The 129,760-nt window shown below is 38.4% G+C and overlaps 3 protein-coding genes across 6 annotated transcripts; 2 read left to right on the forward strand and 1 right to left on the reverse strand.

Moving 5' to 3' along the window:
• The first annotated feature begins 18,150 nt into the window (after positions 1 to 18,150).
• On the forward strand, positions 18,151 to 66,534 carry RIC1 (RIC1 homolog, RAB6A GEF complex partner 1). Of its 4 annotated transcripts, none has more exons than XM_005154999.3 (26): positions 18,193 to 18,734; positions 28,603 to 28,710; positions 31,335 to 31,411; positions 41,316 to 41,423; positions 42,510 to 42,652; positions 42,881 to 43,017; positions 43,584 to 43,675; positions 44,770 to 44,858; positions 45,853 to 45,997; positions 46,512 to 46,560; positions 47,726 to 47,878; positions 48,195 to 48,395; positions 49,470 to 49,508; positions 49,754 to 49,864; positions 50,440 to 50,529; positions 51,088 to 51,248; positions 52,360 to 52,498; positions 54,367 to 54,483; positions 57,092 to 57,820; positions 58,142 to 58,300; positions 58,405 to 58,538; positions 59,562 to 59,848; positions 60,585 to 60,779; positions 63,436 to 63,613; positions 63,756 to 63,944; positions 64,356 to 66,534. In XM_005154999.3, exons 1-26 carry the CDS (start codon positions 18,594 to 18,596, stop codon positions 64,639 to 64,641), a joined length of 4,257 nt encoding a protein of 1,418 aa, XP_005155056.1. In that variant the 5' UTR covers positions 18,193 to 18,593; the 3' UTR covers positions 64,642 to 66,534. The 4 variants fall into 4 exon arrangements, with proteins under 4 accessions (XP_030909998.1, XP_005155056.1, XP_030909997.1 ...); XM_031054137.2 differs by having other exon boundaries at positions 43,587 to 43,675; XM_031054136.2 differs by having other exon boundaries at positions 42,884 to 43,017.
• A 2,544-nt stretch (positions 66,535 to 69,078) lies between these two features.
• On the reverse strand, positions 69,079 to 88,996 carry ERMP1 (endoplasmic reticulum metallopeptidase 1). The gene is made up of 15 exons (XM_034072673.1): positions 88,722 to 88,996; positions 87,506 to 87,807; positions 84,718 to 84,845; positions 84,260 to 84,365; positions 83,235 to 83,381; positions 81,638 to 81,730; positions 79,481 to 79,693; positions 78,407 to 78,627; positions 75,876 to 76,050; positions 75,137 to 75,327; positions 74,397 to 74,549; positions 73,773 to 73,975; positions 73,008 to 73,123; positions 72,391 to 72,554; positions 69,079 to 71,268 (listed from the first exon to the last, which is right to left on the reverse strand). The coding sequence occupies exons 1-15, from the start codon at positions 88,994 to 88,996 to the stop codon at positions 71,104 to 71,106; spliced, it is 2,652 nt and encodes an 883-aa protein (XP_033928564.1). The 3' UTR covers positions 69,079 to 71,103.
• A 12,729-nt stretch (positions 88,997 to 101,725) lies between these two features.
• Positions 101,726 to 115,772, forward strand: LOC101874314 (monocarboxylate transporter 13-like). The gene is made up of 6 exons (XM_013130567.2): positions 101,726 to 101,927; positions 105,429 to 105,572; positions 106,713 to 107,519; positions 109,280 to 109,478; positions 114,709 to 114,842; positions 115,674 to 115,772. Exons 1-5 carry the CDS (start codon positions 101,726 to 101,728, stop codon positions 114,737 to 114,739), a joined length of 1,383 nt encoding a protein of 460 aa, XP_012986021.2. The 3' UTR covers positions 114,740 to 114,842; positions 115,674 to 115,772.
• Positions 115,773 to 129,760: the final 13,988 nt, after the last annotated feature.

Here is a 129,760-nt window from a genome sequence, read left to right on the forward strand (position 1 = left end):
GTTGTGTGGGATAGTATCAAATGCTTTGCACAAGTTCAGGTAGAAGGTGTCAGTTGTCCTTCCCTTATCCACCAGTGCCATCGCCCCTTTGCAGAAGGCCATCAAATTTGTCAGGCACAGTTTGCCCTTAGTGAAGCCATGTGGGCTGTCATCAGTCACCCCCTTACTATCCAGGTACTTTAGCATAGTTTCCAGGAGGATCTGCTCCATGATGTTGCCAGGCACTGAGGTGAGACTGACTGGCCTGTAGTTTCCAAGTCTTCCTTTAATCCACACAGGCCTCTTAGTGCTCCTGCCTGACTTCCTCTTTGTTGGGATGCACTGCTCCTGAGCTTGGAGGAGGTGATTTTTTAATATTATGTCACAGAACAGCATTTTAATGCACAGTCTATGTGAATCCCCATTAAATAAGTCAGGTAAAACGCCATGAACTATGATGTTATGCTACATTTGAGCTGATTACTCAACAGAATTTTCTTCAGAAGGCATTTGAAAGCAAAAGTAAAAATGAAGCTCAGCCACTGTTTAGTTTTCAACAGTATTTTTATCTTTTTCTTCAGAGGACAAGATGAGTCTTTTCCATGCCAGGCACTCAACTGGTTTACTTCCTGTTACTGGAATGCCTAAATTGGCCCATTCAACTCCAGATATGCTCCGCGTTAGGCATAGCTTCTACAGTACCAGATTTCAAAAAACACCAAGCAGGAAACAACCTTGCACTGCAGATATTCATCATGTCAAGGACACTGGGTAGGATTTGTATTATTGTTTTCACAGAACACTGGCTGTGGTCAGCTCTGTTTTCTCCCAAGATAGAGGTAACAAGATTGAAGAAAGGTGTTCACATGGAAACTACTTTTGTCATTATCTTGCTCTTGGAAGAGTGCTATCTGTTCCACAGAAAAATGCCCTGTCAGTAATGTTAAGGTTTTCTTTATAGCTCTTGCTCTGGATTTAGATGGGAGCTGCTTTTGCAGTGTCACATTGCAGCAATTTGGACCTACGGCACTGCTATGAGACCAGAGAAACAGCATTTACACCCTTGACTGTTTCATCCGGAGAGCCCATTTTAAATAGCAGGGCTGCTGTTGATTTTAATTGTGGAAGAGAAAAACTAATCTCTGTCATCACTTCTACTTTAATACCTATGTATTGTACCTTTAAATATGCATTTGTAGTCACTGGATTCAGCTGAGACAAATCTGCACCCGACTTGCTATGTCCTTGCTGATATGGCAAATCAGGTAGATATCAGAGAATCAGAAGCAGCTTCTTGAGGCATCGCTTAGCTTCAGATGCAACAGCAGCTTGGGGTCTGCCCGGGCTTGCACTATCTAGCAATACTTACAGGTCAGTGCATAAGCTCAAGCAATTTCTCCCCATGCCAGATTTGTACTTTGCTGACAGCTATGAGCCCCTCCTATCAGCCATGGTGAAAAATCCTACTCTGCTCCTGGAAGGACTTAATTTTGCATTTTTTTTTACTTTTTTTTTTCATGTAATCATAAACCAGAAGCAATTAAAACTGAATTTGTGTTGATGAGCACAAATAGGATATCACAGCCTTCGAAGTCAGATAATGGTAGTTATCACTGTTCCTTACTGAATTGAAAGTCATCCTTATCTTATGCTGCTGAGTAAATTTTGCCTTGGCATGGGCAGGGAAGAACGGGCATGGGCAGCACTTCCTGCCCATTTTATAGGCATAGAAAACACTACTTTGCTTTCCCTCTTAAGGATATGTACACTGAAAGGTTTCACAAGGCAGGCAGATGCAGCTCAGCTTTGCACAATAATCCCATGCCCTACCCACTCCAGATTGTATAAAAGGAGCAATAGGACTATTTACTGTAACAACCATAACAGTACCCAGAAATGTATCTTGGTTTGCAAGTTTCTATTTTTACCACCTATCACTTCTAAACTACCATTAAAATAAATCAGGATGATTGTGACATCTTAGTATACAAAAGTTAAGCTTGTCAGCACCTTGGCAAGTCTACATGTGCCTGTGAATCCATGCATGAGTTATTCTTTACTGTAAACCACTGAGCATATGATAGGGCAGTTGTATTATGAGTCTCTGCTTCAGCTACTGTTTTATATGCTGATATCTTGAAACAGCTGAAATAGGAGTTTCAGATACAGATACAGATAAACTGTCTGTAAAATATTTGAAGGGTTTGGCTGGGTTTTTTTTTTAACTGTTTTGAAGCCTACAGTAAGTCACACACTGATATTGTTAGATCATAAAATATTAAACACTTTTAGATGTAATACAAAGATTAGTCTGTAGGGATTGACCAAAAAATTTAAACTCTCTATGTCATTTTAGTTTGGTATGGTGGATAGCTTGCATGTCTATGATCTTTTCTGACATGTACTTCCTCTATTCATCTCCATGTGTTTGTCCCAGTTAGAAGAATATCACAAGCAATAGCCTGTTGGTGTACTTTATAAAGGTATGGATTCAGTTAAAGTTAGCTTGTTTACTCACAACCCTCTTTCCTTAATGGGCTTTTCCAAGTGAGAAGTGAAACGTCTTTTGTGCAAAGTGTGTATTTACATAAGGAAATAAAACAACCAATATGCAGTAGAAATTTGAAGAGTGGGTTTAACTGCATACCTTACAGAGGTGTTTTTCAAGCAGTGGGGTAAGATGATTGATTACATGGGTATCAGCTGGGGAAGAGAGGGCCTTCTGTGGTGAGGGGTAGAATCTCTCTAGTCAGAAATTTTGAGTTCTAATTGCAAGGTAAATGTTGCCAGCATGTTGTGCTATTGGATGACTGCATTTGTGTATGAAATCCAACTCTTTTTCAGGTGAGATGATGAACATACTCTTCTGAGATCTAAAATAGACAGCTGTTGTACCAACAATGCTCCAGCTTGTTAACAGTTACACCAAAATTCAAAGGTGACAAATGGTGAAATAACTTTTTCCACCTTGCATTCTCTGAGTTGTAAAGTGAAACCTGGGAGAACAAAGAAGACAGATATCAGAGAAGAGACATATGGACCTGACAATGTCACTGAGAATGGAAAAGCTTTCAGTGGGAAATATGAACAGGAGAAGATAAACAATTTTTATTTCAAGAGGGACCCAGAATTTTTGTGAGAATAGTAAAGTCAGATGAAGCACTGTGAGCTTAAAGAATTTTCTGGCTCATAGAAGAAGCTATCAACTGCTTAGGGATGCTTCTGTACATCTCCAAAATATTGCAATCCTAGTCCACAGAGCTACCTTAGACTGGTGAGAAAACAGGCAGCAAAGCAGCTGTAAATTTATTGAGCAAAGGCAACATATTTAGACCTCCACACAAAGGCTTTGATTTTCTCTCTGTTTGCCGTGCACATACCTCATGCTCCTAAAGAGTTATTAAGTAAAATGTAAACCACAGAATGTAGACCTTCTGAGATACTGGGGAAGATGTCAGAGATAGAGCCTGCTTCCAGACTAGTTAAATGCTCAAAGCCAGGGACAGAATCTGCTTCAGCAAACTTAGAGATAGATAGATACAGAATCTGGTGAATTCCCAGCTAAGAAGCTTATTTACACAAGAGTCTAAATTTCGCAGAGCTGGGTGAAGGTTAGAGTATGCTGTGAATGGAAACTATTTCCACCTTCCCATACATTCTGCTGACGACAGATTTAATAGTTTAACTTAAGACCACTGGATCAGTTGTTTTAATTTCCATTATGTTACAATTTCTGACAGATTCTTCAGATTCTCTATAACAAGCTTCAAACTTAATCTCTACAAAGCTCTTCAGTTTTCCAAAGCTGAGAATGTGTATGACAGGTGCTGCAAGAGAACAGATGAGAGCCCCAGTCACCTCCACTGGGAGGAAACAATTTGCAAAATTAACTAGACAGATGGACTCACAGTCCCACATAAGAGAAGGCCCAGCATTTTCTCAATTCAAAAGTCTTCTTTGTGCTAAGGCTTAAAATAAGTTGTGCATCTTTTGTTGATCTGCATATTTTTCAGCTCCATTCTTTAACTGATCTGCCTCAAGTACCCTGTCAGTTACTGCAGCACAACTCCAGCTCTGGGCTACATATATCGCTTGCTCCTTGACGTGTTCTTTCAGAACAAGATCGTAACTGGGATAGTTAAGCTTCCTGTTTCTGAGCCTGTTTCCTGTCCAATTGTAGTATTTAAGTACTCCTGGATTTTGCCTGCCTGCCTGAGAGGGAAGACAGTATTGTATTGCTGTAAAGAAAAATAATCTCTCTTAGGTTACTGAAGGAATAGAATGTCCACCAGGGTGGAAAGGCCTTATTTAAATGTCAACAGTGGCATAGAACAAAAAGGTATAGAGTTGGCTCTGTGCTAAATGTAATGTTGAGATTAGGCTTCCTGAGAGTTTTAAGGTAGGGAAGTTCAGAAGCAACTTTTTAGTGAAAGTAGTAGAGAAGACCCCAAATTTATTTACAGGTAGATCTCTAGCAGTTTATGGAAGGGATTTATGGCTTTGGTCTTCTGACATCAGGGTTCTGGATAAGGTAAATCATGAGACCTTCTCCAATCCTGCACTCCTGTCTTAAAGATCTCACAAACCTTTTTTACTACATGATGAGGTCTATACATGTGAGGACATCAGCTTTCCTGGAGTTACAACTTTTGAGACAATGTTTCCCACCCCTTAAGTGTTGCCTGTATTAGTTTTCCTTCATAACCCCACAAAATAAACACAAATAACAAATATCCGCTGCTGAGTTCCTATTCAGAGATTCAATTGCTTAGGCATATATATATATATATATATATACACACATATATACAATCTCTTTCAATAAAGAAGTTTTGCCCTTGGTGTCTGACCAGACACTTGTTAAAATCTGGGGTTTCCCTGGGAAAAAAACCAACATGTGCTCTGTTTTGATATACATGGAAACCTTACTTGTCATGAGAAACTGCCCTCATCTTGCAGTGTCATGAAGTAAATGCTCTAGTAGAGGGGCCTTGTGCAGGTTTAGAAACCAAAAGCCTCACAGCAGGCATAAGGAACAACATAAGCTACTTTTCAGTCCTTTCTGGTAACTGCTGTGAGCTAGTCCTTGCATGTGTAGGTAGATGCTCAAGCTTGCTCCATGCCAGCTTTTCACTTCATGACTGTCTGACAGTGGGAGCACTCACACAGGGCACAGGTACAAGTTACTGCCCTGCCTGCTGCTCCCATCCTGCAGGCACTGGCCAGCTAACAGAGGTACGACATGGCATGGCTTCTGGCAGAATTGGGTTTGTGCCATTAAGATATCCTCTGAGAAGGGTAGCTACAAAAGCATTGAAACTAATCATGCTAGCCAAGGCTGTGAGGGCAAAAGTGACACAACCTGGTTTAAACCGCTCCTCATGACTATGAACATCCCTAAATGTAATTAAGATAGTCAATTAAATAAAAAAACTCACAGGGAGCTAAGAGAAACAAAACTGGAATGAGTTAGCGAATCCAGCTTGTATTTTCAGCCTAATTCTTTGAAATTTTCCACTTTGATAGATTTAAATTGAACTTTTCTTTTTATGAGTGTTTTAACTGTCTTTTAAAAATCCACTTTCGTTCTTGAAAAGAGATGTTCCTCCACTGGCTTTTAGTTGTCCTGAGACCACAGGATAAAGTTGTGCTTGTTTTCCTCTAAAACCTGGTAATTGAAGATCTCAGTGCTGCAAGCTGCTTTGTATAAGCAGATGTGATATGTTTACACAAGCCTGGCGAAGTACAGTGGGCTGTAACACAGCAAACACACTCAGATGCAGGGAAGCACTTACTGCTTCCATAAGATGTCTATCCAAACAGCAAGCTATAGACCCCAGCGTCATAATCACATATTTATTTTAACCTGTAACTTTGGAAACAATTACGGTAAAAAGCACCAGCAAGATAACTGAAAAAAAAGTAGGAGTAACTGCTTTCAAACTCAGATAGATAGCTTCTTTCAACACTTTCTCTCAGAAGAAACCAGGTGGCCTACTTTGGCCCCTTTTTCTATCCTGGGTATCAGTTCACTTAAGAAGACTAATGATAGGGACTACTTATTTGTACTGAATTTTGCTATTTGTCATCTGATCTATTTCATAAAAAGCACAGAACTTCCAAAGAAAGAGATTTAATTAGCTGACTTCATGGTTTTGTAAGCTAGCAAAGCATCAACATGGTTATCTTCTATCTGAGAATCAGTGAGTGTTTTCCAAGCATGTCTAAACACCATCATACTATCTTATTGATGGAGAAGCCAATCACATACTTTAATAAAAGCAGACTGAAGGCCATCAGAGGAATAAAAGCCAAATCTCTTCAGGTTTCACCACCAACCCCATATACCTAGTTCTACTCTCCCTGCAAGGCAAATCAAGTGTCAGTGGGCTGAAAGAGAAGGGCTGCCCCACGAGGAGCTACAAACCATGAGTTCCAGGGCAACCTCAGCACCATGCCCTCACAAGTGGGGCACAGCTCCATGGTGCCTAAGCAGGAGCAGGGCTGGTGGCACACTCTCTCAACAGCTCATCAGCCAAGCTAAAGGGTCAAGTCCAAGACCCACACAGTGTATCAGGTTAGGCACAGTCAACCAGGCCTAGAGAGAGGACAGTCTACAGCAGGGGCCACAGTCCAGCCAGGAAAAAGCAGTAAAGTCAGGACATCAGTGGTCATGGCTGGGCACAGACCTTCCTCCAGCTCAGTTAAGGCAAGGCTTGGATGACTGGACATGAGCATAAAGGGCTATTGAGCCCATGGGCAGACAGCTGGTCACTGATAGGACTGGCCAGGGCAGCTAAACCCTAGTGTTGCACGCAACCCCCTGGCAATGAGGAGTCTGTTACCTTCTGTAAAACATCTAATGTCCATTATTACTATTTCTAATAGCAGTCATTTTTGTACAAGAGCAGGATATCTCCTGTGACTCCTATTCTTAGAGCAGACACTTCTGCAGGATCTGTGCTTCTGCTTTAACTGTTGTGTTTAGCTACAGTCCTGCATGTTGCTATTTTTAAACACTAAAGGATTTTTTTTTTTTTTGCAAAAGGGAAGCATAGATGCATAGAGCTATTATATGATACTCAACTATAACTATTAACAAAAAATTTAAGTCAGTTAACTTCCAGTTGTTCTTCATTGCACAGCAGCACAATTTTTGTTCCTTGGGAAAGCAGAAATAGTCTGAGCTTCAAGTAGAGATATGCAAACTAAGCAGAAATACAATCAACTCAATCTCCATACCACTCAAATGGACTTTTCTCCCAGAAAATATTACAGTAATCAGGAAACAAAGGTTGTCCACTTTCTCTACAGTTAATTTTCACTGGGCTGACCACAATGCTGCTTATTGCAAATCAGATGTGTTGGTTACATGCTTTAGTGACCTGTTCACTTTTCTCTTTTTCAAAACAAACTTGGTTAAATCTAACAAGATGCCATCTCAGGGCTGCTTCCAACAGCTTTGCAGCACAACTTTGAAACTTTGCTACTTCTCACAGCACAGCAGACCAGAAGATTGGTAAGGCTAATAAAGCAATAGCAAGTGATAGAGACATTCCTTGCCCTAGTTCTGCCTTTACTGAACAACCATGCTCAGGCAAGGCCTTTTAACTTTAAGAGAGCATTATGCAAAGTATCACTGTAAGGAGCAAGGTGATTTTCAATTGAATAAATCATCATCTCAAGTGCACAGAAAGGCCTAATAACAAACACAGTAACAGAGAATTATAATCAAGACCCCAGATCCCACCATTTACAGAAAAAACCCCACAAACAACAACAAAACACATAGCAAAATGCAAGAACGCAAGTACTATTAAATAAAAACAATGACAAGTGGTGACTATGATAATTCTCCCCTTCCCCCCAAAAAACAGGCAATAGGCTGCTAAAAATTTGAAGAATATTTAACCATACAGCCCTCAGGATGTGAAAAGAGAATAGTTTCATAGCTAAGCAAACTGTTCAGTCATTTAAACCCTGTCCTGGCTGTTGAGCACACAACCCTGGCATACCGTGAGTCTCAAACAGAAACACGATTTTGATGGGGGTCTCTAATCAGGAATTTGTTAGCAAATTGGTAAAGGTTTCTTTGCATGCTGGAGTAATGATGTTCAGTCCTATTTTCTGTCTGGCTCTTCTCCATTCCCCATGCCTTTCTCTCCATATTTCGTATTTCAAACTCCTATTGAGCTGTATGTGCCAACAGCCACAGAAAAAAACAAAAATAAACCAACACATTTGTTAACAATTTTACCTACATAACATCAACTGAGTCAGAGTACCACTGTCAGTCTGGTGTCTCCAAGAATCCCTTTTTGCTGCTAAGTCTCCAAAGGCTTTATTTTACAAAGACAGAGGTGTATTTTATGCTATTTGACTAAGGCGCCATTTCAAGTCAAACTCTACAAATTCAATCAGACAAGCTGTCTGATGCCTAAAGCACTGTGCTCTGTCCAGGGATGTTGGGGGTATATGAGGGTTGTTTCTGAATGTCACAAGAACAACAGCTTGAGTTGCTTCTTATGGGAAACATTGACGAAAAACAAAAATACCACTGAGATGTTTTCTATTTTTTTCCCCAAAAAACCTATTTGCTCTGCATTAGCATCATGTATGTGTTTTGTAACAGAGAGAGCTGGAATCCAGCTCTAGCATTCTTACATCTAGCCCTTGTCAAACAGGCATAACAGTGGCACATACGATTGCTATTGACACAGTGGAAGCTTATATTCTTACCTGTAATTTACATATTGAAACACCACATTGCTAAGTGGTTCCACTTTTTTGTTAATAATGAAATTATATTGTCCTGGTTTTGGTGCTAGATCCTTTATTTCTGTACCTCCTGCATTTCTGCACCTCTTGCATTCTTCTACTGGCACAAATTCAGCTTCTTAATTCCTATTTTCATATCATTTTTGGAAACTTCCCTTCAGACCTTTACAGCCATACTTGCAAAACAGAGCAGAACTCCACTTGTAGCATGGGCATCTTACTTTGCTGTTTCAGCAAGTGGTATAATATTTTGAAATTCAGCCCTTAGTGGGAGCACAAAGGAAGGAGGGATGAAGTGTCAGTATTTCAAGGACTGTTACAAAACTTAGGGAAGATGATCACAAGACAAAAGTCTCACAAGGCTAAGAGTATCACATGATTCATAGATTTTGCAGTGTTTCCCCCTCATCTCTTCTTTCCATGATTCCCATGTATGCACAAACCACACTCACATAAGCACAGACATGGAGGTGGTCTGATCCAGTTCCTCCCCTCTGGCTAGTCAGTCTTGAAATCGATAGTGAAACACATGCATGACCTCATTCACATATCTGACATGTACATGCACATTTGCAATCCTTTTCAGGTCACGTACAATAATTGTACACATTCTGTTCACTGAGCTTAACTCTGGGTCAGGTCCTAGTCAGCAGCCTGCAATCCTGAGGCCTTTGATCATTCTTGCTGCCTTTGGTTCCCTTCTTGACATGAAAGGGTGAGAACAGCCACAGTGTTCAAGTGGCAAGAACACCCTGAACTTACACACCAATAAAATACTGTTCTTACTACAGTAAAATAATACTGAGCTTGCATTTGTTAGGGCCATCAGTGATAAAATAAGTGCCAATATTGTAGCCCTGGTTTAGGAGTGCATTAAAAACATGCTTTGCTAATTTTCAATGTGTGAATAAAAACCTCTCATCTTTAGAGCAGGGCACACTGAAAGTCCTGAAGTGTTTAATGGATTTAATTACCATTGAACCCAGTGTGCGTCCCTGATGCACTTCTTGCTAAATGCTTGCTAAACTAATCTTCTGACTAAACACCTTGCTGCATCTGTTTTTTATCAGGCATATGCAGTTTTTGTTGACCTACATAAGTAAACAGAAAAATAATTCTTAATATGGAAGTATAGTATTCTTAACAAAACCTAATAATCATTTTTAATAACACTGTAAATATGCCAGTCACTCTGAAACCTGTGTTTCCCAGGACGGTTTAAGAACAATTGATGCTATGTTTCATCACACAATCCCAAAAGAATGATTAAAGGAACCATTTCTGCCTAAGCATATCCTTCTTTTGCATTAATTTTCCTTTATTTATGGTAAGTTTTAACCAAGTCATAAAGTAGTATACAAGCTGGAAAACTGGCATCCAGTGATACATAAAATGCTTACCAAACAAGTGTCAATGTACAGAGTTGTACTTTGTTTTGCTAGCATTCCAGACACTTTGCTTTCTACTCAGTAGTTTTGTGGGTATGGTCTACAAAAGCTGAAATGCTTATTTTTTATTAAGATCCTATCACTGAAATCAAGTCCTTTGATTACATTTAAGAAGAGATCTATTTAACTCCATCAAGGAACTACTAAAAGGCTGTCATGTGACCAAAAAAAGTGACTACTAGAGTGTAGCCTAAAAGAGAAATTCATATAGCACTTCCCCTTTTATTCTGCTGTTTTGATGCTATCGAATTTACATCTCCAGGAGAATAAGCTCTACATCTCCACCCAGTGTCTGTCTACTTACAAACGCCAAACCTCTAAACAGGCCACAGGATAGTTCCGAGATTTTTCTAAATGTGGATAGTCAACCAACTCTCTGTAACTTTTCTAATGCATTCTCCTTTAAGGGTTTTATTTTTCTGATATGTTATTTAATATTTCTGAAGTCATAGAATCATAGAATAGTTAGGATTGGAAAGGACCTCAAGATCATCTAGTTCCAACCCCCCTGCCATGGGCAGGGACACCTCACACTAAGTCCACCTAAGAATGTAACAGACAATATGCACACTTTTTGTGTGCTTGTGTATTACCAGCTAGTTCTGACATTGCATCTTTTGCCCCTTCAAATCTTCAGCTGAAGTAACTAAATACAAGCTCCTGCTTGACAAACAACTTGGAATCTCTCTCCTTAACTAATTTACACACACAGTGTATTCAAGACCTGCCTGGACAAGTTCCTGTGTGATGTACTCTAGGTTACCCTGCTCTTGCAGGGGGGTTGGACTTGATGATCTTTTGAGGTCCCTTCCAACCCTTGGGATTCTGTGATTCCGTGAGGCAAGTATTATTAGAAAGATTTTAACAAAAGACTTAGGTGGCATCCCAGAGATGATACGGATTTCCCTGCATGGTTTCAGACCAGCAGTTAGAACTCTTGGCATGTAACTGCCCTCACTGCCCTGAGCCTCCTGACTGGAAAAAATTTTTTTGTTTGATGTGCAGGAGACAGGCATGAAGAAGAGCAATTTACCCATAAATACAGTAATGAAAATGTTCTACTTTATGCTGATGGCATTCTTGCATTGAATGGGATGATTTCGGATGGGCAATCAGTTTTCATGTAATTTACAAAGCAATAAATGGTTTCTGAGCTTTATCCTGCAACTGGAAGCTATTTTAAGGCACAACAGATAAATCATCACAAACAGAAAAAATCCTAGTTTGAAAATAACTTCTTTTAAATTGGACTTCAACAGGAAACAGCTCAAAATATGATGCCTTCTCTAACAGTGACAACTTCAGTTGGACTTGCAGCTGTATTTTAGCTGTATTTGGGACAGTTCTACTTCAGTATCAAGTTGGCTAAACCTGACACAGGGCCCTTATAAAACAATTTACCAGTCTTGTCACTGACCACAAATAACTAAAAACTGATCACCATTTCTTTCAGGCACAGCCAGGTCAGAATAGACAGAGATGAGCTCCCATGGGGAAGAGAGATGGACACTGGAATTCTTTCTGCCCAGGACACTGTACGGTTGTAACATACAAACTAATAGGAAACCAGGCTCCTGAAACAAGCATGTAATTTGTTTGCATAGCACTTTGTGGATGCTCACTTACAGAACTTCTTGTTTATTTCAAGCTGCTTGAGAATAAAATCACAAAGTTTAGATGATGTTCTGTTAGCAAAATATTAAAAAATAACTAGCTCAGCCAGTATAAATATGTAATCGAAAGAGTTGCTCCCTCCTGGTTACCACGTAAAAACCTGCAGAGGGCACTGCTGTAATGCTATAGGAACTTTAACACACTGTCAGAGGTTATTAAGGCGTCTCAGTCCAGACAAGTGCATTCAGTGAAGAGACACATAAGATTAAACTAAGGTCAATATCCACTAACCTTATGCAAGAAAGGCTCTGGTTTCTTCTTTTATTTATTTGTTTGTTTATTTATTTATTTATTTTTTAATTTTGTCCTTTGTATCTGCTCAAGAATATACTTGCAAATGTGTTTTGCATCTTAACATCTTTAAGTCAGGATCCTACTTCTTGGATAGAGATGGTGTCCCATGCTGCAGATGATGTTCAACACCCTACCAGATCAGATTCTTACCTCCAATATGTATGCTCTCATTTACTGTTAATCTTCAGATTGAAAACATTATTTTTCAAATTCAACAACAGAATCAGGGTGTTATCTGTTACAGATAATACTGTGCCTGTAACACTTGTGTTATGCACAACATGTATCAATGTAATATGTATGGCAATATAATTCAACACCACTTTTGCAAGTTCCAGATGATGCAAAATGTTCACAAAATTCCTAGAAACACCCAGTAAACCCAAATATTTATAACATAGTATGAGACTTCATCATCCTATCTACCAATACTTCCATATGCAGGAGCTCCTATCTCTCCAACTGTTTTGCCCAGAATTCCCACATCCACTTAATAAAGTATAACTGTTCTGTGTACACCATCCTTCATGTAGGAGCTGTCACCTGGTGAAAACATGCAGCCATTGTCCCAAAAAAGCTTAATTAGTTTCTTTCCATGCATGGCAGCTTGTAAGGTTCTTTGGTCAGTTTGTTCACAGTAAATAGAAAATGTTTTTATAGCACTAGTTCACACTGAATAAGATCTTAGGAAATGCATACCAGAGTAATATAGCTCCTTCTATAACCCTCATTTCTTCCTGGAAGGTGATATATATACCCTCTTTATTAATCAGAGGTGATATAATCCAGTTAAATGATCTGCAGTTAATAATGTTGGTGCTTTTCTTAAGTGGCTGCATTGTGTGTTCCAGAATCTAGAAGAATAAACATACTTCCAAAAGCCAAGACTTTAAAAATGATCCGTGATTCTGGATATTTCAGCTTCCCAATATCAAAGATAAAGCACCTTCAAGGAAGGCAATTCTCTAGACATATTCAGAAACCACAGTGGCTTTTGGTAAAGTCATTGTGTGCACAAAGCAAACACTTCAGTTATAGGCTACTCACAAAACTAGGAGCATATTCATCAGTTTCTGAACTCCAGATGATAAAGTCCGAAAGAAGATAATGTATTTCTAAGGATATTTTCACTGATGTAGAAGAATTTAAAAAAGATTAACCTCCTACTGAATTCACAGCAGTTACAAAAACCAAACTGGAGTCCTTAGGCTTGTTTCCCTACCAAGTTTATTCCAAAAAACCCAAACCTTCTGCCAGTGTTCTAGTAGCTATATTAAATCTGATAGCCCGTGTTCTGGCACACATATCTACTGATGCTGACAATGATTAATACAATAAGTGATACGGGTTGCTTTCAGAACTTTTAGATCTTTTTCTCCCTTCATATTTGGCTTCATAGATTTTGTCTGGCATAAGAGGTCTGCTTTGATTTCCTTTTCTATTTTCTTGGAGAAAAGTAAACATAAGAAAGTATTTTTGGCCCAATTTATTTGATTTCTACCCTAACTAAATTATTAGTACAACTTCACTGTAATATTTGTACCCATGTATATTTCCACTGCAAAATTCACTGGCAAATTTACTAATTTACTTGCAAATGTTAGACCTGTGTTATTAATGCTTAGAGAAAACCACTTCTGAATAACATACACTTTTCCAAAATTCAGAATAAAAAAATGACAGTTGTTCAGTTCAGGCACTGAAAAAAAACACAGAAACATTATTGCAAAACTCAGGAAACTGAGTTCTAACACTACTGGTTAGTTACATAAATTGTCCAGTGAGAAACTGAAAAAAAATAAAGTGGGACTTATGTGAAACCACATACCACTACAAAACAGATCATGAGTATACACAGGTAATTCAGAAATAATCTGAAGCCAGTAACTATAATTGCATAAACTTATAAATTGTCAGATGATAAATAACGTTGCCAAATGATTTTGTGTCCATCTCTGAATAATTGATTGCTAATAAAACCAGGTGGTACTAGCATTTTTTTTTCTCAGAATTTATTTTTTATTCTACTTAACTGTAGCTGGATAAAAAACAACAACAGAAAATTGACAGGAAGTGTGTATATATGGGATGATTAATCCAAAAGAACTATATTGGTCTATTCCAGAATGATTGTTCTGTGTGGTAAAATGATGGAGTCTACCTATTGGAAGTAAGTACTGTCATGGTATTTTGGGTCATACACTGTATATAAGCACAGACTACTGATTTTGCACTAACAATAGGACAAACTGGTCTTCTCCTTCCTTTTAACAGTCTCTTCACAGGGATATTCCTTCCATCTCTCTTGGCTAAACTAAGAAAATGTCTGTAATAACCAGAGTGATTTTTCTCTGTGCTTTATTAAAACTCATGGCTTTGCAGCTGACTAGCCTTAGCATTTAATCCACTATCTGTTTGGTGGGGTTTTTTTTGTGTTTTTTTTTCTTTTGTTTATTCTGTTTGGTTTGGTTTTTTCCTCTTAAAATAGATAAGATCTTCCTGTGGTATTACAGCAAATCACTTCTACTGCTTTTTAATTTTGATTTCTGATATTATTTTGATATTTCTTTAGAGTTCGTCTTTAAGGATGGTAACAAAAACTAAAATTCACACATTGAAATCACCTCTGGATGGTCTATAGGAAACTGAGTTGAATACTTGCCCTGTCTTGTTCTGTTTATATGGCTCTGTTCTTAATGAAGAAGTCCATTTTAGCTGGTCAAAAGATGACTAAAAATAATAAGCAGTTTTTACAACAGGCTAAGCTGTGGTAATCTTCACACTTCAGCAGCAGAAATCTGCTGTCACATAACCAGTTCTAAGAAGTCAAGATGATTCAGTGTTTTGATGTACATAACACAGATACTTATGCATTGCCACAGATGTGCTGTAGTTTATATGACATAATGCCTGCGTCTGTAAGCAGCATGGCAAACTTCATGCCATTGACTATGACCATGCCTCACTAACAACCTTTCTGTAAGACTTTTGTTTTGGCTTTGAGCTATGCTGTTGGTTGTGACAATACTGGGATTTCACATACAATGATTGACCCTGTGTACTTGTCCATGCAACAGCTGCAGTATAACATCAGTTGGGAGCTAGCCGTGCAGTCTAAATGACAGTTAATGACAATAGCTGCAAATCGATGCCAGGACTCTTAACAGTGGCAACTGTGAAGAATATCTGCCCTCTTGCAACATTTTCATCCTGGATCTTCTTTCATCACCAGCAGCATTCCTTCCTTCCTTTCACTAGCCTGCTAATATAAAGACTTGAGTTATCAAGGTTTACAATATTCCAATAGTCCCTGGATGTTCTGCGTTTCCATGGCTTTGCATGAGGTCTTTCTTTCCAGGACACAGCTAGCTTAAGAATGCAGTTTCCAAAACAACATGATTGTCACTGAGCAGGCAGCTGCAAGCAAGCCTTATCTTCAGCTAGGTGAACTCGATGACAACTGACAACTGGACCTCTGTGCACAAAGGGCTTTAACAATTCTGTTGAGCTTTGTTATCACAGCCTTGTTGCTATGTGCTGTCACTGAGCCTTGGTAGCTATTGCCGGATCTGTTAAGAAACTCTGTGAGCTTGGTCCCCTGCATGCATTTCATTTCTACACAACTTTTGAGCCCTAGGGTACTGCTATGAGCTACATTCTAATACCACAACACTGAGAAACATGCTTATGTTTATATACTCAAGTACAAACAGCCCATGATTAAAAAGGTCAATTATTACTGAATTACCAGTCTAGGCATCTAAGTATGTTCTTAATTCAGACCACAAAAAGGTATCAAAAATGACAGTTCAGATCATATTCAGATCACTGATGTGAGGATTTTGATAGTCACACTTTTAACAGAACAACTCACCATCATGATTTCTAATTTTAAATACGTGCCTCATGCCTCTCCACTAAGAAAGCAACAATAGCAGCAACGCAAACATTACAAAGACGTCAGTCTCTTTACTTTGCACAATGCAGACTTACAACAAAGTCCTACAATGTAGTTGCTGTTAACACCAGTAGCTGTTTCCTTCATTAATGCTGCTCTCAGCACATAACCTGGCGCTGTTCCACATGAACAGCATGAGCTGGAAGCACATTTGCCTCTTATGCTTACACATGTGTTAAGATGCTGTAGCATCGACATGCAGGTCCCTTACTGTTTCATGGATTTTCCTGAAAAATTTCATCAAGATTAAGTTGGCAAAATGCAATTAACTTGAAGGAAGGATGATTTTAAAAGTCATACCTATTCTTCAAACTGTATTTTGTGCCATTAGTTTTGTACTACCAGGAAGAAGAGTTAACGAAATGGTGCCACATTCAGCATTATTTCCATTTCCCAATTTAGAAGGCTAGCTAGGAAAAAAAAAAAAAGCAAGCCAAAAGGGTTCAGAGAAGCACCTATAGTAAAGAGGGTACATGTAGCAGAAGCACTGACTGGCATCTATCTGAAAGCAGGAAATTTGATGGTAAGGCATTTCCAAGTTGCTCACTTAAAAGTCTAGGGTACAAAATACCTTGGTAACTTGCTCCTTTATACATGTTTTTTTTCCAAGGCATATTATAGTTGTGTACGGAGCCTAACATACACATTCTTACAACTCACTTCAGTGTTTACATTCAAATGGAAATATTTCAGATGGAATGTGGTATTTAGACAGTAACTACAATTTATTACTAAAGATACTGCGAGAGAGCAGGCCTTTTGAGTGGCGACAGAAGACGTTATTTGAAGGGAACTGGGTCATCTGCATGCAGCAAGACCTGTTCTGAGACAGCTCGATCCAGAGGAACTCCTCTAATAATAAGCAGTGCTGCCTGACTGGTTCAGTAAGCTTTCCTGGTTATTTCAAGTTAGCTGCCCTTTCCAACACAGGCACTGTTCTCACAAAGGTGTAGGCATCTACCTTTGGTTCTCTTCCATTTCCTTCTATTTTTCAATTACCGGAGGAGACTATAAAGTCCATTCACCACCTCCAAAGCTATAGCTTTAGCTTTTCATCCTTTACAGCTCAGGCTCCTGCTTTCTAATATGCAGATAACAACATCTGGGCAACCGCCTGCAGGTGCAACTACTCCCTGTGCCTGTGCTGAGCTCATTCAATCAACAGCCTCAACGACAACGTCCATGTTAGTGACTCACTAGACTCTCTTTTATACATGCCTTCACCACCTTCAGCAGCCCTCCCCAGCACCCTTCTTTCACTAAGGCACCTCTACATCTCCGAGGTAGCAGGCTGAATGCGAAAGGGACTTATTTCGTGGACAGGCGCCGAACCACCAAGACGCGGAGCGAACCCTTGTCTCGCAGCGCTCAGGCGTAAGCAGCCCACCAACAGGCAGCGGGAGCCAGAGGCCAGCCTCACCCAAGCGCCACAGCCTATTCGGAACAGACTTCCACCGCCCTACGGGCCGGCCCACACACAGTATGCGGACCCCTGACAGCCAATTGCACTGAGGTCACCATAAGCCCCACCACTGCCGGGAGGGTTGAAGTGCTGGCTCCCCGCCCCATAGCCCTCCTACGAATGCGCACACCACCACCACACCCCCAACGAGTAGGGCAAGGATATCTACACGCATGCGCAGAATAGCACTCGCCTCGCTTCTCTTCCGCGCATGCGAAAAAGCTGCCTCCGCCGCTCCCGCCCCGCCTCCGGGGGCCCAGCGCGTCTTTTCGCCCGGAACATTGACACAGTCACTCGGGGCCGGGAACTTTGGGAGTCGCTGACGTCACTTCCGAGCGGTCCCGCCGCCGGGGCCAATGGGCTCCTGTGTCCGCGGCCCCGCCCCGGCCCAGCGCCGTCGTTCGCCTCGGGGCAGCCGTAGCGTTCGGGGCGCTCAGACGCCGTAGCGGGGGAGGAGGAGGAGGGAGATGGCGACGGGGGCCTCGGTGGCGACAGCGTCGCGAAGAGCGGGTGGGCGAGGCACCCGCAGGAGGGAGGAGCCTCCGCTGCAGCCGCCGCAGCTCCCGAGGGCCCTCTCGGAGCAGTGACCGGCGCTTCCCCCTCTGCCTCCTTCAGGCCGCGGGACGCTTAGCTCTCGCCCCACCCCGGACTTGTCTCTGTATCTGCCCTCGGCAGCTGCGGCGCTACGCGCCATCAGCCCCCGCGCCTGCAAGGGAGCACCGGCGGCTGCTTGGAGCGACGGCCCATAGTCTCAAGAGGCGGGGAGGCCTTAGTCGCCTCCCTCCAGGGCGGCGGTGGTGGTGTGCCAAGGGGTCTTGTCGCTTCGCCGGTGATTATGCATGCTCGGCTCAGGTCCCCTGGTCAGAGCCCTTCCTGCGAAGGCCGTCGGGCGGCTAGCGAGCCCTTCTACTTCTTTCCTTCGGCTAATGTCCCCTGTGTCCCTCGCCTAGGCTAGAGAAAGCTGAGACCCCGCTTCTCGGGAAAAGGGAAATCTGCAGCCATGTATTTTCTCAGCGGCTGGCCCAAGAGGCTGCTGTGTCCTCTGGAGTCCCTGGAGCAGCCTCTTCACATCCAGACGGATCCCCAGAGAGCTTTCTTCGCAGTGTTATCCCCATCTCAGCTAAGCGTCTGGTACTGCAGAGTAAGTATTCATCCTCCTGTTGGCCTTCAGACCCAGCTCTCCCAGCTGAAAAGCCCCCTCATCTGTAAAATGAGAAGGGGTTGTAAAATTTGGAACTGAAGTTTAGAGAATGCTTCATTATTTGTGAATCAGAGTGGTTAAGACACTCTTTACTCATAGCAAAGTAGTGTAAAGAAAACACATAACATCAGTCAACTTTGGAGTTAACACTGGTTATTCCTGAAAATGAGAGTTCTACCCAGCTTTTTTTTTTTCTATTTTGATTTTAAATAGTGCTTAAGCTTAATATAAAGAGTGTTTGTAGCAATGCTTATTTTGCAAATAGGTTTCATGTTGTCTGCCTTTATATGTTGTATGCTATGTATAAAAGAACATGAAGATACGAAACATTCTATGGAAGACAGAACAGACTGTAGCATTCTGTGTAATGGTATAGCACAGAAGTTCACAAACTTTTCATGAAAAGTTGAAATGTGGTGTGGTCCTAAACTGAGTGTTACAGCTTTTGCATAGAAGTTGCTGTGCTAGCAACATCCAGTTTGAGACTAACTGAATAATTGACTTTAAATATCTCACTTTTAATTCACTTTGAATTAATATGGTAACAGAAATGCTGTTTGTCAATTTGATTCGGTGCAGTCAATGAAACAGCTGTGATTCTGACTTTAAATTTTGATGCTGGATCCTTTTAAACAGCACTTAGATTAGACACTAAATCTGCCTATAAATATCTCCAGCTCCAGATAATTTATAGAGTTCATCTCAGATTACGGGAGAAAACTAGCAATCGAATTTTAGAAAGCTGATACTGAAGGTATCAAATGACACTAATAGCCTTAAAATTTTGTTCTAAGTTATGCTGAGATTTTATCACTTTACTGTATCTTGAGCTCTGAATGGCTGTTCATTAGTTCTTGGGTGGAGTGCTGATGCTGTGTTTTCTAACCTGTGCAAGTACCCAACTAGGGCATACCAGCCCAGCAACTATGCTGCGGGAACATCATCATATGGCCTGTGTTTTCATAGGTTTGTGGCACATAGTATAAAGTGCATGTTCTTCTGGCTTTTGCCAGTTGTTGAACCCATGGGGGTAGTCCGTCAACAGAGCACAGCTGCTCACCTTTTCCAGGAAAATGCATGAAAAAAACAACAGACTTGTAGAATACTTCTAAAGATGTGCCCTATTGTCTACAATGTCGTTTACTTTCTGGTCTGTTCCTCAAGATGATGTTCATTATCTTAACCTGCTTGGACTTGTTTTCAAGTGTTAAATGTTGTATAACTGGCTACAGACAGAGCATGAGAAGAATGTGCTTGATGCAGAAAGGTTGAGCAAACTTGCAGGTCATTATTTTTTTTTTAAATATATTTCTTTACTGTAAGGGTGGTGAGGGACTGGAATGGGTTGCCCAGGGAAGTTGTGAATGCTCCATCCCTGGTGGTGTTCAAGGCCAGTTTGGACAGAGCCCTGGATGACATGGTTTAGGGTGAGGTGTCCCAGCCCATGACAGGGAGGTTGGAACTAGATGATCTTAAGGTCCTTTCCAACCCTAACTATTCTATGATTCCATGATTTTAATTCAGTATGTAGTAAGTGCTTTTGAGGAAGGTGCTGACTTTGTCAGGCTTGTTCACTGCCTGATCTTAGAGTAAAAATTACGTTACAGTCTCACCACCTCTGTGGATGTCCAGCTATAGGAAATTCCTCTAATACAAAGGTTTCTGTTAATGGCATTTTTAAGACAGTCTCTTGCATTATTTTTATACCTATAGCTGGGGTTTTGGGTGGAGAGTTTTTGTTTTGTTTTTTTTTATTTTGGTATTTGCTTGTTTTGAAGGTGAAACTTTTGTAAAACATACTAAAATGATTGTGGTTTATGTTTTTGTTTGTCAGAAGTGTCTTTGGAACAACTCTTGAGTTCTGGCCATGTTGAACAAATTAAATTTTGTTAAGTAGAATACCCTTCTGGCTAAAGTTCTTGTTTAGACTTACTATTATCTCAACTAAATGTTAAGAGGTTTCATGTAAGAATGAGATCATGACTCTGCTGAAGTTCTGTTTTGAATTTTTCTAAAACAGTGGGCTCTTTGAAATACTTCCAGGTGTGTGAGTTTATGTATGTGTATTTTTCAGGTGAAATAGTGATGTTTAAAGCTCCTCTTCACCTACTGTGTGCTAAGAGCTAATGGAACTGAACAAAGTTTGTCTAGAGTGTGGGTTGTTTTCTGGTTTGGAAACAATATAGGTATTAAGATTAGAAACTGGGGTAAATGGTGTAGGTAAGAACAGCTAGAATTCTGTCAATGGTTTTGAGCAAAAAAGTACTTGAACATTTTACATGTTATATTGGGTTGTGGTTAGACAGTGGTGAATATTTCTGATAAGTATTCGTGAAAGACTTGTTGAGCATGTACTGCCAATATGTGTACGTTTACTTATAAAATACATGCATATGCTACTGTACTAATATGCACATTATCAAGCATACACAGCATAGAAATCAAAAAAGAGAGTAGGATAGAATAGTTTCAGTTGAAAGGGACTTACAGTGATCATCTAGCCCAGCTGCCTGACCCAGTTAGGATTGACCTAAGTCAAATTAAAGCATATTATTAAGGGCATTGTCCAAATGTTCCTTAAATGCTAACAGACTCAGGCATCAACCACCTCTTTAGGAAGCTTGTTCCAGTGTTTGAAAATTAATTAAAAAAAAAAAAAGAGTTAAGGCTAAAAAGTAAACACTTTTTTAATTTTTACTTTATTTATTAATGGTATAAAAAGTATTTTCTTGCACTCCAGTAGATTGTCTTCAAGGCATCCCACTTTGGAGACTGCTGTTCCAACTATATCTTGTAAATCAGAAGACATTTTGGCACAGGTATTTGAGAAGAGTCTTTGATACTAAGAGCCAGTGAAACTGTTCTTATTGACAGCATTGGAAAGTTAGTGTTGTTAATTATGGTGATGTTATGTACTTGGGTGTTTGAAATGAGAAACTTCAGTTCCTGTAAGAAACTTTCTGAAATGCTAGAATAATTGATGTTTAATAGATTAACTTGGGAACTAAAGGTGAAGTTTCACAAAGCAGCTGTGATCTTTCCTGTTTTCACCTGTGCTTTAGCAGCTGTCATGGTGTTCAAGTGGTAGTTTTCACAGGGTTGTTCAGCTTGCTGAACAAATAGAAGACTTTTTTCTGGGCATGAAGGGATCAAAGGATCTTTGTAGTTGGCTTGTTGAAATTGTTACTCCTTTAACAGTACTGGTGTTTAATTTTAAATTGGTTTGGTTATCTCATGAAATAAGAGCATGAGGCAGTACAGGATTTTCTAGATATTCATCCACAGGGATCTAGATATTAAAGGAAGATGTAGACAACCGAGGAAGGTGGTATGATAGGTGAGTGGAGTTTCCCATGTAAGTGATGAAGAGCGAATTGTGTGCAATAAGAATGGTCAGATTATGTAATTGTATGTGTAAATATAGTTCATAATTTCCTTTCTCTAACCTTAAAAAAATTGTAGCAATGACAGGAATAATGACAGGCCTTGAATATTTAATGAAAAACCCTGGAGGTTGTTGGACTATGTTGTACAACTCTGCCAGTCAAAACCTGTTTTGTAAGTTCTTTGAAGCCAAGGTTGCTTCAACTACTCGTTTTCAGGAGCATTTCTTAATTACCTAAGTGCTTATCACCTTATGATTTACACTTAGCTTACCCATGGTTTTAAACTTCCCTGTGTGTTTTTGTTTTTGTTTGGTTTTTTTGTTTGTTTTTTTTTTTTAATGATGATTTGATGCTGAATCAGATCACCTAAATGGACTATAAGCTTATGGAAAAGCATGCATTTCAGAAAATTACATTTTCAAATATCCTGTGTTCATTCTAAATGCTAAATAAATCTATATAAACAGAGCTCTCATAACTCACTCTTACATGCATTTCAGTCTTTAGCTGTTGGACTTGGTACACACTTTAAATCTAAACGTACATGATAGTTAAATAGAAAAACCAGGGGACTGTTCTTTCTGATAAAGAAGTGATCTCTGTAGCCTGGAATTTTGGCATGATATAAATAGAGCTACTTGTGGCACTAGTGCTCATGGTTCATAGGATATATGAATAAATACGCAAAAAAAGAGCAGTTTTTAAGGTCATTAAAAAAAAATGAAAGTTTTCACCATGCATTCAGGATTATGCTTTCATCTCAGAACTGTAAGCAGAATAATTACTGAATTATTGTATATGGCCGTTTTCCTAGATAGGTTTAGATACAATCTCTATAGCATTTTTATCTGGAGTTTGAATGGAAAATGGGCAATAGAAGACTTGATAATGGCATAAATGGTTTTGTATTGTGAATGATGTAACACAGATAGCATCAGTGCAAACTGAGATGTCTTGACTCTTCTGCTGTGTTTTTTCCTTAGTAATTTAACCCCTGAGATACAGCCTCTTGCTGATATCCATCAGACTATTTTATGTATTAATAATAGTAGCAGTTGCACTGCTGCTTCTGTTACAAAAATTTATTTGTAGTTACATAATTAGACAAGTGTGAAATACCTGTTAGACTGATAGATTTATCATTTCAATGTAGAATTCTTATGGGAATATTCAGTATTCAGTAGGCCTGAACCTGGTTTTTGGTGTCTCCTGTATTAATATAAAATAGATGACCCCTGAAGAACTTGTCAGAATTACTTGCATGAAGAGAAAAGTGTCCTCAGTTATGAGTTTTGATTGTTCAGTTAGTTGCACATAACAGAGTTGTTTGCCAATATGAAACCAGAGACAAGGTTAGAGGTTCTTCATCACATGCAATTCTACTTAGTCCAAATTTAAGCATTTAGCAGTTCATGGGGTTGATGATTAGTAATAATCTGTAGAATATGGTCTTTCTTATGGGCAGTGTTTCTGCACAGCAGGTTAACTGAAAACTTTCACATGCGAGAGGTTGTGATTGACAATTTTGATACACTTCGGGTTTTTTAACTCTTTTCATAGTAGTTTATGTGGACCACTGTATTGGAAGCTGTGCTGTGTCTCTGGTGCATGTATTCTGTGCTGATTCTAAGCTTTCAGTATGCCCTTAAAACTGAATTAAAGTTGTTACATTTTTGTAATTAACCTTGCTGTTAAAAATTCTGTCAGTGCTGTCTAGTATCTCTGCTACTGGCAAAAATGGGTTTTTGTGGTACTCCTTTTTTTTTTTTTTTTTTCTCCCCCCTCTCTGGTCCTTACAGATATGCTTTCCCCTTCCTTATGCATACATGTTTTTCTTTTCTCCATCTAACCTTTCTGATTTTTGGTTTATAAACCTATAAAGCTTAAGCTTTTTAAGTGGAGCACAGACTATCTAAGGATGAAATAAAGTGCATCAGACTCTTGTTCTATTTTCTATCAGCCTTATCTTTGTCACTTAGATCATAAGCTCATCAGAACAGCTTGGTTTTGTTTCTTTTCTTGTGCTTACAGCTTAATGAAGCATTGAAGCATTTGTCTTATGAAACTAAACAGAACATTTGTGGTTTTGAAAGAAATTGACTCTTGATTCTAAATGAGATTAATTTTTAATTTCTAGAATACTGAATTGTTAGGGGATAAGAATATTTGGATTTTAACAGTTTTCTACAGCCGTACAGGTTTGTGTATTGGTTAAATTAAAAAAAATACATAATACCATGTTGTCAGTTGCAGATATTGTTGCTTGCTCTCAGCAAATACAAGAATCTTCTTCATGGACATAATACTTGTGAAAGACAGTTTTCCAGATATTCAGACTCTGAAAGCCATAATTAAATGTAAAAAATTCATCAGAAAGTAAATTATTAATAGTGAATTGGTGACATTAAAGATGAGAATCCTTTAAAAGAGAAGAAAGTATTAAGGATTGTGAAATTTAATTGGGTTTAAAATTCAAGTTACTTTAGATTTATAGTTACAATAAAAAGAGCAAAACAAAAACCAGAGTTCAGAGTTGAGTATGTTGGCTATGGATAAGCTAGACAAAACATTCCGAACTCAGTGTCCTTGCTTATTTGAGCATAGTGAGATTCAGTGCAGCTTTATAAGTATTTAAAAAAAATAACTTTTTGCACTATGTAAGAATTTGAGTACAACTGTATCAGTTGCTTGATGTAACATTGTTAGAATTCAGGCAAAGGTATGTTTTTTTTGCTGTTCATATTCAATGCAGATGTAAGAACTGTTTTGTTGTGCATGAAAGTCATGTGTGTGCTGGTGTCTTACTCAACTAGATACTACACCTGAGCAAAAGTATTACTTCATATTTTCAGTAATTTTTTGGGTGACTGGAGATGTCAGTGTTCCTGTCTTGCTGTCTTTCCTTCTAGGTTCAAGTGAATTAATGATAAGAAAACAACTGAAAATAAGGGAGTGCCAAGAAGTTTCAATGTCTGGATGCATATGTGCTTTTAGGTGTTTACTTCTCAAACTTTGTCTAGTAGTTTTGTGCTGTATATGGTGACCTACTTAACTTGTTAAATTGACTAAATGCACAGTTTAACCTGCAGCAGTCAAACCACAGAATCCAAACTAAGGGAAACTCAAATTTTCATTATTTTATATTCTGTCAAACAAACAGTGGTTATACCTCTCTCAAGTTGGTTAATATATCATTTCTTCAAAGCTCTTTAAACATCCCAGTTAGGACACTTGCTCATGTGAGGGCTGCTATTCAAGTCTGTACTACTCGCCCCACTTGAAAATGGCCTGTTCAGAGCAACATTCACATCTTATTTTAGGGTTTAAATTTCTCCTTGATTTGCATTTTACATCAGTAGAATGTGTTTAGAGAAATGAAGTGATAATATCTCATGTTTAAGCTTGCTGAGAGAATTTGCTGCAGGCTTTGTGTATCTTGATAGATTTCTTTATAAAAATTAGTTTGCATGGTTCTGTGTTCTGAGACAACTCACACTGCTGCTCATAGTTACTGCTTAAAAAAGGGAAATTGGGAAGATGTTGTATTTGATCAGGTAGAGTTAAGTAAAATAGTATCAATTCCAAGTTTTTCCACCATGTGTTTTTCTGTTCTGTGTTGTGGTTGTTTGCTTAGGTATTTTGTCCTGATGGTGACGTGTAGCTCATCTGTCATAGTCGAACATCCAAAGGAATTCTTAATGTACAGCAATTGATTTGGTTAGGTGTCTTTGTTCATGAAGCTGGCTTGCTACCTTATTGTTTTATAAATAGCGCTGTTCTGCTATTGAAACACAAAGATTTCTGGGTAAGAGCTCCTGTGGAAGAGGCTCTTGTGAAGCTAAGGTAGTTGAGTGATGTCTAGGAAGTGAAGGAGATAAAGTGTATTGAACTGTGGGATCAGGAAAGTGTGTTTGGGTTTTTTCAGTAGTATTCACTAGAGCACTGGAGAATTTGTTTACTCTTTGGTAATGATAAAAGTAATCATTAAAGTTATCTTTCTTTCCTCCCAGTTGTTATCTTGTGAGCATCCAGTTCCACTGTTCTGCATCTGTTTGGTCTGACTGTACATTTCTCCTGAGAGGCAAAATCAAAATATATTGAAATGCTAGATTTTCTCTGCAGCAGATTGTAAAATGCCAGATAAGCTTCTTATGTATTTTGGTAAGCTGTTGCTAGCTTTAAGTTGCAATTTGAGTGAAGACTTGCTTACTCACCTCTTTCTTCCTTAACCTTTTGTTTTTTCTTCCTTAAGAACTGAAGTTGTTTTCTTTTGTAAAAATGTGTGTGTGATGGCTTGCTCTGCTTGGGGCAAATAATTAAAATTAGGCCAATATACTCCTGTTTATAGAACATACTCCTGCGCTATTAAACATCTTTGGTGACTTCAAATGTAAAATTACTATTTCCCTCTGTGGTATGAGCAGAGCAGGATATCGAGCTGCTGTTCTAGCTTTGTTACCCTTGTAGCATTTCACACTTTAGTGGGAAGCTTGTATACCAGGGGATAAAGTTTGTACGTTAAGGTTTTCCTCACATATGAAATAACGCTTTTGAGTTGTGGAGTATGTGGACATAAATTGCACCAGTGAAACATTTATGGTTTAACCATTAGCTAGGTAGCCTTTGACCTATTGACTCAGAAGTGGGTCTGATTTCTAAGCAGAAAGAAGTTACTTGTAACTGCAAAAAGGTAAAAATAATTGCTTGCAGTCTTAATGTTAACACTTTTAGTCCTCATCTGTAGGTCACAAAATAAGATTAGTTTAAAAAATCAATTTGTATGAATTTTGTATCTGCTATATATGTAGAACTTTCCTCCAGGTTCTAAAGTGTAATAGTAGCTTTTGTATGAACAAATGTCACAATAACTTTACAGTATAAATACTGTCATCATGTTCTGTAAAAGCAGCAATATAGGAAGAAAATCATTTTTCATTAATGAGCTTCTAAAATGTTTTTTTGCCTGCTGTGAGGAAGAAATTATTTACAATGAGGGTAGTAAAATACTAGAACAGGTTGCCCAGAGAGGTGGTGGGTGCATTATCCCTGGAGAACTTCAAGGCCAGGCTGGATGTGGTTCTGGGCAACCTGACCTAATTCAAGATACCCTTATTCATTGCAGGGGGAACTAGATGGCCTTCGAAGGTCCCTTCTGATCCTTCCTATTGTATAATTCTATAAATAGTTCTTAAAGATTAATTTGCTTGTTATACCTTACAATATAATTTTTTTTGTAATTAATTTCTATGTGGATGTGAAATTTAAGTAGTAGTGCTATTTACAGGATGCAGTGTGGTCCTAGTAATGGATGACAAGCTTTACCAAATGGTATAATGATTACTTTCAGTAAAAAGAGTGATTCCTGTTCAGCCTTTTGGTTCCCTTCCAGGAACTGGAGAAGTGTGCTCAGTTTGCTGCTACAACTTTAAAGGAAAACCTGGCTCTCATAAAGTTAGGGAGAGTGTCTGTCATGAAGATGAGGATAAGCTTCCTTTACTTAGAAGGAAAAGTGTGGTTGGTTAAGTTTAGCTGAAAGCAGAGGAAATAAAGTTGTCATTTAATATATATGCACAGATTTCTCCATCCCCACCTCCCAGTGGTGGAAGGTAGCAGAAGGGGCAATACCTATCTAAACTGAAAGAGCAAAAATGAGCAAACAGTTCTTAAATGTATTTAAGGAGAAAGAATGATTCTAAGTACTGGAGCAAGGAAGGGGTGGGTAGCTTTCCATTAGGTTTTTGTGTCACAATTGTCAACTGCTTTTGTGAAAGGGAATGCCTAGTGCCTATGATAGCTTTTTCTGGCCTTCATGACCTTAAAGCTTCATTCCTAGGAGGAAAGATGCTAATTGAGTGCATCTCATCATATGCAAAAATATTTTCATCAAACTGTAGAGGTGGATATTCTGCACAATTTCTGGCAGTATGTTCTTGAAGAGATACAAATCAGATTTCCTGGTTATGAGTCTGTTAAATCCAATGGCCCATGCATTTAGTAGCATCTTAGCCAAATGGATTGAACCAAATACTCTGTAGAATATTTTGTCCTAGTTAATTTGACAGTTGTTTTCATTATAGAAGCCTGTGTGAGTTGCTTCAGTCATCCTTCATCTAACTTGAAACTCCTTCTGTATTCTGTTGTTTCTCCTTTCTGGGCAAATGAAATATTTTATTTGAATATCCTGGGTTTGAAAGAGTGAGATTAGGAATGACTGGCAGGAGTTCTGCATAAATTCCCTTTAAAAGCACTATTGTGTGATGCATTGTCAAACATGCCCTAATTTTTTAACCTCCCTTCTCAAGGGAAACTTGTTGTTACTGTTCAGGGTACATAGTTGTTTACAGTGTCGCAGTATAGCAGACATCCCATTCCTCCTGGAGACAAGATGTAATTTTTCCTTTTTTTTTTTTTTTTTTCTCCAGCCCAGTGTATTAATTGTAAGCTACAAGGAACTATCAAAAGCAGCTTCTCAGTTTGGACCTTACAAACAAGCAGAATGGCGGCCTGACAGCACCATGATAGCTGTTTCAGTAAGTAGGTTTTTTACTTCTTACTCTGGTTAAACTATTGCAAATAAAGTGTTTTGTTACCAGTTTTTGTGCTTATACAAACTCAATTGTATATACACTTACATAATATTTATCTTGTAAAAACATATAATAATACTAAGCATTGGGGTGTTTTTTGATAGAAGTTTTCTTTAGTAGTTTTCATTAATTTTTCCCCTGAAGAATGAACTGCAGTTCTTTGTATTAAAATAAAATTTAGATGAATTGTTGAGGGGTGATCCAGCATCTCACTACTTCAGTAACCTGGTCACGAAGAATAAGGGAATTGAAAGACCTGTGAATGGAAGAAATAGTTGAGAGTTAGATGATGTATACATATTTAGCTTCATAACAGGATATACATATGTTTCAGAAAGGTGGATCGTAAGAGAATGAAGCGATGGTTTTATTAAGTTTTAGTATCTTTTGGTGACAAAATTGTAAGGCACTAAAACACAGAAACAAGGGCAGTGATAGATGATACAGACTCTTAAGAGTCTTAAAGGTAAAGATAGAAACTTCTCTCACATGGAAATAAAATCTGTACTGAAGGCAAACTTTGGTGTAACACATAAAGCTTTATAGAATACTTCAGTTAGCTTTAATGATATGCAGTTAAGCAAACTTAAGCATTTCTCACACTGTCATCATCCTCTGGCAATTCTAACTTGTTTTACTACTAGTATCCTCTATTGCTGAAGTTTTGGCACTTTTTTTTTTTTTCAAACTAATCATCTCTTTTTTTTCCCTGATATTTTGTAGTTTCTTCTCTCATATTGCTGTGTTTGTAGTTTTGCCAGTGTTACTTGTTCTTGTTTCTTGTCTTTATTACTACATACATCCTAGCCAGCTAGTTCTCATAGTTAAACAAACTTGTGAATCGGGTCAAGATGCTTCAATATACAGAAATACACAAGGCATTTTAGTCCTTCCCCTGCTACAGGCAGCCCTCCAATACAGACTGCTCTTCAGCGTGCCTTCCCATAGCTGAGACAGAGCTGTTAAGTACTATAGCATAGGAGAAATGATGTAGTGAAATCCCTTGCATGGTACTCTACACTTTTGATTGTCAGAGATGAGAATGATCAGGGAACGGATTACAGTTACTTTTGTGAGTTTCAGGCAAAACAGACTTCTAAAGCAATGTAGAAACCTGAGTGAACTAATAACAATCGATTTGCGGTAAGCATATGGTTGAATGCTTCTTCATTTCATCCATCTCTTAATGGAATTTGAGGTTCTATTTAAAAATGAACCTGTAACAATAGCAACTTTGTGCTTTGAATAGTGTTCAGTAGGGCCCTTTGTCCCTTAATACCAGTATAAAGATACTTCAGAGTATTGTTTTACCTTTCCTTCCAGGATAAGATAGCTTTCAAGTTAAATATTTAATGATGTAATGGAAAGAACCTGTAAAGATGTTAGAAATGAACGCATTTCTTTACTCCATAATACCTGAACATGATACTGCTGCATGTAGAAAGGCTTCCATTTATTTCAGCCTGTCTGAAAATCCAGTTATGGTCTGGATTTTATTCTTGCACAAGAAAGATACTCACTTTGAATGAGAATAATTGTTTTTCATAGACTTTGAAGCCAAAACACAATTTTTTTTTTAATGATAAGGCAAATCATAAAGCAAAATATTTGACAGTGGAAAAACACGGCATCAGTGAACTGATAAACTAAGCTAACAAGATTCTTACTTTTTCCTTTATTCGAAGAAAAGGAAGCCAGCCTTGCAAAGCAGTGTGAAACCATTTGTTTCAGCGCTTCTTGCCTCCAGTAATAGTGCTTTGGGTACATGCCCAGCACACAGTAAAATGATTGGATGGAAAACTGTTTAACCAACATTAATTTCATGATTTCCCTGAAGGATAAATTTGTGCTTTAAACAAATCATACTTCTTTGAACAGCTAACCTGGTCCTCTGCCTCTCCTGTGTTTACACAAACATTGGATCAGCTTCTAGCCATGACTGGAACATCTGATAACTAAATGATTTATATTTGTTCTCTGAATAGTCTTATAGTTTGAAGTCAGTCTTCCAGAATGATAGAATGACTTGGGATTGAATTAGTAGGAGGTTTTGAAGAGGTGATGTGGTATCTAAAGACACTGCATGACATAATGATTTTTTGAAAACTACCTGGCTGACCAACACTGAAAGGCAGTGCCTAGTTTCTTTCTAGTTGGTAGTGTCCATATGTGTTGAAGCACCTGGAGGTGTTGTTCTGAAGGCTTGCTACCTTCTATTATATGGTTTCTGTATTAATTCTCTCAGTTGGTGGGAATTAGGTGCCCAGGTTCTAAACATCTGATGTATCTGTCTGGTTTGATGTATTTACGTTAATCAGAGAAAGATTTCTGCAGGATGCATACAGCAAGAATGGTGTTTTTCCATTTTTCTACCGAGCCACCTATTCAGTGGACTTAGTATACATTTTACATAGAATAAATTTCAACAGAGTTTTAATATGTCTGAAACTTGATATGAGTATACATTTGTGTATGATATATGAGACATACATATAAATTGTAAAAATTCATAGATTTTACTCATGCAGATATACTAGCTATATGTCTTACAAGTTTTTCTCTTTCAGACTGCAAATGGATACATCTTGTTTTTTGAAATCCCATCAACAAGAGACAAGTATCTTTATGAGCCCATATATCCCAAGTAAGTGTTTTAAACTTTATTTGCATCCCTGGTGTGGAAAAAAAAATTACTAAAGAAGTTCTAAGCAAATTTTATAATAAGGAAATGTATGTTTTGAAAATTCATGAGTACATGAAGCATCATTCCTGTGAGTTAGAGGTGGTTCAAAAAGGTTGGTCTAATTGGTTTGCTGTCCACTGATTAGATTCATTAGATCCATTTTACAAGCTCTTGAAGGGTTAAAATTGTGTAATTTTATAATTTGAGGTAGTCTGTTGAATTAATGATCTGTAAGAAGCCTGTATAATACCTTTTGAGTAACTCAGTTGAATAAGCCATGTTTCTTAGGAACTATTAGGGTGCAATTTGTTAAAAGATTCCTCCCTGCCCCCTAGCTTTGGAATAACTTAAGAGATTTTCTAAACAGAGGGGGAATAAATTCTTAATATTTTGGAAAGGATACAAATAATTGTTGGTAAGAATATACAAGTATTTTAGCTGCAGTGTGTTGTCATTATAATCTTGTTTTCCGTATTGTGAATGTCAGAATACATTTTATGTGTTAAAATGTGACTGCCTATTGGATGTATTTGTGGTTGACTTAGTTGACTTTGGATTTGGTGGAATTGGGAAATATTTAGCTCAAATGAAAACATCGAGGGGTGTATTTATGCATGTCTCTGTGTGTATTTAGTCAGAATCTGTAGTCATGGGTTGGACCAAATTTGTCCATAGGAATAATGAAACACTCTTGATTTCTCAGTGGCTAGAAGCTGAATTTGTCTTGGATTTTTTTCAGTATATCTATTTATATATACCTTCATCAGTATGATAATGCTAGTCAATTTAAGCTTTTTCATATTCATAAAATGAGTTAGTTGATTCATAGGTGGCCAGGATTTTAAGATGCATTTGAATAGGCCAAAAGGGTATATAATGCTGATTCTGTGGATGAACAAGCAAGGTGTTTGTTCCTAGAGTGTTCATGGTAGGTTGCTCACAATCTAAGATGAATGCATGTGCTTAACTTTTAAGAAGATGAATGATCTCACTGAATTTGCTGGGTTTCCTAGTCTTTCCATATTTAGCCCTCAAGTTTGAAAAATGAAATGATGAAAAGACACAGGCATCTGTATGTGAAACATGCCTGCTGTCATAGGCATTAAATTATTCCATAAGCTATTATAATAAACTCTTGGTGCAAATACAGTGTATTGACTTTAGGCGATTACACTAATTTGCTTTGTAGGTCAAAAATTCCCAAACAACAAACCAAACACAAAAAAACCAGCAATCCAAAATAAACAGACAGACTAAACCACATACCCAGAATTGAAACTTCTAAGTTTCTTCTGGCGTGTATTCATTTTCTGAAGACATTACTTCACTGAAATGCTTGGATTTCATTTCTACTGGGCTGAAAAGTACCAATTTTTTTTTTTTAACTCTGAAGCTGTTAAAAAAAAGAAATCAGTTAGAGGTCTCATATGTGACTTCCCTTGTGCTTGAAAGGAGACTTACTAGTGTTTTCTCCAACTATAACAATGTGTTCTTGGCTCCTTCCTCTTATGTTGGCAGCAGTAATTATGCACCTGTGTTTTAAGTAAGGTTGCTAACACAATGAAGAAACTGAACCTGCCTGTCTCCTGCCCTTCCCTGTTCCCTCCTTTGGATTCCAGTAGCTTACTTTGCAAGACGGCATATAATAAAAGGCTGGCATTAGAAAATGGTGACTTTGAAGTAGCACCGAATAAAAGCATGGGGAAATACAAGCACATGGAGTGACAGCTCAGTGATACTTGTGTAACAATTCTCCTGTGATAGTTCATGATAAAGCAGTTTCTCACAACATTTTAACTTTCATGCAGATATTAATTACAACTTGTCCAGCTCTCTTTTATGTGCTTACCTGCCTGTATTAGGCAAACTGACTGAGAGGGTGGTGATTTTTGCAGTGTTAAGATACAAGGCTGTTCTTGAGTTAGTGGTGTGAAGGGAGCAGCTCAAAACAAGTTAGTAAAAATAATGAAATGGATGTGCAACAGGTTCATAAGTGGGTCTCCACACTTTGCATATTTGAGATAAAGGGGTTTTTATTTTTTACTTACTGTTCTTTTTCCTTGGACGCCTGCACAACATTCCAGAAAGTTAAGAGATGTAGAATATCATCAGATGTGGGATTTGGGTTTTGCTAGGGGGTTTGTTTGTTTTTAATAGCTAGTGAGCACATTTCTGTCAGTGCTCCTAAATGCCCAGTCTTACTCTACTTTTCAAAATGATTGACTAATTTTTAATGTTGTTAAACTGCCCATTTCTACTGACTTCTTGTAAGCAGAATGAAGCCTGTTCTGTACTATTCTTTTTTTAAATCATAATGTCCAGTTGCAACAGAAACATAACATTTCAATGTAGTGACTACAAAAATTAAAATCCTTACTACAACTTCAGTCTGAACAGAATTCGTAAGAGTGCAAGTCAGTGTAATGAGGGGGTTGTGCAACTGGGAGTACACACCAGTAACGTTCTCAGCTGCGCAAAAATCCTGGTGCAATATTTTGTAGTTTAGTCAGTATCCTGAAACTTGCAGCTTGGTTTGATCCCATACAAGTGAAAACATGGAGAAAGGTTGAGTTCAAATTCTTCTGTCAGCCTAGCTGTCATTTAAGTGAAAAGTTTATATTTTACTGTAAGTAAAAAAGCATGTCAGAAAAGCAGGTTATAAGGTATATGATAGACAGCCACTTTCTTGACCTCAGTTGTTGTTGCAGTCTTCCAGATTGGGACACTAATGTCTGCAGTAAAGTTACAGCTTTATGTGTTAGCAATATTTTTTTAAAAGAACTGCTTTAAAGTTTGCTTGACAATGTTTTAGCCTTGATTTGAATTTAAAAAAAAAACAAAACAAAACAAAAAACCCAAAAAAAGCTTGCTGAAAATAAAAATCACTTTTGATTTGTCCAGATGAATTGTTTGTGTGGTCCTTCCAGTTTATAGTTGAAATTACACAGATTTGTTACTATATATGGCTGTTGAGCAAGATGATCTAGAAGAGTTTGCCTGTATTTGATCTGCTAACAGAACTATTCTATCATGCAGTTATTGTGTAAACTGTGATTACACTTGCAAAAGCTTTTTGCTGGTACAGGTTGAACAAAATACCTCAAAGTGAAGGGGTGGGGGGGGAGGGGGAGGCATGGCAAGTTACAGAAACACTTTAGTTGTTTATATCTTAATACATATTGCAGTATATCTAATCACAGTATGGTTTGGTTATTTGTTTTTGTGTTGTGGGTTTTTGTGGGTTTTTTGTTTGGTTTTGTGATGGTTTTTTTTGGGGGGTGGGATTTTTGTTTTGTGGTGGTTTTGGGGTTTTTTGTTTTTTCTTTACATAATTGAGAATATATGAAATACTTTAAGCTGGTTGAATGGAAAATTTTTTTAAACACTAGTTATTTTATACTTACAGAGTTGTAATCAGTTTAAAATATGCCTGTGTAGATACGATAAGGGTTAATGGAACTGACCTGTTCAGCATTATGCACATTTAATGTAAAATATATTAAATTCATGTGATAAAACAAGTGTGCATATCATGAGCACAGCATTCTGTCATGAATTCTGAGTATTTATAAATTTCTGTTGTGTTTTTTTTATTTTATTTTTGCTGGAGTCAATTAAGAATTTTTGTTAAAATTGTGGTATTTCAGGAATGTTAAGAGTTGAAGTTATCCCACTGAAGTAAATATTTATGGCTTTACTGATATTTGGCCAGGAATTGCTAGTCTATTCTTGGGAGTGAACAGCTTGAAGTATCTTGCTTAATTTGTTAGACTACAAACAGGAAGAGAGGTAGTAATTCTGTGCATTATTTTGTGCATTATTTTGAATTGAGACAGAATAGTCTGCTGTTTTGTTTCAGCTCTTAAGACCTTCCTCCAGAGCAGACTTGGAAGAGAATCAGTAGTGGCCATTAGCCTGCATCCTGGGGTATTTTCCTGCAGTGAGGACAAGTACAAAGTCCTGCTTCTGTTAGTTCAGTCTAACTTTACCTCCATATTACTAAAGTCATTACAAGGTAAAACATGAAGAAAATGTATGTATAGAAAGATAATAGAATAGTAAAATAATAATCTCCATTTGTGATACACTTAAGTGGCAGTGCATACAAATAAGTTTGTAGCTTTGTAAGTTATGGTGAGGTATGGTAATATTTTTTGAGGAATTTCCAAAGGGATTTATACAGGTATTTCATTGTTTCACAGTGAAGAGATGTGAAACACTATCACTGTAGAGGATTCCCTGTACAGAACTGGGAGTTATTTCTGTCCAAGAGCTTTGGCAAGGAAAGCAATTTAAGATTTGTCACTTGAAGAGACAGCATGTGGTAACTTAATACTGAGGATATTTTTGCCTTTAAGAAAGACAAAACCTGAAGAACTTTAGATGGTTGATAAGCTAAACGTGGTATTTGGTGATTTTTTTTGCCTCAGCTTTCTTCATATCCTCAAGTGGAGCTTTTATTTGGGATGTGGAGTTCAGGGAAGTGATAAGAAAGTTGTGTACATTTAGAATGAGACCTCAGTGCTGGAGGCTATGTACTTGAAAATACTTTAATTTTTCTGTGGCTTTTTTTTTATGTTCATTTTTTTTTTCTTCTAATCGGTATGGGCACATATATCCTGGTTAACAATGCTGAATTGTTGCTTGTATGTCTGGTTACTGTATTCATGTCTTACTCTTTCTGGCCCTTTTCAAAGCTTTTTTCTTTTCAATAGCAAGGTGGTTTATAGGTGCCATAAATTACCTCATCAGTAATCAGGATTTTTTTCCTGATTCAGCAGACCTAAGATTAGTGTGTTACACAAGTTTTGAACTTCAAACTTTGCAAGGGTAACTGATGAGGTGTACAGTTAAATAACTTACTGAATAATTTTTGTTTGGAATTAAGCTTGTGCCTAACTTCAGCAGTGTGGTTTTCTAAGTTGTATTTGGCATTCGTTGGAAAATGTATTTTTAAACCTAGATTACTTCTAGAATTTGTAAACCCTTATGGCACTTGCTAGCCCTTGTGGTTCAGTAGGTTTAAAATGTTGTCAAGAAATCTTTGCAACTGGAATAGTAATTCAGTTAAACATTTAGCTTTTTTGCATAGTTGATTAATAGGCTAGCTAGTTATTTCTATTCTCAAACAACAGAAACCTGTTATTACACAATTGCTTTTCTAAACTCTTATTCATTCTTCATAGTTGTTTCCATATACTCTCATTAAATATTTGCCCAGCTCTTGCTGTGTGCATACAGCTCTGGATACGACTGGACATATTTCATCTTCAGCTGATGGCTGTCTGTAGCATATTTGGGGTGAGAAGACAATGCTAGTTGGGTGGAAATCAAAGCCTATATTGTAACTTGTTTTACTTGTTTAAGAACCATTCCTTGAAAGTGTGGTGGGCAGGAAATGGTGAAGAATCACATGTTCAGAGACTCTTTGAATCGGGTATTAAAAGTCCTCAGACGTACAGACAATTCACTAACTGAAGTCTGCAAGGAATCATTCTAAAATGGTTGATAAACACTGCATAATTTTTCTAATGCAACAGCAATGTCAGTTGTCAGCTTTTTGCTTTTGTGCCTTCAAGAAAAGCAACTCGGAGTTCTTGGGGGTGTAAATTAATTGGAAACAATTGTTTGCCCCATTCTTCTCATATATAACACTCTTAATAGTGGAAACATCAAAGTATTTGGATTTTTTCCCCTTTTTACCAAAAGGTACTATTGAAGAAACCATTTCAGCAGCAAAAGTTAAGAATATTGTAGCCACAGAGTAATATAAAAATATTTTACCTTGTTTGTGTTTAAATTATTTGCTCTAAAGGTATGTGTTGGCTGTGAAAGGATCTCTGAACTCTTCTAAACTATTATACAGCTATAACAGCTACCTATATTACTATGATTTCCTTGGGTAGAAACTTAAAAATAGCATTAGATTAAGATTTATCTCTTGGAATTCTCCAGTGTGGGGTGGAGGTATATCTATATATATCTATTTATATCTATATATAAAAGACTGTATATAAGAATAGAATTCTTCAGTGATAAGCAGAAAACAGCATGCAGCATACATTATTTTGAAAAAACTAAATATTATTTTGAATTTCTTAGAACAGACTAAAATAGATTATTAAATACTTTAATTACAAATTATAAAGTCCTTAGATACACCCTTTCAGATTCTGCTGTAATTAACTTTGTAAGTATTTCTTAGTTGCTTTGGTTAGCAATGACTAACTCTGGTAACGGTATTTCTGAGTGAATTTAGACTGTGGATTATGCTGTATCACTTAGCCACTGTGCAAGTAGTGAAGGACCTGAGTGCAGTACTATGCTGCTACAAAAAATAGTTAGCTGTTTCCTCCCTGCCAGATAACACACTCACAGGAAATTCTTCCTACTTGTATAGCAGAGGCTAGCTGACTGTGCTTTGGCAGGGTGCTACTTCTTAGTTGAATTTAGGTCTGTTGTTTGGTGGGAGGGCGGGGTTGTGTGTGTGTGGGGGGGGGGGTTGTTGTTAGGTTGTTTTCTTTTATTGGGGTTTTTAAATACTCTTCTCCATTTTCTTGTTGTTGTTTTTTAAGTTTAAATACTCTTCTCCATTTTCTTGTTGTTGTTTTTTAAGTTTGAACTTACAGTTTTTTCTAACAGAATCAGTTACTTCCAGAACCAGATCTTTCCCTGTAAGATAAAAGAATTAAAAAAAATAATGCTAAGAATTTTGACAGATCTCTTATTTATAGGTTCCTCTTTCATTTTGGTGAAATCAGGTTAGAACTGAACAGCAGGAGAGGGACGATGTGAGGAAAACTGAGAAAATGGGAATTTGGAGAAAGAGGGCAAGCTGTTAAGGTAGTGTGGTTTAAGCCCACCTGATAACTCAGAACCATGCAGCCTCTTGCTCACCCCCTTCCTTCTCTTCCTCCCCCTGCTCTGGGAAGAAAAATTGAAAATGTAACTTGCATGTGTTGAGATACAAACAGTCCAGTAACTGAGGTATAACACAAACCCACTACTGCTACCAGCAATAATAATAATAATGATAAGGGGAATAACAAGGGAAGAGGGTACAACTGCTCACCACCCACTGACCAATACCCAGCCCAACCTGAGCAGTGATATGGGCCTTCTGGGTAACTCCCCCCCAGTTTATATACTGGGCATGACGTGCTGTGGTATGGAATACCCCTTTGGCTAGTTTGGGTCAGGTGTCCTGTCTTTGCTTCCTGCTGTCTTCCCCTCCTTCCTGGCAGAGCATGAGACTCAGAAAGTCCTTGGCCAGTGCAAACATGACTTAGCAACAACTGAAAACATCGTTGTTCTCAGTGCTGTTCCCAGGCTGAAAGTCAAAACCACAGCACTGCACCAACTACTAAGGAGAAAAATGACTGCTACTGCTGAACCCAGGACAGGTAGACTTATATTTACCATTCCTCATTACCCATATTTAAAGGGTGACTCATGTGATGCAGTTATGTAGGCTTTCAACACATGAAAGACATCTTGTTACACCATATAATGCACTGTTTTATGCGAACAAGTGATCAGTAATTATATGCTAAATAGGGAACAGAGAATGACCTGGTGATATGAAAAGTACACCTTGATCTTCAATGCTAGATATGGAACCTCCCTGTAAACCTTGTATTCTATCTTTAAAAACCAGCCTGGCATTCCTAATCTTGCCATGACTGGGGGTTTCTTGGATTGCAGATGTACTACTGGGAGATATTTCTCAATGCTGTGTGTTAGGAGATTTTATTTACAGTCTTAGTTACTGTAACAGATGCTGTGTGAATAGAAGTGATTGTATTTGTTTTGACATGCAGCTGGTTGGTTGCTGGAATGTGTCTGTTTCAATTCTTGTGCAAAAATGAGTTACTTGAAATTTGGCTATGAGTGTAGCAGATGCTGATGTGGCAACCCAGGCCAAACATTCTTTCCTGCTTTCGTCAGCAGTGTACATTCTTCATTTAAAGGTCAAAGTAATTTAACTAGTAAGGCTGACTCACACAGATGTGCGCTCTATGTATGCAGTGTACTTTTTGATTGTGCCTCATTCGCACCCATAGTAAGGGTTTCTTTTTGAATTGATGAGTTTGATGTAGTCACAAGCAACGAATTAAAATATTGACATTCTGGGGGTTTCAGTCATGATTATAGTGGCTCTGCAGGTGCTAAAAATTTTCTGACACTAGCTCATGAAACTGAAAATATTCAGATATTCTTGTAAACTGTTTTTATCAAATATGTCAAAAGAAAATGAAGCCTACCCACATGGAGACTTGAAATTTCTCTTCCAGAAAAAGACATCTTTTAAACCATGCTGTTCCCATTCTTGCTTTATAGGTTGTGCTGTGGAGAAACTGTGTTTATGCTTTGTTATGTATCTCAGTTGGTTACAACAGGCATGTTACATAGTGTGTTGTTTGTGCATAGACATTACACAGCCCTTCTACTCTCGGTTTTCATAGTTTGCTTACAAGATTCAGTTTTACCACTGATTCCAGAGTCATTTCCATCTTGCTCTGCTGTCTAGGAGCATACCATCTGGACCTGTATGTCTACATGGGTTGAAAGACATGTCTCCAAGCACCTGGGGCTTTACAAGTGTTTCTTGAACCCGTAGGATGTGACACTGCTTTGTAGACAGCGAAGTAATTAATCGTGAAGTTTTTTTTTATTTTTACATTTGAAATCCCTGACTCTAAAAATATCACGCCAAATCAGGCGGATGTGGCTTCATGAACTTTAAGAAATGCAACCTCATTTACTGTTAAAAAACCTAACCAACAAACCAAAACAACCTGCAATGCTAGTGTTAGTCACCTTTTTATTTCAGGCCTCCTGTCAGTCAACAAGAGCTTACTTGAAGGCCCATTCTTTCCCAAGAGAGCCATGTTTTGTAATTACCAAATGTTTTAATAATGTAATGTTTATACAGGTTACCTCCTCTGCAGATGCTAGACTAACTAACCTTACATTGTTTTTTCTCATCTTTCACTACAACCCTTCATAGCCACCATGGCTTTGTTTGGGAAAGATGGTACTACTTCCATCTGCTAACTGCAGAATGTCAAAGGTTACCTTGGGCCTACCTTAGCTAGTATATATCTTTGTTCTTGCTGCATAAGAACAGGTGTATATCAAAGAATAACAGATACTAAATTTGTGTTTTGCTATGAAATGATAATGTATTATGGTCCATGTGAAGGAAGAGAATCAGTGCTCAGTCATCTGTTTTCTTAGTAGTTCTTAGATTTGTTGTTAATTTGCTATAGGGACGTATATTCTTAAGAATTATTGTAATAAATGTGTACCTGTGGGGTTATGCATGCTGAACTAATAATAGAAATATTGATCTGGCAAAAGGAACTGAAGAACATGAACATTTTACAGTTTATACTATCTGTAATGTACCTTGGTAAAGAATGAATTGGAGATCCTTAAAAATTCAATACCTATTTAATTAACGGAAGCAGTTGATTACCATTTCTATTGCACCAGAATTTGCATGAATGCATATCCCTTATTTTCTTAACATGGGCTACACAGCTATTGGTTTGTTCATTCTCTGTTCATTATCTTATTTTGTATACATACTCTTTATAGCATACAGGATGATACTGGCAGACTAAACTTTTTACACTAAAACTATGTCCTAGATACCAAGTGCTGCCTGTGGCAGGTTGTGCATGAATGTTTGGGGTGTGTGTGTATATATATGGATACACATATATGTATATATATATATATATATATATATATATATATATATGGGGGCGTGGCAGGGAACCAGGGGAATGCAAGTCTGTTACTCTTGTATTTTTTGAGGGACATCTTGTTTCAAGTGCAGTATTTCTCTTTATTTTAGAGGAAGCCCACATCTGAAGGGAACCCCACATTATAAGGAAGAACAATGTGCTCCTTCGTTAAATCTAGAAATTAAGAAGGTGCTGGACTTGCAAGCCCCTATCACGTGGTATGCTCCCTCGTCACATCTAAGAGTTTTTCTGCATGTAGAGGTTACTTGTTAAAGTGATGGGAAAATTGGATGGGATAAACTTCTATTAAATTTTTAGACCTATTCATACTAGGGACTAATAGTTATTGATATTAATTGTAAGGAGGTGAGAAAGTAAATTGCTATGTAAGAATTCTGTCTGTGCTTGGCTGTACTGCTATTTTATATGTTCTGTATACAAGTATTCATTATGTTACTATAAATGTGTTTGTACTTGGGCTCAAAGTATGGATTAGAGATTTCATGGAGACATAGGTGCATAAGGGCAAAACTGTATGTAGCATTTCAGCATTTCTCCAGCTGCCTGCAGAGGGTCCTATTTGTCCTGGAAAAAACTTTTTTTTTTACTTATTCCATTTTTTTTTTTTTTATTGTGACTCTGCCTTAAGTAAGCTTTGAATGTGCTAAGTAATTGCATGTGAAAAGTTGGTGAAACCTTATAGCATTGGGGTCGAGTGGAAAGTAACACAGTGCAGTATGGGAAGAGGTCTCGTAGGAAAAAATCAATGTACATACTGGAAAAAGCTTTCCTGAGAAGCTGCAGGTTTTTACCTGTGCACAGGCAGATTAACAGTAATTTTCAGAATTTTGGAGATGTTTGGGGAAAGAGTTAGGAAAAGTCTAATTTTTGCTTCATGAGTTATCTAAGACCATGGGTAAGAAAGTGTTGTGGGTTATTTACAATCAAGGCAGTCTCAGTAATTTTCTAGCTGAATTGTTGCCAATAGTGTCTTACATTCTTCAGAAGTATTAAAATGATCTTCAGTAGTTCAGATACCAGTTAAACAATTACTGCAACAGTACAGAACTGTTCATGAACTTTGGTTCCTGGAGAAAAATAGAGATGCATGCCATGTTTTGTTATCTTTATACCTTTACTGTCTAGAGGACTTAGGCACTTAGTTTGAAACTTATTTGATGTAACTTCTTAATGTAATTGCTGATACAGGAGGGAGTAATATGATGTTTGCTACATTAATTGATTTTTCTGTGATGTTGGTAGGATATGCAGGTTTTTTTGAGGATGACAAATATGTTTGTTAGTTTGCAGTCCATGTTAGAAGATCTGCTTGTTGCTACTGCTGATGGATTTCTCCATCTTGTTCATTGGGATGGTATGACCAATGGGAGGAAGGCCATCAATCTGTGTACAGTTCCATTTTCTGTGGACCTGCAGTCTTCTCGAGGTAGGTTTTGGAGGGTTTTATTGCTTATAATAGTTAACTATTGGTGAAATACTGTCTAATATGAAATATTACCTCTGTTCTCAAGCAGAGATAAAAAAAACCTTTTGTAAATGTGAACAAAATAGCCTTTTAAAATTTATTTTTTCTCTGTGAATTAATAAGCAATTGAAAAGTCTGGGTTTGCAGTACTGCTGTGTTCGCATTTTTAAATTATTGGTATTTTCTCAGCAGGTTCATTTTTGGGCTTTGAAGATGTTTATATCAGAGATATGGAATACTGTGCTACGCTTGATGGTTTTGCCGTTGTTTTTAATGATGGCAGAGTTGGTTTCATTACACCAATGTCAAGCAGATTAACTGCTGAGGTATATTTCCTTTACTATTTCTATCATGTACTCTACATTAAATGTATTTTTCCTTGGTCTCTGTTTCTCTTGGCTTTCTACTTTAAATTCTGTTCAGCTGCAAAGAAACTAAAATTTAGCAGCTGCTTAAGGATAGCATAAAACAAGACTATGTATTTAATACCAAATTTTAAACTAAATTGGTCTAGCGCTAGTCCTTGTCTATGGGACATAGAACATAATTGGAAGTAAATTTAATTTTCGGTTATTTGCTTCAAAATGTCGTTTTAGTTCTTAGATCTTCTTACTGTTTCTGCAACAGAATGCCTGTTGCTAGTTACAAGTGAGGTGGTAAGAAGTGTTTTCCCCTATGGCAAAGTATCATAGGAGCTATTTCTACCTTTGAGCCACAATCAAGTCTAATTTTTCTCTTAGTGACAAGCATACTTCAGTATTTGTTTTACATGGATCTTTTCCAAGCATTGTTCAAGAACAAAAAAAAGACAAGAAAGAAACAACCAAAAAAGAAAACAACCGAACCCAAAAAACCAAACCACAAGAAAACCTATTAATTCCTTTCTTTACAGCAGCTTCATGGTGTTTGGGCACAAGATGTGATTGATGGAACTTGTGTGGCAGTAAACAACAAATACAGGCTAATGGCATTTGGATGTGCTAAGTAAGTTTTGTAAGTCTGGATCAATGGGGGGAAAGAATTATTTCATTGTCAAACTTAAATACAAGTGTCTTCTTATGAAGTTGTATTGCAAGAGCTGCAAAGATGAAAAAGATCAGCCTTTCTAGAGACTGTATAATCTGATGTGTCAGGAAGGTAGGAGGGAACAGGAAAGAAATTATTGCTTGCCTGAACGGCAGTTGAAACTGATGCTTGCTGTTGACATTTGTTAAAAAATAAAAAGGTGGATGTACCAGTGGTGAGGATTGGGAAGTGCTGCTGTCCCAGTTAATCTCACAGCAGGATTATAGTCAGATTTAAGCAGTTAATAATAATAATAATGGGCAAGAATCAGCACTTTCACACCCAACTGAGAAAACAATATGTGAAGTGTTGGTTTTGTCAGGAAAAATGTTGCCTGTTTGAATAACTATTTGGAAATTAAATGTTGCAAAAGTGCCTTTAATTGCACTGTTTTGCTTCTGCTCCTCGGGATAGTTCCTCCTATATAATACTGCTTTAGCTCATCTAGAGTGCAGGGTTTTGGGTTTTGTTTGTTTTTTTTTTTTTTTTAATTGTCCTATTTTGTGTTTTTAGATGATTTCAAAAGATCTGAGTAGTTTAGTCTTTGACTGTCTTCTTAATAAGTAGTATTATTGGTTGCAAAATTGTTATAGTAACAATATAGTGTGTTGGTGTTTGAAACAGAATAGTTACTGTAATTCATTGTTCTTAGTATCCATTACTACACTCCTAATGAAACTTTAGCACTGAGTGAATACTGACTTTTCTCATTGACTCTCTCGCCGTTGAAAGCCATAAATATATGTAAATTGTGTGTGCATCTGTATTTTCAGAGAATGAAATAGTCCTAGTGCATTGGTTATTTTAGGGCTGGTGTTATGGGTCTTCCACAGCCTTCTGGAAAGTATGTTAAAAATTTGCTTCATAATGTTCTTTGAGTGTTACTTGACACAAAGTTTCTGTTCTAAATAAATTTGGTATTGGTGAGAAAAAAAAGCAGCTTTTATTAATCTCTTGAAACTGATGAGAAATCCAAATGTGCTGTTGTCTAAAGCATGTGTAATCTCTTCCAGTGGTTCTGTGCAGGTTTATACTGTAGATACCACCACTGGCGCCATGCAGTTTTCTCATAAATTGGAACTGACACCAAAACAATATCCTGGTGAGTTACTTTCATTGCTAGTATTTTCCAGCTGGTCTTAGGGTATTAAAGAATATTTTTATCCTTGGCTAGGTAACAACTATTTGTTGTTTGCATTATCACTAATGGAATTAGTATTTACTCCTGCATGTCTGTAGTGATATACTCTTGGGCCCTTATTCTTTCAGCTGCCTGGATTTAACTGACTTCTGGATGTGTTCCATATGTGAGGGTCTGGGGTTGGGTTTTTTGTTTTGGTGGGATTGTTATTTTTTTCTAGATTTGAATCTGAGTTAGCAGTTTACAAGCAGTGCTGCTTCTGGTTTGTAAATGGTGCATAGTAGTTTCCACATCTAGTCTTAACAGTTCCATTATTCACCTGAGAAAATTAGAGGTTATTGTCAAAACTGATAATAACAGAGGTTGGAATTAACTTGTAACAGTTGCCATGTAGGGTACAGAAAAAAAGTTGAGTAATCCCTGCCTCAACTGCAGAACAAAACCTCAGCAGATTTTTTTCATGTAATAGTGATAAGTATTACAGGCTTTGAGTGAAGAATATACGGAGTGGGTAAATTGCATCCTTAACTGAAAATATAAATGCCTGTTGGGTTTCAACAGAAAATTCAAATTTGTAAGTAACAGAGTTTTACAGCTGTGCTAAGTGGCAAAGGAAGAGGTTTCAAGAGTGAATATAGAATCTTCTTTTGTCCTAAAAATCATTCTACTGGAATTACACTTCCGTAGTTTTTTCATAGCACAGTTTATTTCTGGCCTATGTTTATGTATTCTTAGTTTCCTATGAAACCAAACATGTATTGGAAAGGAAACAAGAATTCCTCATTTGTTGCCTGTTCGTTTTGAGATGGTCGGTCTGATGAATCCAGCAAAAAAGTTAATTGAAAAATGGAATACATATTTCCATGTATTTTTGTCTCTACTCTTGTGGTGAAAGCAGGTTCAAGGGCATTTATTTTTTTTTCATATGTTATTTTATTGTCTGTTTTTTAAACAGATATTTGGAATAAAACAGGACCTGTTAAACTAATCAGATGGTCACCTGATAGCTGTGTTGTGATGGTAACCTGGGAATGTGGAGGCTTGTCCTTATGGAGTGTTTTTGGTGCTCAACTTATCTGTACTTTAGGAGGTGATTTTGCGTGAGTATCTTTAATGAATTTGTAACATTTTATTAGAAACCTTTATTTTTATTATTTTTTTTAATCAGTAGCTGCTAATTAGAAACTAATTGAATGAATTAGCTTTTTAAAATCCTTTTCCATTATAATTCCTTAGCTATTGGAATAACTGAATAATATTTAGGAGGGAATCATTTGAACATAAATAAAAATGTATTTTCTTTTGCAGTCATCTTTTTGGCTATAAAAGCAAATTACCCTAAACACACAGTTTAGCAGGCAAATGCTAAAATTACCTCAGTGCTAGTATATATTTGCTGAAAATGTGCTGACATCCAGAGATCACAATTCAAACAGTTAATGTAATTGTCAGATGTCTAGCATAGCCTTTTATGCAGTGTCGTGCATCAAATAGACATTATAGTTTCAGGTGAGATTCAGTATTGAACCATTTGACAGTACAAGGATAGGAAGATAATTTCTTATTTTGATAAATTTATTTCCACTTTCAAACTTGTTCTGTTCTGGTTTTAAGGTATCAGTCTGATGGTGCCAAAAAGGACCCTCTAAAGATCAGTTCTATGGTAAATATGAATGTAAAAATACTGTAACAGGATGGCTAATAATTTTTTAAATTATTTTTAGTAAAATACTTTCAGAAAATCAAACTGGCTTTCTTTAGCTTTGTTACTCTTAAAGATGCGTTTACTACACTTCTTCACAAAAATACTGTATTGAAGGAAGAGGAAAAAAGGGACAGCTGATTTTCTCGTATGTCCTCTGCCATGTGTTTGTCTGCTCATAAAGTGTGCATGACATGCATTTTCTTGGTTTTGCTTTTGATACTAACAGTGAACACTTGATTTTCCTTTATCTGTCTCTTTTTTCTTCCTTTTTTTTTTTTTTTTAATTTGGTGCTGTATTTCAGAGTACAGTGAGACAAAGAACAGCACTAGTTGTAAACTTACTTACTTCCCTAAAATTACCATCTTATCTTTGGCGTTGAAGCAGCTTAATTCAGAATATGAATTCAAGAGAAACTTAATTGCTATTTTAATACAAAATAATTACTGAGAAATCCTTCTAGTCTGTCAAATCAGAAGATGTGATAAGTATCAAGCACAATCTTCAAGACCTCTTTTACAAATTATGCTTATGTACAATAATTTTAAAGCATTTGATTTATTTTTGTGTTTAATGTGTAGCCTATTTGCTATGAAGATAATAAATTTTAAACCAGAATCCCAAATGGATGTATCTTTCTATCTATGTATATATACATCTATCTGTCTATCTATCTATACATATATATATACACACATATATATTTGCAAGAACAGTACAATGTACCATTTAAAACCCCAGATATTCTGATACTATTGAATTTAATGAATAAACCACCAATGTGACTTCAGGTTAAAGATCTTTTTGTACCTGATTCAGAATTATGGATTTTTTTAGTTCCATAAGCTGCACACTAAGCAGTCTTAATTACTTGTGTGGATGTCTTGCAGTTACTTTTCATTTAATAAATATTTTTAATATAAAAAAAATAAGTTGGATTCTTAGTGGCTTCTACCACTAGAGGTTATTTGTGATTCCTCTGATACCTCTGAGAACACTTAAGTGTTTTTTTACCAGACTCTTGTCTATCGCAAGATCAGTTACAGTAAGTTTCTGTAATTCTTGTTTTCTGAGAATATATAGTGCTTGTTTGGGTTTTTATTATTGTTACTCTTTTATATTCAGACTTGGGGATCAGAAGGGTATCATCTGTGGGTTATTGATGGGAATTCTTCTTCAAACATGAAGCCTGAAACAGATACATATAACGAAGCCCGACAGTTTGGTATTCTTCAGTTTCATTTCATCAAGAGTGCTCTCACTGTTAATCCCTGTATGGTAAGTTTTTGGTAAATATATCCTTACTTTAGAGCAGTTTTCAGGTGACTTCTGAATTTCTCTCTCAGCAGGTTTTAGGTCTGTTTTGCAGCCATTAGACTGGTCTTTTTTTTTATCATAGAGTCTTTAAAATGTTGCTTTGAAAATATTGCTATGCAATACTGTAACGTAAAAGCTACCAGTACATAGTGATACAAAAACTAAGAACTGCCTTAAAGCTTATTTTTCATACTGTTTATGTAGAACCTGTTATTCTATTGTGTTTTCTGTACATGGAGTTCAGGGTTGCTTTTGTTGTTGTTTTGTTTTAATGTAGAGTAACCAGGAACAAGTCCTTCTTCAAGGAGAAGATCGCTTGTATTTGAACTGTGGAGATGCAGCACAGGCTCAGAGTCCCAGAAATACTTCACATTCTGAACATAAGCCTACCAGGGAAAGAGGCCCATTTTCAGATGGGAGTTTAGATTCTCAGGGTTTAAGCACTTTACTAGGACATAGGCATTGGCACGTTGTACAGGTAATTGTTGCTGGTTGCCCGTATGTGCTCTCTGCTTGCGAGTGTTTATAGGACTGGAATTTGCAGCTGATCTCATCACTCTCTTTTGCCAGTTTCCTTTAGTATGAAGTCATTGTCTTTTTATTTCCTCTTGGGTTTCTCCTGGTACAGCTTTTTGTTATTGGTAAAGGAATCTCAGCTTTGTGGCAGGGAGTTTGTAACCTAGGCAGTTATAAAAAAAAAAATTCTAAACTTCTTTTTAACTTAAGGAAGTAGTTAAATTACTTTCCTGTGCTTTGAAAGGGAGAATAAGTACAATATGCAAGAAATCCTTTAGGGATTTATTCTGCTGCTTATGCAAATTGCTTTAAGAATATTCAACTGAGGAATACAGACTTTGGCTGTATTTTCAAGCAGTCTTAGGTGGCATCTGTTTAAACATGTAGTTAAAACTTCACAATATCAAGCTTGCAGAGAAGATGGTATTTCCAAGGGCAGTAATGGGACAGATTTTATCTTCTCTGTAATACAGAGGAAAAATTAAGTAACTTTTCATCTGTAATTCTAGTGTGTGCTCCATGGTTGAATTGGCATGTATTTTTCTAAATAGAGGATTCTAAAAGGTCCCAAGATTTTGTGTTTTACATGGTAAATGATTCAATATTATTAAATAGAATTTGACTATAGGCTTGTATATCAGATTCTAGATATTGTTGAATTTTCTCTTTAGCTGGCCAGGTAGCTGGAACTGGCATAGGAGCGGAAGTCCTCATTCTGTGTAGGAGTAAAACTAACAATTGGAATGACTACGGGGAGCAACATAACTGTTGAGAACAGCCAGTGTGACTGAGAACACCTCTTTCTCCCCTATATCAGACCAAGGGCAGGAGGGAAGTAATTGTATTTAAAAAAGAAACCGCAACATTAAAAACGTTAAAGCCAGTGTTCTGGCAAAACATGGACATTTTACAGTTTAGAACGTTAGAAGTCATCACTGTTTTAATGGTGCTTATGGTATATATATGCTTAATGCTTTTAATGGTATAGTTATGTGGCTTTCATTTTCTCTTTTGTTATTATTTTTTATTTATTTAGATACATAGTACGTATCTAGAGAGCAACTGGCCTATAAGGGTGAGTTATTTTAAGAATATGTTCTTGGTTCTTTAAAAGTACTGCATTTTTATAAGTGCCCCCTTAGGGTTGGATGAGTGTTGGAAGGTGAAATCGTTATTTTAAATTACGTAAAGGAGAATATATTTTGGGCAGTAAAGTAGAAAACAGGCACATACTTTACAGGTTTTGACTCTGACATTGTGTTGTAGTGATATATTTGGATAAAGATATATAATCTGAATAAGTTCCATATATTTCTATAGTTTTCAGCGATTGACAAGCTTGGACAGAATGTAGCTGTTGTTGGCAAGTTTGGTTTTGCACATTACTCTTTACTCACCAAAAAATGGAAGCTGTTTGGAAACATTACGCAGGTCAGTGGTTATTAAGATTGTTTTAGTTGTAATGTGACTCTTGGAGAAAATTCAAAAATATATTTTTTTCACATAAGAAACCTGTAGACACACTTGGGATTAGGGATGCTGGTTTTGCATGTATGCTTCGTAAAAGACGAGAAACACTCATGTTGTGGCTTTGGCACAATAATATGTGTGTCATTAAAAAGTTTCTGAATCTGAGTGCGTCTAGGCAGACACCCCCTTGTGCCTTACCTGAGTGTTTGTGTGAGACACAGCTTTGCATGCTTGTAAATTCTGGACAGAAGCAGAAAGCTAATTTGAGAGATTTCAGGGATGCCAGTAGCATAAGGAACTGCGGTTCTGTGTTTTGAAAGATAATATTTGTCATTCACATGTTATTCTTCAGTATTTTAGGTTTTTAAATAAGAAAATTTCATATATACATATATTGCCTTTCTGTTATCGATAAAGCTATAGCTTGTGTATGGCTTTCAGAAATAACACATGGAATATACATCTGTAAGTATAATGTACATCTATAAGTATATAAAAATAAATATATATAGATGTAATTTGCTTGCTTTTTTCAGGAGCAAAATATGATGGTAACAGGTGGCTTAGCATGGTGGAATGACTTCATTGTTCTTGCATGTTATAATTTAAATGATCGTCAGGAAGAGGTAGGTATTTTTCTTCAAACTAAAATAATAATGTTTAGCATATCTGATGTGTTCTGTAGTAGTATTATAAATGTGAAATATTGATACATAGGTGGCTTTTGGTCATCTTCAGAAATTACTCATATGTAAATAATTTTCTGCTGACTACCGTGAATCTACTGATTGTTCTGAAAACTTTGACATTTTTGCATGTTAGCACAAAACCTGTTTTGAGGTATCTAGTTACAGTTTCTGTGACACGTGTAAGATTTTAAATTAGACGGGCAGAAGAGCTTTGCTTACTCTTTGCTTTTTAAAACTAATGAATAAAACTCCTGCCTTATGGTTGTTGTTCAGTACTTCAGTTTTGGCTCTACTGTTCTTTAACCACTTTGGATGCAATAATATAATGCAATGGACAAAACATTTGATGAAACAAAAACCCTATAATGTGTCTTGCTGACACATAATAATGTGTCCTGACACCCATTCTGCAAAAAAGAAAGTAATTGAATGTGCAATTATTATTAGTCTGTGGGTAGACAGAACCTGTATTCTAACTACTCCTTTTTCTTGTAGCTGAGAATCTACCTGCGAACATCCAATCTTGACAATGCATTTGCGCACATCACCAAAGTACAAGCAGACACGTTACTACTGAGTGTCTTCCGGGACATGGTAATATTGTTCAGAGCAGATTGTTCCATTTGCCTTTACAGTATTGAGAGAAGGCCTGAAGGGTGAGTGTCAGTATTAAAATGCTTTAAAATCACTGGTACAAGTGATGTACTGGTAAATCTGTTCTGAGTAAATTCTTATAATACAAAGTTGTTTGATGACTTGTGGAGTCAGATTTTTGAAATACAGAGGGATGTTTACCTGTGTGCATAAGTGATAGTTCATGAGTGTTGTCACTTGCATGCCTGCAGATATGCGCATTAGCTTTGGAGGCAGTGATGGTGATCTGCATGTTTCCAGCTGTCTGTACAAATATGTCCTAGCAGCTAGGAACTTGAAAATGAACGTAAATAAAAGTAAAAAGCTACTAAAAAGGCATGCACATATTTGAATTTTATTAAAAATATTTATAACATTAGAAGTGGGAACCAGGTGAGGGTGGTGGTGGAATAGCAAAGATAAAGAGAGGAAAAGTTCAGTCTGTGATGTGGTTGTGGGGAGCTATTTTGGGGCAAAAGTAGCAGCATTGTAGGAGCCAGATACTTTCAGACAGTTAAGATTAGTGAACTAAAGGAGGAGATTCCCACGCAGTTTTTTGAAATGCCCAAGCAAATCATTTTTCTCACAGCTGTGGCATCTTGATTTCAGCAAGAAGGGACCTTTTATCAGAAAGCAAACTGTTGATCCACTTCAGAGTAAAATATTTTCAATGCTCTTCAAAGAAAACTCCACCAAAATCCACTTCCTGAAACTGCCTTATTGAAGGGTGAATAGTCTTACTCCGAGATGTCTGAACACTCATGGTTATATTCCCCAGAACTATCAAGATGGAGTAGCCCAGCTTAGGTTTGTTTGGTAATTTTATGTATAGTAGATACGTGGGCCTGTGTGATTCCTGGCTAGAGGAAGGTCATTGCTCCATCCATGGCAATGTTCAAGGCCAGGTTGAAGAGAGCCTTTGGTTACATAATCTAGTGTGACACATCCCTCCCCATGGCAGGGGGGTTGGAATGAAATGATCTTAAGGTTCTTTCCAACCCTAACCATTCTATGATTCTATGATTTTGGTCTACAGAGTAAACTGCCAAGGTTAAGTTGCTTATTTTCATTAGGTTTACTTCAAGATACTAATTTTATGTTAAAATCGCTAAGTGTAGTAATCTTTTTTTTCAGTCTTAACCCTACTGCCAGTATCCAAGTTCTTCAAGAAGTGTCTATGTCTCGGTATATTCCTCATCCTTTTCTTGTAGTGTCTGTTACATTGACATCAGTGAGGACAGAGACTGGCATCACCTTGAAGATGCCTCAGCAGGTAACAGTGCTCAAAATTAAGAGAATTGGTGCCTGGAGCTTTTTAGCTTAATCCTCAAAGGTTGCCTGGCTGATAAATGAATCGTAGATTACTGGTTCTTTTATGTGATAAAATGCAGAACGTGTTTTTTCTGGTGCTTGTTATATAGACGTTTTATGTGTGAATTGAGGGTGGAGGTGTGTAGAGATAAACCCCAAACTCTTACTTCTATTTCATATTTTGTCATCTTGTAAAGTATGGATTCAAATGTTGTAGGACGAACAAGATTTAACTATGTCAAAGCTATGTATCTCTCTTATGTATCAAAAGTTGAGCACCAGAATAATCCTGGCATTAAGATGTGACTTCCTTGCAGTAGAGGGTCCATTACTCAAGAATAAATGGGGAAAAAAAAGAAAAAAAAGGACTCACGTCCATATAAGGTTACTTCTAGTAAATTTCTTGCTACACTAAAATTAAGTGAGAAAATCTGTCCCACTAGTTACCTCAGGAGATAGGCCAACAGCTAAACAATGACTAATGTGTGAAGGTGAAGCCCTGTCCAAACTCTGAAATTTATTCAGGCCACTGAAATCACAGTGCAAAGACGTCTTGTGTTTTTTGTTTTGTTTTTTTCTCTATGGTGTAAACAAGTTAAGCCAAACGGTTCAAGTAGCTGCAGCATGGAGTGTGTTTTTTTGTTTGTTTTTTTTTTTTTTATTAGAACAGCTGCCTTAAGATAATTAGGAAGTTACATTGTCTGTGAGGCAGACCTGTAGACATTTGAAGGTGCATATTTTTCTGCACATACTGAAGACACTGGCAGGTAGGGAAGCCATAGCACAGATGTAAAATTTTAAGTTTTGTGCTTCCTTGTTTGAATTTGTTCTCATTTAGTGTCCCACAGTGTTGAATATGTTTTCTGAAACTTATATAGGATCTCAGACAAGTGCGTAAAAGGCATCATGCATATGGTTTTCTGGTCCATCTTGCAGTAAGACAGTGTCCTTATTTCTGAACTATCTGCCCTATAGTGTTTTCCAAATTTTGAGAAAAAGCAGCTGAAAGATTTTAGAGGACTGGTAGCATTTTAAATTTAGCTTCAGACTGAAACAAAATATTACCCCTTTTACCTCTAAGAGCCTAACAAACCTTGTCAATTCACTTGATCAAAGAGAAGTATTAAATTTTAACAATGAAAATGACACTGCACTGAAGACAAAGCAATGTGTCTGACTTAGCAAAGTGTATCTGTCTGCAGTGTTGTTACCTGTTAGTAATCTTAATCCCTGGTGCTGCACAGTTACCATACAGGCGCTCTACCTACCTCTAGGTGTTTTAAAACTAAACTTCATAATACAGTATCATATTAGCTCCGGTGACTTGGCTTAAAATTAACATGAAACAACTGTGAGATAAATCTTTAAAAATAATACTTTTCTTTCTTGAAAGTTCCAGTTGCTGTACAAGAGTAGCTACACTGTTTTTGGCTCAACTCTTTCTGGCTTTTGTACCAGTGTTAGTCTTTGGAGTCAGATACTGGCGATCATAGTGGTGATAGTAATAGGAATACAGAGCTTTATTTTCCTTAAAATACGGATTGCTTGCTGATGCCAAGATACATAGTTAGAAAAAGTCCATGTCTAATAAACGCATTCAGTGAGTCTAGTGAACAATAAACCTATTATTTACTCTATTGCACAATAACTACATAAATTAATCTGTAGGTAATTAGTTCTTGATTTTTCTGAGTCCTTCTGCATTGATTTTGGTGTAGTCATGTCTGTATGGCAGTACAATTACTTTACTTATTCCTGGTTTGTTTTGTGGTTATGTGTGAAATGATGCGTTCAAAAAGCTTAAATTGCATAATACTTTTTAATCTTTAGGCTTGTGAGGCTGAAAGCATTATGCTGAACTTAGCAGGACAACTCATCATGTTGCAAAGGGATCGATCTGGACCCCAGATACGAGATAAGGATAATAATCCCAATCAAAGGAAGCATGTGAGTAAATATTTGTGGGATATTGCATATGGCTTCAAAGATGTCAGTCAATAAAGAGGTTGTAGGAAGCAGTGGTCCAGGCATGAAGAAGAGAGTTCTATAATGCAAAGCAGAGTTTGCATTTAGAGGCTGGAAGTAAATCACTACTCCTGTGATTCATTTTTTTTTCTCTAAGAATCTGAAATGTGAGTACTAAACTGTGTGCATGTCAAACTAAAGTATTTACTATTTGTATTGCAGTGAAAGATACGATTTTAAGCATAAAGCTCCTGTGCAAAATGTGGCATGCAGTAATGACAAAAAATCTCCAGTGTATCTAAAGCTGTTCTGTATGTTTATGGAACCTTAAAATTTTTTTGCAGAGTGTGTTTACAAAGTTCCTAAAAACAACAGTAATAGAAATCAGTGACTGAATTTGTAAAATTTTCTGTGCTGGAGAGTAACACTTTTACATTAAATAACTACTTTGTGAGAATTAATCACAGAATCCCAAGGGTTGGAAGGGACCTCGAAAGATCATCTAGTCCAACCCCCCTGCAAGAGCAGGGTAACCTAGAGTACATCACACAGGAACTTGTCCAGGCGGGCCTTGAATATCTCCAACGTAGGAGACAGCATAGGCCCACAACCCCTGGGCAACCTGTTCCAGTGCTCTTTCACTCTCACAGTAAAGAAGCTCTTCCTGATGTTCACCTGGAACCTCCTATGCTCCAGTTCACACGCGTTGCCCCTTGTCCTGTCCCTGAACATCACTGAAAAAAGCCTAGCTCCATCATCCTGACACCCACCTTTACATATTTGTAAACACTGATGAGGTCACCCCTCAGTCTCCTCCAAGCTAAAGAGACCCAGCTCCCTCAGCCTCTCCTCATAAGGCAGGTGTTCCACTCCCTTAATCATCTTTGTGGCTCTGCGCTGGACTCTTTCAAGCAATTTCCTGTCTTTGAACTGAGGGGCCCAGAAGTGGACCCAGTATTCCAGATGCGGCCTCACCAAGGCAGAATAGAGGGGGAAGAGAACCTCTCTTGCCCTACTAACCACACCCTTTCTAATGCACCCTAGGATGCCATTTGCCTTCTTGGCCACAAGGGCACATTGCTGGCTCATGGTCATCCTCCTGTCCACCAGGACCCCCAGGTCCCTTTCCCCTTCACTACTTTCCAGCAGGTCAACCCCCAACCTGTACTGGTACATGGGTTGTTTTTCCCCAGATGCAAGACTCTACACTTGCCCTTGTTGAATTTCATCAAGTTTCTCCCTGCCCAACTCTCCAGCCTGTCCAGGTCTAGCTGAATGGCAACACAGCCTTCTGGTGTGTCAGCCACTCCTGCCAGTTTAGTGTGATCAGCGAACTTGCTGAGTGTACACTCAGTTCCCTCATCCAGGTCGTTGATGAAAATATTAAACAGCATTGGTCCCAGCACTGACCCCTGAGGGACTCCACTGGTCACAGACCTCCAGCTAGATTCTGCCCCATTGACCACAACTCTCTGCCTTCTCCCTTTCAACCAGTTCTTGATCCACCTCACTACCTGATCATCAAGCCCACGCTTCCTTAGCTTATCTATGAGGATGCTGTGGGAGACAGTATCAAATGCCTTACTGAAATCTAGAAAAACCACATCTACCGCTCTACCATCATCCCTCCACCTAGTCACTTCCTCATAGAAGGCTGTAAGGTTGGTCAAACATGACTTCCCCCTGGTAAAACCATGTTGGCTGTTCTTAATGACCCCCTCATCCTTGATATGTCTAGAGATGGTGTCAAGAATAAGTTGTTCCATCACCTTTCCAGGGATGGACGTAAGGCTGACCGGTCTATAGTTACCCGGGTCCTCCTCCTTGCCCTTCTTATAGACTGACATTTGCCATTTTCCAATCCTCAGGCACCTCTCCCGTTTCCCACGATTTACCAAAGATGATGGAGAGTGGCCTAGCAATGACCTCCGCCAGCTCCCTCAGCACCCGCGGGTGTATTCCATCTGGACCCATCGATTTATAGATGTTCATATTGCATAGCTGATCCCTAACCCAATCCTCATCTACCAAAGCAAACTCCTCCTTTGTCCTGACTGCTTCTGGGGCTATAGGAATCTGGGGCCCCCAGGGAGAGTCTGCAGGCGTAAAGACAGAGGCAAAGAAGGCATTCAGCACCTCTGCCTTCTTTATATCCTCTGTCTCCAGGGCAGCCACCTCGTTGATGAAGAGGTGTTTGCAGCTCAAACAGTAGCAAATTTGGTGTTTGTACAGACTATTGCCAGTTCTAGATCGAACTCTTGAGCTAACTGATGAAGCACAGAGTAGGTTTGTATTTTCCTCCCTTACTCTCCCTCCTCCAGCTTCCTGGCTAAGTATAAGGAGCTTAAAAAAATTGAAAGAATTATCTTTTGAGTTAATGCAAGTATAAGTGGTGTTTTCCCAGGTACTAGGGTGCAGTTAGGTATAACAAAGAATAACTTGTTGGAAGAGAGCAGTTCTTACCTGAAAAAAAAAATTAGTTCTTAGGAAGATGTTTTGGGGAAAAAAAAAAAAGGGTGTGTGTGTGGGGGGGGAAGGAATAACGAATTCTGGCAGTTCTTTGATTTTTTTTCTCCTCTCCCCCTCAAAGCTGCCTTTTTGTGCTCCAGTTGTCCTAGCCCAGTCTGTTGAAAATGTGTGGACTACTTCCAGGATCAACAAACAGAAACGCCACTTACTGGAGGCTCTGTGGCTCAGCTGTGGTGGGGCAGGTATGAAAGTCTGGCTCCCCCTGTTTCCCAGAGATCATCGAAAGCCTCATTCCTTTCTGTCAAGACGGATCATGCTGCCTTTCCATATCAACATATACCCACTGGCTGTTTTGTTTGAAGATGCCTTGGTTCTTGGTGCTGTTAATGACACTGTGCTCTATGACTGTTTATACACTCAAACCAGTGCTAGAGAACACTTAGAGGTTCTCTTTCCTTTCTCCATTGTTGAGAGGACCTCTCAGATCTACCTCCATCACATCTTACGCCAGCTCTTGGTTAGGAACCTCGGTGAGCAAGCCTTGCTTTTGGCCCACTCCTGTGCCACATTACCGTACTTTCCTCACGTACTAGAACTGATGCTTCATGAAGTGCTGGAAGAAGAAGCTACCTCGCGGGAACCCATTCCCGACCCTCTGCTTCCCACTGTGGCGAAGTTCATTACAGAGTTCCCCCTCTTCCTGCAGACAGTTGTTCATTGTGCTAGGAAAACAGAATATGCCCTGTGGAATTACCTTTTTGCTGCTGTTGGGAATCCGAAGGACTTATTTGAAGAGTGCTTAATGGCCCAGGACTTGGACACAGCTGCCTCTTATCTTATTATTCTACAGGTAATGATACCTCATACATTGCAAAAGGGTGGTATTTACCAATGTTAAAGTATTAAAAAACTTGTTGTAACAAAGTCATGCATGTTAAATTTTTAATTTAACAATTTTTTTGTTGAGATTGTCCAGTTATGAAAGTGGGAGGAGGGTATAATGCAATGTAAGTGGTTAGTTTACTGTTATAAAAAGGAAAATAATAGCATGAAATTTGCTGCTTCTAATCTCTGGTATACTTGAAAGTGACATGATGTGGCCTGACTTAATAGGACTTCTGTTGCATGATGGCAAAAATCAAATGACTGAATTATGTTTTGTTACTTGCAGAATATGGAAGTTCCAGCAGTTAGCCGACAACATGCTACTCTCCTATTTAATACTGCCTTAGAGCAGGGAAAGTGGGACCTTTGTCGTCATATGATCAGATTTCTTAAAGCCATTGGCTCTGGGGAAACAGAGACACCACCAGCAACACCAACTACTCAGGTTTGTGATGAGAATAGTAAATACTAGGTATCAAGCCTTGTTTGATTAATCTTGTGTAGCGTGCTTGCTCCTTTGACTGCATATTTGGTTTTTCTTGATTTTAGGAACCTAGTTCAAGTAGTGGCTTTGAATTCTTCCGACATCGCAGCATTAGTTTGTCCCAGTCTGCAGAGAATCTCCATAGCAAATTTAATTTGACAAAAACACTGAGTATGCCTTCTGGCCCATCTGGAAAAAGGTAAATTGATGGTAATGTCCTCTTCTACCCCACTTTGTTAGATACTGTACTCTCTCACTAATTTGAGTTGTAGAAGTACATTATATGATAGGTTTGTCATAGCCTTCCTCCTCATCCTTCTGCATTTGTCTTTTCCCAGCTCTTATAATATCTGTGTCTCTCTCTTGACTTCTTGGGAGAATACATTCTCACACATGTAATTATGTGCGTGTGTGTTCGTATGTGTATATACACATGCACACTTACGTGGATATTGTTATCCAAAAGCCTTGAAATTCACTGGATGAACCTATAGTTAATTTATGTAGCTAGTAAGACTGCATGCTTTATATTTGAAGGATCTGTTTTGCTGTTACATCTTGAAGAGCTCACAGTACTGCACCATCATAGTATATTCTGCAGTGCAATAGTGTGCATATCTTGATCTAGCAGTGTGTTGCCAAGCCATAAATAGAGCCTTTTATACCTTGGGGTGAATCCCTTTTAAACTGCTGTACGCAAAATTCATGTTGATTGTTATTTATGTTCAGAAGCAGGACTGAGCTGGGATTCATTATTGTCTTGGGTCTGGCTTTTTTTCCCCAGTGTAAGACCTTCAGAACAGCCTTAGTACAAATTCAAATGCTTTTATTTAGTAATTTTCCATAGAAAAACTGACTTAAATGTTTTGATAGGAAGAGTTCTAGGCAAATATTTGATTTGTTCTCTGAATTAATTTCTCAGAAGTTACTTGGCAATGACCTCTACCTTATTTCACTCCTTTACTCTTTTTCTGCACTGCTAGTAGTTCAGTACTCTAGGGACACTGCTGCTATTGTAACTTCCTTCCCTTATTTCACTTACATGTTGAAGCAGTGGGATTCGTTAGAGAACACACACAGCAAGGAACGGCGGAAACTGCTTTTGTTGGTATATAGAAAATTTCCACTGTTACTCTGGTCGTTTGATGTTCTTTGGTTGTGGCCAACAGCCACAGTGCTGTTTAATCAGTCTTAATGTTACTGCTCTCTTGTCTGTCTACAGGTGCAGTAAAGACAGCGACTGTGCTGAGAATATGTATATTGACATGATGCTCTGGCGGCATGCTCGTCGTCTGCTAGAAGAAATCAAGCTGAAAGACCTTGGTTGCTTTGCTGCACAATTAGGCTTTGAGCTGATTGGCTGGTTGTGCAAGGAGCGAACCAGAGCTGCCCGTGTGGAGGATTTTGTGTTGGCTTTGAAAAAGCTCCACAAGGATTTCTGCTGGCCATTGCCAGTCATACCAGCTTCATCCATTACTTCACCTTTCAAGAACGGAAAGTACAAGACAGGTGCTGTAATCTTGAGTTGATTTGGACTAGGTTTCCCTCCTGCAGTCCTACACCCATCAGTCTGAATCTGTCCTTCCTCTGTTCCTCAGCCAAGCAAAGAACAGGCTGAGGCTTGCCACCTGCAGTTTCCTCACACAGGATGTGTTTTTTGAAAGGATTCTGTTTAGCACAGACAGCATCTCTTGTGTAGTCTAATTACTGTTTTGGTTTCTTGCTTTTCTCAGATGTGCAGATGTTGAGTTGACCATGGATATTGCCCCTTTTTGTATCAACATTCTTATATAGTATCTAGATGACTTCTTGATTAGCTTCTTTAAAAAAAAGTTATGTTTCTCACATTTGAAATTTGCTTTATGTTAACGGATGAGAATTTTGAGGACTTGCTGTAAACCTCCTTTGTATTATTAATCTTTCAGTTCACTAACTTATCTTCTTAGGGCTTGATATTAGGTGCCAAACCTTCCTTTTTGTGAAAGTAGCAGCACCTTTTTTAGTTCTATTGATGCTAACAGTTTATCAGCTGGTATTTTTTTTATGCCACTGCTGAGTAGAAAATCTCATCAGAAATTCTTGAAATACTTACTTGCTGTGTTCATTTGCTTTTCGTCACCCCTCATCAAACTAACTGAATATTGACTTAAATACAAGTTTTAGCTTCCTGAAACACCTGGAGAGAACTTCCCAAATTTCCTTTTTGATGATTACATGACTTTTCTTTGGTGGGTTCTTTTTTTAGCTGTGGGGGAACAGCTGCTAAAATCTCAGTCTGTAGACACCTTTGTAAACATGGAAACGGACACAGGAGTTTCAAACACACCTCGGAGTCGCAGCTGGCTCGGCGCTATAAGCTCATCTCAGAGAGAGATTGACACTGTTTCATCCCATGGACCACACATGCAAGATGCATTCCTTTCTCCTTTGCTAAGTAAAGGTTAGTCGATCTTTCTGCTGTCTGCTTATTGCAGAAATGCACCTGGAAATGCATATTTTTATTTTGTCATTTGCATGCAACCACTGTATTGTTTCTTCTCAACTGCTGATAACCATCATTGGGGGGGGGTGGGGAGTGGAGGGAGACAAAGGGAAGGAGAGGGGATAAAGGACTTGTTAAAAAGTGAACTGATATTTTTTTTTTTTAACAACAAAAACATACAACCGTATCCTGGGCTGCATCAAAAGGAGCATGACCAGCAGGTCGAAGGAGGTGATCCTGCCCCTCTACTCTGCTCTCGTGAGACCTCACTTGGAGTTTTGTGTGCAGTTCTGGTGTCCTCAACATAAAAAGGACATGGTACTGTTAGAACAAGTCCAAAGGAGGGCCACGAGGATGATCGGGGGACTGGAGCATCTCCCGTATGAAGACAGGCTGAGAAAGTTGGGGCTGTTCAGCCTGGAGAAGAGAAGGCTGCGTGGAGACCTCCTAGCAGCCTTCCAGTATCTGAAGGGGGCCTACAGGGATGCTGGGGAGGGACTCTTCATTAGGGACTGTAGTGATAGGACAAGGGGTAACGGGTTGAAACTTAAACAGCAGAGGTTTAGACTGGATCTAAGGAAGAAGTTCTTTACTGTTAGGGTGGTGAGGTACTGGAATGGGTTGCCCAGGGAGGTAGTGAATGCTCCATCCCTGGCAGTGTTCAAGACCAGGTTGGATGAAGCCTTGGGTGATACGGTTTAGTGTGAGGTGTCCCTGCCAATGGCAGGGGGGTTGGAACTAGATGATCTTGAGGTCCTTTCCAATCCTAACTATTCTATGATTCTATAATGCATCTTTAAGTACTTGAAGTAAAATATAAAATTGGTACTTGCTGAAGTTCATGTGTGTGGTGGCAACTTGAAATTTAGTAATTTTACAGTCCTGGAAGAGTGTTGTAAGCTTTTTAGCTTTGTCTCTTGCACAGGTTGGCACTATTCTAATGCATGAACTTCAGAGTAATGCTTTTGTATTTCTTTAGAAAGATATAAGATGCACTCTTTATTGAGGAAGCTGAAAGAAATTACAGTCCCATATAGTTTTCTTTTCTCCTATGTTTTTGTTTTAAATGATTTTTCTAAAAGCTCAAGTGCCTGATCAGCTTGTGAAAATACAAAGGTGAATTTTATTTTCTGTGCATCTTTTCTGACCACAGATAGAGACAGGAAATGTTTGTCTGACCACTCATCTCTCTTGGTATTTTTTTTGTCTTGTTTATTTTTTTGTTTGGGTTTTTTTTTATTCCCGCTTGCCCTCAGAGCAATATTTTCAACAGTGTCTACATCATGTGATTTCCACTGTACTGGGGAAAAGACTTAAGTAGCTAAGTAGCAATGAGCAAGGACATCTTGAACTAGTTCAGGTTGCCCAGAACCATCCAGCCTGGTCTTGAATGTCTTCAGGGATGGTGCATCCACCACCTTTCTGGGTAACCTGTGCCAGTGATTTACCACTCTCACTGTAAACAATTTCTTCCTCATGTCCAGCCTGAATTTCCCCTCTTTCAGTTTAAAACCATCACCCCTTGTCCTGTTGCAGCAGGCCCTGCTAAAGAGTCTCTCACCATCTTTTTTACAGGCCCCTTGTAAGTACTAAAAGATGCTCTAAGGTCTCCCCTGACGAACCTTTCCCATCTCCAGGCTGAACAACCCCAACTCTCTCAGCCTTTCCCCATAGGAAAGAGGTGCTCCAGCCCTCTGGTCATTTCTGTGTCCTTCTCTGGACCCTCTCCAACAGGTCCATCTCTTTCCTTTACTGAGGACCCCAGAGCTGGACACAGCACTCCAGGAGGGGTCTCACCATAGCAGAGTGGAGGGACAGAATCACCTCCCTTCCCCTCATGCCACACTCCTTTGGATGCAGCCCAGGGTACAACTGGCCTTCTGGGCTGCAAGCACACACTGCTGGGTAATGTACAGTTCTTCACCCCCCAGGACCCCTGTGTCCTTCTCATCAGGGGTACCCTCAATCCCTTCATCCCCAGCCTGTATTCATTCTGGGGGCTGCCCTGGCCCATGTGTAGGACCCTGCACTTGGTCTTGTTAAACCTCATGATATTTGCATGAGCCCACTTCTCAGGCTTGTCCAAATCCCTCTGGATGGCATCCCTTCCACAGGCCACGGTGCATTTCCTTCTTGCCCTTTTGCTTAACCAGCAGGTATCGACTCAGCCATGCCAGGCTGCTGCCTTCATTGCGTGGTTTCTTATACCTGGCATCGTGAGCTCTTGTGCTCTGTGGAAAGCATAACTTTAGGACTGTAAGATAGAATCATAGAATAGTTAGAGTTGCAAAGGACCTTAAGATCAGTAAGGGGCTGTCACTGTGTTCTTACAGTGATTGCCAATACATCTTTAGGATCCCTTACTGATATTATTCTTCTGAATTACTGCTTAGACTCAGAAAAACTGCTGCATTCCTGCAGTTATAGTTCTACCATATACTGTGAAAATGCTGAGTGTAATGGGCAGTATGCCTGAAGAAACGTCTTGGCACTGTGATAGACAGCAAAGTACTACTGTGTAATTTGTTGGTTTCTGTAGGAAGTAGCTAGAATTTTGTGTCTTACTAAAGTGAGTAGTTTCTTTTTCCCTTATGTTTCCGAGTGTCTTTGATAGGTGACGAATGCAGCATTGGCTCAGCAACGGACCTGACTGAAACAAGTTCTATGGTGGATGGTGATTGGACCATGGTAGATGAAAACTTCTCTGGTCTAAGTTTAACTCAGTCAGAGCTTGAACATCTCTCTCTGGAACTGGCTAGTAAAGGGCCACACAAGTCACAGGTCCAGCTACGGTAAGTAAACGTAATCTTTGACTTTGAAACTTAAAACTACTAGTATGCATTATTAGGAGAAAGAAGCACTGTCTACAGAATCAGACTGGGATTTTTGTATTCAGGGTAGAAAAAGTAATAAGTAGACTGTTTTCCCATCTAGGTACTTGCTACATATCTTCATGGAAGCAGGATGTCTGGATTGGTGTATTATCATAGGCCTTATCCTCAGAGAATCATCAGTAATCAACCAGGTTTTCAGTATAATTCAGTCATCTGATATTGATGGAGAAATCTGCCAGAATATCAAGACTGGCCTATATGCTGTTGACAAATGGGCTTCTACAGATTGGTAAGTATTATTTTCCACCTTCATTTTAATTCCAGTTGTAAATAACTTAGAATTGGGCTTTTTTAAAGTAACTAATGATTTCAGCCCTATCTGAAACAATTATTTAAATGCACTTTTGCAAAAAAAAAAATCAGGGTAGTCTCTTATTACGGTTGTGAACAAACTGGAATAAAAAAAAGAAAGGAAAAAAAATAAAACAAGTCCAGACCAACCAACTGCCCCAGCTTCTGTTACTCAGTTACGGTAGCCTTTTTCCTACAGTTTTTTAAAAAGAAAGTTTCTGCACAGGTAGGACTGTAGAAGATACCAATTTTTACTAACATCTCCCAAGAAAAGCTGCTTTTCAGGCATATGAATGAAATACTATTTTTTTTAAATTACTCATGGTGTTCTGTACCATTATTTTCCTAGCCCTGGGTACAAGCCATTTCTAAATATCATCAAACCACAGATCCAGAAACTGAGTGAAATAGTAGAAGAGCAAGTTCAGCCAGAAGCTTTTCAGCCAGTGAATCCTTCTAAGGTTACTGAACAAGTGAACCCCAGAGCTGAGGAAAGCAGGATTTTGTCTAGCCACGGCACTAATCCTCAGAGTGATGCTGGCAACATCAGTGCAAGCAGGCATGAAGAGGACAAGTCTAAGACAGAGGTTGAGGATTCATTCCAGGAAGCCAGTTATGACTGTATTGTGTCTTAAATGGAAGATGAACAACTTCCCAAGCATCAGGGGTGAAAGGAAGCAAAATCAGCTCTTAGATATGCTTCCATGTTTTAGATTTGAAGTTTCTTCTTTTTTTTTCCTGTATTTCAAACCTTTGAAATCTTCAGTTGGGGATAATGCAGCAGCAGTTTCATCTGATAATGTCAAAAGGAGTCAAGATTTTTTATTTTTTTTAAATGCAATCTTCACACTGAAACTTTAAGTTTTGATACTTAATAGAGCTGAAAGACAGCAAATACACATGGAGACAGGTTCAGCTAATATTCTTCAGTACCTTTACATCACCAACACGTGTTCTGGAGAAACTGCTTATCTCTTGCTTGAGTTTAAAAGGTAAAGAGGGGATTAAATTTAAAAACTCTTATCCTTTGCAACTTGCCTGCCTAAGAAATGTCTGATCAATGCAGTTCAGATTGGTTTGATACTGATATTTTGTATTAAAGGACTGTAAAATATATTGTATGTTTTTGTGAATACTCTTGTACAAATACTCAAGATTGTACTATATTTGAAGGTACCTGTATGTACTGTGCATGTTTCTAGATGACTAGTATAAAGTTAAAGCAGTTGCACTTCTTTCTGGATGAGGCATACTTTACTGACCTAACATTGACACAAGGTGGCTCTCGTGTTTTTGCTCTCACTTACAGATCTTGTGGTTGGATTTAAGGGATTGGTGAAGGTTATTTATTTAATTGTAAATTCTTTTTTAAAAAAATGAGGTTTTTAATGTAAATAATCATCATATACTCTTGCTGTGGAACTTAGTTTAACAGCTCATACTTAAACATTTTTCAAACATTTTATAGTATGCATACTTGTAACTAAGATGTATTTAACTTTCATACAATGTGGAAAGCTGGCTGCAGAAGTCTGTTGCTTTGAGGTACTTATTTTTTCTAGCTGCTGTCCCTATGTAATAACTACCTGTAACAGTATTAATTTAGATATTAGCTTGTTTGTACTGTGCAATCTGAACAGAAATGCAACATTACTCATTTTATACAAAATAAACTAGTTTATTTTTTATAACATCACCTGATTATTGACATGGACCAAACTAGTCATCATAGAATAGTTACAGCATCTATTGCTTTTCTAGTGTAGTTACTAAATGCACATCCATTTAAACTTTGAAAATTAAGAATATTCACAATTAAGTTTAAAATAAATTGTGGTTTTATTTCTTTTGTAGATAAGATCAAGTGCTTTAAAATGTACAAATATTAAAATGTTGCTTTAGAACGGCTTAACTAAGCCAGTACAACCAGTACAAGTGCAATAACTGTGAGTATTACTTGGAATGCTGGAGATTTTGAGCACAACTTGATTTTCCATTTAAGAGTTGAACTAATATTGACATTATAGGGAAGAGATCTGGTTCAAGAATCCCAGCATTAAGCTTAGTCTGCATTGTAGCTACTGGTTACAGATAATGTCTATCATACATACATACCTGTTTTGAACAAACATCAAAAATCCATTATTGTTTTAAGGGGATACTTAATACTTTTTTATGATAAAAAAACCTGCTAAAACTATGTTAAAAGAAATAAAAACTGTGCTTCAAGCTAATATTTTTCTGTGGCTCTGTGGTAATCATGTAAGCCAAGCCCACCTTGACCAGCTTTCTGCTGTTCAGGTTTTGGACCTGTATAAGTAAAACCATACATTAACTGATACACTAACATTAATATTAGTATCTTACTTCTGTGCTACTGTTGTTTAGCAGTTATCTTTTTTTTGCGAAGTTTTGGAAGTTTGTACTTCTTCAGTAGTAATTCTCTATGCAATCTTAATGTGCTAATTTTGTATTTCAATTTCACTGCTGTTATACCTGTAATTAAAAAACAAATGTATTCAACTTTACTTGAAGTTGCTCCTGTGGCAAAGACTTATTTCTAACTTCAAGCCATTGATAGCAAATTACCAGAATTCAAGCATGTTGTCTCAGAGAAACAAAGCTCTGAAAGAAACTACCTCATTAAGCTTATTTTAGTTTGCCACACTCTACCTCTATGGCCTGTTTAACAGCATCAAGGTAGCAAGCTTCTAAGTTAAAAATTCGCTTGTTAGTGCATCTTTGCACTTGCATCCACCTTTTTTTTAAAGAGGCAGGGGTGTAGTACTAGGGTCGAGGCTACAGGGGTGGCCTCAGTGCATACAGCATGTGTCAGACATGGCCAGTTCCAACAGAGCAGAGATGGACCTGCTGAGCCCATCAGCCAACTGGGTGTTGCTCTGCAATACACTTACCAAGGGTATAAAAAAAATGCTGTGCAGCAGCTACGAGCAATTGGTGAGGAACAGGAGGAAGTGCTCCAGGCACTGGAGAAAATCCTCCGCTGGAGATCACCTGCTCCCTGTGGATCTGTACAAGTAAACACACATGTTAACTGACACACTATCATTTTTAGTATTGGTACCTTGCTACTGTTGCTTAGACCATGTGAGCAGGCTCTCCCCTGCATTCCAGGGTGAAGCATCTTGGAGCAGATAGCCACACTGCAGCCTGTTGGCAGACACCACACCAGGGCAGCTGAAGGAAGCTGCAGCCCAGGGAGAGCCCATGCAGGAGCAGGTCTTTGGGCAGCAGCTGCGGCCTGTGGTGGACCAACACTGGAACAGTCCGCTCCTGAAGAACTACCCCATCCAAAGGAGGATCCATGCTGGAGCAGTTCACAAGAGGCTCCCATGTCCCCTGGGAGAGACCCCATGCTGGAGCTTTGGCACAGCGTGAGAAGGGAGAAGCAGAGAAATTGGCATGGACTGACCATGACCTGACCCCCAACTGACCATCCCTGATCTCTGCACCATTGTGGAAGAGGAGGCAGAAAAGTAAAACTGAGGTTGGGCTGGGTTTTTAGTTTGTTTGTTGCTATCCTCCTTTATTTTTAATTGGCAATAAAATTAGATTTTCCCCAAGGCCAGTGCACTTACAGTAACAGGTGACTAATCTCCCTGACTGAATCCATAAGCTTTTTCACCTTATGTTCTCTTGGCATGCTGAGCAGAGCTTGAGAGTGCAGTTTGGTAGCACCTGGCAGCCAGTAAAGGTTAACCTACCATGATAGGTTTCATCTACAAATAAGCATCTACTGAAAGACTTCCATGAAGACTGAGAATCCATGTTCTATCCATGCTCTATCTTCAAAACAGAGGTCACATTTGGGCAACTTCACGTTGTCTACTTACCCCATTTTGTGACAGTGCTACTGATCTTGCATGGCTCTAACTATTCCTTGCTAAGATTGCATATCAAGTTCTGAAATAGGTCATTCTGCAGCCTCCTTCTGGATTATTATTAAGAACTAGATTAAGTAAATCTAGCCCTCAAGGGAAAAAAACACAACAAAAACTAACAATGGATTGAACAGCATTACTTTGCAGGCAAACCCTTCAGCAGCTCTGTTCCCTATGCTAAGCTAGCTCTGTATGGACTTGTTAGATCTTGTCTATTCCATTAGTGTTTTTCCAACAGGCTTGCAACCTAACCTAGGCCGAACAGACCGGTCTTGCTAACACAGAACAGTTCCACTGAGCTCAACAGTGTGTAACCTTGACTGTAATAGCTGAAATTCTCCAAACACTTTCTTCAAATGCTTCTGCTTGACAGGCAATCTGAAGGTATGGTGACACACTAATGCTGTATTTGATTGTGTAACCACAACGTGTTCAGGTCTTCTTTGCAAACACATGCTTACATTGATAAAATGCTTATTTCTGAAGCCCTTTTACCTACAGATACGTAATAGACTGCTCTGTATGTTAATACAGAACATAACAGATTCTCAAACCCATCAAACATCAGGGAAGAACTCGCATTAGGGAAGAGTAGAGGAATTTAGAAAAGGCTGTGCATGTGGACAGTTGGATGAATGTAAGGGAATTCCAATCAACTAGCTGCTTACTGGTCCCAGTAACAATAAAGATGTTCTTTACTCCCATACCCTTCTATCCTTATATCTACCAGCTGCCTGTTGTTTTTATGCTTCACAGAGTGCGACACATACGAATCACAGCACGAGAAGACTAATCGCGTACTGAATAGGGAGGCAGATGGACACTGAAACAGAAAAATCTTCCATCCTGTTTTCCTGCCTTTGATAAACAATAAATTTGCTCCAAGTACCAGTTCTGCAAAGAATACTTAGCTTTGCTACCAGCAACTGTTCCATACTACACCTAGTTTCGAGAACTACCTTCCTCTCCAGGCAATCAGCCAGGATGCTCAGTTAAGGTCCTCTGACCTTTCTTGGATAATTTTTACATTCTTCAGTCATGCATATTTCCATACAGCGCTCTTAGCTGTCTAACGCGAGCATCATTTAACAATATTTCTACCCAAAGCTTAAATCAAACATTAGTGGAATGAATAAAATTGCATCAAATATAGTCCCACTGAAAATCAACTATCATTCAATAAGTTTCATTTTTATTTACAGAGACAGAAATGTTGAATAAACTCATCATTAAATTATTTAATAAGGGTTAAATCCTGAGTTAACAAAAGTTATTGCTTCACTGAAGTTTCAGAAATTGCTAACAGGCTGTCGTGGCATTTTATATTTTTGGCTTGCAGTATGATTCCTTCACACAGCACATTTCCCATTAAATCAGTTTCAAAACACCAAACTCACAACTGAGGAAGGCAGTAATTACCAGTGCAACTTTAGTTAACTAGCTGTGCATCAGCTAGAGTACAGTACAAAACATTTGTTGAGATTCAAGACCCAAGAGTAATGAACTAAAACTCTTGGTTTTCAGCAACAAAGTGTAATACAGGGATTGTAGTTACAAACTGGATACAATCGAGTGACGATTAACACTCATGTTAATGTGGGAAGACCCACTGGTTTTCAGATACAGAGACCAGTTCATTATGACTACAGTAATCAAACCTCTTACCCTAGTCCATGAGGCAGTTGACAGTCTTTGTGAATGTACCTTGCAACAAAGAAACTGGTTCTTGTCACCATCATACACAACTACAGAACAGTTTGAAAGAAAACACCTGATCAGGGAACTGCTGTCCACCAAACCTCACACAAACTAGTGTCACAATTTTCTTTCACATGCCCTGCAAGCTTCCCAAAATTATCATGCTTTTACTCAAAATGATGATGCATGCACAAAATCTGTTTTGCATGCGATTTGGAAATACTCATGAGATTAACAAAATACTGATCTGAGTAATTTTTAGCGCAGTATTGATGTCTCATGTAGTTTGGAAAAAAGCATGAAGAGGTTTCTTCAGGTACACAGAGTTCTTTGAATTCCAGGAACTAACATTAACTAAGACCTGGGAGTAAAAATAATAAAAAAAAAAAACAAAAACAAAGCAGAGACTCTATATCAGTCATTTATAAAACCCACCTGTGGAAATAATGCAAGAGCAAACCAAAGATACTAAACATCTTTTTAAAGATGACTCTTCTAGGTATTTTTCCTTATGGAAAGCAAGCCTTATTTTAAGAAACAGTTACATGTATTAGCAAAGTGCAGTACTGTCTGTTACTTTACCAAATAAAAGTCTCTTCAGAGGAGATGATTCCAAAAATTAGCCAATTGTAATAAGTTAGAAGGTAACTTGAAATTTAGAGTAAATTAACTATAAGACATCCACGTAGAGGCACAGGGACTTAGCACTCTTACATAAAGAGAGCAAGTCCCATGCTTTTATGCTGATACTGAAAGTCCCAACAGGAACAAAACTTTAAGATGATAGTTAAGTCAAACTTACTCAAGTTCTAACACTGAAGAGACAGGCAAAAGGATAGGGACTATGTTTTTTAACAGAAAGGTTAAAAATTATCTTACTTGAAAAGATAATCTAGATAAATAACTACTACATTTCATCATAACACCGATTCTCCTGCATTGTGTATTTGCCAGGGACTGGAAATGCAATCTGCACGAGCATCATAGCTTTCAGTGACTTCATCCAGTGACAAAAGTAATGTTTAGGACTTTGCCACCTCTGCTGCCACCCTATGTGGACAAACATCTTTTAGCTGAAGATCTTGATTTAATGGGACGGATAGGACTGGCAGGTAACAGTCCCCACATGTGCGTGAAGTATGGCATATTTTACATAATATCAAAATAATTCCATGAGGCTCTTTCATTACAATTGCCACCCTCATATTGTGCTAACATTACCTCCTCAATTGCAGTTTTCATTGTAAGAAAACAACTAGACAAACTGCCATTTCAGTGGAAGAACCAAGGTGAGCTGTATTCACATTGACACAAAGTGTCACTATATCCCCAAGACAGCAGTAGTCTTTAAATAGTCAAATTGCCAAAGAAACACCATTTGCCGCCAAAGCACTTGAAATTCTTGTGAAAGTCTCTGCCATCTTCTTAGAAAGTGTTTGCTGCAACAGAATTCTGCATCAGAGAGATTACCCTATTAGCGCTGTGTTACTGTCAACATTAAAAGACAAACAGGTCGTAAGTGCAGGACCAACCAGAAGGAAATGTCCAGTTTGGAAACCTCTCCAGTAAGGCATGGAGTTGAGGGGACTTTTGATCTTCCCCAAAAAAGTAATGTGCTGCTATGGCAAGGGAGACTATTCCATCAGAATGTTTTTCTGGGGCCTGAAAGTAAGAAAAGAACAACATAGTCTGTATGATTATTTATGGCTTTTAAACACAGGATCAATACAGATGTACTTTTCTACAGGCTTTGTTTCTATGCAACAGACTTTATCATGCGGTTCTTTGTCCTTTATGTTAAAGCACTCATCTTCAAACATACCAGTCTGATTACAGAATGAGTTCAATTTGAATTGGACTTGCAATTAGATATTTAAGTAATATTGCCTCTGACATGTTATGTATCTCTCACATCTACCTTCAATATTTGTAGCTATCAGTTTTGCTGCCAAATCAAGACATGGACTCCAACACAGTCTATATTCCCATACTTCTATTGTGAATCCTTAGGATGAAAAGCCTTCTCTGCCCAGCTTTGCTGCTATCAATCTTGCATAGCTTGTCACACTGCAGATTCCTGTCTGCCTTTATCAAGTACCCTCAGGGTATTATTTGGTTAAGCATTTAGACTGCCTGTTCCACAAAAGACCAAGGACTTTCTGAATTTTCAAAGACTCCTGTCATATTTACTCAAGGAATAGGATCTGTTATACTAAGAACCACACAGCACTTTGAAGAGGTCTTCACTGGAGGGCTGGGGGAGATGGGAGGACTATCGTAAGTGTCACTGTAACAGCAATGCTGGAAGCCTTGCTTCCAACTGAAAATAATGTTAAACTTTACAAAACAAAGCTTTTAAAACTCTTCAGCTTCAAGACAGGTGAGTTTCCCACCAAACATTCCCTGTAATTTCCCAAAACCAAGCAAACAAAATACATGAAAAGGAAACTATTCACAATAAGAAAAATAATTCTGAAATAACAGTAAGAGATAAAGAACCTTGAGGTTGAGATCAGAAAAATCCAAACTTATGACCTAAGACCATGGAGACGTGAACATATTTTCCCTTTGGCTGTTTGGCAAGGTAGTGGACTAAGCATCAAAAAGGTACATGTGAGCTGATACGTAAAATTCAGGGACAAAGTAAATGAGGAAAGCTACAGAATTAGGATCTATCAAACACAGCTTAAGACAGTTATTATGACATTTTTCACCTAAGAATGAAGCAATGGTGACACCAGGGCAGAGCAGAGTCTCCTCGGTTCCCAACAGCAGCATACTCACCGTCAGCTCCACCCAAAAGTGCCATGGTGTCGCCTGCAGCCCATGGGAGTAAAACACAAAGTAGTCTCCTCCTAAGCTAGGAACTGGCACACCGTTCCCCAAAGACCAGGTTGAGAGAGTTGAGCCCTCGTGTGGCCGAACATAGAGAGACATGTGACTGGGACCTGCAGAGACAGGGGTAGGTATCTACATGTATCAACAGGTAGATGCAGAATAACCATCTATTTTCCTACATAGTAGCATGTTGCCTGTGTATTACTCCTAGTGTCTCCCAAAACATGATAAAATTGTCTTCTCTACAAAAGAAGCTTAAATTATTTATAAGCAGTGAGATAAATGAGATATTCACACAGGAGAGGGACAGAGCTATAAACAACTAAGAAAGGACTTGCTGTAGAAAGATCAAGGGCTTACTCAAAATAGACAAGGTTATCAGTGCCCCCTCTAACAACTGCAACACAACACCCAGAGTTTCTAGTGTGTTATGAAACTGCATTAATTCATGCTAATCTTACAAAGCTTGGGAATGGTACTAGAACCTGCAGTCTTGGATTCAAAACCAGATTTGTTACAGTCATGAAAAATAAAATCATAGACCAGAAACTTCAGTCTCTTACCAGATGCTTCAAAGGTTAACTTTATGGAGTTCTGGGGCATCAGCTCCCTGGACAGAACTTTGAAGTGAATTGGGCTTCTCAGAATAATTTCTGGAGCAGGAAGGTACCAGTTTTTCCTGTGTTTAAAAGAAAAGTGTTAAGTTTTTGTGTAATATAGCTGACTGTGTTGTTACTAAATGAGATATTCAAAAGCTACTGATCCTAGCAGAAGCCAGGTAAAATTAGCTGCTTGTGGCAGGCACATTAATAGGAAAGTAGTCATCAGTGTGTTTGTTCATTACTTCTGTATGCCTTAATTTACAGAACAAAAATAAAGAGTATTTGCCTCTTCGAACTGCTATGTTTTGTTCACAAGGTTCTTGGGCTATGAGAAATAGTCACAGCACCTAGCTTTCCTGTGGAGATCAGCTATTCAAGACTTCCTTTGTGGGCAGCTGAGGTAAGGGGAGGAAGAAGTAAAGAGATATACACACGCCTACTCTGAACTGCCTTTTAGAAGCTCCCCTTTCACCTTTCTTTCCATTGGTGCTGACACTGATCTTCCACACATCAACTTCTACTGCTCGTGCAGCACACTAACAATCTTGCAAGAGATTCTGGCAGAAGACACTGCACCTAGACAGAAGTTTGTCTCCCGAAGTGGAATGATTATTTACTTTATACCAAGATTAGCCTTACTTTTTCTTCCCTTACATGAGTGAGACTGCATAAATGACCAATGTGCTTTGGCAGTAAGTGTTCAAGTGATGCAGTGTTCACACCAACCGGAACATGAAATGCACTGGCAGAATCCAAGGAAAGCCACAGAAAGGTGCCTGCTCCTCACATGGAGTTCTAATGGTGTCATTGATTTCAGGTACATGGGGAGTTATGTGAGACATGCCATTATAATCAAATCCATTAATCCATATACCGGAGTCACTCTTAACCACATTTCCATCTAGATCATGAAATCTTCTGCTCATGTGCTAGAAGAAAAAAAACAAAAAAACAAACCCAAAAACAAAACCAGAAAGATGATAGCACATGTGCAGTTCTCAAGAGTCAAAAGTGATTCTGAACTCTCTTCTGTGTCAATCCTCGAAGTCTACTGCATTTTCAGTATGCACAGAACATGTATCTGAGTATTTATGATTATGTTGAGAGAATTACTCAGATGAAAGAAACATACCATAAACAACTAACATTCAGAAGATGACTGTGCCTGTAGGTATTTGCTCACCTTGATAAAGTTTGCTTTTAAAATTATCATTGCTTATTCAAGTCTCCCACTTAAAACCCCCTTTTAAAGGCCCTGCTCTTCTGACACAAATAAACTAAACACAGAGATTGAACAATGGAAACATTCACAACCAGCAGAGGCAATATGGTATGTAAGGCTTTTCTTACCTGGAGAAAGACACGCTTAGGCCTTGGATTAGCTGCATCAGAACTGTAAGGAAAGAAGATTCCACTACAAACGAGAATCAGAGTGACTACAAACACAGCAGTTAAAGTTACTAGCGTCGTTTTTGTGCTTTTGACAAGGTAAATGAAGTTAATCTAGAGAATAAAAAGACAGCCCAGTTATAAAACTGCAAGACTTAAGAAAGAAGACACTATTTGTGCAACTCTAAAATCCAGTTACGGAACTGAAATAGCATTGACAAGATATTACTGCAAGTACTACCTGACACAAGAGACTTCTTTGTAACCTTAGTATTGACAACCAAAAGGAATAAACTGAGTACTTCCATGAGCTTTCAAAAGTTTCTGATTTTCACAACATCTGCCACCAAAACCATAGAACTTATGTGGCAAGCACAGCATAAAAGAAAAAAAAGCTGAGATTTTTTTTTAAGTGTAGTGAATGTATTGTTCAGCCACATAATAACTTCACATAAAATGAGTGCCTTAAATATGCATTAAATTGCATATTTTAAAACAATATTTACTACATCGTCATAGGGAAGATACATTTTTGTAACTCCTGCCTCATGACTTTTCTTTGACAAACACAAATCATGGAATCTTTGACATACTTTAAGTTTCCTGTAACATTTAAGATATTGTCAAATTATCATTAACTTTAAATGCTAACTCTAAATAAAATGTAAAAGTTTCAAACAGTATTTACAAGTTCTACTTACAAAATAGGATGACAGAATCGTAGTCATGACCACAATAAATCCTGCCAGCACTACATCTGGTAGAATTTCTGAACCACTTCGTCCCATGATAGGTGTAAACATTTCAAACACTGTCCAACTTAGATACATCATGTACACATAGGGAACAAACATTCCAAGCATGTACATTGTGACAAACTTCATTGTGGCACCTACACGATACAGGAAAAAGAAAAAAATAAGACAAATAACCCACCAAAGCTTAAAAGGACATAAACACACAGCTTTACTAATACCCATCCATACACTGCTGCAAGGCCCAGTACACAACACTGGTCATCCTCCCTGACACGGATATGGGAAAAGGATCTCATTTGGCATAGTCAGTGCCAATGTAACTCTTTCAGAAACACCACGAAACTATTATTATATAAAAAGAAACCAAACCAAATAAACAGGTGTTCTGTCCCAACCAGTATTTGAATATTACAATATTTTCTAACAATCTTTACTGTCCCTCAAAGTATGTGATCACTTATTAATAACCCCACACATAATTGTTCTGTTTAGACTGAGACAGAGGATGTTTTTCAGTGTATTTTTCAGAAAGAACTATCTTTAGTTCAAGAACGCTTCTTGTTCCAAAAATGTCACATGCTTACTTTTACTCTTCAAATTCAAATTCAGGATTTCTTTTCCTTAAATAGTGCCATAGGGACAGAGATTTTGTAATAGAAGCTCCTCCCCTCAAAATTCATACCTTTTTGGCTGAGTTCTTTATGGATCACCAGCTTTGTAAGTAAAGGAAATGCTACCCATAAGGTACAAATGAACGCAGAACAAAGGCCAATCTGAGTAATCACAGCCAATGCTATAGACCAAATCATCAGAGAGGCGTCAAAAAAAAGATCTCCCAGGTACTGCTCATTCATATTCTGTAACAAAAAAAAACCAAACACTTATTACTAAGCATATTCCATGTATAACCTCTCGTGAGAACACATACAAATATCCTTGTATCTTGTATATCATAGAATCACCGAACGCTTTTGGTTAGAAGCAACCTTAAAGATCATCCAGTTCCAACCCCCTGCTAATGGGCATGGACACCTTCCACTAGACCATGTTGCTCCAAGCCCTGTCCAATTTGGCCTTGAACACTGTCAGGGATGGGGCAACCTGTGACAGTGTCTTGCCACCCTCACCATGAAGACTTTCATCTCCACTCTCAGTTTAAAGCCATTCCCCCTTCCCCTGTCACAACATGCCCTTGTAAGTCCCTCTCCAGATTTCTTGTAGGCTCCTTTAGGTACTGGAAGCTGCTCTAAGGTCGCCTCAGAGCCTTCTCTTCTCCAGGCTGAACAGCTCCACACACAACCCCCCCAAAACAATGTAACTCTTTTCCTTGGATAAAGTAATTTGGACAAGCCTCATCTCAGCATTCTCTGACCACACAGAGTTATCCATGACAGCATGGGGTGTTTTTTTTTAATCTATTCTAGTGCACCTTGAAAAAGAGCATGGGCTAGGTAGGGACAGGAAGGAACATACAATTGAAAATACCAAAAGATGGAAAGCTGATGTCTCAGGTACACAAGAAATAGGGCCTTTTAATAAAAAACACTAGTATTTGTGAAGCATATAGAAAAGTTACGTAGCACTTATTTGTGAAAAAAGTATCCATATCTCATGAGATTCTAAACCTGATTTTCAACAGCAGCTGTTCATATGCTTCTTAGACAAGGACTGTTATTTAGTGCACAAATATGTATGTGGTGCCTTTATATGTCATGCCACAGCTACCACTTCAGAAATCTGCTTCTGAAATATTTGTTTCAAAGAAAAGATGTGCATGGATCACATCATACCACATACATTTTCAAAACAGAAGGAATTTTCGCTGTCAGAAATCTGGTTTGGTTTTGTGGTGTTGTTTCTGGGTTTTTTTCTTTTTGTTTTGTTCGTTTTTTAAGTTTCATTGGAAATGCTGCAGTGTTTGCAGTGTGAGATTCTTTATTATGAATTCTGGTAGCAGCAATGAGAACTGCTTGCATGGACAAGCTATGAGAAAGCACCTTGTTCAGTTTCAGGGTCAGGGGTGTGGGGAACATGAGTACAGCCAAACCTATTTCAAAACAAAAAGCTTATTAATTCACAAGTTCTTGAGCCTCTGACAGAAAACACCCAGGCATTGCTTGTGATAGCCAAGTAAGAGATTAGCTTTGAAAATTTTCTCTGCAACTCTTAAGCACAATGTAAGTTAAAGAGGCAGCACGTGTACAGTGTACTGCAAGCTACGGCATGCAGGAAATTTAGAGACTCATGATATCAAGCTGGATGATCTGCTGATGAGACAATTAGCAGGCAAGATCCAGAGCCTGTAGCAACTGAACAGTTAGCAAAAATATACCCTCCCATCAGCTCTTCCAAAAGACTAGAAAATAGTAACATTCCATCTATTTCATAAATGGCTGAGCTTTTCTTCAAAAGGACACCACATACATGCTTGTAAACCTACATACACAAGTTAACACTCCCCAAACAATTAAAAAACCCTACTTCCAGATAAAGACATGACTGATCCACCCAGAAGCAACAATACAATCAAATTTCAGTAAGTTCCTAAAACTTCTTCAAATACTTCCATTAAGCTGTATTTGACTGACAGCTTTCCTCAACTTCCTTGCCCAAAGCTTATACACGTGGTCAAGAAGACAAGTAATAGCTAGCAGAATGACTAAATATTACTGTGCCTAAAACCTAAACCTAACATGATCAAGTAGCTGACTTCTGCTCTGGAAGACTACAATCTGTCAGGTACTCTCTTGTGCTGGGGCCCCAGAGCTGGATGCAGTACTCCAAGTGGGGTCTTACAAGGCAGAATCACCTCCCTTGACCTGCTGGTCACAAACTAGAACACTGAAAGGTATCAAAAAAATAAGTTCTCCAGCTGTTCCTATGCTCTCTTACCACTGAAATGATGGCAGGAAGTGATGGTGCAGATAAGAAACAGTGCTTTATAATGGATTATACTAGGTTTTTGCCTTCTTTCCTGAAGCAGCTCCTAAACATCATTAACAAAGAGAAAGTCTTAAATCATGAAGCTCTTAACTCTGTGATTCAGTAGAACAATCCCTATGCTTAGGTGAAGCAGTTACTACAGCAACATTTTACATATCTCTGCCCGATACAGAAAACCTTTTGCATCTTTTTTAATCAACTCGAAGATTAAGTCTTTCACAGATTACACACTACATTACCTTTCAACATCAGCAACAAAGTCAAGCCTACCTTGTAGAAGAACTTCTTGGCTAGTGTATGCACAAGAATGAGATTAGCCGCAGCTGAAGTGCCATACAGAAACACAGAAACATAAAAGTAGGTGTACCAAGAAAGAGACCGTCCAATGACAGAGACAAACACTGCCACTATAATGACTGTCACCAGTGTGCAGATCCAACTTATCAATGTTAAGCCAAATGCAGTGAAGAATTTCTTCAGGTTATGTACAGCTATGAAGAAGAAAACGAGTTTCAACAGTTATGTATTCTACTGCAGACTATCATCAAGACTGTAGTTACTCCACAGTATAATTGTTTTAATGACAAAAATAAACCTGCATGAGGAGGCCACTCTGAAGATTTCTCAACAACAGTCTAAATCATTTAGCCTATTTCTTTGCAAGTCTTTTTGAAGTCTTCCTCACTGCAAAATTTATTCCCAGACTAGCAGTGTATTAAGTGGATTACCATGTTCCCAAATGTAAAAATTTCTCTGGGGAATCAGCTGATCCACTCTACCAGTTATAAAGTCTCAAAAAAAAAATTAAATCTGAGTTGCTTTTGTTGTAACTTTTTCTTACTCCAAAAATGTTTACTGGATTTTATGGGGAGATGCTGGTGGTTAAGATTTTTTTTCTTTAGCACATATGTTTCTACACATGACTGAAAAGGACTAGCTAGAAGATTTCAGTTGTTATACACCCTTTATTAAGCTTTGTTATCTTTTCCCCCAATAGTTGTTTTCTTATTTGCTCCTGAAGAAACATGATTTTGAAGCCATACCTGTGCTAACAGAATTCCTGTAGGTAATAAATTTTTTTTTTCATTTTCAGATCTTTCATAGGATTCTATTTTAATCTTCATGAAAGGGTAAGAGACATGAAGATTTGTACATGATAGGACATCATAGACTCGTAATTATTCACAACTGAGAAATGTAAACACAAAGCAACTCCTATGGCATGCTGCACACCTGAAATTTATTTCTGAAGTTCACCTGAACACTTCTTAATCAACTAATTGTTATTCATTAAAGAGTAATGTGATTGATTTTTATATTTTACCCGCCAAGAGCTACACTTACCTCTGGTTTTGGGCTGTATTACTTTCTTGCTTAGATAAAAAAAAGCAATAACTGCTGTAATATAGTTCATGATAGTGCCAACACGAGCCGGATAAGCCAGGACAAATAAACCAAGTACATCAAAGAACACAACATTTCCATGTCGATACTCAAAGGATTTAGCCAACTTTTCTGATGTTGCTAGGTATTTCAGGACAGCTAGAATATTGTCACCTATTAAAAAAGCATATACACAGCATAACTATATTGGGGTGACGAATCAGCACACACCCCGGAACTGTACCGACATATCCTCAAAGACATGAGTATACAACTGGTTATTGTGAAATAGATATTCAGTGGTAGCCATAGCATAGTATTTTCATGAGTTGACCTATACAGCTGTCACAGAAATAAATATATTTGGTAAGTTCCATGTATTTGAACACTGTTGCAATGAATGGTGTAGTGAAGCTTTCAGCCCTTAAGTTATATAATCATAGAATAGTTAGGGTTGGAAAGGACCATAAGATCATCTAGCTCCAAACCCCCTGCCATGGGCAGAGACACCTCACACTAAGCCATGTCACCCAAGGCTCTGTCCAGCCTGGCCTTGAACACTGCCAGGGATGGAGCATTCACAACCTCCCTGGGCAACCCATTCCAGTGCCTCACGACCGTCACAGTAAAGAACTTCTTCCTTATATCCAATCTAAACTTCCCCTCTTTAAATTTTAACCCATTACCCCTTGTCCTATCACTATAGTCCCTAATGAAGATTCCCTCTCCAGCATCCTTATAGGCCTCCTGCAGATACTGGAAGGCTGCTATGAGGTCTCCACGCAGCCTTCTCTTCTCCAGGCTGAACAGCCCCAACTTTTTCAGCCTGTCTTCATACAGGAAGTGCTCCAGTCCCCTGATCACCCTCGTGGCTCTTCTCTGGACTTGCTCCAAAAGCTCCATGTCCTTCTTATGTTGAGGACATCAGAACTGTACACAATACTCCAAGTGGGGTCTCACACAAACAGAGTAGAGGGGCAGGATCACCTCTTTCAACCTGCTGGTCATGCTCTTTTTGATGCATCCCAGGATATGGTTGGTTTTCTTGACATGTGATATTAAGCACTGGACTTCATGGGGAACCCACAGAGGAGCTCATAATTTCCTAATCTTCCTCCTCCCTGTCATTAGTAAGCCCTCCACGTTTCAATGACAGTTACCTGCCCTGATTTCCCTAGATGACTGTAAGATAGGAGACAAGGAAGTTTCCTCTGTAGCAAATGAGGTACCAAACAACATTTTTTTTCCTGCAATACAGCAAAACCACATGTATTTAAATGAGAACAGTAGTGTTCCTTAACTTTCTTTTTGCTTCTACTTGACCTGAAAAGTGCTTATTAGCTGAAAAGTTTTTTTTCTTCCCAGCTGTGATACATTAAGCAAGAGATATTATACGTAACCACCATGACCAGTTAAATCATCTTTCAAAGGAAATTTTAAAAAGTTACTTTCTGTCCTGCAACTTGCACTTCAAGAAAGTGTTTAAAACTCTTACTCATGCTGGAGATTTAAGCTGACATCTTTGGAAGCTCAAAGAGGGAAATGTTCGAAATACCAGAGGCACTTAAAATTACATTAGTTTTCCTGAGAAACTAGAGGTCTTGCTGTAATTTTCTTTACTGCAGTATGTCAAATAGCCTGCTATGAGCATGACCTATTAGAAAATAAGTTCTGTTTATCAACAGTCCATGTGCTACATTTGACTGAGATCCATTCTAAAAGAAAAATCCCTGCTGGAAGATCAAGTCTCTATGCCCCCAACTTAACCATAAATTTCCTATTATGAACATTAATCAATAAGGGTACTTAGTGAGAGAAAAGGAACACAGACCACTGAACAAGCAGGTATCAATAACTAGATATTAACCTTAATTAGATTCCACAGTTACTCTCAAAAAACATTACTGGGTGCTGAAAAAGCTTTTCTTCCTAAATTGAGCTAACATATATCCTTTGTATTTTATAAAGACACATATTCAGTTAATTCATTGTTCTTTAGAGCATGTCTAGCATGTGCTAGATGTGTAATTAAAACTATGAATTTCTTGCACTGGTAGTCTTACAGTAAAATGAAAGGGCAGCAAGTTTAGTAAATGACAAAATTCTTGAAATACCAACCTGCTCTCTGAATGGAATCTGTTAAAATTCTGTCTGATGTGTCATATTCTGTATGATAAATGTAGCCATTTTCAATAAAAGCCAAATCTATTCCTACAGAGACAGAAAAAGCATATTTGAAATTATGTAACCTAAAACCTCAAAACAAACATGTGAAAGCTTCAGATAAACTCTACACAAAATGTTGTGCTACTTTGCAGCCCACTCACTATCCTAACAAATAGTTGACAATATTAAACAAAAGAGTCTGCAGAAAGAAGATTAATTGGGATTATGTGTATTTAAAAAAGTACACTTCAAAGGCATTTTAAAGTATGTGTTTTCTAATGACTGTTTATTGATGTCATGCAAATTAAACTGATCTTTACTGAGAAACACAAACATTATGAATCATCTGAGCTTCAGGGAAGAGGAACAAGGTGATTCTAAACATTCTAAACATTTACTAGTAAAACATCAACAGGGATACAAGATGAAAAGTAATAAAAAGCAGCACTGTGGAGCTATAGAAACACCTTCTCAAATACCACGTGTGTTATTTTTATTTCCCATTTGTAAGCAGATTTTCAAACAGCCAGTCTGAAAATTCTTAAATTACCAAAATACTTTTTCTGCAAGATTAATTATATATTCAGTGTATTCCAAACACATATCCTCTCAGCTGCATATGCAAAAAGTTGCTGTCTGCAATCTGAATCCTCACAACTTTGCAGAGGTTTAATAAATCAGACGTCAATTCTATCAGTGGACAAAGAAGAATAAACTAGTTTTTTAACTCAATTACTTACTTTGTATTTGTTTAAAAAAACCCAGATGTCAGTAAGAATTCATTTACCATTTATGATGCAGATACGATTCTGAATGAAAAAAAACTCATTGTACAAAATCAGCTACTTTACTTTCAGGTTAAAAGCATACTTTGGAACAGTTCACACCAACAGTTCATGCATATTCTTTGGAACAGAATATGCCAACAAGTTTTGTTCTAGGAATCATTTCAGAGATACCACTGACAACTGACATCAACAACCTGTGCCAGACAGCAAGGATTTACAGAAGTTTACATTCCCTTTAATTGTGTTTGCACTATGTTCGCCACATTTTCTTCCACTGATAATTCTCTACAGAACTGATAACAAACTATAAACAGATTAGCAAAGCTAAAAAACTGCTGTCCTGTGCTTGATTATGACCAAACAGAAGTTACGAAAATGCACTCATTGCTAAGTTCGTATCTTTAAAAAAAGGTGGTTTTTGTTTACCCGTTATGTACAAACATTTAATTCCCACAAACAGGTTATTAGCTTCATTATCAAAATGTTTACAAACAGAGTATTTGACAGCATACTGTTAATTCCTGAATTTTCAGGAAACTTTCTGGAAAACAACAATCTCCAAAAAAGATTCTTAACAACCTGCACAACAAAATAAATCTAAAGGCTCTTTCCCTAGAAAATAAGCCGGAAAATTTGCTCCCAAACTGAAAGACAACTCAAATTTGTGGACCTTCACATGTGAACTGTAGAACAGCCTCCTTGTTATAAACTTAAAATGAATGATTGCACAATGCACATTGACGTGTCTTCTGGTAACATACCTGGAATGTTGCCAAAGTCCCTGTAGATACGAAAGTCTGTATCTGCTGGGATAATACCACTCTGAAATACTTCCTGTGCTACCACAGAGGCAAAGGGATGTTTGGCTGCAACTACATATGCTTGCACCAACCAAGGATTCTCAGGTCCTTACAAAAGATGAGCAGAAAGTTCACAACAGATACTTTTCAATCTTCAGTTAAGATATGTATCTTTATGGTAAGAGGTATGTAATGCAAAAGAACTCACTAATTTCAAAATGCTGTTTCCCCACAGGTGATATACTAAGTGAATTTGTGTTGGCTAAATTACTCAAATTTGAAAGAAATAGTTATACTGGAGGGGAAAAACCCCAAACAACCCAACACTGATGACTTGTCTGTGCAGTGGCAGAGTAGATCGGCCATTTCTCAAAAAAGACCCAGTATGACGAAGTCACAATCTTTAGCAGAGTTTCCAGTTTATCATTTATGCATCACACCTCAAACTGTTTAGAGAAAAGACTCTGCACTAAAGCATTCCTGCAAGTAAACAGTTAAGCAGCCCCAGCAGTAGAAGAGTCACCAGTCCAACTAGGGTGGAGCAGAACTTAAATGTAGCCTGCAAGACACAAGAAGTACTGCTGTATCCTGGGCAGCAGATGGAGCTCTAATGCCAACACCTCCCCGCAAAGACTTTAAAGAACTGGTGTGAAAATTAAATAAAGCATATGAAAGCATGTGTACGCGAGATATATAAGATATCCAAATCTCTTTGTCTCCTTATTACCTAGATGTGAAAGGGAAATACAATTTCTGTAATTCAGTTCTACATAGGCTTTCCGCCTATTAGGCAACTTCTGTGGCAGTGCTTTAGCCTACACACATCTAAAGATGGAGAGCAACTTATTTGCTACACAGGGTTGGGAAAAAGGCACAGAGGTTCTCCCATCTTTTGCTTACGAGTCACTTTTAATACTCCTTCTACTCTGTATCGTTTATTATCAAATTATCCCAGTGTAGAAAGTGAACACAATGCAAGCTCATACCTGTTTGAAAAACAAGTTCTCTTCCTCCTACACCTGCTGCCTCCAGGTTAATAAAAGCTCTAATTGACTTGGCCCACTCATGTTGTGTAATGAAGCCATGACTAGCCTTGGTGGGGAAACAAAATTAAAAAATATAGGTCAAATATCTTTCAGGCCAGCTGAAGTGCTGTTTTCTATCATGTACTATCATAACTTAAGACTGGAGAAGGCAGACAGGTCACTTACAACACAGATGCAGAAAATCCAAGTCTTCTAGTTAGGCTAATGTGGTTAATATTATTAATCTCAATACATTTTTCCCTTTGAAATCAAATGCATTTTCCTCAGAATGTTAAGACTGGCATTTAACTAATATTTCAACAGATTAAATACAAGCCATACCTGCAGTTACTCTTTCCTTTGTGAGAGTCTTAATACACAGCTTTCATATACATTTTATAATTCCAGCATATTCTCACCTGCAAAATATTTTCTTCTGCACCATTGAATAAGAATATGACAGCATGTTGTAGGGGCTCTGATGATTTTGAAAGCGTATTAAGTATTTCAAGCATCACTGCGCAGCTAACTGCATCATCACTGGCACCTTAAAATAATCAACAGAATAATATGGCTTACAACAAACACACAGAATTGCAACAAAGAGTATAAAAAAGCTTTATGCTTTCAAAGTGACTTAATCTGAAGTACAGTTATGTCAAGCTTTAGTATATTTTCTGATACTGCTTGTAACCTATGTTTATCCTAGTTAAAAGTAACAGCAGAGAGCAAAACGATGTTTAGAAGTTGAGCAGATCTTGTATTAACTCTTCAAGAAAAGCAGACTAATCAGGTCACTAAGTAAGCAAAGTGATCACTGGCTATTTTTCTAAGAACAATACGAATAAACAAGGGCAGAGTTTTCACTTCCAGCATACTCAAGTTTAAAAAAAATAAACATTCCCACACAAGGCATCCCACTATAGCATCCAAGTGGACAAAACCTCAGAGCAATGTAAGGCCAAGATTGTGAAATAAAGCGAACACCTTTGCTTTGAATTCACTCCTTTAAAACATTTATAATGCAAGTATACATCATAATACAGTATTTTCACTATCAGACACTTTCCACCATCCTTCTTTCTTTGCAGAAAACACCTTTTGCTCTGGGCTCAGTTCTAAGTTCCTCATGCAAGACTATTCTAGACTTCCTCTCACTTCCTCACACTTCCCATATCCCATATTTTTTTTAAATCTTAATTAAGCATCCACATTTTACCCAGGGTCTCCCTATTTCCCTTGTTTTGCTGCAAGCAGTACCATTTCCCTATACCACTCTAATCCACAAAATCTGTGAGCAGAGAAATTTAACTTCATTCCTTTAGGCTCAGGTGCACATATGATGCCAACACGCACTGAGATGTCAATGACAGTGTGGGCAGGCTGCAGCATGCTACTAGGGCAGACTTATTAGTTGCTAACTCTTTGATTTACTCCTAAAAAAATAAGCTTTTTCAAAGCCTTTAACTTGGCAAAATTCAGACATATCTGCCCCTTTCATGAAAAGGTCATATTTCTGATACAAACACAAATCTTAGCCTTAGCTTACTGTATGGAGGTACTTTAGAATAAATATATAAACCCAAAATCTTTACTATTTTACATGCATAAGCATCAGGTTATGTTTTACTATCTGATTTTCAAATACATTGATCACTGAGTCCTGCTGATTCTGGTTAAATAACTCTTTTTTTTAGTGAAAAAAAAACTGTAGGCAAATAGCTTATAGAAAAACAGGAGAACAGAAAACAAAACATTCTTGCTTATGTTATGTGCACTAAGAAAATGAAAGACCAGTTTCTCACTGTTGTGGTGAAGGGTGAGGCTGCTTTGTGATTAGGGGCAAGCATACAGGCTGATATCTAGCTCCTCCGTGGGTTTCTGTATAATCCTACAAAAACACTAATATGCTTTGGCACCTCTGTGCAAGGTTGGTGAAGTATTTTACTGTCTGAGTAACTGTAAAGAAAGTAATTGATGTAGACATAATCGTGTGTTACAACCCACAGAAACAGATACACAATTTACATAGGGCATCAATTTAATGACAGTTTCAATAATCACTGTATTATGCTCGTGCAATATTCTTTCTAATTCTCAGCAGCCACATTTAGACTACAAATACAGTAATTAGCATCTCTGCTGTTCATAAATCCTAGAGTGTATGTAATAACAATGCAGTTCTTAAGCTTACTTTGGAAACTCATCTCGCCTAAATGTGACTGAGGAGAAAGAGAAGTTCTGCATACCATTGGTGACAGAAAAAAAGGCACAAAGAGTTTATTTCTTTAGCTAATAACTGTTTTCTCAGTAACAAAGACTACTTGCATGTGCTAAAGAACAAACAGTTTACCTGTTAAAATAATACATCATGTGAGATGTAAATGAAGAAACTTACAGTACAAGCAGTGCTGTTGGTGACTGAACTAAACAATAACAGGCACACACCTGTGGCTGAGTGTTATAACAGGTGTTTTTGTGTGGTGCTCAGGTCCCCACCTTCCCGGTACTCTTAAAACCATGTATCAGTCTTGTTTCAATCATTATATAACATAACTAGATTTATAAAATGCAGAGGGACAAGTATAAGAGAGTTTGCAACAGGGAAAGTACTGGCAAGATGTAGACACTACCAAGGCAAGAGAACATTAATCTTTGATCACTACAGTCTTTTGAGACAGAAGCTTTGAATGAAAAAATAAAAATAAAATAAAAAATAAAAAAGGCTTAACTTAAGGTTATCACACTAAAAATTTGAGATAAAGAGATAAAGTACGACAGCAGCAAAAGGAGGGGTAAATACAATCTGATTAGTGAGGGTGGGAACAGTCTGTGGCACAAAGCATCCCATGAAAGGAAACCCAGAATTAAATCAGTACAGAACTATGGAAATATGAAAGACCTGAACAACAGGTGAAAGCAGTACATGAACTACATGCATAAGCAGGGAATTACAAGAAAGGTAGAAGTCTAAATACAGTTAGACTGCAAATCTGTAATTTGCTGCCTCCCATAAAGTGACAGTGAAATCCTCATGTTAACAGACCCAAGCTCTCACCCTAAATGCTGAATCTCACTGATATCAAGCACACTGACACATGCAGTATTCTAGCATGTAATTTATAAGGCTGCTTGACAGAAAGAGACAGCAAGCCAAGCTCTGTGGCTCATGTAATATAGAAATGCAGAATGAACATGTGGACCTACCTGGGGTATTTGGTACAGAATCAAAGTGACAATTGGATAACACTGCATGCTCAGCTCCGTTTCGGGGTTCCAGCTTCACTACGACATTGGTTATGTTTGCATAGTAACTAGTAAAGCCTCCCAAAAAGTCAATGCTGAAGGAGCCTGTGGGCCTCTGTACATTTACAGATATCTTGTGAGCACCTGTACTTTCTCTTTCTATTGTCCTAATTTGTTCTAAGAGGTAGTTAACTGCAACGACTTCATTTTCTGGACTTCCAGCTGGTCTGGGCCCAATTGCTGTTATGTTGTCAAGATATCCCCTGTAAGAGACAAATTACACATTCAGCATCAACATATTCAACATTTAGTATGTGACTTAACTACAACGTAGCATTTTTGGACACAGTTCTATTTCAAAACTCACAGTATATGGAAGAGACTAAAGACAACAACTAGTAATGGCAGTCAGGATGCTGAAGCTCATTATGGCAATGGCCATATAGTCCTGATCCTTAGTGAGAGCTCCTCACCCTGCCTATTATGATATTAAACAAAAAAAAACAGTTTTCTGGTTTGCACATATCAACCTCAAAAGAAATAAAAGGGTGAATGGAGAAGCTAAAGATTTTATCTTTAGCAAGGTTCTGCATATGCATACCTGCTCTTCCCTGGGTGTCTGAATAAGCACACTCTTAACAAGACTTACACCAGCTAAAAACCTGCAAAGAAGCTTTCACAGACACCAAGTACTTTATAACAGTACCAGAATGAAACTATGTAGGATGCATGGCTTGACGGGCCTAAAATAGCACCCTTAAGAGATAGCCAATACGACAGCTGGCACCCCTGCAGTATTTTTACCTACTTTACACAAGCGCCCAACCTCTTGTCAGAGCAGGGAAAGACATAAGCACTAAGCAAGGGACACGACCGGCAACTGATGGCAAAGGCCCGCACCGGCTCGGCCGGCGCGCCGGACGCCCACAGCGCACACCCGCTGCCCCCACACCACGGTACGGTCGCTGCAGACTGGTCCGTACGCTCGCCCGCAGCCGGCGTCCGGCGTCCGGCAGCCGCAGCGAGCTTCCCGCCGGCCCACAGCAAACGGCAATCGCCGTCGCCGCCTGTCGCCTTCGGGGTAACCCGGGCGGACTCTGCCCCGCGGTCGGCGTGGCACGGGAAAGCCGCCCGGCTCTCCGCCACCCGCCAGGCGCACCCGCCCCGCCCGCCGTACCTGGCGCGGGGGGCACTGAAGTCTCGGGGCCCGGCGGCGGGCGGGTGGCTCAGCAGCCGCCGGTGCGAGACGTGCACCAGAGCCCGCAGCGCCAGCAGGTACAGCAGCACCAGCGATGCCCCCCGCGCCTCGGACAGCGCCAGCCGCCGCGGCCCTCCACGCTTCTTCCCGACCATGTCGCGGTCGCAGTCCTCCCGCGGTGGCGAGTGGCGGCGGTCGCGGTGGCCGCCGGTCGCGCGGAGCCGCCACACGTTCGCCGCCACGCCGCGCTCCATCAGCCCCGGATGCAGGCGCGAGCTCCACCGCGCAGACAGAAGGTACGGACGCCGACGAGGATCAAAACCAGCCCCGGCTCCTCCTCGGCTGGGCACGGTGGGAAGGGAGCAGGGATAGGGGGCGGGGCGCTGTCACCGTCTCCTCCCGCCGGCGGTTGGGGTGTAATGGACTCCGTGCGCGGGCCCCGGTTGTCGGTTTTCGCCTTTCGGGCCCGGGGAGCCCTCGGCGGCGGTTGTCGGTGGACGGTGCCCTCCCGGTAGCGGTGGAGCCCTCTGTCCTGCGCCCGGCACCCGGGGGAGCAGCGGCCTGACCTTTGCGCCTGACCCAGGGTAGCCCCAGTTTACGGGCAACACAGAAAGATGTAGGGGCCTTCGTGTTTCACGGCAGTTTGTTAAAGCTTTATTAACACTACAGCACAAGGGAAAGAGGGCACAAGTAACTATGGTGTCAGTGGGGGAGCAGTAGGGAGCACCACAACCACACCAGGGTGAAGGGTGGCTGAGCCTCACTGACATAAGATCAAGGCACCAGCGGTGTGCAAGAGTTGCTCTTAGTTCCACACACTGCTTTTCGGCACTTGGTAGCTGTAGCACTGCTCTGGCTGGAGCCGAGGTACCGCAGGGTGAAGTGCAGGAACGCCTGCCTGACGTGCCGGTGAGCAGCAGCCTCCAGTGAAGTCTTGACAAGGAGAGAACCCGTGAGAGTGGGGTCCTGACACAGACCGCCGCTCCTGCGCCGCTCCACTTGCTGCTCCCTGCTGGAGCGTGCTTATTCCCGCTTCTGTGTTGCCTTCGAGTGATGGGACAGAGCTATTTGAGGGTCATATTTTCCTATCTTTACCACGCTGCTTTGCAATGTACCTGGCTACTCCTGAATACTCCTAAAAAATACTTGTTTCTTGTGCTCTGTAGCATAATCTCGAAACAAAATATGTGATGACATGATGCAGAGACATGACTGTTTCAGTATATCCAGTTTTACAAACACGGAATGTTGTCTTTTCTTACCTGTCTCTTGACACATGAATGCTTCCTAAGAGGAGTGCAATGCTCCTTGGCATGAAGAAGCCTGAAGGAGTGGTGTGTGAAGATGTGATGATTATGCTGTCTGCACGGCTCAGGTGTTTTAGTAAATTTCCATATTCTGGCTTAATGAGGTTTCTCATTTGTTATACTGCACTCCCAGTGCAGACACGATGACTGCTTAAAGTTTACAATTTACAACTCCAGATTATGCTGCTACACTTATTACAACTGCAAACCAGTTTAATCCTCAATGATCTTTTCCCTTTCATTCTTTGAGCAACATTTGAACACTAAAACCCCTCAGTTAAGGAAAAAACTGACTACTACTGATTGTTTGTGTCAGTAACACTCTACCAGTCAAAACCATTTTCAATATTCTGTCAATTAAAAATTCAAAAGTCATTTTCTGCTCCAGATCAGAAAGATTTCTGATGTTTAGAGTACTGACAGCACTTTTATCATAGGTTCTGTGCACTGCATTTGGGAGGGTGCTGCACGATGTGGATTAAGCTGGAAGTATAGTATATACACGTTTTGACATGACTGGAACATCAGAGTTAAATACATCAACAAATACAGTGCCCTTTATTGCTCTCTTAGTCTGGAATGACAGAATTAAAGTAATTGGATCTAATTTCCAAACAAATGATTCAGCATAGTTCAGTTTGACTTTATGTGAAGAAGTCTGATTCTGAACCGTACCTTGCAATCCACAGTGCTTCATTTTGTCATCTAACCATGGAGGGAAATACCTTCTTCCCTGAGCATGACTTATACTTGTAAACTACGTTTTATGCAAAAAAAAGTGAAAAATCAATCACCCATCTACAGGGACTATGGGTCTGCTTTGTTTTCTAACTTTGTAGCAAAATCAAGTTAAATGGTAGAAGGATGACATCCTTGCTTAACAAATAAATACAGATGGGAATGTTTCATAGGTTAAGGCCACTATCCGTAATTTAGGGTAAGAGAATTAGAGTACTGTCTTCAGAAAAGTATTTAGTTTTGATTAAAAATAAACAATGATGAAATATCTGTCAAGTGATTGGTAAATTGTTCTCATGGTCATCTTTCTCATTCAATGTGACTTACGTGTGGTACTCATTTCTCAGCTTCAGTTTTCCATCCATTGGATCCTCTTATACCATTGACTGATAAATTGAAAATCCCTTTGTTACAAGAATTTTGGTCCACTGAAGTTACTAATACATCATGATGAAGACTTTCTTGCATTCATCTTCAATCTTGAGCTTCAGAAACTGTTACTTTTCCAGTCCTTTCATCCTCCTAACAACATTTCTCTGGTGATTTCCAGTTTTTCAGTAACTTCCCTGCATTGCTGAACCAAAAGGAGAAGTGGTATTCCAGCGCCCTCACCAGTGCCAAATACAAAGATAAAATAATCACTACCCTGCAGGGAGGCAGAACAGTTTGCTTTAACATAAGCCTGCTGCCACAGTTTCGAAGTGTCAGTTTTGTCCAGCTGTCTTGTAAATCTTTTTCTGTCACTACAGTGTGTTCCAGACATCAACTCAGTGTCCCATAGCTTCCCTCACAGGCAGGATCTTCCAGACCGACTTTCAGGGAAACTGAAACTCAGCAGGAAGCAGGAAAGCCTGTGAGGAGGAGAAATCAGATTTTACATTGTGAGTTTCCAGGGCCTGTTTTGTCAACCTTTCCTAGTGACACCTGTGGGTATGGAAAAGTCTATCTTCCCTGCACTGAAGCCAGTGTTGGGTCATAAACCTACCAGTTACCTCACTCCTATAGCTATAGTGTTGTAACTGTAAGCTCATACTGAATCAATTTTTTACCCCATCTTCAAGATTGGTTTTTGTCATTACTGCTCACAATCCAGTCCCCATTCATTTAGCTATGGCCTGCCTCTGATTCTGTGTACTGCAAGCTTGAAAATGTTTGCCTTGCAGACTGATTAAGCATTCAGTATTGCCCTGAACCAACAAGTGTTCTTCTTTGTTATCTGTAGCTGTTATAGTCTTAAAAATGAAACCAGGAAGAACACACTAAGAACTCAGTGCAAGAATCCACCCTTGTAAAAAAAACACAGCAGTTTTGCATAGCCTATATTTATTTCAGATATAAGCAGCTCTTCACTTTGAGAATGCTCCTACACAGGCACTCTTCATGCTGTCAAGGAAGTTTGCATTTCTTCTTCTTGGTCGTTACTGTCTCACATCATCATGTAAGTCCACAACACAGCATTTAGCCATGGATGCCATTGTGTGTGGTAGTCCAGTTCAAGAAAATGCCACAGACAATCTAATGAGCTTATCTCCCTTAATGTCTGCACTCTCAGCAGAATCCTTGGAAAAATCTTTCCCAGACATCAACCAGAGGACATTTAGAGCCAAGTGTATCTGTCTAGTCCTCAAGATACAAGGACAGAAAATACATCAAAACTCCAAGAACTGGGCATTTCCACCATCATCCAATAATTAAAGCAGAATGATTAAATTCTGGTCACTCATTTGAGAACTAGAAGTGGAAGAACACCCACAGATTCTAGATTGATAGGGGACAGACTGTTGTGTGTGTCAGCACTGTAATTCACCATTTGTTCTGATAAGCTTAAGCAGTGCTTTTCCCTCTTCCTTGTATACCAGTACTCATTTTCTGTGTTCCTTCTCTTTCTTACCCTGTTATTTTGTAATGGGAGCTGTAATCACAAACAATAATCACATGGAGAAAATTAATTGACTATTGCTTGTCAAAAACTAAAACAACTTTTCTTCAGATAAACATACACACCTGCCACAGCCAGTTCAGTCTTTAGGAGCTTCAAGAGAAATCATCTCTTTCCTGTGGATGCTCTACTTTCTTTTCCATGCAGGCTCAGCATTCCCTTTGATTTTAAAGGGAGGCCAGGGCATGATGGTGCTCTGTAAAGAGGAGAATGTCTGCTGTCATTTCAGGACAGAAAGCTTTTTCTTCCTTTGTGCCCAGCCTGGAAAGGTTCTCTCAATCTTATACTAATTTGTTAAGCAGATAATAGGATAACTGGAATCCAGTCCAAATGTAAGCCATTCATTCTTACTTTATATGTTAAGTATCTCACCTTGCACAGACTGACAACTTGGGCCAAACTGTAATCAATCACTTGATTTCTACCTCTTCTGTAGACCTTCTGATGCCTTCCAGCTGTCACTGCCAGCTATCTTATCTCCACAAAGTGCAAGCACAGCAATTACCTCCTTCATCAGCCTAACGAAGTTATGCAACCAAGTCACCTCCCTGGTTCTCCTTCTTTAATCACATCAAGATCAATCTATTTTTTCTCCCTGAAGACCTCAAGTCTCCCCACACTTACCTACATTTCATGCCTGGTTTGGATTAGTATCGTGTCTCAGCTGTTTTGGCAGTAATGTCAGTCTGTTTATGTCTTCCATAATAGTCTCCCAGTCCTTTCTGGTGCTAACATCTCTCCTACACATGCTCCTCACACAATAAATGTTCAGTCTACCCATATTACATCGGCAATCTTTTAACACCACAAACCAAAGATACAGTAATTTTGATTTAGTCATGTTGATAAATATTTTCTTAGTTGAGAAATGTAATCTGGCAATATTTTATCTTGCCTTACTATCTGTTTGTATAATGCTCTCAAAAAGCTTTGGAATGTGTATGTGATAAGAGCTGGTAGTCCCAGGGGGAGGGACAAGCATGATCACCACCAAGGACTGTTGAGTATAGGAGGCATGGTTTCGAAAGCTGTCTACCTTATTGCTTGAGCACAGCTGACTGGTAGAAGACTTTGCCAGGCTCTGTGTGTTTTTATGGTAATCTGGCCTTTTACATTTGTGCAGTTGTTTAATGATGAACTAAATTCCAGAGACTTGTTTCCCACATCTTATATATGCTGATGATGGCTTGACTTCAGGAACGAAGATTTGGGAAGGGCTTTACCCATGCTTACTACAAGCGTGCTGATGATTAAAAAGGCCAATGTGGGACAGGCAAATCCAGTTGCAAAAAACACAGCGAAAAGTCTCCCTATGTGGTTTAGATGAGGCATGATTCTTTCTGTGTTGTCTTTTTACCCCGAGACAAATTCTGTGTGTGTTCTCAGAGGACACAACAGTGTTATGTATGGTGTATCTCCAAGTCTCTGAGTTAGAGGCCAAGGTGGACCACTGATGGCAGTCAATATGGCCAAGGCTAAGGTATTGTTTCAGGGAGTCCTTATATCTCCTCTTTGGGCACTTCTCTTGTGGTAGCCAGTGGCAAGTTCCCCATAAAACACAATCTTAGGAAGGCAGTGATCCTACATCTTGGAGACATGCCCTGCAGTTTCAGCAGTATGGCCTCAATGCTGGTGACCTCTGCCTGTTCAAGGACAGTAACATTTGACTACTGATATATGCTACAATAATAATAAACAGCCAGTAGGTAGCTATATTGTATCTTCTTCAAAAGCAGCCCTGAGAAGCACTGAGAAATCGGTGAAGAAAGTATCTGGTGATGAAACGGCTGAAATAACTTGAAACCATTTACAGCAGCAGAGAACACAGTCACTAATTTCAGTTTTGAGATTATTGAGAAAAAGGCATTTCAAAAAGCATGTATAGCCAGCCTCTGTTTAAAACATAGACAATTTTGATATGCTAGCCAAGAGACAGCTAACTCCTGGATGGTTAAATAATTCTTTATGACTTGGTTGGGTGGAATTTAAGCATAATCTCTTCTTAATCGTGAATCACTGTTATTCTTTGAAGTACAGATGTTCCAGGCAGATTCTCATTTTCGTTCACACCAAATAATTCATGTAGCAGTGTACTTACGAACACATTTTGTACTTACTCAAGCACTTATGGCTGAAGCTAGCCTGTGGACTTAGTGAAAGCTGAGCTGACAGACTAAATCTGAACAGAAGTGACTCTTCTTGCCACCTGGAATAAACTGTTTTCTCCAATGAATGGAAATCTGAAAGCTCTCTTGAAGAGTATTCTAAAATGCTTAAATGCTAAACAGGAAATAATGTAAGTAGCATTCATAAAAGTGTAGTCTACATTTTTTTTCTTACTAAGGAGATATGAGAGAGGCTTAGAATTTATTTTGAAATGTAAAATATGGAGAAAAATGACAGATGATTAGGGAGAAGTACTGTACAAAGCTGCAGGTGTAGCATAAAGATTACATACTTTTACAGAAAATTGTGAAATAATATTGTACCTTCATCAGCTAAGCAAAAGCTGCTATGGTGGTAGCTCATTGCAGTAGTTCTGGATAACACAAACATAATAATATAATTAAAGATTAAATAATATATATTTGGAAGGACTGTAGAAAGTGAACATTCAGTGTACTATCAATAAGACCATTCTTTTTTTAAGCCACAGTCATGACAGGCCACGACATTATTCCTTTGCACATAATCTCCAATAATTTCAGTGAATGTAATAATAATAATAAAGGAAAAGAAAAGAACATGAGCAGTGTCACTGATGACGAGTTACTCTAAACCTTTGTCTTAAAGTACGTCCACAATTCAGTTACCATTCCTCATTGACACAGCCTGAGCCACCTACCTTTGCTTGTCCATAAGACAGTTTCTAGACTCACAGTTCTACAGGGTGTGTGAATATAGTAGTTCTGCTACAATTGCCATGTGTATTTCTCATCTGGATTAAGCTGCCCCATCTGCTAACTTTTGTTCCTGGACATTTTTGGTTTTTTGCCTTCTGCATTGTGGAGGCACACAATGAATTTCTCTGAACTGAGGAACTGCCCCAGCATTGTGTTTGCCCAGCTAGGTGTTTGCCCATCTTGTTCAGTGCATTAAAGCCCACATGGTATCAGGAAGGTGAAGAAAGGATGGCAACAACTTTTCTGTCAGTAGTGCACACTTAAATACACTTCAAAAACCACCCCAAAATCTTTCTTTGCCATGTTTTTATTTCTCCAGCCCTGCAAAGCAATCGTAGAGAATCCTTCCAGTGAAACAATATTAAAATGTCACCATACAAACCTGCTGACTTCCCCCTGCAGGAATGCCAAAAATATGAAATATATCTGTTTCTTAGTTATGCAAGTCAGCTACGAGTCCATACATTGCTATTTCCCCTTAGCACACACAAACTGCACTGATTACAGATCAAGTCATCAGGGAAGATCACAAGCATTAAAATAAAAAGATTGCAAAAAAGTGACAAACAACCCACCCTTCCTTCCAACTGTTACAATAGCAAGCTGTAGCCATCACAATCTTAGTGCAAGGCAAAGTGTTAGGAAACATAAAATCAGTTACAATTAACTGCAGTGAAAGCTGGGAGATAAAAGGTTTACAAGATCCAGTGGTATATGAAGGACTGGGGGTCCTTAAAAAAACCGGTCACACAACAAAGGCCCTTCTCTGATCTGGTGAAAGGTTCTGACCATCGGTGTTGCAGGCTTGGGACCTGGAATGCATATTCAAGTTTCCTATTATTTCTATAGTTGCTGCAAGGGTATGTGATGGCTCAGCTGTGGCAATGTCTGCCCCACAGCACTATCATAGGGAAGCCACAAATGAATTTAATATTTGAACAAACATTGGCAGTAACTGCTCCAGAGCATCGGGGAGTTTAAGGTTGGCTGATGCTTCTGAACTTTCTGGTTGGCCCAGCAGTTGAGTTCAATAAGAACTGTGGACAGCAGTCCAAATCTAGTACAAGTACAGTGCAGGTATATTATAAAATTTGCCTTCCTTCTGTTCCTTCCACCCATCTCTGATTTTGCATTCTCTAATGTCTAGTCAGGACTAAACTTCGTTTTTCTGAATGTAGGTGGAGTCAAATGACTTTTGGGGAGGGAAGGAGAGGAATCTTATAAAATCTGACAGCTTACACATCCTGACTGAGACAGATTGGTTTGTTCAGATACTGTGCATACAGGGTAAAATGAGTAAGATGACCTGGTGGTTCGCAGCGCAATTAAAAAACTTACATATAACTGGAAGGTGAAAGAAGAGCTTCATATCCCATACAAGCCTTGGTTACCTTAATAAGGTAATTTATTTATGCAATACTTTATTTTTGTTACTTCAAGCTGGTTGCTCTGAGCATTCAGCCCCTCGTTTCCATTCTTACATACTTTGTCAGTAAATTGTGTTATAGATCATATTCATTAGACTGGCTCTTACTAAATGATGTTGATGGAGTTTGAAAGGAGAATTTTATTAGGAGCTTCCTTGAGTTTGTGCCTGAAGACTGTTAGCTAGCCTGATTCTTGTATTTGAAGCATGAAAGCATCAGCAGAGCCAGTCTGATGAAGACCAGAAGATATCTGGGTGGGACACAGATGGTGTGCCTTGGTGGCTATGTACCAAGGCATGTGTGCAAAGGAAGTTTAAGCATAAATTGTAATTTATTTTCATGTTTCTTTCCATCTTTCTTCTAATACAACAATTAAACCAAGATTAAATTAATCCGTTGTAAATTTGTTAAAGGTCTGCTTTGCGTTTAGTTTTATGTAGCTGATTTTGCTGCATGGTTCCTACTTCAAGGTAGTCTAGTTGATGGTCTTGTCCCATTATCAGCCTTTGGTAGCCTTTTGCCTTTGTGCATATCAAGGGTATTTTTCTTCCTTTTTTTTTGTTTCTTTTACTTTATTTTTTTCCTCAGTAAGTCCAATTCCAAGGTAAAGTATCATGCCTGTAGTGGAAACCCAAACCAACCCCCCACTAACAAGTCACCTTTCTTCCCCTAACATGAAAAAACATAATACTTGATTTTGTCTTCTTGGGGAAACTGTCTCTGCGAAGTGCTAAGTATCACCAGCTCAAAGGGAGTCCACTCAGCCTATAAGAGAGAGTTATTTGGGAAGACTTATGTATGAGTTGCATGAAAACAAGAAGATGAGTATTCATGGTAATAAATCTTCTATTGATTCCAGTGTTCTTCGCTGTTGTTCTTCAGTGTGCGGCAAATGTGTAAAACTCATTTGCTTTTCTGTAAAAAAGCAAATTGGAACATGGAATGTAAGAGAACCAAGTAATGCAAACACCAGTCTTCGCAAGTTTATACAGCAACATAAAATAAAAGCCATCAGATAAGCTTCATAGAATTTACTTTTATTATTGTCTGGCAAAACTTGTAATGTTGAAATGGATAAAACTAGAAATAGCTTGGGGAACTTGAAAGCATGGATAGAGGAACATCCCCAGTGCCACAGGATGTACCTTTGTAGCTTGTATAGAAAGCGCAAGCATAAAGGGTGCACTTTTGCCTGCATGTCCTTGCTGGCAAATTTTGCCGTAAGGGGAGTGATACTGCTGGCAGAGCTGTCTGCTCTTGTTAATGCACACACCAAGAGCAGATGACAGCATTATGGCTTTTCTGGTTGAAACCTCTGTCTCAAAGGACCTTCATTCCAACTGCCATGGGAAAGCTTGGAGGTAGGAGGCAGTGGGATGCTAGGCAGAATGCTAATGGTTCTAGGCATGGCTTTACATTCTTTGAGGGATCTTGTGTGTGGTCAAGCACAAAAGGAAGGGCGGTATCCCTACAGGTTCTTCCTCCTTTCTTTTAAAGTCTGGTTTCAGGGATAAGAGAGTAAAGATACTAAAACCATTTGCTACTGTTCTTAGCCAACAACGAAAAGAGATCCTGGGTGTTTTTCAGGTTAGTTGTTGGGTTTTTTTTTCCTAATTACATGTTTGTAGTAAACTTTCACTTGCAAGTGAATGACAGAAGACGACAGAGCATGGTGTGAGAAACATATCCACCCATTGCAACATCTACGCTTTCTTCCCTACAGAATGTAGCTGCACTGCTTTCAAATCTGTAGGGCTCCTGGGAGATAACCTCAGTAATTAATCACACAACTAAGATAGTAATTTAATTTTGGAGTTGCATGTAATACTGTGATCATTAAAAGAGACTAGAGGCTGAAGTCTGAGCTGTGACAGGAAAGATGCATCTGTGGTTAGGAAAGACTATTCATCTAAGTCTTGTGAGTGGTAGGGCCTGATTTAGACTCGCACTAGGGAAGATTTCATCTAGAGATGGGAGGTGGGTGTTGTCAGGAAGCAGTAGATTTTATCATGCCTGTTTAGTCTGGGTGCTGCCTTGTAAGTATCAGGACTTTTTCTATCATCTGCCTTTTGGCAGAAATCATAATCCTTTGCCCAGGCATGTCCATGCAGAGTGTAGTAATATCAGTATCACTTTGCCTAGGGAGGCTTTTTAAGTCTGAATGTTGCATCTTTTTTTACATTCTTCATTGCTTCAAAGCAAATTATGACCATGCCACTTGAGCCCAGCAATATCAGAAGACATGGATATTGCTTGACCTAGCTTCTGTATTTTCTCATAGTATCTGAGCACTAATACAAGTACTAATGTTTTCAACCTCACAAAATTAATGAATTTTTAAAGTATTAGCTGCATTTCACAACTGAGAAAACAGAGGCAAATGAGATCAAACAACTTTCTTAAAGTCACCCAAAAACTGGAGGAACGAAAACCAGATTCCTCCATATGAACATCAGACACAAGGCAGTCTGTCTCTTGCAGCTGAATTTCAAGATTTTCAGAAAGTTGTCTGAGACCCTGTGCAACTGATAAACCTGCCTGGCTGTGTCTCATGCAAATATGTTCAGTGCCACATGTTAGTCTGGAGTTTGAGCCAGACACAGCAGCAGAATTGTCTTGCTTCTGATGCCTACAAGGCTCTGATGGCCTCTTTCCCACACACTGCTATAGTGGTTTAGGTCCGCCTGAGATCATGTACCCCAGTGGAGCAAATAATGGGACTAGTGCCTGCTGCTTTGTACTAAATTGTTTCTAATGCTGTGGATTCCTTTAATTCTCCCTTTTTCCCACCTGCTTACAGGAAAGGGAAAGTATATAGTACAGCTTTAGCTATTCTTTAGCTCACATTCTCCCTCTTAGAGCAAAACTGCTTCCTGTCTTTTTTGATCTTTTGCATTTTGTACAACATGCCTGTTCAGAATTTAGGGCCCATGAAGAAACAAGAAAAGAGTAGGACTGTTTCCTTCCTTCAGCCAGATCCTACATCTTCTCTGTACTGCATGATCACTCTGATTTTGTCACAGAACTTCTAAGGGGAAATACACTCTCAGTTTTGCATTTAGTAATATATGCTTGCCTATTTAGATGCCTTCACAAGGAAGCATGTGCCCCATTTAGGCAAAAATACTTTGTAATGTTGGAACCAAGAATGTGAATGCTCAAATGTTGAGGACCCTAAATTTGTAAGAAGTGTTCCTTGCAAATTACTTCATAAAAATGGCTATGTTGGGTCAGGCCAAAGGGGGATGTTAAAGATTAAGACTAGACTAAGCATAAAGTGGTACTTAGTGGTACTTCACAGTTTCTGACTACTTGCAGCTTGAAGACTTCCTGAGCCAGGGACCAATTTTAACAACTTGGTAATCCTCAGTAGTTTTGTACAGCACAGATTTAGCTAATATTTCCATGCAAAGTTTTAGTATCCATAGTGTTATATGGCAGGGAGGTCCAAAATTTCATAGTGTACAGGTAGTGTTCAGATATCCAGTACCATATCTAATACTAGTTCTCTAATACACACCTCAGAGACCAGTGTAACATTCAGTTTCATGTAGAATATGATTTTTTGACATTACACACATCCTGTTTACACTAGAATTACTAAGAAATTATTGTTATGGTTCTGAATAGAGCATGGCTTACAGCAACAACAACAGTTAGTATTACATTTATATATTCCCACTCTTTATTCAGAATTGCCACTTGGGATTTTAGAGACAAAGCACAAACAGAAAAAACAGGTTTGTAGTATACCGAAAACTTGTGTAATGATTAAAGAGTATCAAGGTTGTGAGGAACCCATAGTCAGTATCTTCAACTTGAATTCTTCTGGTTTTAAATATCGTTTTGGTATTTGCCAAATGGAAAGTGAAAACTTTCTTTGAAAGGCTGCTATTTCAGGAATGGGAAGTCCACTAGGTTTAAACTTCCAGATAAGTGAAGTAGCTTGCATTTATTTCCATTTATGTGGATACTCAGAAGACTGAAACTGACAGATTTCCAACCCTTTTCAGGTTAGGAATATTGTTTTTCTACCTCTTGTTCTCTCACACTACTGATGTCATGCATAGGAGCAACTTAGCAAATATAATTATGCTTTATCCGTGCACACAATTATGACAAGATGCTAATGGGTACTAATAACTGCCTTGATGGCTTAAAGTTCGTAAAGTTTATTGCAATGTCCAGAAAATGTTACAAATTATGGTATCCTGTCAGGCATTTAATTTTCTAGTAGTTTATAATAATACATTGGTTTGAAAAGTGAGTGGGATAAGGTTCCTGAAGTCTTGAAAATCTTAGTGTCTGCATAATTTCTTATCCCATTGTCCTCTCTCCTATTTCCATGTCTATGCACTTCTTTCTTTCTTCTCTCCTTACCTGAATATTTTTCCTTTCTTCATCTTTTTTAATTTTTTGTTTTACTTCCTTATCTATCTGCTTTCCATCTCCCAGGTCATGTTTCCCACATAATATTTTCAGTCAAATCACAGAAGTGCATACTGCATTTTCACTTGGTAATAACTTGTGCAAGCCATTCCTGGAATCTTGTAATTAATTTCTTTAACACTTGTTCTTCTAATAATTTGCAGATTTAAAAATCTTCACTCTCCACCATCACTACCACCCCAGCAAAATATCCTGAGAGAAGATCTGAGAATTAGTAAAGATGGAGGCCAAAACCAGCAATCCACCAGATGGTGGCTATGGATGGGTTGTGGTAGCGTCAGCCTTCATGGTGATGGGCCTCACTGTTGCTGTCCTCAAGACTTTTGGTCTGTTGTTTGTTGAAATCCAGCAGCACTTTGACGAACATGCAAGTACCACTTCCTGGATCACATCAGTAACTATTACTGTCTTCCATTTAGGAGGTAGGTAGAAATGCTCTTCTAGCACTTTAATGTCAAGAAATTTTGAAGAGCTTCCTTAAGAAAACCCACAAAATGAAAATATGTAAGGACAATACTTCCTCCTTCTGCCTCCATAGAGAATTGGCATTTGCTTCCTCTCATAAAAGTATATCCATGCCTCAGACATTAAATAGCTTAAAGAGGACTCTGTATATACACAGGAACCTGATTGCCTTAAAGAACTTCATGTACATAGACTCATGATTCAGTTTTCTACAGGCTTTGCATCAAACTCACTGGAGATAATCCTCAGAAATGCAAAGCTTGTTGAATCAAGCTCTTAAACCAGTTTGTGCAAGTTCACTGATCTCACAGCAACTGTCACTTTCTCAAAGTGTCTTAAGACATAAGGACTGTGACCCTGCCTACCAGATAAGCCATTTGCTACCAAAATGGTGACTCTCAGTCCTGCTTTCCCACTCTTCTCCTTTTTGTCTTCACCAAGGTCCCACTTCCTTTCAGAACCGCCAGTTCTGGCTCTCCTCTCCCCCTGCTTACAAAGATTCTGAGTCACTGGTCTAACAGTAAACTTGTCGAGCTAAAAAAATATAAAATCAGTTTGTTCATGGCATAAAGAAGACAAGACCGTGCAAGCACAGAGTAAGGGAAGTGAGCGTGAACTATCCCCATCAAAGGCAATGAGCTATGGGAGCAGTATGAATCTCCTCACCAAATGAAGTAGGGAAACATATCAAACATACTGCATTTGATTCTTACTTTAGTTGTTTACAGAGTTGTTTGTGCCCTTGCAAACTGGAGGATCCTTCACCATATGGTGAGGATTCCAAACATGTGCAGGCATGAGCTGTACAGAATTTGTGAAGTCTGCTCTACGTGCTTTCATGTAGGTACATACTTGTAATATGTAAGTATCCTTACATAATAAATGCTGTAATAATTTTGTTTGTGAAGACGCTTCATTGCATATACACTTTATAATTACATGCATCCTACTCATTTCATACCTATCAGTATTGTTGCTTGTAATTGCAGTACTTTCAAAGACCATGGGAAACTCATCTTTCTTTGAAAAAGGTATTCAGAAGAGCAAGAGAGTTATTTAAAAGTCAAAGTAATAAACTAAATTAACTCATGATCTGAAAAGATTGTCACTTCCATAAACTGGTATCCTTGATTTACAGTATAAGAGCTTGATCCATTCTGACAAAAATAATTAATTACAAATAATGAAAAACCTAATCTTTCACCTACTTTGCAGATTTGTTAATTTTTATAGAGAAATTAATAAATGGGAATCTATTAATTTGGTTTAAAAATTAGACTTACCACAGACCTACTGTTACATTATTTTGTCATATGAACTTAACAAAAAAAAAAAAAGCCAACAGAGAAGGATAAAAGAACTCAAAGTCCTGTTTTGTTTTAATGTATGTTTACATTATATAGGAATGTATCAAGGATAAGGCATATGAAATAATAATAACAACAACAACCAACTATAAACCAGAAAAATGTTTGCCTAGCCAGGTGTAAGGTAATTTTCCTTATCTTCTGCTGCCTTTGCTTCATTATAGGGATCAGAAGACTTTCTGCTGAAGATCATCTGAATCTCTAGTTCTTTGAGAATCTTTCCTGGCCTGGCTTAGTCTTTCTTAATATGTTCCTCTGGGAAACCTTCAGAGTCATTTGGCTCAGAGTGAAGGATGACCAGTGAATTACTAGTTTTTCCAATTTGGATCCTTTCAGTAGTAGTTCTGTGTCTTGTGTGGAAGGAGAGTACGTGCTTCTACTTTTGGGGTTTGCACCTGCAACAGGCTGATCAATTTACCACAGGCCTTCTCTTGGTACTGATGTACATCTCCCATCACCTTTGTCTTTGCCCTGTGGTTATCATCCCTTTCCATTTTTTGTAAGTTTTCTGTGTATTGCCCTTACTCCATTCAGACTGTGCACCCTGCCTATCTTCTCAATTTCCAGTTCATTGGCTAGCTTATTTATTCCTCCTGCTATCCCATGTTCAATTTCTGACTATTTTCTCCTCATTCGGTATTTTAAAAATTGCTTTTTGGTAGTATTTCTGCTCCAACTACAGATCTTTCTCTTGTCTTTTGGGTCTTCCATTGATCTCTCTTGCTATCCTGAGTCTACTTTTCTTTTGTTCATTATAGATGTATGTTTCTCCAACTGTATATGCTTTATCCTGGCTCATTCCTTCCACTGAATCTTATAGACCATGACTGAATTCTACTATGCTTTTTATATCTTTACCAAATCACTGTATTTTAGCTGTAAGTGCTGATGAGACACTTTTGGGGTTTGCATAACTTCTGCCAGCTACCTGTTATCAGACAGTGTACGTCCTGAAGATTTTGCAGATGTTAATTATCTCTTGTTTCACTACCAGGTTTATTTCGTTTGTCCTAGCTACCAAATTCTCTTCATTCTTATCTTACTTAACACAGGTGACTGTACAACAACTTGCTCCTACAAATGGCTACAAAAACTCTCTTTCTGACAGCCTTTTCTTCATTGTCTTCGCACTTACTTAAGTTTATAAGCTTGGTCCTCTTTATCTGAATTTTATTTTACCCCCGAGCTCATATTTCCATAATATTAACAAACAGCAGGGAGCTGACTGCACCGCGAAACCCTGCCGAGAACTGGTGCTGTGGGTGTCTCTTGGGAGCCCTCTAGTGGCCATGGAAAACATCCCATACTTGGGGTTTGAAACGCTGCAGAACCGAGAGCCTTTCCGTGATAGCCTTGGTTTTAAACCTGTTTCACTGGTGGAAAATAGCCAGGCAGTACAACTGATCCTTAATTAGGCAAAAATATCCTTAACGTTTCAGGTGCTTCCAGACAGTGCCTAGACACCAGTGCTTTGGAATTGCTGTATCAGATCAGATCTGTACCTGGTGCAACTTCGCCCTCATGTGTTGAGGCGTGCCTGCAGTCTGCTCAGAGAAACCACCACTGAAATAAAAATTTAAGAAACTAAATAAGTAAAGTAAAAACAAACCTCAATTTTTGTCCCTTATAAAACATTTGAAATTCTGTGAACAGATGATTTTTCAAAGCTCTAAAAGATCAATTTTCTCCAGAAAATTTCATGCCAGTCATATCAATGATACTCTATCAATAATGATTTTGTTTTATAAATTAACTTGAAGATTCTTATGACGGGGTATCGCTTTCTGCTAAAACACTACACAAACTGCTGTCATGTTGTTAGTTGTGTCCTTACACAAAATTCAGCAGAACTGTTCTGCAACAAAGGCATTGAAATGTTCTTTCCCTTTAAAAACACCCACATACTTTGAATGTATTTTAAAATCTCTGCCACAGGAACAGTCATTCCCCTATCAGCAAGGATCCAATTTTAAAGTCTTGATTGACCACCACCGTCCCCTGTCTCCTTCAGAAGCTTTATTGGATTATTCAGTCTTATCAGCCTAATGTTCCTAACGTATTTATCTTTCTCCTATTTTGCTGCTGATTCAGCCCCTGTTGCCAGCTCACTCTGTGCACGATACACCCATCGGGCAGTTGTGATCACTGGAGGATTCCTGGCTTTTTCAGGAATGACACTGGGATTTCTTGGACTCAACATGGTCTGGATGTATGCAACAACTGGCTTCCTACAGGGTATGACTTTATGGCTTTACGAATTTCCTTCACCAGCAGCTCAGAGACCTCATTTGAGGGTACTAATGGTAGGAGTTTTAAAATCTGATTTCTGTTTTGCTTCTATGAGTGACTAGAACCAATATCCCCCCCTTAAAGGTAATTTCCCTCATGTCCCACTCTGGAATGAAGAATTTGCACTATAAACCTGCAATGACAAAAAAGGTGAATAATCAAATGCTAGTAATTTTCACCTGCATATTATATGCAACCAGAAAATTGAAAGTGTTTTATTTTTCACTTAGAGCCAAGAGTTCTGTGAAGTTTTAAAGAACATAAAGAGTGGTGAAGTACATGGAAACCTAAAGATTCCAAATTTTGTACTTTCTATCAAATAATCTATGTTTTGTACACACCCCCAAGCTTTCAGTTGATTCCAATCCTTTCTTTCCTATATGTAAAAACAGGCCAAAAAATTGTCTCCAACATCCAGCAGATTTTCCTGGAACAGGAAGCAAAGCTGGCAGGCAATAAAATAAACCATTTCCAGTTCCAGGCTGGATGCCTGAGAAAATGTCTGGAATTTGAGCCCTTTGGCAGTCCTGGGCTGCCAAATAGTTTCTAGGGAGCCATTAAAATCACTGTAAGAGTGGGTTTGAAGCATGCTCAAAGCAGTCGGGCAAGAAAATTAAGAGCAAATAGAGGTAACACAGCAACTTCCTTCACACCCTCCCTCACTTTCTGCCCAGAACACAGCTCATCTTAACCCAGTGATCTGAACTAGTACCAGCCTTAATTAGGATAGCACAGACACTCTGAGATCCATCTAGTTTCAATGACATAGCCATGTGACTTCTCACCCAGAGGGAAACCTGTCAAATCAACTTTGTGTGGGTTTTTTTTCATAATAAGAATACAGAAGTGTACACTTCATACTCCTGCTTTTTGTTTGGATGTACAACATAATCCTATAGAACACACACCACAAGTAGACTCTTACAAATAGTACAACTGAACTCATGCTCTTGGTAAAAGTACAGTTGCTTTTCTTTTACCAGTTTTCAACTTTGCAAATGTAGGAGCATTGCTCAATTTAATTTCCACTTTCACAAAATACTTCAACAGTGTCTGACTGCTGCTATTTGTATTTGTGTTTTTCAGGACTTGGGATTTCCTTTTCATGGATACCAGCCATTAGCATTGTGAGCCATTATTTCTCCAAGAAAAGAGCTTTGGCCAGTGCTATTGCCAGTGCTGGAGAATGTGTCTTTGCGTTCATGTTTGGGCCACTTTTCCAGTGGTTGATAAGTCAATATGGATGGAAAGGTGCCCTCTTGATCATAGGTGGCATCCAACTCAATATCTGTGTCTGTGGAGTACTGATGCGACCCCTGGCAAGCAGCTGCCTCCTTGAGGCTAGACATCATGAAACTGAGAGATCACCTGGCAATGGTGAATCTAGGATAGACAAAGAAGATAAGTCTCCCACCACACACAAAACCTTCAACTGGATGCTTCTTAGACAACCAGAGTTTGTACTTTATGCCGTTTTTGGTATATTAGCTGCTATGAGTTTTTTTGTTCCTCCCTTATTTTTAGTTCCACTTAGTTACAGCCTGGGAATAGACGATTCATGGACTGCATCACTGTTATCCATTTTAGCTATGGTGGACTTTGCAGGCAGGCTGCTCTGTGGCTGGTATGCCAATCTCCACGTTACCAAAACAGTACATTTGCTGACAGTGACAATTACACTGATCAGCACTTCCCTGATGCTGTTGCCACTGGCTAACAGTTACCTGTCCTTGGCAATATTCACTGGCTTGTATGGATTCTTCTTTGGTACAACAGTCGCCATTCATATTACAGTGCTAGCAGATGTTGTAGGCATGCCAGATTTTGACAGTGCTCTAGGGCTTTTCATGCTCATTCGAAGCACTGGAGGTTTTGTGGGACCTCCTCTTGCTGGTAAGTTGATACTCTGCCAAATACAGTTTACAAGAAGAAAGGGGGATAGTGACCCAAACTGAAAAAATCTGTATCTGGACCCAAATTTCCCCCATTTTTTACCTCAGGAGTATGTGGACCAAGAAGTCTATAAAAACATTCAGCATAACTCCTCTCCAAAGTGTCCTTCTCCCCTCTTATCTGTGATTTTAGAGATACCTGTTCAACATGAAAGAAGGGAAGAATGGGAGAGTTCACGTGGTGGTGTTCCTGCTCTCTGAATTCCACAGAATCCCATTTAGTGGGCTTCCATTGTCTTGCTATGAAAGTGCAACCTTGGGACAAGCAGCAGATCCACACTTTCAGAGAAGAAACTGAGATTTGAAATTAATTATGTTGCATAAATGCTGGTATTGTTGGGAGGGTTTCTACAGAAGGTCAAGTGGAACAGCTTGAAACATGAGGGTATGTGTGCCTCAAGGAAAATATTACAAAGATGCCTTCTGTTTTCAGGCAGCACTTGAGCTAACTAATAAAATAAATGGGGGAGGCAGCACATAAAAACAGTGGGAAGAGAAAGCAGACAATGAGACAGCACATGGATTTATGGGCTGGCAATGAGACAAAATCATCTTGGAAAACTGCAAGACAAACAAGCTGCAAGCTGCAGAGACTTTACAAAATGATGTGGCAGGAAAATTACCAGTGTGACTTGTAAAATGTGGATCTGAGTTCTAATCCAAAGACCACTGCTCATGCACTACAGTGACTTTTGTGGTAATGACACCACTAATAGGTTGAAAATGGGTTAGACTGAATGCTGGAACATTTTAAGTCACTTTTGAAAATAAAACCAGGAAGATTTATAGAGAATTTGAGTCAGAACAATACCAGAAGTATGCTGGGAATATCTGAAAAAAATACAAAAGTAACAAGACATTTATGTAATGCCTGGTCACTAGTTTGTGACCTCTTTGTGTATCTATAGTAAGCTAAAAAGTGTGGAAGAGGAGGGAATTCTAAATGCTCCTTGAGCTCTCCTCCCCTTTGTTAAAAGTAAAATCAAAAAGATTTGGATCCAGAGCTCCTTTGCCTAACAGGACTGATGTTAGGTTGGAATGGGGACTAGGGAATACACTTAATGTGGACAAACTTCCCAGTGGAAGACCAAGCAAGAGGCCCTCATAAGCCCACAAATGAACCTGCCAATATAACCACAGAGCAGTCAATTCTACTACATATACTGCTGCAGTACTGCATTTGGTATTTTGGTTGGCTTAAAACTACCTAAAACCCAGACTCTTTTTATTAACATCTGTGACTCTTCGTAAAATGATGAACAGGAAAGCCGATAATACTTCAGGCAACCTCTCCAGCTGTGTCTCCAGCAGATGCTTCTCCATTCCTTCTTTAACCTCTCTCATGCTGTACTGTTATGGTTTCCAAATTACAGCAACTAGTGGCAGCTACACCAGAAAACATGGGGCTACTCAGATACAAAGCTGCATGATTAGTTTTTTTCTGCCTTTATTGTCTGCCAGGTTGGAAAATGCTTCAAACTGTATAGTGTTTTATTTCTGTAGCAGTTCACATACACAAAGTAAATGAGATGTGAGTTGTGTTCAGATTTTAAAATGCTATAATGGGGTGATGTTCCATGCACTCCTGATGTAGAAAGCTGATGTAGTCAGCATACTATCATTGTGAGAGGATGTGTTCACACTGCTGAGGTAATTCATAGCTTTCTATCAATCATATTGCTCTTATTTGTTTCTTTCCAGGTCTGATCGTGGACATGACTGGAGATTACAGAGCAGGCTTCTATATGGCAGGAGCAACTCTTATCCTATCAGCTGTGGTTTTAGTTACTTTAGATCAGCTTCAACAGAGAAAAGAAAAAGGAACCCAGACCAATACTACACAAGAAAACTCAACATTACCCTATTCTACCCTCATTCTCCTGAAACTTCAAACCAAAAGGTATCAATAACATGATGTAGTGACTGTACTGGATATCTTATAGCATTTCAGGAGATATGGAAGTATTTTCTCCAAACTCAATATAAATAGGATTTATAAAATTATGTAAGTTTTGCATCAGAATGTTTGAGGAAGAAAATCATCTAGCTTACAAGGAAACCACACCAGTAACCATTATTATATTATTTTGATGTTGGAGTTGCATTTTGACTACAAGTCTTCAACACAGTCCTCCAGGGCTGCAATAAGCAAACTAGGGAAACTGTGGTCTAAATGAACACATGACACATATGTGCAGCAGGTAGAAACCCCAAACACAGACTGCAGCCATAACTATCAAATAGGAAGAGGCGTCATCATCACAGATGTTCAATGTAGGGAAATAGTGTTCAGTACTTTCAGTAAACAAGTTGGATGTGAAAGCAAGAGTATACGAAAATAAGTTTGAGCTGAAGGCACGTACTCTACAGAGCAGAGCTGGAATCTGAAAAATAAGTAAACCTGACAAGCAGGGAAAGTTACATGAACAATAGAAGTATCAGAACTAAAAAACAACACACAGAGACATAAAATGGAGAAGGATTGATGAAAAACAGAGGAAGACATGAGGCCACAGTGGACTTCAAACCAAGTAAGAATCCCAGATGCAACCGTATATTAATAACAGTAAATGTCTTCCTGTGCTATTGTAAGATAGAGAAGATAATGGTGCTTGTCAGGCTTCAACTTGAAGAGGTACGTAAGTTGCAAATAATTAAGCAGAACAAGAATGAGAAGGGTTAAGAAAACAGCCTAAAGAAAAAGTGTGAGAAATTAAGTTTGTCTGGTTTAGAATACAAAGGTTTTATAGAGCATGAGAACAGCCTTCAAATCCGTAATAGATTGAGATAAAGAAGACACAGTTAATTCCTTTCCTTGTTAAGGTAATTAGTAATTGATAGAATTTGCAGCAAAGCTAAGTTGTGTAATTGGGTAAAAAAACTTCACTGTAGCCTGTTAAGCATAGAAACAGACTATAGGGAGAATATGAAAACAGAGGTATTAGAAAATAGATAAGATATGGGAGAGAATCTAAATATATTCAGTTGTGCTTCAGAACAGTGGGATGGCCTACATGACTTCCTGAGATGCTCTTTAGTCCCACATTTTGCTATCCTGAAGCTATTTGAGCAAATACTCGATTTATGAGATTCAAAAAAGTACATATCCAAAGCACACCACAGTGTTTTGGTTCATTTTATTTTATCAGGGGGAAGAGAAAATGTAGAAGAAGAGAGAAAGAGCTGGGTCATATTGTAAAAAAAAAAAAAAACAAACCCAAAAAACACAAAAAAGGGAAAAAACACAGCACTTGAAAGCTTTGCAACTGTTACAAATACCATAGCTGCCTTAGTTATGAACTTCAGAAATTTTTAGCATTGAAACACTTAACATGTGAAGTCAAATTTAAGATAACTCACTTATATAAAATATTTCTTTGTTGTTCATAAGACTACCAATTATCTCAAAAATTTAATTTAACTTTCAGGAAAATCGCTGAACCACTAATAAATCAACTAACTGTGAGGGTTTGATCACGGAACACACACTGGAAGGGACACAACTGGTGGGCAAAGTCTTGTACCAAGGCCCTGAAATTTCTGACTAAATGTTTTTCAGTCATGTCAATTGAAAAACTTAGATTCTTCTAGAAAGTATTATTCTTCAGTCTTCTGCAGTGTTCTAAAATTTAAAATAACTCTTCATTTTCTAAAATGAAAGGAAATGGGAATTGTTGGAGGGTGGAGAAATGGAGAGATGTTTGGAGAGCTTCCACCTCTGAGTTTCTGTTAAAATTCTTTACACGAATTATTTACAAGCCCTGCCATCAGTCTCTGTAATTTGCTGTGCTCAGACATCTGATACAGTCCATAAAGCAGGCTGGTGGTATCCTGGGCTGTGTGAACAGGGGCACATACAGCAGATTAAGGGAGGTGATATTCTTCTCTGCTCCACAGCTGTGCCTCCATTTTGGGACCATGTGCAACTGATGGCTAAGTATCTGTTTAATAGCACAGAAGTACCACCTAGTGTTAGTATTAATTTGTGAGGTCCCCACCAGTCTGAACAGGCTCCTGTGACGCTGTGAAAGGAGACATAAAAAGTAATTATTTTATTCCTTTTTGCTAAATGGAACTGATGATGCTGACACCCTTGTCAGCTGATGTCTATGTATCTGCTTAATATCATAGAAAAAGTCTTAGTGTTCACATTAATTTTGGGACTGCTTTTACTTCAGCTGTAGCAGCAATATTCCAGGTTGAGTTTCACTGGACTATTACTGTAGGAATTATTTGCAAAGGGCTGTTTTTTTTCCAAGCTGCTAATGATGTAGTCAGTGTTGCCTATATTAACTTTCTTCAAAGAAAGACCTTCTGAGATGGCCTTAGAGACCTAAATCAGCAGCTTACCTGCAAGGAGTTTCTGACCCTAAGCCAGTTAGCCACTCACTGGGCTAAACAGGACTGTGAGGCTTCAGAAAGAGCCATCATTCTCTTGAATCTAGGTATGGCCTCCTATAATTATATGCAAGGAAAGTAGCTCTGCCTCACCTTGATAGTGTCCAACTGCATCCAAAAGGTTCTCACCCATCTTTCATCTCATGGTAACAGTCCCATAAATCTGAACAATCCACTGGCCTCAGAACCTCCAGTCAACCATGGACAAAGTAGCAGCAGAAAAACACTGCCAGAAAACTACCCAATCCTTTTAATTTTGAAAACAAGGTGCAGGAACACAGATGCCATTGCATTCATTGCATCCTCTTGGCATAGCTACTAGAGGATTAAGACTATCATTCCTTCTTTATGGTACTTTGTTCAGAGATGGAGCAAAGGGAGATGGGACTGACACTAAGGACCACAGTTTCACTCAGGAATCATTTGAGGGGGAACTTAGTTTCATGAACCAGGCTTTCAGAGTGGTAATGTATTAATGGTGTCTGTACAAAGCAGTCCACAGGAAAACACATTGCTTCCTGGAGGTGCCTCAGTTGAGGTACCAGCTATTTGAAGAACAGCTTCTTCTCAAAAAGCTCCAAATCAGGCCTCTAGTAGAACTGGTCAGCCCTGGAAACCACCTAATACCTACTTTAAAGTAAATCACCAAACCATGGAAAAATGAGGATCTACAGCACCAACTGAAAGCATATAGTATCATTATTTGCTCTTACAGTACTCTGTTACTGTTAACATAGATTTAGCACTGAAATACTTGAGCCTTTCCATTGAAATTTTCATAAACCTTAAAATTAAAGCACTGACAGAGCTAGCAGCACTGCCTTGGAGAAATAAGGTTTTGTAAAAAAAACTGTGATCAGGACCAGTACATGGTATATTATCTTCTCCATCCAATTCTTCAATAGCATCATTGTGTATCTACATACCAGATGGCACTGCATATCCATGACAAAGTTGTTCTTTTTTTTTTCCTTCCTTGTTATACTATTAACAAAAGATTCATTCAGAACACAAAATACCCAGTCAAATATAAAATATTGACATTTTGCTCCATCCCTGCCAGTGCTGGAGGCAAGGAAGGGGCAGGCAATGATTCTGATATCACATGGAGTTTCTGTAGGTCTGAAGTTTGATTCTGACAAGAACAAATGGTACCCATCATCCTCTCCCAGAAGTGAAGTTTTTCTTCAGGAAAACAAATGATTTATGATAAATACTGTTTGATTTTCAGAGTGCTACAGAAGGTACGGTTGCTTGGGAACTTAACAGACTTGATGGCATACACTTACAGTTTTACAGACATGGGTATCTACAGAAACTTTCTCTGTATCTCTTTCACTTTTGAAAATCTATAGAGTTCTTCTGGGATATCAGAGCAACAGTGAAATGTGGTCAAATGAGCAGATTTATGCTCCTTACTAACGTTTATCATTCTTCCTCCTGTTATTCTTCCCTCTGCAAAAAACTTTAATGGGTCTAGCAAAAACAGTTAGATCCTTCTGGTGTTAATCACACAGTGACTGAGGTTGAAAGGGCTCTCTGCAGGCCATGCCATCCAAAGCCCTTGCTCCAGCATGATCAATTGAATCCCATTGCTCAGCACCGTGTCCAGACAGCTTCTGAGTATCTCAGAGGCAGGAGACCTCCAGCTTCTCTGGGCAACCTCTGCAGGGCTGTCACCTGCATGGCAAAAAAGTGTCTCCAGATGTTCATGGGCACCTCGTTTTTCAGTCTGCACCCACAGCCTCTGGTCCTGTCACTGTCACGCTGGGCACCACCATGAAAAAGTATCCCAAACCAGATCAGATTTTTACCATAATTAGGCAAAGCTTAGAAGCAGAAAAATGGTCTGGCTCTTCCTAGCCCTATACAAGCTAAGAACATTGATGTTAAGATTTCTCATTTGATTTCCTAGGGAAATGGTTGTTGATCTCTCACACTCTTTGTTCTTTCCTGTAAATTTTTGAATCTGTCAGCCATTTAAGCCACATTTGGAGCCAGGATCGGAGCTTCAAAAATAAATGAAAACTTCAAAGTTTTGAGTCCTTCAAACTTAAAAAACCCTAGAAAGTGGCAGGAAATCTAATGGTTAATTGGGAAAAATTACAAGCATAACATGGCTCTCCTTTTTTGATTTTTAATTTGGCAATAACTAACACAGTATCCCAGACTCAGAATTAATCACAGACTGCCATTTTTTGGCTGATATTGTAAATGGAGTTACTGCAGCATGAGCACAGGCAAATTACAAAAGTGAAGTACAGGCTTCGTTACTTCTGCAGCCCATGGGACAGACTCTCTTTTTGTTGCAGCAGCTGCTTACCAGTACAGAATTAAACTGTACTTGCCTTAATCTAAACACTTCTATCATGGAATAACAGCATCCATCTACAAGTTCTGCTCCAACTATATTGGTTTCCACAGTGTTAAACGGTGCAGAAAGTGTGCATAAACAGAGCTATAGTTAAGCACATGTGAAATCACCAGCCCTCTGCCACAAAATAATCATCCCTAAATCAAAACAGATTTGAATTTAGAAGTAGTCAACCCACTCTGGCAGCTTGTACTGCTTAGAGAGGTAAAACAGTGTTGAGCTATTTCTTGGAGGATATGTAATAAATGAAGAAATAACAAACTTTTTGAGCTGCTTATCAGGAGAGAAGAATGCAGACTGAAGAAAAAAAAAATAAAAGTTGTCTCCTTGCCTCTTTCATGCTAATTAATGCATTCAGAAGCTGTACTGAGAGGAATTTAAACTCGTGATAGTCATAAGAGAACAGATCAAAGAAGAAAAAACAGAGGAAGTCAAGGAGAAAAAAGCTGCTCATGCCTTTCAGTTAACAGAGAGAATACACATCTGAAAGAGGTGAGATTTGTGTTTTTTATTCTATGCAAAATTTTCTGTGTTGCTTCAAAACTGTGCTTCAGAAGAGATATAACTGTCTCTAAGCGAACTCTAAAAACGTTGTTTCCTTTATATTTTATATACTTTAACAAACATTTTGTGCTTTACTTGTGTAAGGTAGGCAGATAAGCAGGATACTGTCAAGTAGGATCTGTTCTGCTCTTTAAATGACAGAAAAATTATTTTCGTAATTCTTCACTGTTTAATCATCAGATTTTTAATTGTTTAGACATTTAGCTGGATGATTATTACATTAAAACTGGAAATTAAGATTATAATAAAAATTCCCCACATCTAACTATAGACTGTCATCAGACATAAATTAGTATAGCCATCTGAAAAACAGCAGATCTCTGAGTGTTTATACTAGTTGAAAATGTGGCCCTTGAATGTTTACAGGCAATAATAGAAATAAAGAAACAACTACTTGAAAGGACAATTTTAGTTTAATTTCTTCTGAATAGTTTTTCTTGTCCAGGTAATTTGTCTTTCTTTCTATATTCCTGAAAGATTTTATTTCAGAAGTCAGCCATCACTTAGTACCTAAAGAAGCCATGACAAATTCTTCTCTGTTGCCTTCAGGTGCAAATGCCTTGATGTCAGTGTAGCTATTCAAACATAGGCTACAGTTGCGGTTTTGAGTTTGAAATCGAGACAGTTGCATATGTGTATGGATCTACTTGATTCTGAAGATACCCAATTGTCCTGCCTCCCTAGAATGCTCCAATTAAAACAAAAAAGTTGATAATATGCTTTATCATTGCACTGAGGCACTGTATTTCCATCTTGCAGGCTTGAACAGGACCAAGCTCACAATATGCCTAGAAGAAACCACCATATAGATGGCAACTTTTTCAGGGGGACAGGACGTGGCTATCTTGCAGCAGAAGAGTAAGCATAAAGCAAAAGCTATGTTAGCGTGTAAGCTGGTGAAAAACATTTACATTGAAAGAAATGTACTACATAGTATCAGAAAATGTCACTGTTGAATATATATGGAGTACATTTTAGTTATCCTGTAATTTTTGTCATTGCAGAATCATTAAGAGCCCTCAAAGGTTAAGAAAAATCAGACTTCAAGAATCTAGAGTTTGATCATATGATGATAAGTCATTATCCTCTACAATAAAATTACCAGGTTTATTGAGACTTACTTAGAATTTTCTTCTGAGGTTGTTGCAAGGTGACCTTTTTCACTGAGTTTTATCTCCAGATCCATATGCCTCTCTTCAGGACCTCAAAGGGACATTGGCTCACCCTAAAGAGTCATGTAAGTGAAAAGCCTAGAGAAACGGAAAATATCATCAAAAAGCAGATGGAGACATCAATGCCATACAAATGTGACCCTCAGTAAATTGTTTCTGGTGAGACTCCACTGAAGCTGAACAAATTCAAGCTAATATTTTGTTAGTTTTGCCTGACAATAAAATATGTTTGGTCTTGCATTATTAGACACACAGTGCCACTGGTGATATATTATTATTTCAGATAAGTATTTCCAATGTGTTTGTGATACGTCTATGTAAAATGTGCTTCTGCTAGTGGGCTAGTTGCCCCCAGACTTGGTGACTTGTGCCACACACATACAGCAAAATATATGCTTCTCTATGTTCGTCCCTAGGCAGAGAGAATAAACAAAGGGAAAGGTTCTTTCATAGTCCTTTCAGAGTAGTTCAGCTCTCCAAAAGCTGGCTGCTGATGTCTCAACACTTGAAACTAGGCACTTTCACCTGTAACTGCTATGAATTCCAGTGGCTGCAACTGTAATCAGATTTTCTAGGTATGTGAGGGAAAAGTGACTCTATTTCCGGTATCAAAAGGAGCATTCCAGATATAAGCACAGATTCCTAATAGCAAAGCTGCAGCTTTAACTGGAATTGCAAGAAATTGCATACATGCTTTTCATACTAGCCTCTTAAGCAGGTGAGGAAGGAGTTAGATGGCAAATACACAGTTAGAATCACCAACTCCAGAAATGAGATATATCCTGGGGAGGGGATAAAGGCTAATGGACAGCTAAAACTACAGAGCACATGAAAAGCAGGAAGCACTTTGTGTATGTAGAATGTAGGAAAGGCAGCAGTTGCTTGGAGAAGCAGTCCCTCTGCTTCTTTTAACTGCAAGTTTTAACTGTGCTGGGGACAGGAACAAAACCAGTGGAGCAGTCTTGTAAGCCTGAAGATGGGCTGCAACACAGCTGCACCAAGAGGCAAGTCGATGCTGTGAACCATATTCTTAGGTTAAACAGATGAACACAAAGTCTTGAAGGGGCAGGAGCAACTTGCAAGGTTCAGGTACTTGTGAAGAAGAAAATCCTTTTGGCTCCATGGGGCTTCACGCTTCAAACAGCACTCAGGCAGTTCAGACAAAGAAACAGCCTGTTCTGCCACACAAATCTACCTGCATCTCCTTTCAGGCTTCTTGGGTCACAAGCAATTGCTCCTTCACAAGACTCTGAGACAGTGGAAATGATGGCAAATAGATAAAAAAGATCTCTGATAATTCACATATCCAACTCCTCAGTCCCATTAGAAAAGCCTGGCAAAAAAACACCCTGCAGGGCAACTGAACAGACAATAATGTAAAAGTGTGTTAGGAAGGGTTTGTCCCAACTCATGTATTCTTTTTTTTTTTTTTTACTGTCCTCTGTTCCTTTTTTACTGTCCGCTGCTCTTAAAGCATTTTGCAGACTCTTCTGTTCCTGAACAGGTGAAGAACAAAAAACATGGGGAGTGAATTCTGTATGTCTTACAAGGGAGGATATTAACACAGGAGGAGGGGTCTTTATGACTAGGAAACTTGCAATTACTTTATCAGCTTGTTTTCTGACAGATAGTGGAACTGTGCTGCATTGCTTCTCCCATGTCCCTGGTAAGCAGTGGGAGAGATGTCTTACAGCACAGTTTGCAAAGCCTAAGTTCCCTAAAATGACCCAGGGACACTTGATACTGCCCCTAGTGTGTCATGGAAGAAGAACTGAAGAATTATGCAGCTCTATGAATAATTCAGTTTCCTACTCTAGTTTTGAGGTTGTGTAATGTTCATGTATCCAAAAAAAAAAAGAAAAAACCCTCCTGTCACCAGCAGGTGCTGCAATATAATGCAATTAGGGTACATTTCTCAATACTTGCTGCCTAGAGAAATTTAACAAATGAACATGAGCTGTGCTTCTGCAGGTGTGACATTTATTAGTTTCACATTCTCTTCCATTAAGGGATTTTTTTAGAAGCAGTAGTCACTGTTACAGTATTGTCTTGGAACCAATGCATTCCTCATTTTTAAAATGCTTAAGAGCGTAGCAGAGAATTAAGCTGTTTAATGTAGAGACTGGCTGAAGTTATTGGTATTTCATCCATTTTCTGAGGTAAATTATGCTCCATTCTTTTCCCTGATAAAAGGATACTGATACAAACTACAAACTTGCTCCCATCATTCTTGCTCCCAGTTCTGGTGTTACTTTGTTTTGCTTTCCCAACAGAGCCCTGGGTATTGGACTCTTCTTTTTGGTGCTGGCAATTTTACTTATCTTTGGCTGCTGGTATTACAAAAGGCGCAGTGGCTACAAAAGTCTACGGGTAAGCATGGCAGTTGGTATTCTAGTTTGCTGTTATTTTGACAACATATTATCGTTATTTGCATTATGTAAGTCCTGAGAACATTGAGTCTGTAATAGGACATCATTATCTCAGGTAATATATATGCTGACATATACACAGGTAACACAACACAATGTGAAACACAGCTTGCCCTGAAGAGCTTTCCAGTCAGGCAAAGGGGTAAGAGGAAGCAGGAGCAGAGGGAGATGAAACCAGTTGCCCAACTTTGCCCAACACACCACTGGATGCAGCTAATTATAGTATTACATTTAACACCTAAACAAAACCACGATGTTTTCTGTGTATTTTCATTTAAATAAAAACAACATATCCACTACTTCTAAGTTTTACCCCTAAATAAGGACAGATATATTTAGAGTAAATCTGGGAAGCAAAGCAGAAAAATAACTGTTACAGGTGAGTAAGCAAATACTATGTTAGTGTATGGGCAATGCATGATTATTTGTATAAAAGTCAAAAAGCAATTTTAACATGTACAAAAAAGCAGGGCAGCTTTGAGGTTTGCTTTATAAACACTACTTTGTGTCCTCTTAAAACATATTAAAAAAGGCACAATCCGTCTTGTAACTTGTTATTAGAAGTCTCAAAGCTTTATCTTTGAAGTTCTGCTCTCTCCACTATGAGAGGTCACTTAATCTAAGTTGAAAGCTTTATCCAATTGTATGTTTTACAGTAAATATATTTTAGTTATTCTAATATTTTGGAAAAGATGTGGCTATGTGGAATTAAAAATCATACCTCTCATTTAAGTCAGCAAACCCATTTCCTTGCCGTTTCTGGTCACTTTGTGTTGTTACCTTTCCAGTGACCTATCTTAAAATGTGTATCAACCAGCAGAATACATAAAACATAAATTTTCATAATGAAATGTTGCAAAAATGAAGGTAATACTAAAAAAACCAACCCCTTCAAAAAGCAAACCAGAATCCTTTCATGCCTGCTTTGTACACCATGGGAATAAACACAATCTCATTTTTAATTAATTCCCTTCGCAAATTGCTGCTTTCTGGTTTTGAAAATCAAATTTTTGTTAGGCTTTTTGGCTAGGGGAGAACTGATACAGAATGTATACAAAAAAAAGATGGAAAAATAGAATAAGGTTGGAAATTAAAGAAAGAAATGAGTGGGATAAAAAGAAGATATAATTCAGGTATGTGAGAAGGTCAGTTCCTACAGCAGCCCTGGACCTAAAAAGTTTCATCCTCATTTTTCTGGCAATGTAATTGAATAATACAGGAGAGACAGTATGTCTCAGCAGACAGGAAGTTAGTTAGATAACCCCTCTTGATGGCACTATGTCTATCCCTAACCCTAGATTCTAATTCATAGTGTAAATGTGCTGTCAAGTATTAAACACTGCATAATTTGCTCCAACTTCACATTTTCTTCTTTCTTTCATCTTCCCCATATTTCCTTATTATTTGTCACAGAGCAAAAGTTCTGGTGTGGGCACAATACGAACTGCAGTAGGTGAAGGAACAACACTGGACTGCAAAATGGCTCTGCAGGAGTACAGAAACTTTAATTCTGTGGTAAGTTTCATTTATTTATAACATAGTAAAACATGGTGAGACAATCTTAGTAAACACTTACTGATTTATTTCTTGGGGTGTGCTCTCTATATTAGGTTTTCAGTGCCTCTACATTAACTTAAAAAGTACTATTATTATGAACAATTTTTTTACTGGGAAAAGGGTTCTCTAAATCCACTATTGAAAATTCTGCTTTTAAAAAGTGTCTTCTTTCACCTACCTTTATTCTTAAGTTGTATGATTATTATGCAATCTATTAGAATGCTGTAACACCCCAATTCTGAAATGTACGGAATAGACAAACACCTCACTAGCAGATGTTCCCTTTGCCATCTGACAAACAACAAATGAATTGTGTCTGGTACACTACACCCTGACAAAGATTGTCAGGGAACATTATAAAGCTTCAAGGTTTTAGCTCCTCTAATCATTATGTAAAGAAGAGCAATCAAACCCATCATTTCAAAAAAGTTAAAGTAACTTAATTTATAAAGATATATGTCAAGGGTGTATTTAACAGTTTTAGAATAGAGAAAAGGCTAATGTACAACCAATTTTAAATAAGCTGTCCAAATTGTCACCATTTGAAATAAGACAATATACCTGTATCACAACTATTAAAGTTTCAATATTATTGAAAAAATAATTTTCAATTATTATTTTCAATTAAAAATTGAAATTTTCAACTTTAAATTAAAATTGAATTTTCAGTTAAAAAATTTTCAATTAAAAAAATAGAAAAAAAACCCTTTAAGATTCCTGTCCTTTTAACACTACAAATTTTCTCTTTGGATGAATGATTCAAACAATATTCATTTAATCTGAATGAAAACCAAAGACCATACTAGCAAAAACTAACGTCCTAATTTCCTTGTACCTCAATTGTATTTTCAGTCTTTCACAGACATTTTCCTTACCACAGGTACCTGATGCTCCACCAGCTTACGACAAAATTGCTGCAGATCACTCACCTCCACCTTATTCACCATAATAGGAGATCTTAAACTCTAAACACACTGTTTTGATTTCTTCATGCTCCCTCTTAATTTCCTGCACACGCTTAACTTCCTTAAGGCTAAAATAATGTAAAAAAAATCACATGCTTTCCCTAGCAGTTGCTGGAATTTTTGCTTCTCAGTTTACAGAACTGGTTCTTGAAAAGCCTCAATAAATTTGAATGTGCTGCTGTTCTAAGTTTTTCATTTCCTGTCCCCAAATAATACATTATACTCAAGTCTAGGGATCTTACATCCTTCACAGATCTACCAAGAATAAGTACATATCATGGAGTATCAACTGGAATAGAAAGTGTTGGCACCTTTATTTTCATCTTCCCCACTTACTCTTTAAACTATTCCCTAGACTGTAATGTACAAGAATCTGTCATAAGATGGACAAAACCATTTGACTACATGTCCTGTGACAAAGAACAACCATTTTCCGTACCAGCAGTTCTTCCATTAACCAGCAAAAAGCAACTATGTTTATAGCAGGCTTTTACCTCACATCACTTGCAATGAAGTAATTCCTCACAAAACATGGTCCAGAGGATCCAGGAATTTCTATTTAGGGTCCATGTTATTTTATACCGGTCGCTGGGTATAGTGATGATGACGTTTAGTTTCCTTCTGGCAGTCTTGTAAGAAAGTAAAAGAACTTGTCAGATGCAGAGCTTTATTTGTCATCTGTTTCCAATGTGAAGAAACAAACACAAGAAAATGTGTGAAGCCCATGTTCCTTGAAGAATACAGGAGACAGCAGGCTCCAAGATACCAATGCTTTCAGGCTGATAGAACACTAGCAGTAATAATAAACAAAGAATTGTGATACAAACAAATTAGGCTACATACATTGGGAAGTTACTGTTTACTTAGCCTGTTTTGTTGTTGTTTACTTGCCAGATTATATGCTGATCAACACATTTATACCCAAGACCTGACGTCTCACAGCAGGAGGCAGCTAAAACTGAACATTTGTTAAAATGAAAAGTAGTTACAGAAGAAAACTATTTTTGTGAACCATTTAACTGCTACTAGTAAAAAATCCAGTTCTTTGTTATCAAATAGGCAAACACAAACACTTTAAAACAAACAAAAAAGATAAATACAAGGGAGACTTACTTGCCTTACACAAACTCATGGTGATAAATATTATGGCGATAAATAATAAGACACAGATTTTTGAAAATGTTTCTTTTTTAATAAAAGTTTATATAAATTAGAAAAATTAGGTACTTATTAGAGGGTAATAAATATCTCATTTCTGTGAAAGATTATAATAAATATGTGTGGCTTTATAAATTTAGTAGCTACTTATTTTTAGAAATTTGTGTTTAGAAATATGAGTCCTTTCCAACATACACTTTTAAGGAAAAAATTCTGTGGACTTCTTTAGTGACAAGAATTAAAATACACAGGAAAACACACAAAATACCAGCTTAAAACTAGTCAGCTCCAGAGACGTAAAAGACAATGGCTGACTATTTTTTTGCAGATCTGGTAAGCTAAAGCTTGAGGCTAATGATCTTTAGCAACTCTGTACTCCGCAATTCTGTCCTAGGGCAACATCCTTTCAGAAGACTGTGGTGCCATAGTTGAATAGAGCTGATATACACATTCATGGCTAAGAAAAAAAAGTAATTTCTGGTAAGATTAACTACTATAAAGACAGGAAGTACTTAGAGTCCAAACAGTTTTACTTGATCCCACGCATTTTCCAGTCATACCAGCATTAAGTATGTTACCAGCCATTTCAGAAGCTCACGAGAAAGTTAACACTGACCAAGGAGAAACATATTTCCAGAACTACATAAGGCCAAATTGTTGGAATTGTTCAGCAGCCAGAGCTGGAACTGTTGAACTCTGACATAAATTTAGAGACACTTAAAGGATAGGTAAGCTCTCCTGGAAACCATCTTTAGTTTTCATTCTTCCCAGTTTTCCTCCCTATGAAAGCACTATTCTGTGTTTATAGACACAATTAGACAGCAGTCTCAGATTTTAACTAGTGCATAGAATAACAGCAAGAAATAGAGCTTCATAGAAGCTTGTATTATATAGGTGGAAGCTTCATCAGTTTTGCTAAACACTCTCACAGATTCCATTTTTCAAATCTGACTCTATACTGAATGAGGGTACACTGGAGAGGCTGCCTGCTGATCCATTAAAAACCACCAACAGACAGGTCAGAACCTGAAAGCCAGAGACCTGTAGTTGCCAAAGTTGCATGCTGCAAGAACAGGCTACATTACAATTACTTTTGGCATTACATTCAATCACACTGCAATTCACTAAAGACAAGCTAAAACTTTCTAGGATGGCTGCTCCCTTAAGAAGAGAGAGAAACTTTGCAACTACCACACATGGAGAATGTAGTATAGAGTTCTCAAATTTCTAGGAAAGGCTGTCATATTAGACAGTCATATGCCCCAAGCGTATCAAATGATCACCAAAATTTTGATTTATGATATCTCTGGCATGGTCACGGACATACAGAAAGGTTGTAAATGTCAAAGATCTCCTGTTCCTCCTTTCTTACCCACTTTCTAATCAGGCTGCTATAAGATGCCTTGTATTACAACTATAATTCTCGACAAACATGGTACGTGTGCTTTATTTTCTTCTACCAAATGAGCAAAGGAAGAACCCATGGGCAGTTTGAGTTCTCCTCTGGGATGCTGCGGAAGTAAGGTGTCTGGTTGTAGCTGGAGAATGAAGCTCTGCTTGCTACTGTTCTACGTTAAACAGCTTCCATTAGAGAAGTAATCATCGGTTTTTCTGTGCAAGAGGAGCTTACCACCATCTACAGCTATGCATCCAACCATCACGTAGATACAATCAACAACTTGGAAACAAGGCCTTTCATGGATACAGCTTGTTTTGGTCAAATTGGTAAATTACAATGGCAGCAGCAGTTGCACCATCTGTTTGGATTCCTTGTATGATCCTGATGGATCATCTACTTCCTAAAGAGGTTGCAAGCCTCAATATAGTCTTAAAAGACTCCAGAATATTGGTCAGCCATCCCAGCTACTGCACAAAGATAAAATGCAGCTGGTGCTGATGAGTGCAATATTCCTGGCATTCTGAAGCATGTAGCAAAGCATTCAAGGGGCCAAGAACCATAGTGTATATACTGCATACATCAGAGAGCTATGCAGGAACTTTCTGTAGGAAGTACTTGTTTATTGGAGTCTCACTAGTTCAGTGTAACAGGATTGGCATATGCAGCTGGTTGACAAGATAATCTGGTGACATTCATCTAAGCAATCTCTGTCTGTTTAATACCTGCTGCAGCTGGGAATGTAGACAGACTATCTTGGACTCAAAAACTGTACTAGTATTAACCATATTGCTTGTAATTTTTCAGTTAAACAAAACATATTTTGATTCATATTTATGTCTAATACTGGTAAAATACCCACTATTTTGCTGATGCATGTTTGTGTACTTATGTGACTTAAGAATACATTTTCTTGCCTTTAAAACAAGTTTATTCTCACTTCTTACGTAAAGAAAGAGGTTAATGAAATCCTCTGCTTTGGAGAAGTAGTGTTTACTCATGTGTACTTTTCTGCTGACTGCACATTATTGTCCAGCAAAACTGAAAGGCTGTTGTACGTTCACACCATTTCGTTGAACAAATTTTGTTGACCATTAAATCTGAAAAGTGCTTGAAAGTTTCCAGTGTTGTCTGAACTTTACAGCATTGAATTTTACATACACTAATAAAGGTCAAGTAGCAGCAGGGGAGATTTTAAAAAGGTGTCTACAGCTACTATTTGCACAACAACACATCCATGCTGACAGCTAAAAAACATCCCTTGTGCACCTTTTGGAATTGACCCTTTGTATTCTGCATCCTTACACAATCCTCCAATCTTCAGTTTACTTCCTTTCCCCAGAAAATCCTTGGCTCAAGGGCTGGCTGGTTTCTAATGAATAGAAAGATCTATTACTTCCTTTGCTACAAAAATCTATCTCAAGACATTTTGACCACATAGGTTCTACTCTCGGGCAAATACAAAAGACCACACTTTTGAGGGTAGCAATGATCCTAAATGCCTTGTGCTCATGGGAATATGAATGACAGACCTTTGTCCATCTCATCCTCATCCTCCCTGATTGATCTCTCAAATTTACCCATCCAAAGAGAACCAGAGCCTACTGAGCCCTATTCTACCAGGAAAAAAGGGTGAGAATGTAGAATTCAATGTGCCAACACTACTGACACCAAGACTACAAGCCATTGTTACTGTCTTCTGTAGTTCCCTCAGAAAACTTTTGCCATGTCATAGCAGTAAATTCCACTCTTTCTGGAGTCATATGGGCCAGTCCTTGCAAGGAATTAAAAAGTATCACGTGCCTACCTTGTAATAAATTACTCCTTTTTTGTATCTCAGAAATCTCTTCCTGAACATTTCTGGTGTTGACAGAGAGTCTCACATTTGTAATCCCCAGGACACAGAGTTCACATCCTCTACACCTCGGTTTTTGGCCTCACCAACAGCAAGGACAAAAACATTATTTCACAGTCAATTCCTCACTCAGAACTTAAGCTTTCTAGCAGGGTTCATGCACCTCTCCTACCACTACTTAAACTGGAGAAGCAATTTTATGCTTTTATGTCCTTTCTTTTTTTTCTGTTCTACTTCCCTGAATTACTGCTCACCTTTTTCCAGTATCAAAAACTCTGGCTGCAGAATCTGTTCCCTCATGTCACAGACAAGTCCAGGCTCAGCATAGTTCTCCTGGGATTACTGTTGGAGGATACGTATAGGTACTGGTAAGATTCATTCACACTGATCTACTTCATGTTCTTTTTGCTAAGCATTTTCTACTGGCCACCACAGTGAGATAAAAGTCAAAGGTGTGGCTTATACAAAGACTGGACTGCTGTACCAGCTGTATCACTTGCATTCCACTCACCAAAGTAAGAAACTCACTTCAAATATGGGCTATTTTTAACAAAAAGTCATAGTTTTGCATCAATTTCTTGGGCCACGGAAAGAGGAAAATATCTTCAGACTGGTCTCCCCTGCCTAAAAGTGTTTGCCTATTAAAGGTCCTTCTAAGATCACCTTGCAGAAAAGCACTCTACAAGCAAGAACAGTGTTTTGAAAGCATAACATGTAGTTATACTGCAGAATACAGTCACTGATCCCTTTCTGATATTCTATTTTACTGCTTCATTTGATTAAAAACAACTGAGTGAGGAATGATTCTACGAATACCTGTATATTATGTGGACAAGATCTCAACATATCTGCTGATACTAAGTGCCCACAAGCTATAGATAGCCAAGAAAAAAGATGCGTTTATCAAAATCTGAAAGTTTGTTTTACGACAAACTGTAGTTCCAAGGAAAATATTTAAAGTAGAAGGTAATCTGTATTATGTTTGCAAAAGTGGCCTCTTCAACAACTCACCATTTTTTATTTGTGTGCCAATGTGTTTAAAATGATCATGCACCTAACATGCGGGCTTAAGCTTGCATTCTATGCACAAAAATAATGAGAAATATAATCATGTTCAAAATCATTATAGCAGTTTGTTTTCTACATTTCTCAGAGAGGTAAAGCAAACAAAAGTAGAAAATGTACAGAGGGAGGAGTGTGCCAGACTTGCACTGGTTTCAATAATCTGGCTTAAAGATCATGTCTGTAGAGCCATCATGTTCTGGTATAGTCTTATACAATGGATTGAATTTACAAATCAAATTGTATTTGGTTTACAAGTGTTATTTCTACGAAAAGGTTAGTACAAGGCTAAATCACAGTCAATTAAAATAATTCTTGAGAGAAAAACCATCACAACACTGCCGAATAGATTTGTAGTGCTTTTAGAACATGCATTATTCTGATCCCACATCTCATGGATATAGTAAAACTGAAAAAGGTACAAACAGCAATGAAAGTAACTGATATTTCTATATAAGAAATAATTAATGATGTCTCTTTACTCCTGAAAAGTCAATCAACATGGCAAAGGTCTACATAGGCTACATGGAAAAAGGAATAAAGAGCAAAAGCTTAATGTATCTTACAATACAAATACTATTTTCACCAAATGAAACTAGCAGGTGCCAGGTTCAGAAACAAACAGATTCAGACACTGTGAAAAGCTCTTTGTCACAGGAGGCTGTGGACAGGAATAGTTTATCTGTGTTCAAGAAGAATTATAGAAAGTATTGGTCAATTTAACAAAAAAATATACACTGAGGGTTATTAAATTGAAAAAAAAATAAAATCACAACTGTCTGTGGGAGACTGGCTCACACATTAATGGATACTACAATATTTAGGTCTGTTATTAAGCTCCAGACTGCTACTGTTGACTGCTCCAAGAGACATAATGGGAGGACAGATGGACCATCAGTCTGATAATGGTGTTACTAATCTTGAGTGAGTAAACCCATTTTAGGTGCATTTTAGAGAACAGGATACATGAATTTAAGTTTCTGTGGGCACTTTCTGCTGTTCTTTTTAAATGAAACATCCTCATCCTAACAAACATTCCTATTTAGTAAAAATTATTAGTTTACTTTAAAATCAATTTGGGCTACTAAAATTCTGCACTACTACAAAATATAAGCAAAACCAGCTATGAAACAAACTGTAATGAGGCTATGGACTCCCTTCAAATGCCAGCTTTTAGTAATTTCCTGACCTACCTACATGAGTCAAATAGTAAGTTTCTCTTCTCTTGCTTATCAGGAGAATTTCTGATTAATTTTTCCCATTGTACTCTTTTTATATGTCAGCGAAATCAGAGTGGGTTTGAATGACTTGACGATAACACACTTGGTTTGAACAGGTACTTCTATGACTCCCATGACTTCACATAGGGAGCCTAATGCGAAGCCTAATTGCGTCTAGTAGATAGGCAGAATCCCTAGAAGAAAACGGCAGCGCATGCATGCTTTTGAACAGTGAGGCAAAATGAATGTAAATTTCTACTCAAAGCAAAGTGATGCTATTGTGCAGGATATGTTCATTTTGGTAAACATAAAAGATTTTTTTTTTTCATTTTCATCAAAGACAGCTTTTTCATTCTGGGACTATAATTTACTTTTTTTTACAGTTCTTTTTGTGCTATAGGTAGGACTCTGTATTTGGTCCAGAGAAAAAAAAAGATACATAGCAAACTGTCAACGGCTATTTGCTTTCATTTGAAAGAAACTCTTACTCTGACCAACATTTATATTATTGGAGAAGAATGATAGAAAGAGGGATTTTATTAAAAAAATTACTAAAATTTGTTTTTACAAAATAATGAATCATGCAAACTCTTTACATAGCAGTCTCAAGCATTCATCCAATAGTATTTGTAATCTGAACATGTGTCCAGTTGAGAATAAAGGTCCATGAAAATTCTCATCAAACGGAATCAAACTCTGCATGTTGCAAAGTTTATGAATCCCAAATTATAAAATATTTATAAACCAATTACAAAATATTATCATACTAATTCAGAAATTTCTTAAGAAATCTTTCAGGCAAGTAGCTTGATTTCCAAGTTCCTCAATTAAGCTTTTCTAACTTTTGTCTTTATTAATTATAGCATAAAACTTTCCATTACATTAGCACACAGAAAAATGTCATGCAGGAATTTCTTCTCCAGGCTGCCTGCAACAGCAGAACCTAGTCTTAAGCTTTCTAAACAATATAGACATTTACCTGACAACAAAGAGAAAAATTAAAAAGGAAAATCAGCCATTGCAAGAGAAGAGAAAAATCCAAGAAAGTCAGTTCCAAAGTTTGACCAGTGAAATGGAAATAAAATGTGTTGCTGGTATATATGTTTTTAGAGTATGTAAAATGTCCATGAAGGAACTGCCATTCTCTGCCATCTTCCTCTGCTGGAAAACTCACCTGCAATATTCAACTGCACAATGCAGTCAAACTTAGAAGTCTTAATACTGTAAACTCCAGCAGGCAAGCAGCACTTACTGCCAGGCATCTTCAAAACGTTACCTTTAATGAGAAATAGGCAGCTTTTTCTAAAATAAAAACAAACTTTCTGTCTCCCTAAAACTGAGAGCTTCCATCTTTCCTAACCCTGAGATAAGATGGAGATTGCTGAGAGGCAACTTCCCAATTCAAAGCTTCTAGTTAGTGCAGACAGGAAAGGTACCTATGGAACACACAAGCCTTTATTCCCCCCACTTCCACAAAACTCCAGTTAACTAGTTACCAGATTACTTTTCAGAGCAAAATGAAGGGAAGCCAACACAGAGGGAGTAAGCTGTGGTCTAATTCTACAAGTGAAGATCCAAACTGACAAACTGTATAGCAAATGCGGAAGGAAGGATAAAACAGGATGAAAAGCAAAGCTGAAGCTTCATCTTGATAAAAATCAATCTAAGAATGCTGCTATGTAAAGGTATGTATGCTTTTATCCCCCTTTAAAGGCATAACTATTAAAAAGGCAACTAACATTCATGAAGAGGTCCAAAATCTTCCCTACTAGTATCTAAAAAAAGAAAAAACACAAACAAAATCCTACACATACAAAGATGTTCAGCCTGAGACTGGATCTCTCAAGCAACTAACAGAGACTATGACTTCAGATTTTAATCTAGCACTTCTAAAATCATCATCATAAAATAAGAGCTCCTATACAGGCAGCTAAGTCAGTATATGCTAAGTCTCAAAAGAAACCAAAAACATTTATATTTCCATGAACACTGCAGCAGTCAGGTGTGAACTTGGGTGACCTGCAGAAAATAA

Source organism: Melopsittacus undulatus, chromosome Z (assembly GCF_012275295.1).
Source record: "Melopsittacus undulatus isolate bMelUnd1 chromosome Z, bMelUnd1.mat.Z, whole genome shotgun sequence".
Classification (NCBI taxonomy): Eukaryota; Metazoa; Chordata; class Aves; order Psittaciformes; family Psittaculidae; genus Melopsittacus; species Melopsittacus undulatus.

What these genes read in the sequence shown, in the direction of transcription:
- RIC1 (XM_005154999.3), top strand. Translation starts at nt 18,594, where the DNA reads ATGTATTTTCTCAGCGGCTGGCCCAAGAGGCTGCTGTGTCCTCTGGAG. An exon ending in TCTGGCCCATCTGGAAAAAG is followed by an intron (nt 58,539 to 59,561) that starts GTAAATTGATGG and finishes GTCTGTCTACAG; the next exon opens with GTGCAGTAAAGACAGCGACT. An exon ending in AAATGGGCTTCTACAGATTG is followed by an intron (nt 63,945 to 64,355) that starts GTAAGTATTATT and finishes TTATTTTCCTAG; the next exon opens with CCCTGGGTACAAGCCATTTC.
- ERMP1 (XM_034072673.1), bottom strand. Translation starts at nt 88,996, where the DNA reads ATGGAGCGCGGCGTGGCGGCGAACGTGTGGCGGCTCCGCGCGACCGGC. An exon ending in AGATTCCATTCAGAGAGCAG is followed by an intron (nt 79,694 to 81,637) that starts GTTGGTATTTCA and finishes CTTTTTTAATAG; the next exon opens with GTGACAATATTCTAGCTGTC. An exon ending in GTTAACCTTTGAAGCATCTG is followed by an intron (nt 72,555 to 73,007) that starts GTAAGAGACTGA and finishes CTGTCTCTGCAG; the next exon opens with GTCCCAGTCACATGTCTCTC.
- LOC101874314 (XM_013130567.2), top strand. Translation starts at nt 101,726, where the DNA reads ATGGAGGCCAAAACCAGCAATCCACCAGATGGTGGCTATGGATGGGTT. An exon ending in AACAACTGGCTTCCTACAGG is followed by an intron (nt 105,573 to 106,712) that starts GTATGACTTTAT and finishes TGTGTTTTTCAG; the next exon opens with GACTTGGGATTTCCTTTTCA. An exon ending in TGTGGGACCTCCTCTTGCTG is followed by an intron (nt 107,520 to 109,279) that starts GTAAGTTGATAC and finishes GTTTCTTTCCAG; the next exon opens with GTCTGATCGTGGACATGACT.